We start from the raw sequence: 135460 nt of genomic DNA on the forward strand, positions 1-135460 counted from the left end.
ACGCGATCGCTTTTTTTGCGAGAGCAATTTTTCTAGCTGGCTTTTCGATCCAATGACTATACGCTTTCTTTGGTCCTGTGGCCAACCGCTTTGAAACTTTGTAAACGTGCTCGCTCGTAAAACTGGATATACTTACTCGAATAAAACGCGTTATTTAAACTGATTGCGCTAAAAAGTTAATTTTCAAATAGTGCCCCGTATCGGACGCCGCGAGCAGAATAATTTACGCTTATAACAGCTTTGACCTCTGATCCTAACGCAATTTCACTTCTAATCAGCCGAGTTTCTTAAACTCGAAAACCATTAAATTTTACCAGCAACGCATTATCTGGGCCGTATCAACTCGTATATTTTACACGGGCGAGGCTATAATACCGGTCTCTGACAATTGGAATAAGTAATTAGAGAAAATACTACTCATACATGCTTTCAGTATCTCGTATGAATGTCGCCACGCCACTCGCGCGACTTTCTGTTTCAATCTCTTTAAATCTATTGCCACGATATATTCACTCTTATATACGACCTACTCGAAAATTTCAAGAACCATCAACTGCCTTTGATATGCATAAATCTGTCCAACTTTGATTTTACGATCGAAATAATTACAATGAATCAAGCTTTGAATAAATTTAATTTTGTCGAAATAAGACTGGAATACGGAAGCGTTGTCGACTCTATACGTTGGCTCGGCATTATTGCGCGCTCAAAACAGATTTCTCAGATACCGACATTTTCAAGAAGTCGTACCTTCATTGCCATCTACTGTGGACCTGATCAACTTACGGCAGATTGGGATTTTTAAAATTATGACCATCTTATTTCAAAATTGTCGACACTTGTTTGGTTTCTATATGAAAGTAACAATTTGGACAAGCCTTTTTTTATCATTCTGATTAAAAACTTTACCGATAACAAAGTGTAAAGAAAATTAAATAGAGCATAATAAAAATTTACCTCAGTTTTACTTGCGGCAGTTTTTTGAGAAAAAATGAAGTGAGTACTGAACAATTTGATTTTTGCTCGCAGAATACAAATAGTGTCGTCCAAAGGTTTAACTTTCAGAAATAAAAATAGTTGTACATCGCTCCATTGCATTTTTACTGAAAATAAACTTAGTAAACTTAAGTAAACTTAGAAGGATGTAATAATGCAACCCTTAATCTTGTATTTTTGTAAACAATTACTTACAATACTAATCAATAAAACTTCACGTTAACTGGATTGTTTTGTTTATATGATGTTTTATTGACTGAAATACAAACAATGTCAGTAAGTAAAACTAATAAAAAATAAAAATTTCAACAAGTTTTAAATGAAAATCCATCCTTAAAACAAACCTGCAACGAAATAATATTTTTCATAAGTCCTTTAAAATAAGTGGTAAAAGTGAGATTTTGTTGCTAATTAAAAGCCCTGGTGATAATATTTTTTACAGACAAAAGAAAATATTTCAACCATTAAATAATACCATAATAATTAAATATTCATCAATTCAAATTAGTTCCGATAATTCTTTGAACATTTTCAAATAGAACATAATTAGTCGTGTAAATAGTTTCATAATACGTTCCATTGTTTACATGAATTGGAAAGATGTATCTTCACTGATAAATCAGTCGTACCTGGACTTTGTTTGTTCCTCTAACACTGGCGGATACGCTCATTTTTGTATGTATAGATAATTGGTTTGTTTTTAATTTTTACGAAAGTATTTAATTGATGAGTTATTTTCAATTTACTGTGTGAAATAACATTAAAATCACACTTGCTTGAATTTTAAAAACTCATTGAGTATTTCAACGTATTATAATTACTACTATAGTAATGGAAATCGCATAATATATATTGATCTTAACTCATCAAGCAACATTTCCGCAATTCATAGTGAGTTCAAATTAAAAGTGGGTGCTTTTTCGATCATGGATAAATGCTTAATTACATTGTCATTTATATTTAAAACTGCAAGTTAGGACTCACATCACATACATTGCCGAAACGCGGTACGAAGCTTATAAAATAAAAAGAGCCGGCGAGTGACGATTTATCCCAGAGTGAAGTTTCAAGTCGCAAACAATGGCATATCGCTATAATCTACCTCGAAGGAAACAAGAAATCATCGATTTTTTTATTATAGTATTTGCAACAAAACATGAAAATAATTGACATTTTTCATTTTTATTTCTCATCGCTGGTAACGAACTCCGTTGCCGATTTTTCGTTGCAACGTAAACACAGGTGTACAGGTTATGACCCACGTATACTTAGATGCGCTTTCGGTTGCAGACTCTACAGTATGCAGTCGTCAAACTCTTGCGGTCTGCCAACACCTGATACACCATGACTCGATAAAAATTAAATGAATTTTACTATATAGCTATAGATAGAGGCTACTTTCTGATAAGCCTCATTCTGCACTAATGTTGCAAACCGTGCATATCACATATAATTTCCAGTCGTCATTCTTAACTAGTTACAGCAAGTCATTCAGAATCAATTGTCCAAAATATTATCATCATTGAATAACAACTTTTATCAATTTATTAATTCAGTTTTTTAAATATTTCAAAATGAACGCCCTTATTCAAAGTGTTCTTAGCAACTCAAGTGTAAATCTTTTGACACAATTCAAAAAGATTCTTGCGATGGACTATCACTTTGATGATAATCCACAATTGGAAGAGTTTTTTGATTATGAATCAAGGATTATTGCCAACAAACATCTACCCTTTTCTCAAGAACTAGACAATGTTGCCAGTGACATTTTTGCTAATATCAAAGCTAACATGGGAAGATGTGCATTACTTCAGGATATTTATCCTGGTTGTATTTACTGGTCTCAAGCATTACTAAAGTAATAATCAATTAGTTTTTGATATTTAAGGCAGCATAAAATGTTTTATTAATAAATTACTATTTGTTACAGATATGTGCTACTTTATGGCTATAAATTTGAAAAAATTGACCACATAAATTTGGTAAAATTAACATATGAACTAATGTTGATTCCTGAACTTCAATATTATAATGTTCATAGATTTGGTATGCTATTATATGCTCTTCTCAGGTAAGTCATCAATTTATTATGAAACTTAAGATGATTGATTTTATTTCTAATTATTTTAAATAAATTATAGAAAAAAATCATTTATTTCTCCTGATGAATTAAAATTAGAGTGGAAACCTTTATATAAATTGTATGAATTAATTTATGATCCGGAATTAGAAGAAAAAAGAATGTTTAGAACAGTTCCAGAAGAGCTGAAGCAAGATTTTTCATACTTTGTTAAAGTAGCCAAACGATATTTTCCAGTAAGTACAAATGTTATCAATTTAAAATAATTTATTGATAAAATTCAAAACATATAGTTGACAACTGGAATCAATTTATTTTAGCTAACAGCAACTAAAGAAATATTGAATGAACTGCGACCAAGATTATATTTTTTAAAGTCGGAGACTTTGCAATACGTTATAAAAGCATTTGTAACATTTTTACCTACACAAGTCAGTGTTGAGCATCATTCCATCAGTCATGAATTATGGCTACATGAAGTTATGAAAATATGGAGCGTGTGCCATAGTCTGGATTGTTGTAGTGAATTCTGGCTTTTAATAGGAAATTTAGCATACGATAATATCGGATATATTGATTGGAACCCCTACATACCATTTTTGTTTAACTCTATAATAAAATCAGCTAAATTACCAATTCATTACAAAATTAGTTCTTCACAACCTCATAGTTCAGAAAACCATACTATTGGTGTACAAATTGGCTTTGGTAAATGGATGGCCTCGATTTGGGTATATCATTTTATAATCGTCGAATATATTGTTTTATTATTTTCTATAGAGCTTGTTTAATTTATTATCTATAGGGAAACAACATAGAAGCTCAATTTTATTTTGAAAAGTTTTTAAAATTAACTGAGACTCATTTGCATGCTGCAAATTGTGGACCTGTTACCGATTGGCTAATTCACTTATGTTATGAAATAACAAAATCGTTCGAACATCGAATTTTCAAGTGAGTTATATACATTTATACATTATACTTTTTTGCTACCATTAATTTTTTTTTTTTTTTTAGAGAACGCAGTGATAAAAAAAAAAGTCACCAAAAAGTACCAGACAGCCATAAATTGACCGATGCAAATATTGACTCTTTTGTTACAATTTTTCTATCCTACGTAATGAAATCCAATGATAGTTTAAATATCGCGGTGAATGCAATTTTTACAAAACTTGGAAAGATACGACCTAACTTAGTAATCTCAGCTTTGCTGGAAGAATTTTACCAGAATAATGAATGTCAAATTGAAAAACATCAGATGATGAAAGCTGCACTTCTATTCCATTCAATATCAAAACCAATGCTGCAAGGATCGAGAAATGCAAGTACAGGTGAATATTATTTATAAATGAGGCATTTTAAAAGTTGAAAATTTCTAATATTATTGGTTCATTGATCATTATATCCGTATAATTTAATGCAGAGTATACTTATGCCGAAGGGCCGGAGAAAGTTATACCGCTGATTTATTCTTTCTTGCCTGGACTTATTGGTACTACCGATATTTTTACAACCATAATGACGTCACGATTGTTGACAACATTTTTTGAGTTTATGATCATCGCTGACTGTTCAAAATCAAACGAGATGATTCGAGAAAACGAATGTCAACTACGTCAAGATACATCTCAATTGGAAGATTTAGTTCTCGAAATTTTGGAAAAAATTTTTTCAATAATCGACAAAAGCTCGTTAGAATGGGTTGCCACGGATCAATCGAGAGAGAATGATCTTAATAATTTCGAAGACATTGCAATTGATAAAGTTTTCGAAATGATTTATGCCATGCTGATGAATTGCAGTTCAGCAATATTTAAAAGTGCTTTAAAAAAATTTACTGAATTTGTTTTGAGTAACACGTTTACCTCCAAAGTATCAATACGCTCGTGTTGTGAACTAGCTGATCATTTTGTTAGAGTCAATGCCCATGAAACTCAAAAAGCTCTATTGCCTAGTCTTATGGATGAGATACTGTCCAATGATCATACAGAAGAACAAAATGAATTTCATTCGAGCCCTCGGTTAAATTTCTGTTTATCTTTACTCCAATGTCTGGTTGTAGGAAAAGATCTCACTTCTTACATAGAAACTCTCGATAAGGGGCTGGACCAAGTTATTCACTTTCGCGGAAAAGGGGCTTCTAAATTAGGATGCGAATTATTAACAAACGTATTTGATTCGTTGACGGATGAACTTGATTTAGGAATTGAGAGAAATCTAGATAATCCTAATTATCCTTATTGGCGAGATTGGGGCATCAGCGTCGATCTTGAAAATGTGAAAAAGCTTTGGTCTATACCTGGTGAAGCGGAATTTTCAGTCGTCGAAAAATTATTTTTCAAACATTTCAATCGGGTGATTTCAGTTTTTGAAGAATACATACAAGAAAATGAAACTGTTACTAGGTAATTTTAAAATACGTTTTCCTTGAAAAACATGATTGTATTTTGATTTTTTTTTTACAGAATAAAACTTCAAACGAATTTAAGAATTATTCTAGCAGCGATAGTAGGATGCAAGAACATTCTTCCAATGTGGTCTGAAAAGCCTTTGATTATAGAATCTTACCAATCGTGCTCACCTGTATTTGATTCAACTCAAATTTATCCTTCAAGACAAATTACTATGCCAAATGGTGACAATGTGAGACAAGTTCTAACAAAAATATTAACAAATTTGCAAATGGCTATGATAAAACGTGATGAGAATGATACCGAAAGTTTGATGCTTTTGTGTAATGTAAGTATCGTTATTTTAGTTTTGGTTTACTTTTGGAACTTGTTTTTAATAAAAAAAAATTTAAGCTGTGGTATGAAATCCTGCGCCACGAGAGAAGTGATATTTTTGATATTCGAGAAGAACTGTTAGCAGTTTCATCAGAAAGAAAGAAAAATGAGAATGTTTTAGCTAATGATAAGGGATATTCGTGTGTTCGGTTTATCGAGTTGGTAACGCAACAAAAACTATATCACCGGAGTTGCACTCAATTCTCTCTGACAGAAACTACCAAAACTGTTATGCTCCAAATGTTTGAGCTTTGTGTAAGTCGTTATGAAACAGTTCGTCAATTAGCTCGTGAACATCTTGCAGTCATAATCAATTCTTATCCTGGATCGCATCGCATAATTATTCCTCGTATGTTAGAAATAATTAGCACCATCTCAAAAGATAATTTACACGCCTTTGAGGTAAATAGAAACAATTTTTAATGCAATCATTAAAAATGTAAAGCTCAAAAAAAAACTTTTTACAGGGTATTTTAGACATATTGTCAAATGATGACCATTCTCTGGAGATGTTCTCTATATATGATTGGAAAATTTATACAGATTTGTTTCCAGCTTTAGTTTCCGCTAAAGTAATAGAATATGATTCGATTATCAATAAGAGAAACGAGTTGTCGAATAATTTGTTGACAATAGAGATGTTACGTTTTGATGTACGTACGACTGACAACTGTCGGGATGTTGCTGTATTGATGTGGGAGCATGGATTGCAGCCAAGTTTACCAAAACCGATACACGATGAAATGAGCCAGAGTTTGATTAAATGTAATCAACATGAACAAAATGTTCTAACTGAATTTCGTCGAGTTATAGAAAATCTTGCAATGCCGGCAAGAAATAAACAGCTTCAATGGTCACGTCGGGAATTCGCTCTAAAGTGTTTGCTTGTACTTGGAAATCGTGATGTTATTCCAATGGCGATTGAAATTGAATGCGTATTGGACGTTTTAAAGGACGATTCATTTAATTTAAGACCTCTAGCTGTTATGTGGATGATAGGTGCTCTTTATCGTTTAAGACCGAAACCTTCGAAGGTATTTTAATAACGATATTTTACATTTTTAATTTTTTTGTTTCTAAAATATATTATTTTTAAATTTATAATTATGAATGAAAGGTAACGATTGACATTCCAACGAAAGAAAAAAATTTGATACCTGGACGCAGATCTGACAACGAATGGTTACAATTTAAACCTGAAAATCATCCTATAAATAGTGAACAATGGAATGAACCTCGTTACTCAGACAAAATTTATGTAGGATATTACACGTGGCCGCAACGTCTTGAACTTGAAGTACCATCATTTCAAAAATGTGAAAAGTATAAACTCTCTGACCAAGAGAGGGTAATTCACAATTTTTTCAACGACGAGAATAATATCAACCAACTAATCGAAATTTGGCAGCACGATCTAGATACGCTAAACGAGCATTTATTCGAGATTTCCAATATGTTAAAATACATATTTTCTGTTTGCGGAGATGCTTTTTTAACACAATTTTTATCTCATCTCGAAAAACTGGTCGAAAAAAAGTCTAATGTGCAGTTCACTGCTTCTACAATTTTTAAAGGTATTGTTTTAGGATCAAAATATTGGACGTTTGAGATGTCTCAAAATATGTGGAAACTTTTACTGCCAATATTTAAAAAAGCTGTGAAAAATTTAACTCCGGAAACGTCTCCAGTGTGGGATGAATGCGTAATGAGTATAGCTAATGAAATAGATCCTAATCGATTGCATTGGTTTTTTAATGCCATTTTTGAAGAATTTGATGCTCCGACAGGTAATACTTTTGACGAGTCTGTCAAGCATAATTTAGTACAGGACATAATTCATAAGCAAGCTTGGCGAATGGCAGACAAACTTCATACCTTAATTGAAAAGTTCTTCGATCGCAGTCTCCAGAGTCCTTTCTCAAAGCTAAGCATGTCTCTTTCAGTTGGACTGTTTTGTACTTCAAACATCGGAGTTCGGCTGGATGATCGTGCCTATACCGGTAAGCAAGCAACGAGTTGTTATACTGATTGATTGACCTGTAGTTGAAATTTCATTTTTGTTTTCCAATAGCTTATCCTGAAATAAAGAATTATATAAACCGATTATATCCAAAACTCGAAGTTTTACTGACAGAGACTGACTTCAATAGTCCTCGTTATATCAAGTTAACTCGTGCGTTAAAGGTATTTTGCTCATACATAAGTATGGGTTTACATCCTCGGTTTTATAGTGATGTAGATGCAAGTTGGTACAAGCTTTATCCAATCATGGCTCATATGGAAAATTCTCCTGATCCAAGCGACAGTTTTCAGGACGACTGCGGATCAGCGAACGGAAGACTTGCTGCAGCGATGGTTAAACCTGAAATCATACCCAGGGTTCTCGAGGTCTTCGAACAAGTAAATAAAAGTATCTCTTGGACAACTAGAGTTAAAAATATATTGTTTCTCCAAGTCTTTTTATCAAACAATTTGCCATCATTCTTGAAAAACCCATTGTGGATATCAAACTGTCGAAAAATCGTCATGACTTTAATTCAAGATGATCAGATTCAGGTCAGAGAGCAAGCAGCCAAATTATTAAATGGCATGTTACACTATACTTTATTGACTGATACAAAAGAACTTTTGGTAAGTTCTATATTCTTAACAATATATTAACATTTATAAACATGATACATAATTAAAGTGTACAATATACATACACACATATAATTTTTATTATTCAACTGAACATAAAATATTTGATATGTCTAGGATGAATTTAAAAAATTAGGAGAAACTAAATTACCTAGTAATAAAAGACCTTCAACTGCTGAGAAAACGAAAAATGCAATTAAATTACGGCATGCTGGAATATTGGGCATGTGTGCTTTTATTGACGCGCATCCTTACGATTTACCTGAAGATTTTGAAGTGATTTTCAAAGAACTAAAAGCACACCTTAACGATCCTCATCCAATCTCGGTAAGTTCCAGATACATTTTTATTATCATTTAATCTTGAATGAAAGTCAGTTTTTAATTGATTCATACATTTGTTTACATCAGAAAACAATAAAGAAGACAATGAGTGATTTTAAAAGGACACATTGTGATGGATGGACAGGTTATAAAAAATTATACGCGATGTTAAACGAAGAACAAAAAAAGCTAATTCTTACTGATTTAGCTGCATCACCTTCTTATTTTGCATAGAGAATACATTTAATTAAAAAAAAAAAGTTTAAGGTGCTAGTAATATATAGGTAAATTGTTTATAACTACTATATTAAGATTATGTAGTTTTCAATATTTTAATATGGAATCAATTTTTTCAAAACAAAAATAACTTGGGGTGAGAAACAGTAATTTTTATGTTTTTGATTCATTTGACAATTTTAATAAACATTTTATTTTTATAAAAAACGAATTTTTTATTGCATAGAAAATTAAAAAATGTTGTAATACAATATTCTTCAAGTGTCTAGATATGTATAATTATTTTAATTTTAATGTTACTTTACTAAATATAAAAATATGGCTTGTATTGTTTTACCTTAGATGAACACATGAGCTTATATCACTTTTTATTCTTAAGATTTGGACATAAAGTAGTAAAATGACCCTTCACATAACAATTACTACACTGATTATTATGGGCTGAACAAATTTGGGGATTATTAATGTGATTTTCTCCACAATACATGCAAGGACTGCACATTTCCCAAGGGCATTTCCAAGCAAAATGATGTAGGCCTTTACATTTAGAGCACTCTTGAGCAGTAGCTGGACAATTATTTTGTGCATGATCGCTACCGCAACAGGGACACTGTATGACCTCATATTTTTGGCAAACTTTTGCAAAATGATTACGCTCACCACAATTCCAACAATTTTTACCTATGGCATGGCACTTGAAATTATCATGAAATAATCCGCAGCGATCGCAGCTGTTCTGATGAATATTTTTCTCAACAATCTGGTTTTCTTCGTGGTTTTGTCGATAGGTTTTTTCATATTCTTTCCATAAATGAACAAGCTCATTTAATGCCAAATTTTCATAATTACTTATGTATAGCGTACTTCGCCTATTATTTAAGTCATCAAATATTTTGTGAGTTTTAAAGTCTTGCAATATTTTTTCTTTTATTATATCATTTATTTTCATGCCACTGTGAGTTTCATCACCAGTTTTTTTTGTTGTAGGATCAGACAATTCAGCTTCTTCTGCTAGATGCTGAAACAATTGATTAACAAATAAGAAATTTTAAGTTATTGTATTAATAAAATTATTCAAAGTATAAAAAATATTTCACCTTTAAGATAAGAACATATTCACTGATGCTCTTTTCTGTAGGTTTGGTAATTCCACAGTAAATGAAATAGACATCAAATTTAAATAATAAAGTCCTGAGAGTTGATTCATACATTGAACCATGAAAATATAAACGATTAGCTATTTCTTCTCCAAGAAAGCCAGTGTATTTAAAAAATTTATTGGCTTGTTTATATGGTGGGATATATTTATAGTTCAAAAGTTTGAGAAAACATTTTTTCCACTGGAGCCATTCTTGTCTGGATAGAGAACATAAAAGAGGAGGTGTTTTTGCCTGTTCTTTACTTCCTATGATACCTATTAATAATAATATAATTACTTAAATAAAATTTTTAATCATTATATTTTGTTTTCTGATTCACATAAGTTTATTGTTTGAGAAACTGAAAAGTATTTTGTAAAAATGAATTGCATACAAAAAACTGATTCATTTATAATAATGACTATTTAACTTTTATAATATGAATAGTAACGTATAAGGAATAATGATTCCATAAAAAGAGACAAAAAAACCAATTAAAAATATAATAGAAAGATTAAAATGAGAAAAATCCGAAAAAACTAAAGAATTGAATGTAAACCAAATGGGTTAATGGTAGGGTTGAGAAAGACGCATTACTTACCCATAATAATGCTTGCAATGATGCAGGGTAAACCGTCCAGTAAATGTTAAATAAAGCGCGTCCGTCACACACTCGTAGGTAAATATGTAAACACAGTTATAGACATGTCTGATGAGTAGCGCAGCAGCAATTTTTTTGAAGCGCGTAGCGCACACTGCTCGCGAGCTGCGACTTCGTTAGACTGCTGTAGCCTTGCCGAAGGATCTATCGTCTGTAGAAGTGGAGGCAATACTAAGCTGAGTGGCGCCCTTTGTCTCAGCTTCGTTCCACCGAGAACGAAACGTTACGTCTCTTCCCATCAAGAAGCAAGAGCGAAGCGAGCGAGAATTTTTCAAGTACCTATATAACGTGCACATGTATAACATTGTATGGTTGCGGTCGTTGTTTTTATCTCGAATTACTAAGTGTATAATGAACGCATATACATTCGTATTGTACTTTTTGACTTGTACATAGCCTTGGTGGAGCGTAAAGTTCAAGATAAAAATGCGAAAGAAAGAAAGATAAAAATGAAATTTGAGAGTCGTGCAGGAAATATAGCTGCCTTAAGCACTCTTCTATGAACCAATATTAAATGTCCCGCGAAAGAATTTATCGAGCATAAAGAAACTTTACGCTATACACGCTCATAAGCGATCTTGGATGATGTTTTTTTTCTTCATTTTTTCTACGGGTCGTCAGCTCGCACTCTGTTCCATTCATGTTGTGTTATACACTCCCGCGCGAGCAGCATAAGCCACAATGTCTCGCGTGACATCAGAATGTCAACATGTCTCGTTGACACGATTCCGTCGCTCATAAGTAAGCTGCAACCGGTATTTACTTGCGATTCTAAGATATCGATCTTTGACCAGTTATTACTGATCTACGGGCGAATGTTGAAAAACACGGATTCTTGGTGCAGCTGCACTGCGAGTGCGCTCGCCGCGTGAAATTCTCTCTGATATCCTCGCTGGCTGAGGCACGTCGATTGTCGGCCGCGTTAGCGCGCGCTCCTTTCGTTGGACACTGAGTCACACTGCGAGTTTATGAACTGCACTGCAGAGGCGAGTGCAAGAGATTGCCGAATGTTAGGGCTCTATACGTGTTAAAGGTTGTTATGTTATGGCTATGATACGCATACGCACAGGGGCATTGCCAATGCTCCGAGTTTCTGCTTCACTACGTTATTATGTTTACAAAACTATAAAATTACAGGCTGCTGTATGTCAAGAAAAAATAAACACTCTAAGAAAAAAGTTACGGTTCTCCCCGACCAATGAAGCTAAAGCATTAAAAAAACATAGAAATAAAGAGTTGAAAATGTTCTATTCTAATAAAGAGAAGAATATAGTTAATTAAAACGTGAACAATATTTTAAATATACAAGAAAAAAATTGACTTGCAAGCTTTGTTGTTATTGTTCCCCGTACGTGACTTTTTACCTTTAAAGGTACTTTTGGATATAAATAATTTAATCTTAGGAGTTAGAACTATCTTAGGCTCAAACAAAGCTCTGAAATGGAAAAAAGCCCTTTATAGAAAAACTATGAGTCATCCTAGGCGTTCATATTAAAAAGAAACTCAAAAAATAAAGATCTAAAGCTTCAGAGAAGTCTCGGAATCAACGCAACGCGTATTTTAGAAAACTAAAAAGAGAGTGTCTCTCCCCTCAGGTATATCTTACGGTATCAAATTCACCAGGTGCAGATGAATTAAAATGTACGTACCTTGTTATTGAATTTGCTCCAACTTGAAAACCTTTTGAGTTGCCGCATAATATGAGATTGCCCGGGTATGTGTATGCATACAGAAAATTAAAAACGACTTCTGAAGTTTTATGATTATCTGCATTCAACGTATGTTTTACAACTTGAAAGATTTGAATTACTTGTGTCGATAAAAGAGATCTTTTGGTAACCCATGGACTGGCGATTGCAATATTATGGCGCTTCATGTGTTTAAGACAGCGCCACCACAACTGCGCGAACTCTTTCTAAATGAAATAGGCAATAAGTTTAGTTACGTATGTTAACGTGTGTTGTGTCGTGCGGTGTGCGCTGAGTGCATTACATTCGTATATAGTATACACAGTTTTCGTTTGATACTAACATTTATCAGTAGTGTCCCTTATCGTCATCGAACTATCCGTTTTTGAAGTCTTCGGCTCGAACGACCGAATAACGAATCGGACCCGACGCTTCACCTCGCGGGTGCTGCTTGCTTCACTTTCAGATAGTTCGCGAAGATTTGCTCGACATGTCCTCCTCGCCTTGCAAGAAGGTTAGGAAGCTCGAAGAGTCCAGTGACGGCGATGGAGTTGGCCCAGACAGCCTCGATTATAACATCGAGATTCAGAAAGCCCTCGAGGAAATCGATGGCTGTCAAAATCAGATTGACGGCCTTAACGAGAAAGCCAGTGATGAGATACTCGAAGTGGAAAAAAAATATAACAAGTTGAGAAAGCCATACTTCCAGAAACGAAACGACATCATCAAGAGGATACCCAATTTCTGGGTCACTGCTGTATCCTTTTTTAACAAACATATGCATTGAACTTTGAGTTTACATCATTTTACTTGCTTTCTTCGAAATTCTTGAGCATTTTCTTCTCAATGTGCATAAATTTCTTCGGCTCAATTGCTGTAGACAGTTGTCTCTTTTACAGCCGGTATACAATCGCCCGGCGTTTCACAGCTATGCGCGTCCGGTACCGGTTGTGCGCACACGCACACATACCGTTTGACGCCATTTTTTTATATCCAATAATGCATCTTTCTATAGTTTGTTGAATTAATTTTACATTTAGCCATTAAACAATTTTTTTTACATTCATACTTTTTTGCTTTATTCAGTTGCATATGAGTTGATGATATGTTAGGGATGAAATAATACGTTTTTTCTGTTATAAAGGTACAGAAAGTAAATGCTTAGTAAGGTTCGAGTGATCAAGAAAAATTGCAATAAATTATATGATCGATGAATTGAGTTTTAGATTGTACTTCCTTCAAAACTTATACTTACTACTTATAACTCAATATTTTTATCTCAATTTTTTATTTATATATTTTGTTATTTATTTAATATTATTTAGCTTATTCCGTTATGAAAAACTTCTATCAACTTTGAATTCACTATACAAATTTTATTATTGAAGCAAAAACTAATTTTCCTTAACTAGTTGAAATTTTATTTAGTTTGTCAACAATAAAAAGATTGCTGATATTCTGGAAGAAGATGAAGAAGATGCACTAAGATACTTGAACAAATTGGAAGTAGAAGAGTTTGAAGATATCAAATCTGGTTATCGAATTAATTTTTATTTTGATGCAAACCCATACTTTGAAAACAGTATACTAACAAAGGAGTTTCATCTCGGTTCGTCTGGTGAGCAGACCTCTTTGCCTTGGCTTTAAGCATAGGCTTGAGGTCATAATATGTGAACAATTTTTCTATTTAAACAACTGATTGAATACTTTATTACAGGTGACCCAGCATCGCAAAGCACAGTTATACAGTGGAAAGAAGGAGCAGATTTATCAAAAAGAAGTAAAGCAAAGACAGTAATGAAATCTAGAAAAAGGCCACTTGGCCACAGGTCATTTTTCGACTGGTTTACGGATCATGGAGACCCTAGCTCTGATGAAATAGCAGAGCTGATTAAAGATGATCTCTGGCCAAATCCTTTACAGGTAAGATTATTATTTTCCTTTTTTTTTATAGCAAACTACTGTTTTCATCCACAATACTCAATATCTATTATTTCACTTTTTAGTATTACTTGGCACCTGATATGGAAATCGAAAATGGCATTGATGGCGATGAAGTTGACAGCGAAGAAGATGAAGATGATGAAGATGAAATTGGTGGAGAATGCGATGATAGTGTTGAAATTATGGATGATGACTTAGATGAAGATGAAACTCATGATTTGATGGAGGAGCCTGGTGATGAATGTCAGGAAAATGAAGATGAGAATGATGAAGAAAATGATGAAGATTACGTAGATGAAGAAGTTGAAAGAGAAGAACCTGAAACATTAGGTAAATTTTACTTTTATAAATGGTTCAATAATAACTTTTAATCTGAAATTTCATTAAAACTATTATGTGCAGATGCTGAGGGTCAGGAGCCAGAATAAATGTATGATTCATCTCAATATATTTCCTATTTGCTTGGATCTACAAAAGGACAATCTTAAATTTAATTGAAAATTAATTTATACATGTGTAAAGCTCTTAGCTCAGCTCACAATAAAAATAATTGTTCAGTTTGTATGTATACAAGTTTAAGATAGGTAAAATCGACGATTTCCTACTAATACTGATCACTGAATAACTGAAAAACGAGTTCTATCACTGAGTTGGAAACAGCATCTCTGTGAGATGGCATGTGGATCAGTTTAAAATTTCATGAAATAAAACTAACGATGAATCATAACTTGATTTTAATCTATTGACGTAGATTTAAAAACGCTAAACTTCTAAGAAAAAGTTTTACGTTGTTTTTTGTATTGCTTTATTTGTAAGTTACTATTGTACATAGCCAAGCATAAATTCACGTTTAAACTGAAATTTTTTGTCTTTATTTCTATAATTTCAGATTTCGTGGAAACTTTCAGTAATTTTAAAAGTATATATATTCAGATGTTGAAATTAAAACATAAAATATTCAATTGTAAATTTACTTTAAATATCATAACTGTTGATTGATGCAATCGACACAATCTTAAAACATATATCATATGATGAACTATGAATTGAACCTAGTATAAAAATAATGAGAAATACCTGGTGAATTTTTGTACATTTAACATAAAATTTGAATTCCCAGTAATGATAATTCTCATTGTGATTTTACGAGGGAAATTGTAATTAAGTAACTTCTTTAATAAATTTTTGATGGAAAATATTTAAACAAATTTCATTTTTTTTCCAAGCGACATTTAAAACTTGTCTAAACAATGATAATCAAATGTGCAAACACTGATAACTACCCTGTATCCCGAACTTCAACATCACCAAATGAAACAGTAGTTTTCTATACCATATCAACTAAATTTCTATTAATTTAATTGGGTAATAAATTTCTTTAAAATGCAAATATTCATTGATCAAATGTAACTGTTTATTTAAACATTTTATAATTTAAGTGATACATGATACAATAAGGTGAAAGTGTATGAAATGTTTTAACATCATAATTATTAACATTATTCGAGTGAACCAAAAGTTTTTTTTTGTTTAAAGTTTTCATAGTTTGTGAAACAGAGTTAAAAAGAGTTCAAATGAATAAAAAAAAGACTCAAGATGAATTTAGTTAATGACCATGACTTTACATTGCTATCTTAAAGGCAACTTAAACAAATATTTGTACAAAAAAATATATTAATTACGAAAAAGATGTTTGTGTCAAGGTTTTTATTAAAATAAAGAATTATTTACATGTCGTACAAATTTAAAAGGATAAGGGAAGAAGATTAATTTAACATGGAAATGATTTACACTACTTTGTAAATCACTTTGTACTTCTCAATATTTTCTATCACACACCTTTACATTAATAGTGACTACGATTTTTCCGTTGAATTATCTGAGCTGTTCTTTTTTTTTTGTAACAATATTATAAGATCGATGGCATACAAGTGATCTCTCGATTTTTCAACAGTATTTATATTAGCCTTTAAATGGTCATCTTTGACACAGTTAACTTTTCATCAACTCAAAAGTTTTGAAAGTAACATGAACAATTTTTCCTTTGAAATGACACTATGCATTCGAATCTTTTTTGGTTACTTATAAATCTTATGATTACAATATTATAATATTTTTATGTTATAATATCATAATATTCTAGCATTATAATATTATAAAGTAATATTATAATATAATTATATTAATCACATCAAGTACAAAAAGTTTTTCTGGTCAGTGCTTAACACTTACTAACAAGTATAAAAAATATTTTCTTATTCACCCAAGCAGTACATATTTTATGTAAAGTGAGCTTTTCTACAGTAAATAACATATTCACAAACATTGCTCATAATTATAAAATTTTTAAGAACATTGACCTTACTTTGTTAGGGCTAAATAGACAAAATCAAAGAGATGAATTTTGAACTAAAATCAGGAAGTTAATGAAAAATATTGTATTCATTTCAAAAAGCAAGGTCAATTCTGAAGTGCTTTTATATTTGTTTGGTTAATTAAATTATAAATCACATTGAGCATATTCAGGCAGAACGCTGTAGTATCAAATTTAGTAAAATTATACAGTCTCTTATAGTTCAATATAACTTGAGTGTGCAGCAAAATGAGAAGAATCATGATTTAAAACAAGAGAATGCTCAACTTCCTTTTTATTTGCAGCCAATTCCATTAATGCAAGGGCTCCAAGCCATTTTTGATTGTCTTCTAATACCGGTGGTTGTGGTGTAAGAGTTTCTTCTTGTCGAACTACTATTACCTTTAAATCAGTATTAGTTAGTTCTGGAGTACAAGATTTTGGAGGTTGATTCTTGCCAGCAAGCATCAACACTGTAGGTCTTGTTTCATTATTGTTCATTTGTAATGGCTGGTTTGGAACAAATTTTTCTTCCTTTATAGTAGTTGAAGAAACTTGTACCACTTCAGATACATTGTTAGTAATTTCAGAAGGTGTGGAATCTTCTTCTGGTTTATTAATGGCTTGGTTAAAATTTGGTAGTTTTGATTCAGATAGACACCATTGAACAGATTCACCCAGACTAGGCATAATTCTATTGCAATTATTTATTGGATGATCCCACCTCAGAGGCTTTGCTAATTGTTGTTCTAAACAAGCTTCTCTTAACCAACGTTTTTTAGGTTGCAGACGATCGAGTGGCCTTCTTTGAGGAGTGGCAGGATGTTTATTAATTTCAACATCTTCTTCATCTTCAGAAGTTGGTAGGATACCACAATTTTCTACAGGATCCTCGTCTTGACTTTCATCTTGACTATCTTGACTTTCACTGGAGTAAATGCAGTTGAGATTTTGAATGGGTCGGTCAAGATTCTCTTGTTCAACAACTGTATCCATAATAAGACCTTTTCGAGATTTTCCTCTTTTGTGTTCACTGTTATTTTTCCAGGACTTCATTTTTCTTTCACTTTTTTCAGTGGGTGTTTTATCTTCTCTCTCTCTGTTCAATTTATAACGTTCCAACCATCTTGTGACTTCATGTGGAATTTCTGTATTACCAGATACAGGTTTCAAAACAAAATCATCGGAACGTGTGAGAGTGGCATATGGATGGTCTGGACAATGTCTATTAGCATGAGTAAAACGCATTACACATCCTTCATGAGTACAAACAAATGGTTTTTCACCAGTATGCAGCCTTTGATGTGTTTTCAATTGACCTGATTGCGTAAAAGCTTTTGTACACCCTGGATAATCACAAGTATAAGGACGTTCACCTGAAAAAAATTACATTTATCAATTTTTACTCACACACTTTTCAGAAATTTTGTTTTAACAATTTATGTATGGAAAAAAAACTAATTAATGAGAACACAATTAGGAAAAAATTGGTTTTTCAGTTAAGAAAGCGTTCAATTCTTAGTATTTCCCCTTATTCAATACAAATTTCTCAAAATCTCTATTCATTTTTTCTCATAAAGAAATTCCCGGAAGCTTACAGAAACACAAGATAGTCTATAAAAATTAATATTGAATTATATGTGAATGTTTTCTTTTCCGATCGGAGATAATTAAAAAAGTATTGCTCGTAATAAGATTAATTTCTGATGTAAGTTCAAAATGAAAAATTATACTTATATAATAAATGTGAGAGAGGAAAAGTTTGCAAACGAAATGATGAGTTATAGTAAATAAACAAAATTATTTTCTTCCGACTTTAAAGAGCAGTATCAAAAGCATCGAGTCGTCAGTAGATGGCCAGTGTGAGCAAATTCATCGTATACATTTAACTCACATACATATTCCGGCGCGATTGTATGTATGTATTGCAAGAACGCAACAATGAGCAGGCATTCAACAGATGGTAAGCGCGCCACGGCGCAACAAAGACAGAAATACGGCGGCCGTATGAGAAAACAAGTGATGGGCGAGAGGAAGAAAAGCAGCGAGTGAACGTCGCCGCCGGCTACCTCAACGTAAAATGTTGTAAAACGAATTAAAAGTCGCTGTCGATAACCAAATAATCGTAAGCGAAAAAAAAGTAAGCTTATCGGTGGATGTAAAATAAGTAATAAAAAGTAAGAACATGTGAAACGCTTTATATCCGTTAGGTTTCGGACATTTTGTATTTTAATACGTAGAATCGCGCGCGCGGGAGAAACGCGTCGTCCATGTGGCAAAAGCGTATAACTCGAACGAACTCGGAGCCGGGTAGACCCATCTTTACGGCTTACACGAAAACATTGCCGAATCGATGCCTCAATTCATGGAAAAGAGAAAAGCGATTGATTTTATTCGGAATCGATACTTTAATTCACGCCTTTGAACTGCGTCGTAAATGACGAATAATACACTGTGCAGCACCGTAACACGTATAACCTTGCACATGGTTTGGCAAAATCCTCACGGTGGGTGATGGTTTAAGTCGCGATGCAAATGTAGAGCAAATGATAATTCTTTCATAGAAATCAATAGAAAATCAATATGCAAGAGAACATAAGATATGCATGTAGGTGAACATGTACTGTGCAATACTATGTATACATGTGCACGCGCTGTGACATAATTTGCAAATAGCATGCTTTGATATTCGCGCAGTTAAATCGCTTTTTTGAGGTTATGTCAGAATTTTTTCGCGCGGAATAACTCCTCGCGGGCCAAAGTTGACATAAACAAAGTTCATGTGAGATAGTAATTACCTGTGTGGGTTCTAAGATGAGCTTGAAGACTCTTTTCTCGGGGAAACACGCGATTGCAGTAAGCGCATTTGATGCTCGAGGGCGAGGTACTGCCTTGCATCATGAGGTGAGTCAATGCATCGGCTCTGGGTCGTCCACGCCTGTGAGAGTCGTTTCTACGATGGCGAGAACCAGCATCGCTTGGACTGCTTAGGTCGGCCGAGGTTCCATTACCGTTGCGATTTTCTACCATCATTTCGGGCGAAGAGCACGAACCATTCGGACTTAGATGAACATTTTGTGCTTTTTCGGCCCACGTCCAAGGATGATAGCACTTATCCCCGGCGGCGTGTGGCATCCCGCAATTACTGCAATTTACGGACCCCTCGCTATTTTTGCGCTTTGGCGTCAACATTTCCATCATTACCAGGGTCTTGATTCAACTTTGAACAAGGATTGTGCCGCCGCGAACGAGTTCGTCTTTAGTTGGCCTTTATTTCGTACACACAATACGCGCCAATACCCGCGAAATCGCGGCCCACCTCCGCGCGAAATTGTATTTTATGAATGAAGCTTAGCAACAGAAAACCATAAATTAATCGCTAATTAAGCGTCACATCAGATAAGTCACAAGTCACAGAGTGAAGTTCTTAAAAAACTTGATGTTCAACGGTCGAATTGTTTAATTGTTGTTGATTTTTTTACGCGTACACAAAGCAACACGTGAAACTACTACACACAGCCGCGTGCAACTGCCGAAACCGCCAAAATCTGAGTTGGCGCTCACTACTACGGCTCCGTCGCTCTCTCTCTCTCTTTCTCTCTCTCCAACTTCGTGTTCTTACTCCGCGAACGTCCAATATACCGCGGAATTCATTTTGCAATCTCGTATCACGTATGTGTGCGTACGCGTGAGCAACGTTGAACGCACAAACACACGAACCCGCGCGCTCTAGCTGCGCATGCGCAAACAAACCCTCATATCGACTATTTTTCTCCAAGCAAGCCGAGTCGGGGGCTAAACTTGCAACGCAATAGCAAATGTTCACGTCACAGAATTATAGCGTTGCCCGATTACGATGGCGGGAGGCGTTAGGCGCTCGGCACACGCTGGTATATCCCGAATTATGGGCTTTTGAGAAGGGGCGACGTTGCCCCGATGACCGAAAAAATACAGCTATATACAATTCACATTTTTTTCTAAGAAAATGCTTAAATGTATAATGTGACGCACCGCATGCCGTGATTTGTCTGACATTTAAATATGATGGATCTAATTGAAGAGATCATTCTTTCCAATCATCACTAAGAAAATGACTGAATTATTTTTACGTTCAAAGGACTTAATTATTTGCTTTGACTTGCATGGGCACAGTCTTGACTGTGCTCGGGGTTTTTTTAATTACTTTTATTTACTTTTAATTAAAAATGACACAAATACATCATATAATAAGTGATTTTGATTTGGTTATAAATATCGCTGGAGGACTGATCTGTAAATAAATAAAAGTTTGTAATTAGGGAAATACGTGTTGTCATGCAAATGCATAAAGAACTGATTTTCTTCGCAACTAATCATCACCGGAGTTGCTATGTTTAACTAGTGTTTAACCTCACTCGGCGATGCATATTATCGCGTGTCTCTCGGAGCACGTGTAGCTAGCTGCCTATGTCGTCGAAACACATTTCGCAGCGGCCATATCAGACGAGCGCCTTTTAAATATAAATAGGCGCATGACGATGTTATTGAGGTTTTCAAGTGGCATTACTATCGTGCCACTTACGTTTATTTATTAGACGTATACCATCTTCGGTACACGGCACTTTCTTTGTAAAAGCCAAAAATGAAAGTGTTCAAGTACAGAGTCAATGAGATTTTTCACATTTTCCTTCTTTCGTACTATTATTAGATTTCGATTTAATTTCATTTACGAGAAATTTCGAGTGACGCTCCTTCCGCAAACTCTCGTTTTCATAATCTTAACTTATTAAATACCAAAAGACAAGAAAACCAATGTTAGATGAGCAATAACGAGTCATTAAAATAAATATGACCGGATGCAAATTTAGGCTTGAGTTTTATATTAAATACGATGAATATTAGACTTGAGTATTGAAGTATTATAAAAATTAAAAAAAAAGTCAATTACATGAAATGGCTACATCGATTGCAACCTATATAAAAAATTATTTTTTGATTCAGCAGTAAGGGAGAAACATTTCATCTATGCAGTCTGCACAATTACATTTACATGAACATTTTTTTTTCGATGACCTAAGAGTGGCAATGAGTGCCTACTGTGACAACTGAATAAATTTAAATGCAGAGGAGAGGATCAAACAGCATTTAATAACGAGATGAAATTGGCAAACTGTGATTCTTCTAAAAAATATTGCGAAAACAGATTAATTCATAAAATATTTTTATTTGCATGTTTTAAGTGATCTTCTACTTTTCCACGAAAACTCAAGAACATAGGATTAGACACTCAATCGTCATTAGATTTAGCACGTGCATACCAAGCCCGGCTAAAGAAAATTAAATAGCAACGTTGCCACATTTAATGCAGTGCTCGTGTGTGTCGACAGTCGCTTTACGATGAATTTCTCGTCCGAAATTTAAATTTCTAACAAAAAATTCAACATATTTCAAAAGTTCTCTGCGCTAGTCTCATCGTGAATAAAGTGGAGCTCATGTTTATAAAAACAAAAAATTAAAATTTACCGTTTGAAAAATCTCTTTAAAACTAAATTTATAGGAAAAATAATTATAAAGTGCGATTAATTGCTTCATAATTAATGCTAAAGTTCTCAATACTACTACATGTTAATGTTTCATTAATCCTTGATGTGTTGATTAATTTATTTAAGACTGAAAAATAGTCAGGACTGAAATAGTAATGACTGAAAAACATCGCACAAATAATGATTTTGAAAATATTGACCGTAAAAAGCAAAGAGAAAACTCAAAAGCAAAAATTAATAAAAAAAAGCTGTTTTTACCAATCACTATGAGTTTTAATTTTAAAAAAAATGTCAGTTTCGTTAATCGACCGAACTCTTTAATCGAGAGTTTAGGATAATTCAAATTTGGTGCGACAAGTAGAAACGTAAGCTAGACAGGCACAACGAACCAATCGGCGCTCGCTCGCTCAGCTGGTAGTTGCGCGCGCGCCCGCGCGTCTGCGTTGCGAGTCTGCGACGCGCCGCGAGCGGACAACCATATCCCCATCTCTGTTCCACTTACGCCAACAGCTCTCCTTGTCCATCCCCACCAAGGTTCTTGCGCAGCTCTAGTCGCCAGAGCAGGGTTTAGCTGCACCTCGTGGTGAGTCTCTCAGACCTTCTTTCCTCGGCAGTACTGGGGGAACAACTCCGGCCATATTGAATCTATACAATTGGATGTCTGTGTTACACAAGGGCTCAGGAGTAGCCAAAAATAAAAGTTTTGATCCTCGTGTAAGGGTCAATTGCCGACGTGCGCCACCGCCTAAGCCGCCTTCCTCCGAATAAATATCCGACCACCACCATGGAGAACGCATACAGCATCAGCGTGACCAACAAATTTTCCCTGGCTCTCGATGAAGATGAGGACCCCCTAGAGATCTTGAAGATTCGTGAACAAGAGAGGGAAGCCAAGAAAAAAGAAAAGCTGACGGAAAAAGAACAGCGTGCCAAGCAACAAGAGCACCAGAAGCAAAATCCGTCGTCCGCTCCAGCTAAGCAAAAACCCCGGGCGAACAAGGAGAATCAACATAGTCAGGCCCAGAATCAGCAAGCCCAGACTCAGCAAGTTTCCCGCAACCAGGACGGCAAAAAAGACGGTATGAAAAATTCACGTTTTTTATCGTTGGTTTCTCTTTCGACTTTTCTCTCTCTCTCTCTTTCTAGCTCTTTTTCACTCTCTACTGTCTCTCCGTCTCTCTCGATCTACTGCCAATTTATTTCTCACCCGTACATTGTTCATTCGCATCGATTGCGCGTGCTTTTGCCAAGTGCACTCGTAAAAATTCAATTTTCGTAGTTTTTGGCATCGATTTGCTACCCATGACCATATAAGTACATTATAGAAGAAGCGCGCGAGGATCGACCTTTTTGGCCTCGCTGGCTTGCTAAAGACGGAAAACGTGCGCGCGTTTTCTCGCTCTCTTTCTATCGCTCGGTTGGCCTGCAGGCCGCTTGTTTTTTGCCCGCACGATAGTAAGCCCCCGTTAAAACGCCGGCACTCGTGCGTCGCGGTAAGGTTAGGCTGGGGCCTCGTGGGCCCGTGCGGACAAAGAGACTCTCGCTACTTCTCTCTCTCTTCCTCTCTTTTGTCCCCCCGGTTCTTCTTTTTCAGAACCGCGTGCGTGCATCAAAATGGTGGATATTCCTCGTTCTCTCTGGCTATTGCTTTCGCTCGGGCCACGACCATGTGCTCGACGTACCGCGAGATAGCGCGTCGGCGCATCTACAACATGTCGGCTCTGAATTCATATGCCGACCTCGCGTCGTTGAAATTACGTATTTTACCTTTTTTTTTCTTCGCATTGGCATCCTCGATGAAACTTATTTATAGTTTTTCGAGAATTTATGCTTCTACTACCATGAACGATGCAGCAACCTTTTTTCGATTCACGCAAGATTGAGGTGTATGATTTGTCGATTCCTACACGTGCTCTCTCATACCTTTTTTTTAGCTCTCGACTAAATTGGTAATTTTTTTCAACAGGAGATAGAAAATCTGCTCAGCAGAAAGCAGGCGGAGAACGCAAGTTCGAGGCTCGTGAAGAGCATAACAACAGACGTAATCGAGAGGATGGTGATCGCTTACCTCGCATCCAAAATGATTCTAGACGCGGTCCACCAGGGTAAGATTAATAGTCGATAAGAGCCACTGCAACTTTTTTAGTGAGCTCTTATTTCAAATTAGACAAAATTTAGTCTTCGTGCAACTGGAATCTATAATTCTCATTGTTTTTTTAGCGAGATTCGTGATAACCAAAACCCACGGGAATTCCGCAACTTCGACTCCAACGATCGTCGTGGAGGAGGACGCGGTCGTGGTGGTCCCGGTCGTGGAGGACGAGGCGGCTTCCGCGGTGGACGTGGTGGATTTGATAACCGCGGCAAGCGTGAATTTGATAGGCAGTCTGGTAATGATAAAACGTAAGTATTTTTGATTATTCATTCACTATCAGTTTGAATTTTTTAAATGTAATGAAACTAATAATTTAATACTATTTATGCTTACTAACTTTTTCTTGCTCAAATAAAGGCTACCCAGGTAAGAACCTGTTATTTAGCCTTTTTTTATAAACCTTTTCTTAAAAAGGAACTAATTATTAATAATACCTTCAATTCTTTGAGTTTTAAAGTTGTTTCCACATTTTATTAATTTAGCCTTTTGTTTGTCACTTCATTTGTGTAACTTCATAAGAAGGTGTTTGATATTGTCGCTTATTTGAGTTGAATTGCTATAATTTATTCTCAAAAAGCTGTATTTCATCAATTAATTTAAATAGGAATGGTTACAGTGGCGTAAAATCCATTGACAAGAAAGATGGCGCTGGCAGCCATAACTGGGGAAGTCACACTGAAGAAATAGAGTAAGATGATTTTTTCTTCTTGCATGATTGAATTAAATTTAACTATTTAACATTTGTTGACTAGTAAAATGAGTGAAACTTTACACTAAAAAAAGTGTTATACTTATAATCTTTTGAAATGATTTACATTTTCTAATCAATGATCATAACTTGTTGATTGACAGCAAACTTACAATTAAAAAAAAAAGTATACTGTATATTTGAAATTTTAACACAAAATTTATTAGTTAATCATTCAAGTAATATCTAGAAATAAGAGTTACCTAACTGTAAAACATAATTCCGATTTCTAAACCCCATTTTATCATTTACAGAGACAGTTTCAACCAAACTGAAAACTGGGAATCAGAGAAAGTTGAAACTATGGAGACATCTCCTAAAACCACTGATGGTACTGAAGGTCAATCTGGTGAATCCATTGCTGATGCAACTCCTGTAGAAGAAAAGCCTGTCGAAGAAGAGACTCGTGAATTAACCCTTGATGAGTGGAAGGCCCTTCGTCAGACTCGTGCCAAACCTACTTTCAACTTGCGTAAAGCTGGTGAAGGTGAGGATTTGTCTCGCTGGAAGAAGATGTATGCTCTGGAGAAGAAAAAGGAAGATAATGAAGATGAAGAAGAAGAAGAAGAGTATGATGCCACTGAATACCCTCAACGTGTTGGACGTCAAAAGCATCTTTTGGATATTGATATTCAATTCAGTGACTCAAGACGCAGTGCTGGTGGTAGGGGTGGCCGAGGCGGTCGTGGTAGAGGAGAACGCAGCGGAGGCCGCGGTGGTTTTAATCGTGGACCTGTCCGTCCTGATAATGAATTCCGAGCTGTAAGCAACTCAAAATCTCTGATATGACACGAAATATAACTAAATTGTTCATTTTTATTTATTTATTTATTTGTTTTCTTTCTAGCCGGAACAAAGATCTCCTCGTGAACGTCAAAATGCACCCAAAGTTGATGATGTCAAGGATTTCCCATCCTTAGCTGGAAAAGCTCATTAACTTGCATTATAACCACGCCAGTTCTTAAATTTATTATTCTTCAAATATTGTTTCATTGATGATCAACACAACAATCTTTTTTATCACCTAGCTACAGTTGCTACTATCTCTAATAAAATTCTTCAGCATTAGTTTTATTTGATCTTGCATGATCAATTTATTGTAACACCAAATGAAAACAAGATCTTAAAATTTTGCAGCTGTAAATTTGCAAATAAAAACCTAATGTACTCTCATAAGTATAGGAGAGAAAAAACAAATTGCAAGTGATTTTTTTGACTGCTATTCTCTATTGAACAAATACTACTTTTATTTATAATGGTTGTTTAATGATTAAATATGAATGAAAAATTAATCAAGGTTGATATCACTATTCCTTGATATTATTTTCATGCCAAGTATGCAATTCATATTGATGGCCTAATTAATTGAAAAAGTCATTTATACATCGACAGTTAATCATAACATGGTTATGATATTTCTTTCCGCGAACAATATTTCTACATATTAGATTTGATTTACTTATGGCACACTCTACATTTGTGCAATGTGTGTTAAAAATGAATTACATACTTATAGAATCCACCAGATTTAGTGTATTTTCTGTCGAGGTCAATGTGTCATAAAAGAGTAAAAACTTGTATAATTTAAATCTCGATTAATTTGAATGAAATTGCACTAATGTTCAACTTGACGTAACTTTTGACGGTAATCTTATCGTGTTGACAGTATGTAATTACTATCTGTTTTAGGTGTCATTACTATAATTTAGTAGGGATATTGTCAATTTTGAATTTAAATCTATTTTATGTAGTTAGACTCATTGACACTATCTCTAAATGAAACGATAGTACGTTTACTAACCAGTGAGAATAAATTGCGGTAAAAAACAGTAAAACAAGTGATAAATCTACAAAAACCATAAGTTATATCATTTGATGTTATACTTATTCTTATCAATTGTCATATATATGCTTCGAAATATATTCGAAAGATTTAATATTACTGATTCATTAAATTTGTTACAATTATTATTTTGAAGTAAAAAAAAACGAAATCGTCCGAACTGTTGAGAAACCTATTAATATTAACCCTTCCACCTGATTATTGAACGAAAATTAGTACAAAGACAAAATTATCGTGTGGTCACAACCTTAGGTACGATAACTACAGATAATGTCTTGCAAGTTCTTGTTACATGGGATTTTTTTGTCAGGAAATCATTTTCAATTGCTGTAATTATTATGAAAATCGCGAATTTTTATCTCATTTTTATTACACTTTTTTAAGTGTTGAAAAAAGGGAGAGTATAGTAGTAGCTGTACGTACCTGAATATGTATTGATGATAAAGAAAAACGTGTATAAAGAAACTGAATAAAATTTAGATTATGTTATTTGAGCTTTATAAATATTTAGAGATGAAGAATTATCAGCATTCAGAGATTGATGTTTCGTGAAATATTTATTTACTTGGGCACATGAATCATTTAATTTCATTGGGTTTTTTTTTCAATGTGTTTTTTAAATTTAATGACAGTGATTCATGATAAAACTAGGAAAGAATGATTTCTTTTATTTATCACCAATGAATTCGAAAAATAATACTAAAATTCAAAAAGCAAACTCATCTTGGTAATATTATTTTTAATTATTTAAATAACTTCATTTTTAATTTATTTATGTCGTTCAATTTAAAATTTATCGGATCTTGAATTAATTTCACTTGAGTTTAGGTACATCGATGTAATTTATTCAGCAAATCTTACCTTGACAAGTGAAACTATTGCAATCAAGCGAGTGTGCCTTAAAATTTAAGCTCACCTCAAAAGATGTCTATGCGTCATTTGATAAAACTACTAAGATCAGGAAGTAATGAAAGTCCAAATTATGCAAAGTTCAATGATTGATGCGCACGTTCTTTGGGAAAATTGTTTTCGGTCATATCGGGGCAAAGGATAAAATAAAACTAGATTCGTAAGGTAGCAGTATTGCTTTGCAAGAAAAGTAAGCGTTTGATCAATTTTTCGTCTTAGTAACGCGCGATCTTGACTCCCACATTTAATACTGAAAATGACCAATGTTGATGTTTCTCGCTACATTGTACGAGTGCTCCAAAGAAGTTTTAAAAGATCTTAACCTGTATGAGTGTAGTGCAAAATCGGAAATTAGTAACTGAAATGTTGTTGACACTAAAAAAGACGACTATAAGATCGCGCTCAACGAGGATGTACGAAAGCAGCCTTCACGTATCAAGCTCAACGTTGTAGTCGTGCAAATTTTGGTAATAACACCCAACGATGTCTTAGAAATGTCAGATTAATTGTTCGCTCAGTCGATCTGCTCGGATGGCGCGATGTTTCCAAATCTCTTCAAAAACCCAAGCTGCGCGGAGTTTTACGAGCAGCAGCAGCAGCAGCAACAACAACAACATCAACAACAGAAACCAACGGCCTCGTCGAAAGACGACAAGCCTTTGCAGGAGGCGCAAAAAAAGGGTGAGTTGGTGCGCTTAGGTAAATATACGCGTGCCGCGAGAAGCGACGATCGCATCGAGACGGCCGTCGATTCGGAGTTGACTATGGATTTGTTCTTCCAGAGCTGGACAAGAGCAGCAGCAGCAACAGCAGCGAGTGCAGATCGAGGGACGGCGCGACCGATCTCGCCGTCGAGGGTACGAACTACGCGGAACTGTCGGTCAAGGCCTTTTTCGACTTTATGCGCGTGGCTTACCAAGTGAACGACAACTTCCCGGACATAGCGTCGGCCATATCGGCCAACAGTCAGATCGACTGGAACGCCTTGGCCAGCTTCTCCCTGCACGACTCGAACGAAACGGGCCGTGAGTCGGGGCCATCCGCTGCTCTGGTAAGCAATACACTCATTGATTCTCGAGTCTCCGACAGAAGCGAGTCCCATTCGCATCGACGATAATTGTCACAGGAATCGAACAAGCCCGACGAGACGGCCAGACAAGAGGAGGAGCCGTTGCTCTCGGTCCAGCCGGTCCAAGCCGAGAATGAAGCCGGCAGAGGAAGTAGCGGCAACGGCAGCAGCAGGAGCGAAGCCAGAGCGATCAAGTCCAAGAGCAGCCCTGCCATCGGCTCGCTGCAACTGGCCAAAGGGTCGAGCAGCAGCGGGGCCAAGTCAGGCGAGCACGACGAGCCCATGTTGGCCAAGGTGATGAAGCGGTGCCTCAGCGACGTGCTGCACGAGGGCTTGCTCGACTCGGTGCTGCCCTACATGATTCCCAAGTCGGCCCTGCAGGCCATCGGCAAAAAAGTTACGCCGACGTCGCCGCCTCGAGCCTCGGAGCCCAAGAAGCCGCCCGACGATCGCTTTCCACCGCTCAAGGAGACGTCGAGTTCCAAGGACAAGCTCAACAAGCAGAAAAAGCTGTCGGAGTAAGCACCGATGCTCGAGTCAAAGTCGGTTTAGTCGAGTAAGCTCAAATTACTGTCGCAGGGCCGAAGTCGAGATTCACGTGTGCGACGAGGCGAAAAACATCAAGAAGGACTTTCGGTGCCCGCAGCGCCTGCTCATTCAGAAGATGTGCTACTTCGCCGACGTGACGGCCGGCCAAAAGCTCGAGGAGATGGACATATCGGTGCACTGCGACGTGGCCATCTTCGACTGGCTCATGCGCTGGGTCAAGAAGGACCTGATCAAGAAGTCCGAGTGGCCTCGGCTCGAGGCGGCCAACGTCGTGCCGATCATGGTCTCGGCCTCGTTCCTGCAGATGAGCCCGCTGCTCGAGGACTGTCTGGCCTACTGCCACGCGAATCTGTCGGAAGTGCTGGCCACCTCGGCGGTGCTCAGTTGCCTGAACGACGCGCTGCTGACGCGACTGGCCGAGCGCTTCAGCAACGCCGACCTCGAGGCGGTGCGCGACAAGAAGGACAAGGTGCAGAGCCGACTGTTCTGCAAGCTCATCCTGGCGCTGGGCGAGCCGAAGCCCGAGGCGCGTCGGGGCCACTACGGCTCGCTGGCCACCCTCTTCCGCTGCGCCAGGTGCCGCAAGAACGTCGGCCGGCCCGTCTCGCTGAGGGTGCCCTGCACGCCCGACCGCATGAGCATCGACCCTCGGGGAGACGTTCACAGTAAGCACACTAGGTACCTATACACGACGCCGATTCTCTTTCTCAAAATGATCGCTCCCTCGACACAAATGCGTGTGCATTGTGCGCGCGGACCCGCGGCGCAGTCCCGTTTACCACATATTATCTATTATATACACACGCCGGGTTGCGCGCAGTCGTAAAAGAGCCCGCGGCTGACTTTCGATTTTTCCTTCTACCTCGCGCGCAGGGACACCGGCTGGAGCCTGAACGAGCACGTCCTCAAGCTGCGCTCGGAACTGCGCTCCTGGCGCAAAGTCTACTGGAGGCTCTGGGGCGACTGCCACTTTCTCTTCTGCCGCCAGTGCGCCACCTGCTTTCCCGTCAGTCAGATGGCCTGGTGCGCCTACCACCCGGACAATCCGCAGTTCTTCGTCAACGAGCAGCAGCGGGCCACGCCCTTCCCTCTGGGCCGCTATCCCTGCTGCAGTCAGCGAGCCTACCGATTTCAGGCTCTGGCCAATAGGGACGGTTGCAAATTTCGCGTGAGTCCGTGATTCTACGCTCTGTATACGAACTTGCCGTGTAAAATGATCGACGCCGACAAAATTAGACATCGATACTTACGTTTCGTAGGAACACGTACCGGAAATTCGCTCCGAGAACGACGAGAGAATCGTCGATTTATTCTTAGCTCACAGGGACCACATTGCGATCGAGCCACCCCAGCTGTTCTTCCCGGAAAAAATCACGCGCTTGGTGGCGCGAGATTCCACGTTGCCGGCGGGAAAGCTGGCTTGCAAAGAGACTTTTTGGTGGGAGGGAATCGAGATTCTGCCCCCTCGGCCCAAATTCGGCCTTTTAGGTATTCCTTTTTCACTTTCTGTCTATTTTCAAGTGATTCGCGAAATCGCTCGTTCTTCTCTATGGGCCGTCTTTGCAGCGAGACTTTGGGGCGGTTCGAGTCTTCATAAGCGGCACCTGCAAACGCCTCAGAGAAGTTGGACGGCCAAGGAGGAGCGTCGACGACCGTCTCGGTCGGCTACGGACTTCTCGTCTTCGATCGCTTCCTCGGACACGTGCGACGACGAGGACGAGGTCAGCCCCGAAGACGAGCACAGTAGTGATCCGGATGAATCCCTCGAAAGCGAACAATCGCGAGACATGGAGCTACCTTCTTCGAAGAAGCTGAGAAACCTGTCCAATATTCGTAGAGTGTGAGCTAACGAAATTTTTAATAAATATTGCCAAGCGCAGTTGATGAAATTTCGTGACTCTTCGAGAAATCGGTCATTCTCACTTTGCGACGTTTACCATATAGGTGCGATGGCATGGGCACGTGGAGCGCCAATTTGACCGTCCGATACAATCAAGACAATCAACGAGATTTCGAAGAGAAAGCCGCCGGCCAGATGATAGCCCTGTTGACCAAGAGAACTGTTTTGGAACGCAATCTGCGTCCGAAAAGTCATTCGCCAAATAAACATTTTTCATGGAATACCACTGCGCAGCCAATCGGTAAAAACTATGATTCACCGATTGCACCTTCTCAAAAGTACTTTGGAATCGAAAGAAATTTGTATTTGTTTTTTTGAAGAATGATTATTCTCGTTATCGAATATTTTCTCAGAAATGCTTCTGGAAAAATTAAACTACATTTTTTCGATTTCAAAATAATTTTGAGCTTTGAATTCTATCAAGTATATTTTGTTTCAAATTTTGGACTTTTCTCGCAGGTGGTACATACATCCGTCTAGAGTCTGAATTTTTTGGACAAGTGGCCCAAAATTACAAGTCCAAAACAAATACACAAGCCAAGTGTTCACTTAGAGTTAAATCTTCAAAATAATATAAACACGTTAATATGGAAATGGAGTTATCAACCTGTTATATTTTTAACTATGGAGATTTGATTTAAACATCCTAGTCATTTATCCAAAAAATTTAATATTTAATAAAAAAATTTTAAAACTAAATTCTGCTAAAACTATAATTTTTTTTTTGTGACGTTCACTAATTGATCGCATTATCCATTATTTTATTTACCTATTTTTCACCGATTTTCAACCGATTCACTTGAGTTCTTGAAATAAAAAAAAAGAGAAAAATCTCCCAACTAATAAATCCATGACGTTAAATTCATTTCGCTGATTTTGATATTTTTTGTATGATGATTTCCTACTCCCTGTCCTATAAAAAATTATATAATTTACAAGAAAATTTACTTACAATCGCACATAGGTACTGTAGTTATATAATTATGATTATTTTAAAAAATTTCTTTTAAAAAGTCTCATTTGAGGTACAATTTTTGGCGAAAAATATATATACGATCAAAAGTACTAACTCATAGATGTGCAATTACAATACCTAATTATGCAATTATAATTTATGTGTCCAATCAAAATTTTTTGAAATGTGTAGCTTTTAAGATTATAGGCCGCATTCATACTAATCGGAAAAATTTTTAAATTAATGAAAGAAATCATACCTATGTCTCTGTAACTACGAGTGTGTCATTTCGGTATAAACATAGTCTGCAAATTTCAGTGTATGATGCAGTATTGCACAGTTTAAGTTGCGTTGGCTTAAAAGTAACCACAGTCTCGAATTCAAAAGGTTTTAAAATAAAAACAAGGGTTTTACCAAATTATTTTTCATATTCACCATGAAGGCCTTGAGAAGTCATTCATTATTGAATCAAACAGCGAAATCATGTCTTGGATTTAGGTAAATTTAACTTATAACCTTAAATCTCATGTATCTGAAAAACTGTGGATTATTATATTTCTTTATTAACATTAACATTGTAGATTAAAAATTGTTTAAAATTTATGTTTCAGTCAGAAGTATAGTAATACTGCACTGATGAGGAATCAACATGAAACAAGATCAAATTCAACTGTTGATTTTCAAGATGTTTTAAACCATTCTAAACATAGCGACAACTGGTGGGATCCTAATGGAGAAATGGGAGCTCTTCATAAGATGAATTCTCTGAGAGTTAAATTTGTCAAAGATGGATTGATAAATAACGGGTTCAAAGAAACTAATTTCAGCCACCCTTTGGAAGGCATTAAACTTTTGGATGTTGGTTGTGGTGGTGGTATTCTATCTGAGCCTCTTGCTAGAATTGGTGCTAATGTTACTGGGTTAGATGCTTCAAAAGAATTGATATCCATTGCACAAGAACATGCAAGCTTGGATAAGGATCTATCATCAAATTTGACCTATGTACATTCATCAATTGAAGATTTTTCTGAAGATAAAGAAGAAGTATTTGATGCGATAGTTGCATCAGAAATTCTTGAACACGTAATCGACAAAGATTTATTTTTAAGGGTAAGAAATTGTGCTATAATTATTATCATGTTGGATTGTGCCATTTTTGATATTTTTTTGAATGTTATATTTGATTTATTATTATTTTTGTGTCATGTTTTAGAGTTGTTCAAAAGTATTAAAACCACAAGGCTCTATTTTTATTACAACTTTAAATAAAAATATGATATCTTGGCTTGGAGGAATTGTTGGAGCTGAATACATCTTAAGACTTTTACCTGTAGGAACACATGATTGGAATAAGTTTATTACTCCTGAGGAAACAAAGCAGTTATTAGAAAAAAGTATTATATTAGTATCATTATTTCTTCACAAAATATGTAGCATGTAATAAAAATTAAATTGTTTACAGATCATTGCAAAACAAAATTAGTACATGGAATGCTATATAATCCAGTTACACATGAGTGGTCATGGACATCGTCAACAGCTATAAATTATGCTATTCATGCAGTAAAAGTAGAATCTGTAAAAAAGGAATGATAATTTAAAAAATAATAATTCCGAAGAACTATTTTTAAGGAGATACCAAGGCCAGACCCATATGATTATTTTCAAATTTAGTTTTTGAGATTTTCACTAAATATTTCTTAAAAAGCTATGTGCAGGTCTTAACTTTGTTGTTTTTTTAGACATTTACGTAGGTTTTTACAAAAATATAAAACAAAATCTCGGAAAATACGTTTCAAAATGTTAAAAGTAATTTGGCTTTGGTACCTACCCTTGAAATTTTATCTCAAGTATTTTTTACATTACTTTGTACAGAATTGAATTTAATAATGTTGTGTAAATTTGATATTGCCTGACTGTAGTTTTATTTATCATAGTTTAAATTTACAAGATTAAAAACAATTAATCTTGATTTTTTTGTGATTTTTACCAAATAAAATTAGTGATTATTACACGAACAAATCGAGTTTTAATAATGATTTTCCTTTCATTTTGTAATTAAGTTTATAGAAATGAAAGTTTTTTTTTAATTTATAATTAATCAATTAACTTTTAAAGTTGCGTATTCAATAAAGAGTTTTTATTATTATTTTGTGTGCATTATCAAGTCGTATTTCTATGACAATACGATTTTGAAATTATCTCTGAAAAAATCACCGTATTCAAAAATTTCATTCGAAATTTGGCGGTGCCTTGCAAATCTTTTGGGTAACGTGATCGGGCAGTCAATAAATGTTGGAAAAAAGAAAGAATAAAACGAGATATGCTTGGGAGTGCACGTGCGCTATTTAAAGTGGGTGTAGGTAGTACGATCTACGCACATATACATTTGGTTTACAATGATGGACGTATCGTTTCCTTTTAAGAATGAACTCGGTAATTTTGGAGTAGCGGGGTCAATGCGTTCGCAAGTTCTTGTAGCGTAAAACGGCAATAACTCTGCAGACATAATTAAGATCTAAAGCGGTTTTTATTAATTATTGCCATAACATGTGAATCTTTTTATTAATGATTTACTTAACGTTTTAGTTAAAATAAAACCGCTAGTGTTGTCAAATAAATTTAACCTCAACTGTCTCAAAAGTTCAATTTACATACACCTTAGTTGAGTGTATACATAGTTAATACGAAGTTTATAAATAACTACATTCAAATGAGCATTTTGCTGTACAAATCTGCGTAATGTACTGCAATGTTTGATCGGAATTGTTTATTTGCTCAAAGGACTCTGTAAGTGACTCATGATTTGTCATTACAACCCTTCTACGCAAATTTTGGTCACGGTAGAAGTTTGTTGATGTTATTGATTTCGCGAGATAAGGAAGAAGAGAAATGTCATTACTGCTAAAATGATGCAATGAGCAATTAGTAATGCTTCCATCAACAGGTTATTTTAAAGGCATCAATTGTCCGTTTTATGAAAACGGCTATTGTGAGCGGCCTTACTGTCACTTTAGACATACACGAAAAGGTAAATTGTTTTTCTCGTACATTTTCTCGCAATTATTTTGTTACATACTAGAAATACGAAAAGAAATTGACGTTGAATTTCCGTATATTTTTACGATTTAAATTATTTTTTCGGATATTTAGAAAGAAATTTTGCAAATGAAGTTAACATTGTTTATCATGTTGCATGAAATTATTTTTAAATATATTCTTATTTGATTTTAAAGATGGAGCTACCACATCTACAGCTATTGTTTCTGAATCAATATCAAAAGCTCAACAAGTTGAGAAGAATGAAGCTAGTCCATTGAATTCTGCCAATTCTGAAGTACTTCAGAAAATCAGTGAAGCTGTAAAAAAAGCACTAGCTGATGAAAATCTTACAGATGCTGATAGTATTGCCAATAAAGTTGTAGAGGGTCTTAATAAAAAACTAGTATCAAATGTACTTACAACATCTATAAGTAATAATGATACTTCTTCAATTGTATCCAGCAGTAAACATTCAAAAGTATCTCCTCCACTGCAGTATACTCCAACGCCGATTGCTGAATTAAAAAAGCGACACTTACCCGTCCCAGCTTATGAACTTACTCGTGAAAGCAAAGCTGTTAAAAGAAAGGTTTCTGGTAATGAAAAACCATGGATGGATATAATTCGAAATGTTGGTACAGCAAAAGAATCTGCACCGTCTTATATACCAACAGCAATAAACCCATCTAAGCCAATTAATAAAAATTCAACTCTTGAATATATTCCATCTACAAAATATGATTCCTACTTAGATGCATGTGAAACTACTAGCATTAATGATGATGCATATGTACCAGAAAAAATCAAGAGAAAGGATGACGCATATTATCCTAAACCAAAAAAACGAAGAGAAGAATATGTACCAAGAAAACCAAAAGTACCATTAAACATACATTTTAATGATGAATCTTATGAGGATCTTGAGAAAATTACATACAACCCAGAACTCAATATAAGTTCTGCACAAGATAAATCTGATGATATTATGGAAATCCCACTGACAACAATTGAAAAGCCTTTGGATGAAGAAGTTATTACTGTATCAGATGATGAAGATTGTAATGATCATTCTAATTTAGATCTATTACTCAGTAAAGTTTTTGAAGATGAAGTGGTAGAAAAAACGATTGTTAAAACAGAAAAGGTGGATCACATTGTTGAAAATTTGAATGATAATAATTCAGATGTACTGAGATTTAGAAAAGAATCCATAAAAACTGAAAAAAATGATCCATTGATGGTTTTGGAAGATATTCCAAACGTTGATCCAAAACTTGGTAAGATTATTAATGAATCCATCAAATTGGAAAAAGATGCTCAAAAAACGAAAGAAATTGATATTAGGAATACATTAAACCAAAAAGAAGATATTGAGCATCAAAAAAATAAAGAAGTTGATTCAAGGTATTCAAAAGCTAAAGATAAAGACAAAAATAAGGAAAAAGAAAGAAGAACGGATAAAGAACACGAAGAGAAAAAAAATAAAGAAAAAATTAAAGATAAAGATGATAAAAAAAGTAGGGAAAAAGATAAACACAAACATATTTCTAGAAGTAATGAAAAAGATCGTTCATCATCATCTTCAAGAGACAGAAAAAGAGACAAAGATAGTCGAAGTAAAGAGTCGAGTTCTACGAGTAGTAGAAGAAGGAGCAAATCTGAAAAAGATAAACGTTCAAGTTCAAAAGATTCTAGAGATAAGAGAGAATGTAAGGATAAATCTAATCACAGAACAGAAGAAAAAGATAAAAGTCGAAGCAAATCCAGTTCAACAGAACATAAAAGTAAAAGTAGCTCTCACAGAAGTTCTAGTAACAAAAGTTCTCATAGCCATAAGTCTGACAAAGCAACTGATGATTTAAAAAATATAAGCGCAGAAAAGTCAAGTGATATTAATAAATGTGATAGCCCTGAGTATGAAGAGTTTTCACCTATCAATGATAACTCACTTTTTGATGAATCTGATTCTGAGTATGATGTGGAAGAAGAATGTAGAAAAATATTTCAGGTAAAATAACTTATTCAATTATGTATATGGTATTACAAAAACAAAAATTTAAGTTTCTCTTTCATCAGGAATATGAGGTCATCGAACAACCAAAAGAAGTTAAGACTGAATCTAAACCAAATGTGGAAGAACCAGAAGAAATTGGGAAAAAACGCATTGCTCATGCATCTGCTTCTACAAATATAATAAAATCAGTTGGACCAACTCAAGTTCAAAAACGCCTTCCTAATCCTCAGCAAAAAATGTATGAAAGATGGCGATTATCGAAAGAAATTGCAGCCAAAAAATCTGAAGAAAAAGAAGCCCACACTGATAAAGTTTCCATGAAAATGGCCAATGAAAAAACTTCCAATCCTGGTTCAACTTCTCATAAGGAGTCAACAGTTAATGGAAATAGTAAATAATCACATTTTGTTCATAAAAAATATGTTCTTGAGATTTTTCCATAAAAATTAATCATTTTATTGTATTGTACAGATCGAGTTCGAATAGCTGGGGTTCCTTATGCTATGTTATTGGCTCTGGAAAAGAAAAAAGTCATGCAACAAGTAACTAAAGTGGAAACCAAGACCATTGCACAAACTCAAAAAGGAAAAGGTGCTCGTGTTGCCCATGTGCCTCAAGTGGTAAATTAATCGTTTGATAGATTGAATTTAAACATTTGAATAATTACGTCTTTGATACAAATTACTTTTCTAGGTACCGCAATTAACTCGACCGGAACCTATACAACCATCAGGAACAGCAAAGTTTCCGTTAAACGTGCGTCAGTTTTATGTAAACGCTATGCAAGATATTTGTGTGCAAATTTATGACTGTCATGACGATGCTGCCCAAAGAGCTACTCGCGAAGAATTAACTTGCTACGAAAAGTGCAAAGCACTAAATGTGTATAAAAACTCATGCATGTTGACTGTACATAGACTGCGTAAAGAAGTTGATCAGAAAAGTGCAGAGCCAACAACATCTGCTGGTGCAGGTATGGTTTCACATGAAGCCATCCTGTTGGGAAAAGTTAAGGGTAGTTTTAGTGTTGTTAAACCAAAGAAATTCATTGTAAATTTCAAAGGTGAAACACTATATAATAAGCTTTCAAAGTGGATACTGACTGATCAGCAACTCAAAGACAATGGTTTTCCAAGGCCACATCCTGAAGGACCAAAGGTGAGCTTGGTCGCTCTTATAATTTATTTGAATAATAATTTTAAAAATTTAATTTGAATTATTTAGGGTCGAGCAAAACTATATTCATACAGTACAAGAGGTCAATCAAATCCATCCAAAGTGCCTAACCAGCGATTCTGCTGCCGTTGTAATAAACCATTTATGGTTGATAAGCATGGCATACCCATAAAAAAGGAAAATTGTATATATCATTATGCTAGAAAATTCACATTTAGAGGAGAAAGTAAATACATGTGTTGTAAACAAGATGGTTCATCAGATGGCTGTTGTGATGCTCCAACACATGTTTGGGATTTGCTAGATCTCGAAAATTTAAGGGGTTTTGTAAAAACATTAGATAAAGGTAAAATTCTGGAAACATTTTTGACTCGAGCATGAAAGATATCCTAAAAATTTTTTTATTTTCTAGATGATTCTGCCCCTGAAAAGCAAGGCGTTTACGCTCTTGACTGTGAAATGTGTTACACTACTCAAGGTTTGGAACTTGCACGCGTTACTGTAATTAATGATGATTGCGAAGTCATTTATGAAACTTTAGTAAAGCCAACAAATCCAATTATTGATTATAATACAAGGTTTGTTAAAAAATATGAATTAATAAAAAGATTGTCAGGTATATATTGAAAATGTCTGTATTATACTCAGGTTTTCTGGTATTACCGAGGAACACATGGAAAATGTGACAACTACATTGTTAGATGTTCAAGCAACACTTCTTTCAATGTTTTCATCTAAAACTATACTCGTGGGTCATAGTTTAGAAAGTGATTTTAAAGTGATGAAACTTTTACATGATACAGTTGTCGATACTAGCATTATGTTTCCACATAAAAATGGTCCACCTTTCAAAAGAGCTTTGAAAAATTTATGTTCAGATTATCTCCGAAAAATTATACAAAATGACGGTGAGTATTGACTTAGATGGATGCAATAAATAAGCTGCAAGAAAGAGCGATATTTTATAAATACATTACTTTGAATTCCAGTTGCTGGTCACGATAGTAAGGAAGACGCTGTTGCTTGTATGGAATTAATTGTATGGAAAGTGAAAGAGGAGGCCAAACTGCAGTAAAATATTTTTACTGCGCGAAAAGTCGACTTACTAATTTACTGCCAAATGTTAAATTTACTCTGTATAATAGTGTATTATAAGTACTTCTACATCACTATAGAAGCTAGGTATCATTGAATCGGATTATTTTATTGTGCTCTTCCAAGGTCTTTTTAAACATAGAATTATTCAAGCTCATAATCTATGAGTTAAAATGTACAAGTGCGAGTGATAAGGAAATGACTGATCCTAATTTTTGTTAAATATATTTTTATTTTAATTGAAGAATCTGAAAAAGTGCCCAAGCGTGCCTTTTGAGTTTATCTTAATTTCGCGCATGAATATAAAAAGTGTACCAAGTAGATCATGACATTACAATACTTTGTTATCGGAATAATTCAATTTGAATTATGCACACATTCATTTATTCTTTTGGTAAATCAATCTTCACAATGTGGTAACTTAAATTCTCAATAATACATCGACTAGTTATTTTTTAATTATCGTAAAATATTTAGATTTTTGTACATTCAAGTATTTATACTAAATAAAATTAAAAATATTATTTTTCCAATAATTTAATATTTTTTTACTTGATAAAAACAAAAAAAAATAGCCTACTGATTTTGATAAAAACATGTGGTGGAATGTGTTGATTTATTGTATGGATTTTTTTTTATAAATATCTCAAGAGATTCGACGTCAAGTTTTAAATCTGCTTTTACAAAATAGTCTTGATTTTAGAACTCCATTTAACTATCATAGAAAAATTAATCTCATTCTTTATTGTCCAAGATAATGCGATGCACGCAAGAAAAAAGTGCTCGTAATAAATACGAGCATTATTGGAATGAATACAACATTTTTCTGATCGTTATACATTTATAAATCATTTTGTAAATCGTGCTAACAAAAATTTTGTAACAATATACTTTGACTACTCGTATCTCTACAGAACGTATACGCAATGGTTCATGGCCACAAATATAATACAATTGTGGCTTAGAATAATTACAAAAGTTAATTGGTTTAATCAATTCATCAAAAACTTACTTATAAACATTAACGGAGATCAACAGGTTTTTTTCTACATGAAAAATATATGCCTGTCAATTCATGGATTATAAAATATCATTTACAAAAATAATTGTTTTCATCATTCTAGTTTTATTACTTTACTCATATTTACAGAATCTCGTTAAAACGTGATATTTAACACGCAGAGAAAATAATTTTTTAGGCAATTAGTAACTTTAAGAACGAATTTTTTAGCGCGCATTTGAATAATCTTTTTACGTGAAATAACATTTTTTACAAAGATCGTAGTATTTACTTCCAATTACACTAATGTTAGTTTGTTTTAAATTATTTCGGATGTTTTTTCTCATCCTAGTTTTTCTTATATATAATGATATTTACAACGGACGTTCGTAGCAACACCTTGAAGTTTAATGTTCTACAAGTGGTTTTATCACTCAAACAATTATTCAAAACTTAAGGTTGATTAATTGACGATGAAAGTTTGTGTTTTCGTTGAGGATACTGTTTTAGTCTCAACTGAGTGAACTCTTTGGCACACATTCACGTTTATATTTAAAACTCGATAGTTAAAACTTTTCCCGAACCTTGCAAATGAAAAAATCATATTATGCTCTATTGCAATTATTTGTTGGCACATGAGTGCAACTTCTCAAATTGCATTATTTCGGGTACAATAACATTTTGCACCCAGTGTTAATATAATTTGTAGAATGCTTGAATTTATAATTAGTACGTTAATTCAAGCCAATCATCATAATCAGGAATACAACTTAATATGCACTACTGCTCATACAAGTTTATGAATTTGTCATAAATAAAAAGAACAAAATTTCGAGACTTAAGTAAAAAGTGAAATAACGGCCCGGCTCGATGAAATTTGTACTATATCGCAAAACTTACTTGTCTAACAAGCTATTGCGTGGTTCAAATCATAACTACGTTGCGATACTAGATACGGGAGTTCTAAGGCCACGAATTTACTAGTTTTTTGCACCGACTTGTCGATGAAAGTTCTTCAAAATTCTCAATTTTGCTACACATGGCTCGGTCAGCTTGTGCAAGCTCGACTGCATGGCATTCAGCACTTGCATAATTTTTATTATCGTTAAAATTTTCACAAGGGATGGTAAAGAAAGCATAGCTGCTTCAAATTAAAAATGATGTCACTACCTATCGTTGAGTACAGTGCGAATATTAAAATATAATCACGATTCGAAAGAGAAATCATGAAAGCGGCCACAGGGGGGTGAAAGGCAAGTCTCGTGTACAAAATGCCAACTTAGATCCTCGTTGCGTTAAGTTTTGATTTCGATGAGAAATAAGGTAAATGCGAATCACCACACGGCCAGTACACGTAAACGTAATAAAACATTTTATAAAAAAAATACGTACGAGCTTGGTGTGATATTAGCCAGGAAAAAAGAGCGAACGACGAGGCTGACATCAGCGACTCGAAACGTATTTTACTCACTATACGAACTACAAGTAGAAAAGTACTCGAAGGCTTATTCAACTCTCAAGTGTCAGAGACAACCAAGTCGTCCGCGACTCTAAGCAGGTGCGATCCATTTACCGAGAGACGCGGATCGATCTAGTACCGTTGACAATCGCGAGCGAAAGAAAAGTCAAAGTCAAAGAAATGGGGGAAAAATGTCAATAGTCGCGAAGAAGCACGATGGGGACGATGGGGTGGCTATCGGCGCAGAGTCGATGTGGCTCGGGTGCATCAGCCGCGTAAGTAGGCCAGGGCTCGATCGAGCTGGAAGCCGATTCACGAGCCCGGCACGAGGGAGGCCTGGGCCGGCAGTACCGCCGCCTCGGACTCGGTCTGGTCGCCCACGAGATAGAGAAACTGGAAGGCGATGGCGAGCAGACTGATGCCCAGCAGATCGCCCATGGCCGTGAGGTAGGGTATCGCCGAGTTGTCCGGGTCGATGCGCCGCTTCCACATCCAGTGGATCATGATGTAGGCGATGTAGAGGAGCGCCGCCACTTGCAGGGTCGCCGCGCACAGGTAGACGAACACGAAGAGCATACTCATGGAGACCTCGCCCTCCTTCAGGTACTTGAGCAGGTAGAGGAAGGCTACGTGGCCCGGAATGACCATGGCCATGAGCACGCGGGTCGTTCGCGCGTGCATACCTATATAACGAACAATCAAAGTCAGCTTATACCGTGTTATAAAATTAACTCTCACTCGATCGATCGACTGACCTTTGCCGAAGAAACTGGCGATGGGAGTGATGAAGATAACCGGGTGAGTGTGTCCAGGTGGAATGAGCAGAGTGCCCAGATCAGCCTGCTTGTGCAGCGCCGTCGATATCCGGCTGGCTTGCACGGCCACGAGGTTTCCGCCGACGCCGTTGATTACAGGCTGGAAGGCCGTGATTTTTCCCGAGCGCGACACCATCAGTTCGAGGATCAGTCCGCCAAGACTAGAGCAGCGAGTTCATAATAATTAAGTAACGAAATCTCTTGACAAAGTCGAAGCGAGCCAGAGGTGGCCTAATTACCTGCTGATGAGCATGGCGACGATGACGGGCGTCCAGCCGGAGTAGAGGACGTTGTTGGTGTACTTGTTCTTCTTGGCGATCCAGACCCAGAGCGGCGTGACGAGGACGTAGCAGGCGATTATGAGGGGCGCCAGCCAGTCCTGCTTGTCGATGGCCTCGTAGAGGATGGTCGAGATCCAGGAGAGCAGGGCCAGCGAGGTGATGTCGCCGAGGCTGGCGGCTATGGGGGTCGCCACGTTGTCAGGATTGATGTGGCAGTGGCGCGAGAACACGATGACCCCGGCCGTGATGAGGCCCAGCACGAACGAGGCCAGCGAGGCCGTCACGAGGCTCGAGGCGCACAGCAGATATGCGTGGTCCAGCGAGACCGTGCCGTTACGCAGCGCGCCCATCACCATGGCCACGATCGAGCCCAGGAAGCCCACCACGATCGCCTGACACTGCAATTACGTACGCACATTTCTTGAGCTTTTCTCTATGGATCGTGTGATAAATTTATACGAGCATTTTTTCTTTCGGCGCGGTTCTATTTTTATCCGACAGCGCAAATAAGACTCGTAATTCAAACGAGAGCCAACTTGGCCGTTTAGACCTTTTGGGAGATGAGAACGCGATTCGCGTGCAAATATGCATTGGCTTACTTGCACTGCAAACATCGACTGAGGCTGCGCGATGATTTATGCGAATCGACGGCGCCGTATCGCGATGACTTCCGCGTATCGCACTTTTTGCGGCTCCGTCGATTAGCTACACGAACCGCACGAATCTCATTAAAAGCGAATCGATCTCACCTGAATCAAGACGAGATTGCCGACGATCATGTACCATTGCTGCTTCGGCGTGTCCATGTGACCGAGATTGGCCTGAGTCGAGAGCCTCGACGCCAGCGTCATTTCCAGATTGCCCTTCAAGCCCAGCAGAGCGGGCACCAGTATCATCAGCTCCTTGACTTGTAGAAAAACGTTCCAGTACTGAACGGCGTCGAGAACGAGGCCGGCGCCGACCATACCGAGACCGGCGATGAAGAACGGTATCGAGACCTGCAGCGTGATGGCGAGATAGGACTCGCGGGGCTCCTGGGACTCGTCGTAGATCTTGCTCTCGGCGACGAGGTCCGGCAGCCGAGCGAGTCCGCCCTCCTCGAGGAGGCTGGCCGAGTCCTCGCCCGAGGCCGTGTCGAACTGCAGCTTGCCGAGGTGGTGCAGGGCCGCGGCGCTGCTCGAGCAGCCGGGACAGCCGAGGAGGCCCGAGTTGGCCAGGGCCAGCGAGACGTGCGCGCCGACGTTGGACTCGGAGCAGGTGCGCGACCTGCCGCCGGTCGGTGTCATCCGAGCGATCTGCGGATGCTCCCGCAGGAGGCTCGCCCCGACTCCCGGTGGCGACGACATCTCGCCCGCTGAATCGGTGGTTGTGCTAGGCTCTCCTGCTGCGAGCGGCAGCGACGACGAGGAGCACGACCGACGGGATGTTGCAGCTCCTTTTCTTTCTTCTGTTGTTGTTGACGCTGCTGTTGCTGCTGCTGCTGCTGCTGCTGCCGCCACCAGTAGGGCCTCCTTACATTGCTCACTGCAACAAAATCATTGATTATCCTCGATATTGCATTCTACCCATTCAACGATTTCATTTCACTCGTGTAAGAGGAGTATACCATCGAAGGCTTTCGTTATTGGCATCCTCGTTCCAAGTATATCGTTAAAAAATATATGCTCCTAGGCTATATCAATTTTTTTATGAAAAATTGAGATCTGCTCGATCTTCCGATTACTCGGGTAAAAAAATGAGCTGCCATTTTTATCGCGTCTTCTTACGTTATTAATAACAAACAAAGATTCATCCAAATTAATAAGGCGCACTTCTCTTGAGTTACGAAAATACGAGAGGCAATGCCTGTCTAGAAAACCAGAAACGTTCGATCGATCTATCTTATCTCTTGCCGATCGCTACCTTCAACGAGCGTCACACACGTACGGCTCGAGAGCGCGGATCACCGCACCAGTTTTTTTTTGTTTTGAATCGCTAAAAAGTAAACTCGGTGGGAACCAATCGCGATTCCACGAATGTGCACTTTTGACGTTTGCACGTAAACAAACGCAAACATAACGCGAGACATCGCAAGAATGCCGAGCAGCCGAGGTAGACTCGAATCGGGTGCGCGAATCGCGGGCTTTGGCCTTACAAGTGTCGTGTTATACCTTAGAAGAAAAAACGGTTGCTGCGCGTATTGTAAATTTTGATCGCACTTGTATTTATCGTCATTATCGCGATAAATATACGACGTGGGTATAATGTGTGTATACACTTGTGCGATTCAAAGTCAGACTCGAGCCGCGGGTGTTTTTTGGAGTACGCCAGAGAGCCGCCCAATAAGTTTCTGTGTGTAAACTGCGTGGCTGTTTGAGTAGGCATTGAATATCATCTCCCATTATCAGCAATGTCAGCTAGGCTGAGAAAATGAATTACGAGTCGCAGCTATATTCCGCACCTATATCTATATGTACGTTACACAACTTCACTGGGACACGAGCGTAGGACGCGGGTGTCCACAGGATATGCGCAATCGGCTCCGATCGATCCGCACGTTTTACAGCGATTCGTGCGCGTAAAAGCTCGTTCGGTCATAAGCGTCAGCTGTGCACGTGCTTGATCGAGGAAGTCGGTAGCGGCTTGGCCCAGCCAGATTGTGCTGGACTTTCAAAAAAAAGATGATAATTGCCGCGCGTGCAGCTACAGCAAAAAGCGGCTAATTGCTTTCACAAGCTCGTTTCACGCGCTGCTACGTATCGTCGGTCACTCGAGCTCGGACGGAAATAGACCCGAGTGAGTGCAGGCACGTCGTCTCGTTGCCGACGTCACTCGCGCGCGCGCGCGCGCGGATGTCTACGTACTCGCGCTAAACGCCGACACAACACAAAATTTTAGCGCACGAGGAAAATCAGCTCCCCTACCCTACTACTGGTCGAAAGTTCACGAGAGCGACGCGTTTCGTGATCGTCGATGTTTTCAGTAGCGGCCTTTTTGAAAAAGTTTTTCGAAAAACGAGGAAAAAAAGCTCGATGGATGCTCGGGGAGAGATGTGGGGGGTATCGAAAGAAATTAGCGATGCTTATTGCACACGTACTCGTCTGTCTCATGCTTGCTGTTGTTACTGATTCTGCTGGTGCTGCTGTTGCTGCTATTGTTGCTTCCGGTGGCAAAGTTCTCGAGCTGCTCTTGCGGCCGTACCTGATGCTGCTCCACCTGAACTTGTATCATTTTACGACTGAACTGCGCCGGCACATCAGCCAGCAGGCCGTGTTATCAATTATATTATATCGCGCCTCTCTTTCTCACGGATATGTCAGTCTATATACCTACACGCACACAGGCGTGTGTCGCAAACAAGCACATGTACGCCGCAGACAGAGAGAAAAAGACGGAGAGAAAGAGAAAGAGAGAGAAAGAGAGAAACGAGCCGTGTGCCGTGCTATAGTCATCTGCACTGCCGCCACCACCTCGGTTCTATCGTGTATACTCGATAATTGATAACGGCACCTTAATAAAACTCGCGTATCGTGTATCGATCGTCTTTGCCAATTTTGCCCGCAAACTTGCCTTCTTTTCGGCATCTTGTATACCGTCGCTGGCTACGATTTTTTCCGCGTTTCTCTGCGCCGCTTTTCGTCGTATCCTTTCGAAGGTTCCATTGCGAACTACCCCCCATGTCAATCGACAAAGTTCGAACGTGACTGCACCCGACGAATTCTCCTGCAAAATTTCTCAGCTGCTATCGATCGCGCATCGACTTTTAATTTGGTTATCAATCTAACACGACTTTACACATGTCGCAGCTTTTATCGGCTTCGTTGTGTATACTAATAGGCGCCACTTGTATATATAGGCAGATGTATAAACTCGATAAAAAATTGTGTTTAAACGAACGACGTCGCTCATTGTCAACCCGCTACCGGCGAACCTTTCGAAGCCTCCAATCGACTCCGCTGAAGGTAAATTTTAATTCCATCACAAATTTGCTCGATCGAAGCTTCCTGGACTCGACGTTGATTTAATTATTTTTTGCATGCGCAAGAGACCGCGAAACATTTTCCGCGTCGAGCTTCAACGTTTCACCGACCAATCACTGTACCTGTGCTCAATTCTCCATATAAGTTTGTTCAGTGATTGGATGAACCTTGAAGTCGATTAATCGAAGGTTGCATTGTCAAGATTACTTGGCCCAGTGATTTCGTCACCGAACAACTGAATCGTGAAAATGTTTTGACGCTTGCTGTCTATTGAACTCAATTTTTTCCAAAACTAACAGTGTAAACAAACACGCGATCAGAAACTGTTGTCAAAACATGGCAATCGTTGGCTAAAACATGGAATTTTTCGACGTCTGGAAAAATAGAAGTAGGTGAGCAGGCAGAACATTGAATTTAGTTTGATCGACGTGTTTTTGCGGCGAGATAAAGATCGGTCGCTGCTGCCGCCGCCGACGCCGATGCCGCGCGGCGCTCGCTCGCTCGTGTTTGTTCTGGTATAATTTTTTTTTATAGGCGAAACGCACGCGGCTGCATCATAGATCGATATATAAGCGTACGTAGACTGGAAAGTTCCGCGCGAATCTCCGACGAGCGCCGCGTGCAAGTTCAATACCAAAACGCAGGAGATGAAATCGTACGAGCGCTGAAAATTTTATCGAATTTCAAATTGCGACTCGACAAGACCGATGGGTGAATGTAGCGGTCGCTTAAAAGCAGCAAAATATTGGAAATCGAGCAAGTTATTGCTTGCTATTATTTATTGTTTTCATGAAAATCAAGCGTAAACGCAAAGCTATTGCTATTAGTATCGGCAAATCATGCACCAAGTAATAACTATGACGATTAACATATTGATTTATTTCTGCGGCGACGCAAATGATTGCGCTATCATTATAATTAATTACACGTGTATTGCGTAAGAACGAATTAACGCGTACACGCGATTGGCCAAACGTAACGTTTGCAAACACAAAGTGGAATTGAAGATCGATGAATCAAGCAGGTGAAAAGAAGGGAGGAGACGAGGAGACTCAACAAAGGATTTGCCGATGAAATGACTCAATGGAAAAAGATATAATGAACAAAGCTATAAGGTTCGCTTGTTCAGGGTTGGAAAGCTGCGGCACCCTCGCGAAACAGGGAAAATCGTCGAGTGGACACGCGTCACTACACACGTGTGTCGACATTAACGAGAGTGCAATTCGTCGTAACGCTTATCGTTCTTTGAAAAAATCGTGCGTCAATGACGCTATCGCTCGTTCCGACTCGTTGCCTCGCGGAGGCACTGCAATGGATCGGCGTCGATCGTCGCGAATGTCGAATACGGCCAGTTATACAACGCGTACATCCAGAAGGTGTACATGCTACATATAAAATAACGCGCGGGCTAGCCGGTGCAGTCGTGCGCGAGAAAATTGCCTTTGATAAGGCATTTCCATACTGCTCCGCGGGGGCTATTACGTATACGTATACGAGAACATGAATTACCTGATGGAGCAACGGGGACAGCTGCCATAGTATTTTTCTCTGCCGCCGATGGCCGATGCACGCGGCGGCGGTAGCTCGTCGCCCAGAAGCCTTGACCTCTCGTCGATCGTCGATGATCTGCGATACAGCGGAGCATGTATACATAACGCGTGCGAGGCAGATTCTTTATTTACCTCTTAATAAACGCGGCGCATGCTCGCTATCCTCCTTTAAAAGCTCTCAAGCCACCGCGAGTTCGCGCACCCCCAAGTACGATGCATGCGAGCTGCGACAATCCATCCCCGGAGCGGATCGATTATCTCCGACCCGCTCCCGGGTCTGCTCTCTCTCTCTCTCTTGTATCGATCGAAAGCGCGAATTTACCCGCGCATTCGAGTCGAGACCCGAGCGAGCTTGAATCTTAATGCGCCTCTTGATGAAGTTCATGATTATCGATGATCGCGAGAGCGGATAGCGTCGTAGAGAGTAATGATCGCAGCGAAAAGCGTCGATGAGCTGATCGATTAATTTTAGCCACCTACGTCACTTGTTAATTGTAATTGTTCTCGAAATTAAAATTATCAAAATTTCTTTTTCTTTTCGATCAATTGTTCTTCGATAGGTGGAATGAAATGAAACGATTGACAAAATTTAAATGAGCGCACTACCCTTTTCCAAGCTTTTCTATCACACCGAGCGAAACAAAAATAGAAATTCCTGTATGTTGCGTCTCGAAATAGACGCATTTTTTTCCTGCGCGATTTATCTTTATCTGATTTAGTCTTTTTGTTTGTATTGCATAAACACCTTTAATTTATCAAAAAATCACACAATTTATTTGTTCAACATTTTTTATAAAATGTTCACTCACTACTAACTTTTTTGCGAGAAAAATTCATGGCCAAAAAGTATTATCAGTCACCCAGAGTGAGCACACGATAATTTGTACATTTAAACAAACGTTTACGTCAGGTTACCCACATTTTTCCCCAATGAAAATATTCCTTTTTCTTTGGAATTTTACTCAAAACACGGAAGAAACTTTATGAATTGCTTGACTAACAATATTTGACAAATGAGCAGTGACGTTAATTTCAAAATGAAAAGCGATTCCGATGAAAACAAGACAAATGATATGGCGAGGCCGATTTATGGTGTGTGCGTTTGTCTCGTACAGCGACTGAGATGATGGATTTGATACTTGCGCGCCCATGCTGAGAAAAGTTCACTTTGCGCCGCGGGCAAATACACCAATTGCAAGAAGTATGTAGACTGAATAAACAGTGATGCGTATTGCAATCCAGCTCGAAACAATGATATCGAATTCGTAACAAAAAAAAAGAACAATCGTTCTAGTATGCGATATGAAAGCCTTTATCAGGTAATACACGTGCGTGTCTGTGATATAAACGGTAAAGCCTACTCGATCGATTGAGAATTTTCGCGCGGACTCTTTGAGCACCAGATGGTAAGGGTCATTCTTCGTAAAAAAATTATTAAACTCAGTTACTCAAATTGAATGTTTATTGTATCAAAAAATGTATAAAAAAGCTTTAACAAATCGTAATACTCTCTCATTCGAGTAAATATGTAAAATACATAAATCATTACAGGTGATAATTCAAAATTTATCGCCTGAGTGAAAACTCGCGTGGATACGATATTCACAGTTACAAGTTGAATGAGTTAGAGATTCGAGTTGTGCATTATCGACAACGTCACTTACACTCGCTGCTACCGATGAATTTTATGAATGAATAAATTTTCTAGCGTTTCAGTTGCAAATATGTCCAAGATATCGCAAACGGACGCCGGAGCAGAACTTGAATCAGCGACGGCGCCGTTGTAGTTTCGAATTACGTTATTGAAAGATCGCGGCGAGCCAAACAAGTGATTCGCTAATGACGCGCGATCGAAATAACGAATAAGTATGCATATACGAGCAGACATGCGTCATTACGATCCGAATAGGTGCGCAGAAATACGATACAGTCGCTCGACACGACGCGTAACAAGAGCGCCACGCGCGAGCTTGATTCGAAAAATGCAATGTTTGGAAAAAAAAAGGAACGATATCAAAATCTCGATGCTGATTTGGCACTATCCCACGCGAATTCTCGGCAGAGTCCAGATGACACTTGTGGCATTTAGCAATCGAAGCTCGCGCGTTGCTTCGATGCTTCACTGACGTCGGTTTAGGCTCGCGTTTGTCTCGCGAGTCGACGTTTTGGTGCTTTGCTTTAGCGCTCGGTCGCGTCAAAGAGGCCGGTTAGACGCCTCTAATTAGCAAACCTGCACGCGGTCGGACGAGCGGCGCAGAGCGTCGGTGCGAGCAGCAACGAGCAGCAGCAGCGCGCGGTGAACCGCAAAGACATCGATAGCCGCTGTATAGGTATATATAGCGAGATGCCGAGTAGCAAACGGACAGCTGAGATCGACTCAAGGCTGGCTGCGATACGCGAGAGCTTTCGAAGCAATAGCGCCTTTGCTTTACACATTATACCTTTGTATTTAATTCATACGTAACAACGAGATTATGCTGTTTGCGAAAAACAACAGATATGCTTTTGTATATCGGATTTCCCAAGAGTGTTGGGATGGTCTTATTTGTATTCATCGTTCGCAGCGGCGTGCGAGAAGAAGCTTGCGCGCGCTTACATTGCCTATAATAGAACTTTTGACCTTTTGCTTGGAAAGATGTTTCGAGAAAAATCTTTCTCTCGTTCTCTTATTCAAGAGTAAGATCAATATCAATCGATATTTAAGAAAACTACCTTAGATTATTTTATGTTATACGAGTAGAGTTGTATAGTTTTAAAAATATTTACCATGTTAGCATTTTCATCGACTTCATCGAGTTACAACGATATTAGCGCGCGTAGAGAAAATAAAAATGTAGACGTACAAAGTATATTATGGTGTCGAGGTCATTTACCTGTAACAGCCAGAGTGTCGCCTTTACGCCGCTAGCCTCGAGCTTGGCTCGTCCGATGATGTGCAAAGGCCAAGCTCGCCACCCCTTGATTCAGCGCACGCACCACCGACACGGGTAAGATGATTCATTTAACTCGGATCGGATTATATCGTATAAAGAATGGCACTTTGTACGCGAACTTTGTCTCGAAGGTAGAAATTTTTTTTTATCGCAAGGAAGCTCGAGCACCGCAGAAAAATAAAAGGAGAAAGCGGGCCCGGCTCGAGGAGACGAGGCTCAAAAAGGCACACGTGCAATAGAAATTGATGCAGATCGGAGGAGGCGCGCAAACGTTTTCTATCGTCGCTCCGCAGGCACGGGATGTTTTTTTGCCGTGCGCGTCTTGGCTCCTTTTTTGTTTTTCGGGACGTCGTCGAAAGATCGAACTAACGCGACGGACTCATCGAAACGGCGAAAGTGTCGTGCGCGATCGCTCGTAGCGACAGATGCGAATTACGGAAAACTCTGTGTGCGGACGGGGAGCAGCCGTCTCGCGGCTTATGCGCTTACATGGCGACTGGCGGAGTGCGGACTGATCGCCGGCCCGAGAGCTCGCCGAGTGCAGACTCTCGCAGAGAGCGCGTAAGCTCGCGCGCAGCTGCTGCACATATATATAGTAGTAGCCGAGTAAAGTATTCTATTCCTCTAGCACGAGGCACACGCGTAATGTATAGGCTTCGCTAGGCGGCCGAGCGCGAGCCAGCGCCACGCATTGTGCGGCCAAGCTATACCTATGTGATATACGTAGCCGTTTCCGTATACCTCGTGTCAGCTTGGCTGACGGCGTCGCCCACCGCCACCGCCACCGCCAACAGTTACGCTATCGATCGAAGCACGTGGTGCGCATGGCTCGTGTCGCTTCGCACGCCGCCTAACTCCTCGGGCTGACTCGGCCACTAATTCGCTTTTCGATCGACGCGTCCTGTATGCGACTATGTGTATAAGCAATTGGTCCAGAGCTTTCGATGCTGCTCACGTTCCCGGACCGGGAGACTCCCGTCGTACGAATTAACTTATTCCGTGGCCTCGCTCGGCTCGCCTAGAGAGAAAAGCTCGTCGATCGACTCGCCTGCAGCGACACGTTGGTTGGCCACGTGATGCATCGGACCGACTACTTTTGATCTGCATCCCGAGCTTTTTTGCTCTCTATATATACACTCACTGTTGAGCTTTTATCGATGGCGCAGCTTTCAAACAAATTTATACCTATATCAACGGCGATGCGCTATTCATATTCATGTCGCAACAATTGCACGACAATTTCCGGTTATCTGTAACGCGCGCGTCCGTTCGTCCAACCGAGTCATTGTTGGAAAAGCCAAGATAATTGCTCTCCGTAGCTCGTTAACTCAATGCAGGAAATTGATCGATCGACGGACTCGACAAGCGCCGAAACTTCGAGATATCTCGTGCAAATCGTCTCGTAAGCTTGCTCGGACGCGACAAACAGACAGATGCGTTCGACGCTCCGCGATCATCGTGCCGATCCTGGCAATCGTTCAATTTTCAACTCATAAATACTTTCGTTTCGAGTAGCGATATATAGCGCCAGTGTGTCAACAAAGATCATTTGTCAATTGACAAGATAGTTTGGTCGAGTCGTTTTGCAGTGTCGCCACAGTTGGTTGGCATTTACATATGGCGCAGCTTATAATCGTTGCACTTACAATTGACTGACGTCAGACAGGTGATAAACAAAATTTTATTTTACGACTTGTCCGGAAAATATTTTTCATACGTAGTATAAAAATCAGCAGCTACTCTTATGTTTGACGCAAATTCCCGAAACTCATTTTACTTCGGTCCAGACTTTACACAGATTTTCATGGAATCATGAAACTAGAGCTTTTCCAAAAAGATAACGATGAAAATTTATACTGCGAGTAAATCTTTCTTCAGAGTTTAAATTACATTATAAAATATTACGTAAGCGTACTTCAAGTGACGCAGCTCACTGTTAGGTCGGCCTTAACTCAGCACTTTACATGCAGAAAAGTAAAAGCTTGGACTCTGAATCGTTTTCAAATAGACTCGAGAAAAAACTATTATTTTCAAAAATATAAAAAAAATTTGCAAATATAGAAAAATCAAGGTATCTTTTTATTCTCAGACGATTGTTTACAAAGACACTCACAACGGTCACGGAGCTCATGTTCCAGTTTCGAGTTTCCAAGTCCATACAGGATCATTGTTACCTACACCCATAAAGATGTATGAAATGGAACATAATAATTGAGCTGACGTGACTTTTATTAAACGAGCTTTTTTCGATAATTCATTAATTACTCGGTGCCCGAGAATGCAATAAAGCAATAGCATTATGATGGAACGAGTCAGTAACAATTATAGTTGCATCATGAACTGTGCGCAATTACCGCGCGGAGCTTAGAAGTATAAGTATATTTAGAAGACTTTGCGGTCTGCAAAGTGCAAAGTGGCGAACGTCAAGATATACCTATAGATAGTAAATAGTCGGTAGTGCGCGAGCTTGTGTATATATGTAACAGATAATGTGAGTGCGCATTAGCTGCGGCAGTTGTAGTGGGTATGCGAGCCGTGTACGAGCTAACGTCTTTGGCGGCTCGAGCACTGCTGCCTCTGTCGCGCTGCTGCTCTGTCGGAGTCGGACTCGTGGCTGCCCGCTGATACAATTGACATTGCGCAGCCTCGTTCAGGGACGTACTTCCGAGCACAAGATCGTTGTCCGCGACTTTTCATTTCTCTCTCTCTCTCTCTCTCAGTCACTTTTTACGCGCTCGCTTATTCGTTGCACATACTCGCGTGCCATCGAAAAATATTCCAACTCCAGCGAGCTCTCGTGACGGATTCTCGCAGATAATGTAATTTATGCCATGTTCAACATAAGCTTAATCATCGAAGAACAGTCAGCTTTGTTTACAATTAGCTTCTCGTCTTGCATTCAACGTGTCGTGATAAATAAAAGACCTTGGCATTGATCGTTGCAGTTTGCCCGATATTTTCAAAACTATCGCAAAGTAGATTTTCACGTTCGCAGTTCTCGTCGTTGACCTTCAATTATGCAAGTAAAAATTTCGACAGACGCGCGTCTGCATTTCAATTTGAAACTCGCAAGCACGATAACGATAAAGTAAAGGACAAATTTAAAATAGCACAGGTTAAATGATACACATTGAATTGACGAAGCTCCGAGGCAGGCAGTGCGGCGAGGCATTTTATTATAAAAACCGTATTGAGCTATGTCACGAACACATTTTTCAGCGGCCTTGGCGAGTTCGTTCGGTGCTCTCGCAAGCTCGCGCGCTGCGAGCCGATTCTCGAGCAGCCGATACGAAATTGCCCAAAGTTGCTTCATTTTTGTGTTGCGCCGATGTCCGCGAGACGCAGCCGCGCACTGGCAAACATAAAATACACGTGTCTAATTAAATTTCCTGTATCTCTTATCTCGCAGCCCGTCTCTCGTGGCCGCGCGCGTCTGTCTTTGTCGTGAGTGTGTATGTGCGTGCGTGCGAGATGACATAGCGCAATGCACTTGAAAAAGATTTTACAGCGCCGCCGGCCCGCTGAAAATGCCTTTGTCCTAGTTTCGCGTTAATGTTTCGTTTATGTGGCTGCGACGGAGCGCGCGCGCGTACGCCGAGTGAGAATTCGAAGAGTGGATAATTCGAGTAAGTTTCCTTTCGATCGTCAAAACACGTTGTTCGCGAAGATCCGTGCGCGTCTCTTTGACGCACTATTGCACTCTTGCTGTGTACGCGCTGCGTTTCAACGACTGACCGATATATATCGGTCAGGCGCGACTAATCGCTCGCACCGACGAGCAGTACGTCCGAGCTCGTGTCATTTTTCCGCCTCGACCGATATATCGATGGAATGCCGCGCGCGTCGCTATCCCAGTCGCTTTCTCTGCTTTTCTTTGCGCTGCTTTTGTGCTCTTTGCAAAATCCTTGAAATTTGCGCTGTACTTGCGAGTGATGTCCGCGCATGCCGAGACAATTGTGACGCGCACAAATCCGCGATTGCCTTGGCTTTGAATCTGTGCAGCGCACACAACGCAACATTATCTTGGATCAATTTGTAATATCGTTCGTTTGTTACAGCCGACTAATATCAAAGAGCATAAATTCATTTTTTCTGCCTATTAGCTTGCGTTTCAAGTTTTCTTAATTGACTCATTTTTGTGTCTTAATGATGTAATAGGGTTATTTATCTTAACAATCGATCGGAGTCTCGGTATATGAGCTCAGTTCGTTGAAAAGTTAATTTGAAGTTGAAGCGATGTACAATAATTTATACGCTTATTAATTTTATATTTGTTTTCGAATGAGGTGAACCGATATGAACTTGTAAAAGTATCAGCAACTCAAATATTCCGACTTTCGTAGACATATTCACGCTAACTAAATGCAAAGAACCAAAAAAGGATATGGGTCAATCGTAAAAAGGTCCAAATAGAGTACGGTTGTCCAAGCGCGGCAACTGACACGCAACCACTTGTTGTACTCGTTGAGCTTGCGGCTTTCAATGCGACTTAAAATTGTACCAAGATGCTATGCTACTGTACATATTATAGACTTACGAGAAGATGAAGAAGGCGAAGGCAATGGGTCATCGTAATGCAATAGAGTGCCGGCCGTTGCACCTGCGGCGGTTACCGTAGCTTGCGCCAAGCTCAAATTATCTGCTTCTTCGTATCATCTTAGGCGGCTTTCTTATAATACCATTAAAACTTGTCTAATTAACGAGTCATAGTGTCGTATCTCAAATATGAGGAGATGATCACCGATTCTTTGATTTTTTCCTTGCGTATTCGATCAAGTATATGCTGTCTGTGCTTCGCAATCCGCTTAAAAATTACTGTAGATCGGTAACACAACACTATTCGGTGAAGCGATCACACATTTTTGAATCGAACAGCGCAATCGACGCACAATGGGTCGATTTCTGTATGACGTTTTTTTCAATCACTTTCGTTCGGAGCTTTAACATTTCTGCAGATGCAAAAAAAAAAAAATACAAAAAAAATAAAAAAATTGAATAAAACGAGAGGAAGAAAAAGCCGATGAGAGCCGACGAAATCGGTAAGTCGAGGTCACGTGAGCTTGCAGAGTGGCCACTTTATTTAATACATAAGCTGTGTCTTCGCGAGAGGAGGGTCTAGTTGGCACTGACAGATCTAACTATTTCATAGAATGTATATACGACAGGGCAGCGGTAGCAACAGCAGTAGTGGTAGCTGCAGTAGCTTTAGCAATGGTAATAAAGCTTGCTCTTTCTTGCTCTCTCTCTCTCTCTCTCTCTCTCTCTCTCTCTCCATCTTGCAAATCGTGCGCTATATCGGTGTAATAATTTAAGTGCACGTGTAGGTACACGATACATCTATATAATAGGTGCGTTTCTCTCTGTCTCTCTTTCTATCTCTTTGCAGCTCACAAAGTCTGCACGTAGGTGTTCAAGTGTGTGAGTGCAAGCTCGATATTTACTCAGTCAATGCATAGATGAGAATAAACTAGTCATTTCAACAGGGTGATATATGTTAAAAAACCACAATTAAATTTGATGGTCTAAACTTCAACACTTTTGAGGCTTTTGTAAACTAATACGTGACAGAATTTTTTATACTCTGAATAATTGAGTTGAATATTTCAAGCACTACTCAACTAATGAAATTGCATTTTTAAGCAAAGCTGCTCATTATGAAGATGTGTACAAGAAAAATGCAAGCTCGCGTTTATAAGTACAAGCATTGGATGGAAAATTATTTCTAGGACAATCTAGAAGTGCGGACAGGTCTCAAGGCTATTAACAGCCTGAGAGATGATTTCTCTATTATACAGTTGAACAACTATTGTGCATGATAATGGAGCGCGCCTGGAGATAGACAGTAAAACTGCGATGAAGCCGAATAAGTAATACATCATTGCTCTCTCGCTCGGCGTCATTTATACTGGTCTCTCTCTCGCTCTCGCTATAATGCACCCAGTGCATGTACGTGTTCGTTGCGATTTGCGTGCATTTACATTAGACACTATGTAGTTATATGTATATGCATTGTCGGTGTTACAGCTCTCTGACATTGCTCTTCAGTCGAGAAACGATTCATCTGGCACTAATAACGCGATTTCAAATTTGCGTTAGTCGTTCTATTCATAGTTCTTCACTCGTCCTTATGACTATTTATCGTATTGATTGATCAAAAGTACTCCAGACACAATAGCTTTTTCTGTAACAAATTTTATATTTGAATTATACTATCTCATACATTCTCTCGATTTAAAATCTCCCACTGAACATACATTATACAACTTAACTATTCGTCGTTTCATTTATAACAAATATAAATACTCGAGTTTACAACTTTTATGAAATAAATATCTATTTACAAAACATCACTTTAAATTAATTTTACATTAAAATAATTATTTGATCCTAAAAACGATGTCATCAATTCATAATTAATTTTGATTTTTGTTACAACTCACATCCTAGGTACAACCAATTTTTCATTTTGTTTTGAAATCACGACGTTACACGACGATCTTTATATAAAGTAGATATCCATTAAAAATTATATTCAAATATACAAAGTTGTATTTACATATACATATCTTGCCTTTTTCTTTCAGTCTCCAACATCAGAATCTCCATCTCCAATGGCATTAAGTAAATGAAAGGCAATACCTAACAAAGCTGTTCCAATTAAATCACCTGCAGCAGTTAAATAGGGAATAGCTGTACTATCAGGATCCATGCCTCTATTCCACATCCAAACGACCAATAATCGAGCAATGTATAATAATAATATGACCTGAATGAATTAAAATTAATTTTGTATAACATTTCATGAGAGATTGAAAATCATATCATGTGAATGAATTTTACCTGCAAAAAAGCTGCAGTTAAGTAAAACGCCATAAAAGTAGGCGTAAATGATGTGTGTCCAGCTTTCAAATAACTGATAATGTAACTAAAGCACATGTGACCAGGAATAACCATTGTTAAAAGAAGTCGTGCTGTTTTTGCATGTCCACCTAAATTTTTTTATGAATTCATTGAGTGCCGTTTGTTGAAAATTTTTAACTAAAAATTTACCTTTCGAAAAGAAGACATAGAAAGGATTAATGCACATGACGGTTGTTTCTTCAGAATCTTTATTTTCTTGTTTGTGCATTGAAGTTGATATTCTACTAGCTTGAACAGCAGCAAGGTTTCCACCAACTCCATTAATAACTAGTTGGAAAACTGCAATACCTTCGTAGCTTGAAATTGTATAGTCTAAAATTAAGCCTCCGGCACTGTGTAAATTCAATATAAATTTATTCATTAGCAATTGATAGAAAATTATATAGAAATTTTATTATATATAGAAAATTATAAATGAAAATTAGTGTTTATATTTACCTGCTTATTAACATTGCAAAAATAACTGGAGCCCAGCCATGATTTAAAACTTCCTTGGTGAAAGGATTTTTAGCTGCAATAAAAGCCCAGACAGGAGTGACCAATACATAAAGTCCAATTATAATTGGGGCTATCCAGGGAGCTTCAGCTTTAACAAATATTCAAAACTTAGTTTATTTAAGTAGGTATTCAATTAATTTATCATTTTATAATATAAAATGCTTACCAATAGCATTATATAAAAAAGAAGATATCCAAGCAAGAAGAGCTAATGTTGTTAAATCTCCTAAAGATGCAGCAATGGGTGTTGCAACATTGTCTGGATTAATGTTCATACGCTTTGACAGCAATATTACCATGACCATTACTAAACCAAGTACAAAACTAGCAATACATGCTGTCACTAATGAGCTGGCACACAGAAGTAAACCGTGATGAATATTGAATTCTCCTTTAGGTAACCATCCTAAGGCAACAGCAGCAAGTGATGCTAATAATGCGACAACCATAGCTTGGCATTGGATTAAGGCTAGATTTCCAACAATTAAACTCCATTGCTGTTTTTTTGTATCCATGTGACCTAAATTGGCTTGGGTAGAAAGTCGAGATGCTAAAGTCATTTCTAGATTACCCTTTAAACCTAATAAGGCTGGAACTAGAATATAAACTTCTGAAACTTCTGCAAATACTGGCCAATGCTAAACAAAAATTAGTAAATGTGAACATTAAGCAATAAACATTTTCATTTAAAATTTACCTGAACAACATCAAGGAGTAAACTAGCAGCCACCATTCCAAAACCAGCTAATGCAAAAGGAATCAGTATTTGAAGAAAAGTAGAAACAACATTTTCTTCATCGCTAGCTTCTTCTGAGACTTTTGTAGATTTATCAGGTTTTTTATTTGATAAATCTGAATGGGAAGGTGCTATTAGTTGTTTTGTATCACAGTCATCGCTCAAGTCTTCGTCAGACTCATTCCCCAATAACTCCATCTTAACATCAGCCAAGTCATGATCAAGTAGTTCTTCATTGCCTGAACCCACCATTTTTTTCCGAGACTTGGAGCTCTTTTTGTAAGATTTTCTTTGACGTAGTTCTCTTGTAGTAGTATTTTGTTTTGTTTTAAACTCCGCATTGTGCATTGTACAATATCAAATACTGACTACTACCACTTGCTGTAAAAAAAAAAATGAATTCCATTCAGTGTTACAATAAAATATTATGAAAAATATACATATGACTAGTGTCTGTGGTATTCATTTGTGATGTTAAATTTTAAATGAAATGTAAACAGTAAAATTTGTGAATTTAGAGAGCAATGAAAAGAAAATTTGAACCAAGTCAACCTTGTCATTCTTACTTGGAATCATTTTGTCATTCAAAACCTGTAAAAATTAATGTTCGAATTCCTTGGACAACCGATTTTTATAAAATAGCGGATTGGCGAATTAATAAAAATGATAAGTGAATTCTCTTAATTCTTCACGCACTGCACGATTCGTAGAATATAATAATTTTTCTCTGGTCTACTCTTTCAACAATATTTGTCCTCTAAAAAATATTCAATAGAGAATTAACAATGGCAATGCTGCCATGTGTACAATATAAAAGTGTATTTATAAAAAGCACAATTATTAAGGTTAAGCGAATAAACTAAAAGCAGCGAAATTCGTTTACCAACACATCGATACTGAAGGAAGAGCAAGTATGAAACATACGTTTTGTAACTCTTTAGGAGACAAAAAAGTATAAAGCAAATAAAACTAAAAGCGTGTGAAATTAGAGAAGAATAAAGCAACGCCGAACGCAAACATAAGATTCGAAACGATGCCAAATCTCTTTTCCATTATACGTATGTACATGTAATCGTGCCTTTGTAATTGTCTCACAATCAACACTTGTGAGTTGTGAAGAGGTGAATTGTTCGTTATCGCATTGTTTACAAGATTAGATTAAAGGCGTTGGCATGCAACAGCCTATGAAAATCGAAGGCAACCTCACCTCGACAATACGAAGGCAATGGAATTGGCGGCAATGCGGTTGGCGAGCGGCCTACCCAGACACTCTGCCCTATTAGACGAAAGGATATACAACGAGATGCACATGGTTTAATTTCTGGTCCCGCGGCTTGTGCCTACACTCGAATAAGTACGAATTTGTGCACATGCATAAGTCAGACTGTACAAGCTTACAGCAGCTTCAAGATTGCAGGCCGGAAAAAGTGTCCAGCAGACAGCTGATCTATAAGGGTATATGGGTGATTACAAAGAAAAAGGTTTTCTTGTTCCTAAACTTTTATAGACTGCTCTGAATTAGCATTTACGTTGAATAATCAATCGTTTTATTACGCTGAAACGATTATAATGCTAACAGTACAGTGACTCGCAAACATGAGGTGAATACAAAATTCAAAGAAAAAATTTATATAATATAAAAATACTGATTTCATCATATTTACTCTGAGATGCCAGCGACTGGAGCCGTTCAAATATGATTGATTAAAATTATAATTAGATTGGACTATAAATGGGAAAATTCGTGCACGAAATTTCAAATAATCATAGTTTTCTGTTAATTTTTGCACATGAAACTCAAATTGCTTTCTCATAGAGAAAGCTCAGTGACAGACTCGAAAACGAGCTTTTGACCCAGGAATCGTAGGACAATTTCGTTAAAATTTTATTTTTTAATTTATACGCGATAAAAGATTAATCCATTCTCAATCATTACCTAAGTAAGACCTGAGCTTATAAACTCTCAAAAAATTTGAATTTGATTTGAAACTCTAATTTGGTGAGTAAAAACGAAATAGAGCTTTAACAAATCAACTGACTGTATTAAAATATCGTGCTTAACTGCTCTTCGAATGGTCGGTTAAAAAAACTTGTTTGATTAAATGATACAAAAGCTTTCCGAAAATTTGATTCATATTACGTACGTGCTAAAATACAAGCTCAATTCATAATATCAAGTATAAGTAGGCCTACATCTATTAGTTATTTTAGGTACGAATAAATGTACACAGTATGTAAGTCGAGTATGAAAGTGGATAGCACGTTGCACTTAGTCAATACAGTTCAGTAGGCAGTGCAGACATACACAGATGAGACTGCAGATATCTCGTGCATATTATAATAGTGTTGCACTCACTGGACAGAGTTCACAGACTTGTATAAATTGCAGTGCAGTGGCGACGGCGCGCTAAGTGATTTGTCCAAAGTAGGAACATCAGGCGTGCACATAGGTGTGCACATGCAATATATTCAAGTTTCGCGCCGATGATACAATGATTAAAATTTACAAGCCGAATCTACTTCTAAAATTTCTAAGCTTGATGCGATCGTGTTGGGCTACGAGAGTTCATTTTTTCACTTCACCATTGTGGTTCTTGAACTATTTTTTTTTTTTTTACATTAAGAAGTTATTGACGAAATTGCTTTGTACTAAAATGCACTTCGATATTTATTAGTGGATTAAATTTAAATTCTTGTTTTTTCATGTACTTAACTCTATTGTAGCTGTAAACAATGTTATTAATAATGTTTTCTGATCGATCACTTCATTGGCTCAAAGCCAAAAGATTTCCAATTTGCCTTATCCGCCAAGTCTCAATGAGCGCCCTACAGAGCTTTTACATTATCTACAGCGTAAGAAAGAACCTATTTAAGTTTACGTAGTATAAATTAGTACCTTCAGCTTTTATCTAATTAAATTTACATTTTTTCTTCGTTTTTTTTTCTACAATCTCCAATTTTTCAAATAAAATTATTATCTTGATATGGTGCAAAGATAGTTTGAATGAACAAGTAATGAATTTAATTATGAATCGAAATAAGTGACGGTAGTATCGTTCATGTTATTGTGAGAGTAGATGAGATAATTGACAGCAGCGAGTTTGTTTGAATATTTTTTAAAAAGATGTGCGTACAGTTACCAGGCGGATGGGCCGATCAAAAAGTAGTGCAGCTTTGGCAGTGCTTGCGAGTACAGCGGCCAGTGGTGCGCTCCGTAGCTTTGACTAATGCGTTCTCGTCTTCAAATAAGAGTACGCGTCTGTCGGCGGCGCGTTCCGCTTGCGGACAATGGCATTGTGCCCATATGCGATGCGAAGCCAGCAGCAGCAGCAGAGCTTAGACCGGTGGTGTGCCGCGCCTTCTAATGTCAAAATGCTCCCCGACTTGTACTGCTTTTACAACTTCTGCATGCTGGTCGTGTATAGGAGCGACGAGCTCGCGACGATCAGTAGTATTTCTGCGGGCTCGAGGGCTGCGCGTAAAAAGCTCGAGCTTGGCAAAGCTCTATAAACTGATACCGAAGCTGTTATTCGATCTCTGCGTATCACTGAACACACCGATCGAAATAATTGTGAATTTTGAGGGACAAAACTGTCGCCACTGTCGTCTAAAGACTTCAGTGTCTGCAAATGTTTAATAATATTTTATGTGACCATTTGATTAATTATCCCTGTGAAACAGAGACCTTAAAAACAGTGAGAGGTAGAAAAACAATTTACGTCAGTTCAAACAATTTATATGCATTTACCTATACTTTGCAGGTGGTTGCATAACTCGTGTTTCAAATATAACAATCTCAGTAAAAATTCAAACGCCATTACTTCAAATAGAATGAAGCCATCTTATAGAAACGGCTCCTGCCCAAGTAAATTATTGAAAAATAATTAATACTACTAATAGAACATTTTTTAGTACAGAGATAATCAAAAAGCTTAAGAGTTACAGATAAAAAAATTATATAACTATATTTATTATTAATATACCGTATAAATACACGTAAATTATTAAAATTTTATATTTCTTAAGTAAAAATTATATTATCTACTTAAGAATATGAGTAATAACAGCTTTCAACACCAAAGCCAATATCAGATTTACAGAGCTCTTCGAATTCAACTTTCCGTAAAAATTGAATATTTTGCTATGATTTTAACTTTAAAAACACCGTAATTCATTATGTACTATTTTATAGAATGACACCAAATCAATCTTGTCTATAATTTTTCATGATTACTACAGAATACTTTTTCCATAATTTGTTTTCGTAGATTCATCTCCTACAAATAAAATAAATAAATAAAATTAATTTAGTTTTATGAATATCATATAAGTTAAACTTTTATTCTATACAATTTTGTTCATTTACCTCTAATATTTTTTTTCTGAAATAATTTTCAAACTCTTTCAACTTTTTATTGCCATCATTTTCGGTTGCTTTAATTTTCGATAATTCATGTTCTAAAATTGATTTCTTTCCATTAAACTCCAACTTCACACGCTCTAACATTTCTTTTTGAGAATTGCACTCTCTATATTAAAATAAAGAATTTACCATAATTTATTGGAGTAAATCAGACAAGTAAGAAGAATAATATTATCTTAAGCGTTACCTCTCTTTATCAAGAAGTTGATTATCTAATTCAAATAACAATTGCTTATGACTTTCATAGTCATTGTCTGTTGAATGATCAGTTGAATTTTGTTTTTCAATACTTGACCATCTTTGAATGTCATGGTTTAATGTATTCAATTTTTTCTCCGCTAATTTCAAGTTTTCAGTCGCTTCCCTATAAAAAATGAATGATTCATGAATACACAGTTTATTTAATATTTTTGCCAGAAACAGCAATTTACTTCAGTTGTTTGTAAGTGTCTTTAGAATTAATCTGAAACTTGTCATTGAGATCTTTGACCAACTCCTGAGCACTTTCATTTATTTTTATTTGTAATTTCTTTTTTTGAATGGAGTCATTCAATGCCTGTCGTTCTTCTTTTTTCATTTCTATAACTTTTTTTAGTTCACTTGAGCGGCTAGCATATTCTTCTGGAGATTTTACAATTTTGGATTGTAATTCAACTGTTATTTTATGAAGCTGCCAAATATTAAACATAAGTTTGAATATAATTAATACTCAATTATATATTTAAGAAAATCAATTAAAAATACCTGGACAGCTTTGGCTTTCAAATCGGTAAAATGTTTATGTTTATCTTGATGTCTGGTCATGATTTCTCCCACTTGATTTTCTAACTCTTGTTTTTTTTTATTGTTATTTTCAATATGTTTTTGAAGATTTTCTATTTCTTTTTGCAGCTGAAAACAGTGATTGTTAAGAATCAATCTGAATCGATTTTACTTACAACGATATGATTTGAGAATAAAATTACCATTTGTTTATATTCAATCTTACTCTCTCTTTCATCGATAGTTGCTCCAATTTTAGCAATTGATAAACTTTTATTTTCTATCATATCATCAATTTCTCTTTGACGATTATCCAATTCTCTAAAGCTTGTTTCATGTTCAACCATTTTATTTTTGAAGTAAGCAAAAAAGTTAAAAAGAATCTTAATTTGTCTTCGAGCTCTTTTAGGACCTATGAATTTTATATCCATTATTAGATAAAAGCAAGTAGTTTGAATTATATTAATATAATATTACTTACCTGGACTAATGATATCTGTAAGACAAAGATCAACCAAAAATATTTCATTGCAAAATGATGAAAGAGCAGAAAATAAATTGATTACTTTGATTACCTCCCATGGAGAATCTGGACTTGATAGACACTCAAGTTGCTCCAATGTAGGCTATAAAATTGGATAGTGATTATTTGGTCAATATAAAAAATGATTAAAAATGAAACTTACATTTGCAATTTGATTTACATCCAAATGATATCTACTCAAGTATTCTGTGATTAAATATATCATAAATTCTTCTGTAGGATTTTGTAAATTTTTCATGTCTACTTGAATTCCGGATTCCTCCAAAACACCTTGTAAAACTTCTGGCTCCATTTTGTGGAATTTTTATTATTGACCCTTTCGAAGTAATTAATGATTCGGTATTAGTGTTTATTTATCAAATCTTATTGCAAGATTTTAAGTACATACCAATTTAAAGAAGTTATAATTTTACGTGTGAGCTGAAAGTCAGTTACAGTCAGAATCCAACAGTAGGCGGATCTCAATGTTTTCAAATTCAAACAGCAGCAGACTGCGCACAGATGCCGAGGCCAATCTTTCGATTCATTCCTTTCGAAGATTTCTTCACAACCATCCATACAGTATTCTTTAACTATAATGTTATTTTCTATACCCGATGATATTATATACTATGCTGATTAGATGTGCAAACTTTATTTGTTGATAAACAATAACGTAACAGAAAATTCGCAACTGCATTAGTTCGCACTCTAACCATTGCGCGATTATTACGCGCTCAACAACAAAACAAACCCGCCGTGCGCCAGACGTCAACGCCAAAATCTGAGATATGATACGCCATCTTCCATCTATACAACGAATCAATATTTGAATTAAATTATCGACTAAACTGTAATAGAGGAAACTTGCTAGGTACGCAGTAGTACCTACCGAACCATCCTTTATAATATTCGATCATTTTTTATTCGAGTCCTAGAAGCGTTTAGTTTCACTTTTAAATTATTTTAATACCGTATTGTAGTAATTAATTATAAAATTATTGCATTTATTGTGTCGAAAAAGTTAATATCACTTTACTTTATGCATTTATGCAAGAAAATGTCTAGGTACTTGGTGATGATTTCTTAGGTAGTCAGACACTAGCAGGCATACCCTATGAAACTACAATTGGTATCAATACCACTAATGCCAAGTGGATTGGACTATTATTTTTGTAACAGAACTAAAATTAAAATCAATAAAACATTCATTCAAGCTCACATGATGAAATTGCAGGTAACGATTTGAAAATGGGACGAAAATCAAAGCGGAAGCACATAACTGGACCATCTTTCAAATCGAATAATTCGAAATACAACGCACGCATCAACGATGAAATCTTAATAGAAAAATCATTAGCCACTTATGATAACGGAAAGATTAAACATATCCCCGTATCACGCCGAAGAGGTCGACCACAAAGAATGTGAATTGCAACTGGATTTTCGCCCTCGGCCTTATTTCGCCCCAAGTCTTTGCTACTTTTCATCAAGCCCTGCACCGCTGAAACGAGTGTGCTATATGTGATTCCTGCAATATGGTTGTTTACTGCTCTCTAGAGCATCATCAACAGAACGTGAAATCTCATAAACAATTGTGTACGGTCGTCACCGAAATTTTCTGACGCAATCACGCATTTGACTTGGCCAAAAATTTAAATGCCGACGAATACAGAAGTTTTCGCATCGAAATGTTACACATTGTTCAAACGGCCTTAGGTCGGTGAATGGAACTTTGGGAGCGGGAAATTTTGCTCTATCCAAAACTATGCAGAGCTTGTCACGCGTCCGAGAATTTGGAGCAGTGCGACAAGGGCCTCATGGAATTTTTGAAAATGACAAACCGGATTTAATTTGTTTATTTAACCCTGGACTTTACCGAACATCAGGATTTGCCAATCAAGTTGGTATACTCTGAAATAATTTTCATTTAAACAAATTTCATTTTTAAATCAATACATTTTACTCTTTGCAGAATACTTGGCCTCTAACGATAGAAAAATTGTGTAACTATGGGGTACCTATACTAATTACATCCTATACCGAAGTAGAATCGGCTCGGCTTCGCCTCGCGGCCACTAATTACACGTACTCTGAGTCTTTTCTGTTTTTCGCGGCCTAGGGCAGTAATATACTATTACAGAAGAAAAACAAATTTCAAATTATCTTTCCCAATGATTTTTTTTCATCTCGATACTATACACACATAAAAAATACTGCTTATGATATGACAATCCCGTAAGATAACAATATTTATACTTCAATGACTTTACATAAAATGTTCTAGCAAATAGGACTAAGCTTCCAAACGTTATTTACGAAAGTGCAATTTACTTGTACATTTTATTCTACAAACTTATGAACTACATTTAATCATACTACTCGATGAACATAAAATTGCATGAAAATTGAATCGAAATTGAAATATCTTCAACTATTACATTCGTTTTAATTTTTTGATCAATTATGAGCAGTGAACTCGACGTGCTATGAAAATTATTTTTTCAAGCACCAATCATTTATTATATATAATGCAATCTTTAAGTATCAACTTATAGATATAGAACGCTCAAAAATTGTTCTCTAAAGAATTTTTGTAAGTTATTTACCTTACTTAATGAGTTAAATGAAAAGAAGAGAAAACTCCAGGAGAGGCTCCACTTTCATACACAAATTCGCCGGGATGTGTTATTCACGTTGCAAATCGCAGAATGCAAAGTACAAACTGTTTTCAATTTTCGCTCCTGATCGCAATATAGATGGCAGCGAAAGGCCTGTCAAAATTTGCTCACTATTTCATCCCACTATGTTATCAGTCGTAAATATTGTAATAGTTATTGTTACATCAGGCAGTCTTAAATTTTTTTCTTAAATTTCATCTTAAAATAGTTAACAATTCAGTTTAATAATTAAGAATAAATTTGGTCAATCTTATTTTTTGCAATATTTATGTAAATATACATAATCCCTATTACGATGATATTATCAAATTTCTTAATCTATTTCTAAAATTTTATAAAAGTTATTTGATAAACAATTGAGCATATCGCTTGCCAGCATTCCACGGTGATTCTCTGTAAAAGTAAAAGCATTCGTTTCACGAATAAGTCTTGATGCTGCATAGCAAGCAAGCATATCTGCATTTAATGTTGTCAGACTATTTTCCTCTAAAAACTTTGACAAGGAGGCATTGTTCTGCTGAGCCCACCAAGTTAATACCGATAAAGATCCAGATAGCAAATCACCTTGTCCACCACAACGTCGACCTGACCCTGACACGGAGCAACGAATGCTTACTGCATTTGAAGAGATAATATCAGATTTTCCCTTGAGAAGTACTATAGCATTTGGACCAATTTTATCAGCTACAACAATAATGAATTATGTATTATTACATTCTGTTTACTCATCCTGATAATAGAAACGTACCAAGTTCCTTGACTTGCTCATCTTTAATATCTGCACTTGGATCAATAGTTTTGTTTAAGAATTTTTTAACTAATCTACTGAATTCCATAACATTTGGAGTAAGAAAAACTTTTGAGCAATTTGATAGTAATTCTGGATTTTCACTAACTAAATATAAGCCATCAGCATCTATGATCAAAGGTTTTGAGTTAATTTTACAATAGTTTATTATTGAAGTTACAGGCCCATTTAAAATATGTGAATCTCTGCCTAAACCAGGACCAATCAGAATCACATGCAAGCGATCCAACCATGGTTCAATCAATTCGAAAGCACACTCAAGGTCCAAATAAGGTTGAACAATCAATTCTGGGCTATAAGACTTGATAGCGGTAGCTGCTTCTCTGCAGCAAAATACATATGCCAAATCAGCCCCCGTTCTTAGTGCACTCATTCCTGCATAGAACGGAGCACCAGTATACTCTACAGAACCTCCAATGATTCCAATCCTTCCATTTTGTCCTTTATGCTTATTTACATTCAAACTTGGTACCAAATATTTGGCTGCTTGTAAATAAATATCTTCTGAAGCAGTTGACATATTTGTTTTTGTGCAAAATTTAGTGAACGTCTTAGTCCTACGAAAGGATTTTGATACAAATAGCATTTGAGATAGTTATAATTTTTATTATAATTTATAGAATTTAAGAGATAAAGAGCCTATTTTTACAGACTACGCGATGACAGTACCTTTACCACTCAGCAAAGCAATAATTGTAAAAACGTCTGCTATTGTAGTAAACCGATTATATAGAATTAGGTATGAATGGCAGTAACAGGATATGAATTATTATCAGTTTAATAGTAGGTAGACCACAGGATAACCGCAAACGCTAGCAAGCGATAATGATACAATCATTCACATTATAAGCTTTTTGCAAAGTCACGTTTGAATTTCATTGGTCTTCGTTCAGTGGTCGAAATGAATCACGTTCAATCGCGAATGGCAAACATAATTTTGCACGCCTAAATACCGGTATTTTCAAAAGGTCGTTGCTACTTGTACGAAAACTGGAATTTTATCACATAAATTTATCGTACTTACAACGAACACAGACCTGGACACGTGCAGAACCGTCTTCAAATGTCTATTTCATTGACATTCGATTATCATTGTATAATATAAAGGAGTTTTGACAGCTTCTAAGGCGATGTAAACAAGAGATTTAATTGCAGAACTTGGTAAATAACTAACTGACATCTGTCATTATCGACTCCACCAACCCCCACTGCTGCAATCAACACACGTGTCAGCCGGCGTTTTTAAATTGGTCTCTGACGGTCAGCTATTGTAGACGTGTGATTCTTGATCTTGAAGCTGAAATGAATAGCTTTTTTTACATTTTTAAAAACCGCAAGCGAGGAAGTATTAATGAGTCTTTGATATGATACTGAAAATGGAATTAACGCTTCGCTCGTATAATGAATTTATGAGGTTCAAATGGAGTATTTTAACGTCGTTGGTCTTCCAAATGTTTTAAGTACGTATTGTTAAAAAAACCATTTATTTTTCTTTATTATCTTAAATCATAGTACATTATTCTCTATTTCAAATAGTTTCAATTTTACAATCGTTATTATTGTTACTATAACTATAATTACTATAATCGTGGATACCTACACAATGTAAAGTACTACATACAATTCTTAAAATCTATTTGAATAATTTTTTCTTCTTTACATAAAAATACTGCTCGTGGACAAATATTCGCCATTGAGAGCATTGACATATTATCACCGGCAATGATGCATCCTGTATTATTTTTTTCATCTTATACTTCCAACAACAAAAAATCGTTATAGTTTAACAAGATCGATTTGCCATTCTTTGTAATGATATCAATGCGTTTATAGTAATGTTTTTTTTTACAACTTTAAAATGGCAACGTACTAAGATCAAATATATTGATGTATATAGTAATATTGGTAAAAGAAATTTTTACGCTGCTTTATGAAAGCAACGCACGGATATAGAGTTAATTGTTGTATCTCTCAGGTTTTTGTTCATTCATCCAAATCAGATACTGGAAATACGATCGACGAAATTCCGTACTGATCTCATTATAATTTCAATTTACAGAGATATATATATATAATATTCGCTTCGGTAACGGGAAGATAGTACACTGTAGAACGCCGAAAAATATAGAATATTTGTTCATAGATATCTATAGAGTAACTTTGTGCTTTTATACGTAAAAGTAAACGAGTTAACTATATTTTCTGTATTATATATTTATGTAGAATTGTAAGTAGCACGTGGTGGAGCCTCATTGAAAATGACCAATCGAGGCTCGACCGATTTGAAATACGTTGCTCGAGAAACAGTATACGAGGACCTCGATACAATCCCACATTACTCATAGTTTCTGCATCATTCAACTGCACCTCGTCGAGTCCTAAGAAACGTCATACATACTAAAATACTATAACCAGGTCATTACATTCAAAACCTTAACACAATAATCTTTTGGCGTTTTATAAATATTATAAATTTTTTTCTCTCTCTCTTTTCTCATACTTGGAGTTTGATTAAATTTGCTTTTCGATCGCGCCGAGACCTGCTCGCTAAAAGATATATATAATATACGCTTGTAAAATGAACAAATTGCTTATCAATTGTATTTTTAGCTTAAAATATTCGATTGAAAAGTATACACACACAAGTAAGAACGGTATTGAGAATCGAATTCACTTGATTAAAAATATAATATTCACGCCAGTAATATAATACGTGTCTTTTTCTTTGTTTCGTTTTATCTTTATACATTAAAATATTCCGTTTTATTATATTACAGGCGCGTTTTCGACGTATCGTATAAAAAATTCACGCGTAACACATAAAATACAAACAAACTACTAATAAATGTCAATCGTCGAATCTCAATGTTCGCTCGTCAATTATAACTTACTATTGATCAAGTATTATTATTTTTTTCCTTAATTTAGTGAGTTACGCGACTATCAACGAGTTACATGTTATAAATGTATAATGTGTGAACTTTCGCCTGTAATAGACCGCGACAATCATTCATCCCAACCGAGTAGAAAATTCACACCGTAATAATACAAACTATATTAATTAATACATCACGCGGCAAATGTAACGCACTCGCATCTTTTACATAGCAATCGCACTTGTGGAGTTTTTTGTTAGTTTCTTTCTTTTTTTTCTTTTTTTTTCTTTTTTTTTTTTTAATTATCATTCAAAAATGTGACGATGAAAAAATCTGCTTTTTTGCACGTGTATAGAGGCGTGTGTAGGTGTGTTTTAATGTGAATCGAGTCTAAGTACTACGAGCACGAAGTACTACGAGTAGAAGGTCAGGACCGACGTGTTGTTGCCCCTGATGAGTAGAGTCGGCGGCATGTCGCGCGTCAGGCACTCCAGCCACGCCATGTAGAGCGGCGCCGACACTGCGCCCTTTCTTGGCATCGGTAGCGACCTGTCGACGCGAACATCGAATATCGATTCGGTTGTTAATGTTGGTTCTCGCATTGAATAAAAAAAAATATATCCTTATCAATGGTAATATACTCACATTACGACCAGCGTACTATCGCTTGAGTTTTCTAAAAGTAATTCTCTGAGCCTCAGCTGCCTGAACGTCTTGTCCCTCAGAGTGTTAAGTTCGTTTTCGGTTACTATACAGTCTGAAAAAAACATCAGATATATTGTTCACGTAATAATTATTTAACATTATTATTTTTTGAAATGATTAAAACTCACCTTCGTTATTACTATCGTCGTTGTTGCGGAAATCTGCTATTAATTTGTCGAAGAAATTTTGCGTCTCCACCTTCGGCATGACGCTTATGTCATCGACCATCTTTAAGCTCGTGTACTTTATTCGGAATTTCAACATTATCTCCGCCATTCTGAAAAACGATAATGATTAATGCTCGGTATTAGCGCGAATGATTCAACGGAAAATACGTATTATATAGCAAGTCAGAAAAGAAACCTACTCTTTTTCCTGCGCCGTGATGTCGAGTTTTTGACTTCCCAAAGCGAAGATTCTCATTTGGCAATTTTCCCACTGCGATCTATTGTTAATTATGTACGGCAATAGGACGGTCAAACCTGCACGATTGATCGAATTGTAGAAATAAAAACAAAAACAAAATTGTAAATGACAAAGAGAAAAGTCATCGTTAATTATAGAAATTAAAACTGATTCGCGTACCTCCATCGTCGTACAACCACCAAACGTCGATAACGCCAGTTTTGTGCTTCCTCTGGAAAATTGACGTGTCTTCCGGTACGGCGGGTAGAGCTCCGTTAGGCTTGTGATTCCTGCGCAAATCGATTCCGTTCCCAAGCAAGAAGTACACATTCAATCAATGTCATTTAAAGGCACTCAAAAGAGCGAGAGAGAGAGAGAGAGAGAAAACGAAAAAAAAATCTACTTACAATAAGAGTCTCTCGGCGATGTGTCTTCGTTTGTGCTTTATCTGCTCCTTATTGTTCGTCGTCGTCGTCGTAGTCGTCGTGGTTTTGCCGTTGATCGGCGAATCCTTGACCGACACCGCCTGATTGTTGGCTTCGGGTGCTATGTAATGCGTGCCTAAAATATGAAGAAAAAAAGGAGTCGTCACAGTCACGGACGTTTACGAAAACGAAAACAAACTCGCGGACATTACTTTTAGCGAGCGGCGAGAGATGTTTGTGAAAAAAATTGCCATTCGCACTGATAAAATCGTGTCTGTGCGCAAGTTTGTGTGTGTGTGTATGTGTGTGTGTGTGTGTGTGTGTGTGTGTGTGTGTGTCATTGGCGGTCGTCGCGCAAGAGGAAAAAAAAATTAGCATACCGCGTATGCATTTTTTTCATAATATAATAATAAAAAAGATCGTACGATCGTGAGTGTCCACGCCGACCGTTCTATCTCGACCGAAGTCGCTCGCTACGAGTAATATCCAGTTTTCGCCAATCAATAAGTTTGTTATTATTGCAATTGACTATATAGATACGTATATTTTTTGATAGATCGATGAAAGAAAAATAGCTTTGTCTCTTACGTGCTCCGAGAAGAAAAATTCGTTTTATGAACTGTTTAGCACCTGAATGAACAATTTATGTTTTCTGAGTTTCTTTGGTTTTTTTTTTAAATTTATTTTTAATCATTTCAAATCACTCTACTGGGAACACAGCCAAAAAAAACCAAAAAATTCGAATGAAAAATAATATAAAAAATTACAAGCTCGCAATAATATAAGCAAAAATCCACTGAATAAACAATTCCGCGCTTTAATAATAATAATACAGTAATAAAAACTGCATCGTAAAAGAAGCTTTTTTTCCAACATCTACATCACACACATCATTTCATCTCTGCATCGATATACTTGTATAGAAAAGCGATGTGATATACTGACCTATGGTCGGGACGCTCTGGACGCGGGCGATGCCGCGGCCGTTCATGGACAGGTCGCTGTCGGCGTGCATCAGCTGATTGCCCGCCAGGTCGTAGCTGCTCTGGACGAGATTGTTGCCGGCGCAGGCCTGCTGCTGCTCGGCCGCGGCGTCCTCGGCACTGCCCTGGCTGCCCGTGCTCGAGCAGTCGAGGCCCTCGGCGACGCGCAATATCGCCACGGCCAGCTTGTGATCCAACGCTTTGCTACAATGATAATGATGAATAATATCAAAGAAGATATGAGGATGACGAAAAATTGAGAGATTTAGCGGCGGCTGACTTTACGCTGATGTGTATCACTTGGAGAGGCCGCGTGATTACGTGTCCACTCTGGAGCGAGCGAGCGTATAGTGTGTAATACTTCGCGTGGCCTCGAAATTTGGAAAATCAATTCAAACGTGCAAATATGCGGACGTGCGAGCCGAGGACACGTATCGTCTCAACCAAGAAGGGAATTCCATTAAGAAAAACATTGGATGTATCATCTGTGTGTCTCGGCGTGCGATACTGCGGCACGATATCGATATATATAGATACCTCCGCGGCAATGAATTATTTGCCACGCGCGTGAAAATTAATATCGCGTAGATGTGTCCGTGTGTTTAACGAAGAAGAAAAGGAAAAGGAAGAAGAAGTCGATGAAAACGAAGAAGAAGTGAAAATGATAAAAGTCATGGACTCGTTTCGTTTATCCGCGAGAGTAAACCTAATACGCCAAGGCAAATAACGCGCAAAAACAAGTCAACCGTACGGCCGCTTAAATATAGGTATACAGGATATATCGATGTAGTCGCACGCATCTCACGCTTATACGGTACGTATACGCACACGCGTGTATATAGTCGACATCCCTCGAACCTCCCCCCGCGCCCGTATCCTTTCACTCTCTATATCTCTCTTTCAAGCGGATATCTCCATGGCAACATCTTATGACTTCATATCGACACGGCTGTGTATACCCGCACCGCCACTGAACTGTTAAAGCTCGGGCAACAGAAGCAGCAACAGCAGCGGCGGCACTATAAGCACTGGCAGCAGATGCGAGTTACATAAAAATGCCTCCTATACTCCTTCCCTCTTTTTTAATGCGCCCACAATACACCTTTTCGACCGTATACCCCAGCGTATAATGGATTTATTATTGTACTCACTGCAAGACGTTGAAATACTCGGAGAGCTCGCTGTAGCTGCAGCTGCTCCAGTGGGTCTTGTAGCCCATGAGGAGGACGTTGGGCGCCAGCTTGCCGACGCCGCAGGTCTGCATCATGGCCGAGGCGCCCTTCTCGAACGACAGCTCCTCGACCACGTGATAGAACGACTTGAGCTGGTTGTCGTCGAACCAGTTGTAGCCGTTGGTCAGGTGGCTCTGTCTGGCTTTGTACGACATGCGGGTCTGTGGTGTGGTGTCAGGGGGGCGAAAAAATGACGTCAATGATCGCGTGATGATATAATCACGCCGTGCTGACGCGGCGTAATTTTAATGCAAATATAAATGTATAAAAATCTTACCGGGTAGATCTCGCCGCAAATGAGTAGCGATTTGTTGCGCGTTATCAGGCTGGCCAAGTGCACGAGAGCCGGCCTCGACTTGGGCGCGCCAGTGAGCGCGAGTATCTGCGGACGATAATTCTTCACGTGATCGTCGATGGAGTTTAGCCTGCGGAAAAGTCACACACGTTTAGCGAGAGGAAAATAAGTTGATCGTCACACTTGCGCGGCTTAATTACGATGCGATCTTACTTGAGCGCGATGGACAGGGCAGTCTTGTAGGTCTGCGCCTGAGTACTGCTGCCCCAGTTGACGTCGGGCTTGCGATAAACGACGATCAGATAGAGGGCGAATATGATGACGAAGGTAACGAGGGACGTGGCCCAGTCGATGAGGAACATGATGGCGACGCAGGCGAAGAAGCCGACCAGCGAGACCCAAGTGTTGTAGTACTGCAATTGTCATCGTTCAACGTAACGGAAGATCGAAATATTTTTCATTTTTTTCTAATCGAAGAAGCTAAAAGGAGACATACCCTGAAGGTCGGACGCCAGCCGAGCGGCTTGATGAGCGACGCGTGGAACGTGCAGAAATTGATGAGGGCGTAGGAAGCCAGGTAGAAGTTCGATATCAGCGGTGCCACTGCGTTCAGATCGGCTGCGTTGCAACAAAAATAAAATAATCGAGCATGAGAATCCGATTAAAAATAAGAACGATTATGACGATAGAAATGATAATTACCGATGAGCAGAAAGAGGCCGGCGACGATGAAGGTGAGGACGTAGCCGCGATAGGGCTCGCCGTGCTTGCCGTAGCCCTTGGCGAAGAAGCTGAAGCCCGGATAGATGCAGTCCTGGCCCATGGCCTGTATGAGGCGCGGCACCGACAGCAGATTCGTCAGGGCGGTCGACAGGGTGGCGGCGAAGCAGCCCGCGTAGATGAAGGGACCCCAGACCGACATGACCTGCATCATCGAGTAGCTGTTGTGCAGGCCGTAGGGGCAGTCCTGGGCGGCGAGGCACTCGGCCAGGGTGCGATTGGCGGCGCCGGCCGTGGCCCAGCCGGGCGCGTCGCGCGCCGCTGCACCGCCCGCGAAGAACACGAAGGTCACGTAGCTGACCATGGATATGAGCAGCGCGAGGAGCGTGCCCGAGGGTATGCTGCTCGCCGGGTCCTTGAGATCGCCCGAGATGTTGGCGCCGGCCTGGATGCCCGTGACCGACGGGAAGAAGATGGCGAAGACCGAGAAGAAGGTCTGGTTCTTGCCCTCGTTGAAGCGATAGTCCGGCATCCAGTTGTCCATCATCACCTGGCCGGAGAAGCCGGTGAAGCCCTTGGCGCGCTGCTCGGCCTCGTAGGCGCCATTCGGACCGATGCACGTGCCGATGATGAAGTCGAAGATCGCCCCAACGATGATCGCCACGAGGAAGTTCTGGGCCTTGGACTCCCACTCCATGCCGACGGCGCAGATGAGAATCATCACGATGATGGCGACGATGCCGATGATCCGGACGTCGTTCACGCCGTTGTCGATGATCTTGAGGCCGTGCTCCTTCAGCAGCTCGTTCAGCGAGTCCACGAAGCCGATCGTGTTCATGGAGGCCGCGACGGCGTTGGCGAAGGCGAACACGATGCCCACCGAGGCGCCGAATTCGGGCCCGAGCGAGCGCGAGATTATGAAGTAGATGCCCCCTGCGAGCGACCGATGCACAATTATTATTATAATTATCATGTGTGTGTGTGTGCGTCGTATTATACGGTATAGCCTAGACTGCTTCCTCCATTCCACTCTTTCTTTCTGTATTTTTTTTTCTTTCAATTAAAAAAGTACGTCGCGCTTGCACACGCGATCAGGTACATATCCTATACTCCCATCGATACACAGAAGAACAGAGGAACTCTCTCTACCCTGTAACCTGTGTGTATATATATAAAGCTTTTAATTAATTCCTCTGCTGCTTTTGCGGGGTGTGGCGATCGATGTAAGAGCCGAGCTATATAGAGAGCGCGTGCGGACGTGATGTATCGATTTTTCAAAAAACGGACAGAGCAACGTCGACGACGCGATGCGTTTACTTTTGCAAAATTTCGAATTATTATTATTGTTGTTATTGTTGATGAACGATGTGTGGCGCATGCGAAAAAACGATTATTATTCAGGCACACGCGTCGATTTTAATCCTTTGAGTTTAACTTATAACTCTTATAAATAGGTATCGGTGAGAACCGAATAGCCAATTGCGCAACACACAAAAATCAAACAGAAAGATATACTTTTCAAAACTTTTCAAAACTGTATTTATATAGAATCATTGTCACTTTGATACTTGTAGATTAACAAATAAAGATACTCGCCATCTAGTGGTGAAAGCCGACATTAATTATATTTGAACCTGAGTTACTTTTGACTCGAGTCGAAATGATATAAAGTGACATAGCAACTTTTTTCAAGCACGACTGCAAAATTGACGCGTGCGTAGAGCGTCTGAAATTTAATAGTTTTCATAAATTTTCTGAGTAATGGCAAAAACAAAATCAATATTAAAACATTTTGGAGAAAAATTGAATACGAAAGTACTTTAAATAAAACTCAGTATCGTTAGCGTTGATTTTTAAGTTTTTTTAACAGTGTACGTAGTAATAGATATTTATGTTCAACGCGTGCGTTACATTACATCGCATGAATCGAAGTCATGCATGGGGATGACGTACGTGTATAAATCATCGTATTACATGTGCACCCATTGCGTTGCACCGCAGTCGAGGCAATTTTTTTTTACTTTTACAAACATCCTCTGGAGACACTCCTTCTCGCATAGTTGCATACGTACGCGCACGTATTTATCTAAACGAGACGGGCATGGGGGACAGTTGGATCGTCTTATAATATACCCTCGCGTCTTCTGCGGAGAAAAGTTTTTTTTTTTCTCTCCCATCTTCCTCCCTTGCCGCAAACGCACGTATACGGTATTTATACGAGCGAGAGAGCTAATTTTTTGTCGATATAGCTACTTTTAGCCAATAAATGTGTAGCGGCAAGAAGAGAGAGAAAAAAGTCTCTCTTTCACTGATCTTTCGTTATTATAGGCCTGTTATATACGCTGTGGCAGCTCGGCGCACGTGTACGCGCGTAAACATTCGACGTTTGCTTCCACCCTCTATATATGTAGTACCTGACTCGTGAGGCGCGACGCATAAGAAAATAATAATAAACGGCAACGATAATAATAATAATAATACCAACGATATAATGCTAAAGAAGAAGATATCGCAGGCGCACGCACACGTACCACACCCTGCGGCGATAGTGCGCTCGATAAATAATAAAATATAACATTCATATTGTATATATCTGCTGCGAAGTCGGATTATGGACTATGCATTTGGCAACTCGTATATGAACTCACCTCCTTTGACTTCGCCGTTGGTGCTGATGGCGCTCAGGCTGAGCGTCGTGATGACGCAGACGGCCGCCGATATGCCGATGATGATGCAGCTGTGCATGATGCCGGCCTGGGCCACGACCCACGACAGCCGCAGAAACAGCATGACGCCCCAGATGTTGAGCAGGCATGGTATGAGCACGCCCTGGATCCAGCCGAGCTTGATGCCCACGTGGCTGGGCTGGCCGTTGGCCGACTGCTGGCCCGAGTCGCTCACCGATCGGCCGCCGTAGCCGCTGCCGCTCAGCTGGTCCGCGGCGAAGCCCGACTCGACGTTCGCGATGTTCAAGTCCTGCGGGCCGAAAAAGAGGCAAAAAAAAGTAATGCACGAGAATTAGCGAGTCAAATTTATACGAATTCATGTAGAGAAGATGAAATAAAATACATGTACGATGCAGCAGTCAGGAGAGACAATTACACGCGTGGGCGTGTGCATATACTTGTGTGTGTGTGTGTGTGGAGAGAATCGATAAATCATAGACGCGAGGTAGCAGCGGCATTATTATACTCGAGTCGCACGAGTTAACTCGCGCGCTAAGTTCACGAGTCAAGTGTATATGAACCTCGAATGTGCCCGTTATATATAGGTACACGTATACATATAATATACCGGAGATCCGCAGAGGCGTTTTATAAGGGCACAGCCGAGTCGAAAGCTCGAGACACAGCAGCAGTTAAAGCACTCGACGTTGTTGTTCGGCATATAAGAGGGAGAAAGAGAGGATGATCACGTGCCGACACTCTCGCTTTCGCTATAGGCTATATATATACAGCTGAGCTTTGCTGCTGCTGCTGCTGCTCCATCGCAGCTGAAGAGAACAACTCTCGAGAGTCAGGGTCGAGAGACGCGCGACTTTCCGCCTTTTTTTCTTTCCCTTCCGACTATTTTTTATTCGCCTGTACGCGATACTTGCGCGCCTATGTACAATATATGCTTCGATGACTTTACGAATGAATGCGTACAACACCTTTCCAATGATTTCGGAAAAAAAATTGACCTTAGTTTCATTTTAAGTTACGTTTCCCTCTAGCTCTAATAGAAACCAATATGTAATATACTACCAAATGCGTTAAAACTTGCATATTTGTAAATATGTGAAACTTTTGAGAAATTATTATACTACCGAAATGTGTTTACCATTTGCGAGTTTTCAATACGCCATCTAGTGATAAAATCAGAAAACTCACAATCAAATATAATACATATTATTGAAATTTTTTGTTACAATACACAATGAATACCGGAATAATATCCCTTACATTTTCCAAAAAAAATATAGCTCATGAAAAAAAAAATTATTCATAGTTACGTTTAAGAACAACATAATAAAAAATTATCACTGTGCGCTTAAGACTCTCACTAAAAAGTTTTCATTCCTATGATTACCGCCTTTTTTACGGATTATTTCCCTATTTCAAACGTCCAATAAGAATAATTTCACATTAAATTCAAAAGCTAAATTGTTTTGCTCGAATGATATTCAACATTCAGTCAAGCTTTCCGGTGCTCTCTTCGATGCGAGTGCGTTCGAGCTCGCAAAAAAGAAGGTAAATATAAAGTAAATAAGTAAACCGCGAGATTGCCGCAGAGCAATAGCATCCGCTTTGACGCGGCCGCAAGTGAGCGAAATGAGAAAATTAGTTTGATTGCGTGCGGCGTAGATGCGATAAATATTTTTCAAATCTAAAAGAGGAAAAAACGAAGGTGCAACTGATTCACTTATGGGCATCTGCGTGTGTAAGTATGACGCTCGAGCTTTTATTTCATCTCACGACGCGATCAAGCTCGAATGTAAGTACTACGCACCCACACATGAACGCACCATGGAGTCCAACAGCCTCTTCTCTACATTTTCCAGAGCTCCTTGCTCTTTCTCCCTCTCTCTTTGCTTTGTTTCTCGAGCTTTCCTATTCCTTTCTTTTTGGTTCAACCCTCCGAGAGGGGAATGCGCCTATATAATAATCCGTTGAACCACGCGCTACGATGGCATATTTTACTCCAACTGTCGAGCTTTGCTGCCGCTGCCGCTGGCCACGTGGGAGACAGTCGGTCTAGACGCGCATAGCATAGCAAACACACACACACACACACACACACACACACACACACACACACGTGTGCAGAACGAAGAAAAAAAAGGAAAAAAGGAAAAGGAGGCTTGTGTATACGTATGCGCGTATATGAAGCGGCGCGGACGCGAACAATTTCATTTCGACGACGAGATATCGTATCTGCGCTTGTTTCTTTATTAAATTATTTCGTATATATACACCGCTGCGTGTATATGATACGCGTATATACCTACGCATCTACCATGTGTGTGTGTGTGTGTGTGTGCGTGCAAGCGAGGGTGTATCGACCGACTCCGCGAGAGCACATCGTGACTGCGAGGCCAGCATAGTGCTTTTCAAAAGTAAATAATGCACCGCGAAAATTGCGTTGCCGAGTTGTTGCTTTATTTTTATACTCTTTGCAAAAACGAAAATTGCATCGAGTAAAGCTCTATAGTACCTCTAACTATAACTGATAATTGATCGTTTAGCGAAGAAGAAAAAAGAGCCCAATCGTCCGTTACTTTGTATACAATATCGTCGCGCGCGTCGTGGCCAAAACCTTGAAAATAAAGCAAAAAACGCGAAATAAAGAAAAAAAAAACAGTCGCTCAAAGTCGTGGATAAATACTCGATCAACACGACTGCTGCTGTCTCGTTCACGTATTTTTTTTGTGCTCGAGACTCAAACTTGAAAAAATCAAACGAGCTGATTGTCCGCGGCTCGGAAAGTATAATTGTCACGAGGAAGAGAACTTCTAAGCGTAATATAATGTATGCCGTTCTAATCTAATTTCGCGTGGATCTCACAGTACCCAAGGATTTTTCAATCGCTCGTGATGCTGCGCACTATACTTGAAAACGAGCCCGTACAACGGCACGCGTTGCAACGGCAAAATGCAAAAACAGCCGAAGACGATGAACAAGAAGAAGAACAAATACCGCACGAGTCGCGTACGCCGCTGAAATCCAATATTCGAGCCCAGAAGTTTTTAATTAAAATAAACAGAAAACGGAAAACGTCTCCTCGTATCGATTATTTTCCTTCGCGTTCTCCTTTTCTTTCTCTCTCTATCACTAGATCCTCTCTTTTTTTTTGCATTCAGCTCCCAGAATGACAACATACCTATAGCATCAACAACGAGTCAAGTAAGAGAGAGAGAAAGGTCGAATAGATTGATTGATTGATAGAGAAAAAGAGATCTACACACGTAAGTTGTGCGCTCGAGTAATGGTACCGACGTACATATACTGTGTCCAGCTCCACGCACACACAAACACATGTATAAGACAGAGTAGAGTAGAAAAAAAGCGTCATACAGAATTGACTTTTCGTCTATATATATTGTGGACGACTACACGTAAAAGTGCCTATAGGCTATGCTACTTACCCGAGAGAGATTACCCTCGTGCAATTCCGCCAATGATGGACGCTTCGCTCGTCTGCTTAGCCTGGAGAAATGAAAAAATAAAAATAAATAAATAACAATAAAGTATGTAACATCGATTTTGACGTGTACTATTATGGTTTCATTCATGCCCCGGCTATTGCTGAATTTTATTTTTATCGGCCTACGACTATATTTGTACAACACCACCACCTCCACGACGTCCTTTTGTGCGCGCTTGTAATACATAAATACCGAGATCCAATTGCCGAGTGTAGGGTCGCCGGGGATCTATTATTTTTTGATTATTAACCCGATCCTTGTCGCACACGAGAAAGGGAGAGGGAAATCAAACCGAGATATCGTATATCTAAGAAAAAGATTTACATTGAAAAATTTTACGACTCGAGATGCAGAGAGAAAGTTCTTCTTTTTGTCAGGGAGATTTTTTACTTCGCAGCGGCGGGTCTTAAATGAATTGTTTGTCACGCCGAAGAATAGAAAAAGAAACTTTGCGGACGATGAAAAATAAAAAAAAAAGGAAAGGAACTGCACCCAAGATGGAGTTGTCACACGCGCTCAACTACACCAGTCGCGCGCGCGCGGGTAATGCGATTTAAGAGAAGTATAAAGTAAAGGGGGTGTAAAAAAAAGTACGAGGTAAAAACAAACTTACAAAAACTCGATTTTGATCTTTGAAAGTAGGTTATATGGGATGCCTTCTTTTTTAGCCTCTTATTCAAAAGCCTTAAGTTTAGTTAAGATACTTTGCGAAGGGTAAAGGCGCGCGCGGATCAAGGTTGTCTCCCCCGTTCGACGCGTACACGCACATGTACAATACTGCACAAACACAAACGCACACACGTGTACATGTACGAGCTTACAAGGGGGAGAGAAACTTTCTCTCTCTTTTTTCCTCTTTACAGATGCTTGGACAATGACCAAGTTATGAATTATTTACGGACGAGAAAAAGAAAACAAAAGGAAAACATCGCTTTGCCGCGCGCGCGGCGCAATACAGAGAGAGATTATATCGGGATAAAACGTTATGCAGTCACAAATTGGAATTTACCGCGCGATAGATACGCATTGGCAGTTTTCGATTTTTTTTATTCTTTTTTTTTTTTGTACGAAAGATTTATCGCTCTTGGGGAAAGTTTCGTTTTTTTTTCTTCCTGCTGCGTTTCAGCCGCTTAGCTCGAACGTCGCGTAAAGCGAGTTTGGGATTTTTCCTATCTCTAAGGCACTCTCTTTTCTTTTTGTCTCGGTCGCTTATGCCAGTAAGATTAAAAAATTCATCGGTTTAAATTACCCGATAAAGATCGCGTTTGTGGTGGTGGTGAACGAATTATCGGTAGTCGAGAAACACAAAAGGATATATAATAACTCACCTGTAATGATCAAGGCGGGGATAGACGTCCCATGCGTTGACGTTCAGCGATATCGCCGGCCTCTTGTTCATGGTTATTTGGTCGTTCCCTTCGACGACATTGGCCTGGAATCGTCCCTCCATACCGAGTCTGTAACCATAAATCAGAAAGAAAAGGCCTAGCGTTAGTTTAGTGTGTACATAGCAGCGGCAAATTGTATACATAGAGATGTCGAGTCTCCGTTTTTCCGCGCGGGTAATTTTCGCGCGCACGTTCAGTTAAACGTAAGCAATTTTGCGACGTCGTCGTCGTAGAGCTGCGAAGTTATTTATTTATTTTTGTCGTTTGCTGCAGCAACTTTTGAAGTGCAAATTCGTCGTGTATTTGCATTTAAATTTGCACCTTTTTTTTTTAAAGCATCGGAATTGCAATCAAGGATGTGCAACTTTTACTCTCTAAAAATCTGTATGAAAACAGGAGCAAGAAAAATTCAGCGATCACTCCTTTTCCGTACAGTTATAAATGGAAATAGGAATTGCGGTTCTCGAGATATAAAGACATCCTCGTTCCGAAGCCATCGATATCATCGTATTATTCGTATATAGTTTCTCGATCTATCTCTCAGCTGCGAGTTTCGCATGGATAATAATGCACCTCTAGTGCAGCAGCGGGTCCCGCGTGTCACGTATATCATGTGTGACGAGATTATATTATATTAAAACATAGAGCTGCCGATATGAACAATTATATAATTGAAAAAGTTTTTCCTTCCAATTCGTGCATAGTTTACAGACGAGTTCATGTGTAATGCTGAATATCTTATCGCGATTTCACACAAAACTCAAAAGTTAGTATGAATCAAAAAAATCGATGCATCTGTACGTATCAATATTTTTATCCACGAGACGATTCACGGTCGCTCATGGCTTTTGCGCTAGCCGTCTACTTTGTCTGCTACAGATTATTATCGCCTCGAGCGCGTATAAGTACGATATAATACGCGGGAGCTTGATATCGAATTTAATCGGAAGCCTATATGGTATATAGCCTCTCGCTCGGTGTACACGATTTTTTCGAGAGGGGGCAGATATGTGCTGTATAGTACGCTAAGATGGGTCGAACTCTCTTGCGGTTTTACGACACGGCCACGAGAGTTCATATCCGTCGCGCACGTGCCGCTCGCTTGTCTCCTACTTATATATTGTTTACTGTCTTTGATTCCTCCGGAGCCCGCGTGTGCTTTATACTATAGCGCACATATAAATACATCGCAATACAAGATGTATAGATATAGAAGCATCATAAAAAAGAAAGAAGAAGCTTCATTCACTTAATACGTCTTAAAACGTTTCGCTCGAGTAAATCATTATGTACATACGGTGTTTATATATTATATACGATATACGTATACCTATACGGCACGCAAAGCCTTGTCGGAGCTTTTTTGCGGCCAGCTTTATGCATATATAGCGCATGGAATTTTGTGGAAGCTTTAATGTCGTTACATAAATTGTCCTTTATGTATGTCACGCGGGCATCATCGACGAATATATAATAATAACAATAAATGGAAAATTGTAAAATCATCGTGGAGAAGTTGTCGGGGTGATACAGTTTTATCGATACACGAAACGTAAACATTCGTATAGGAACTACGGCGTCTACTCTTGATTGCGTTATGAACGTAATGAAAAAAAATGACCGCGGCAGAGCTTCTTAGAATTTCGCGCGAGTTTTTGTATGAGTAGAGTGTCAGTGTGTATGTGTGTGCATATAACAGTGTGCGCGTGACGCAATTATCGTTATCAAAAGCGACGCATCATCGTTTATATGACGCGGTATAGCATGAGCGGCGGCGTGCTCAATTTCATCGCTATACGATAATAAGGACTTTTTTCTTCCTTTTCGGCGACTCCGGTGTATAAATAAAAGCAGCATTAATAACAATACTGAGCAGATAATTTGGGTATTGCGACGATCGGATGGTACTTTAACACCAATATAAAATAAAACTTTTTTTTGCTAACACAAAAAGTTAAAAAAAACGTAAAATCAAAGGACTTTGCTATGAGCTCAGTATAATATAACTCGAAAGATTGGAAAAATGCCGATGATAAAATTGTTATTATTCTGGTCGATGGTTCTTCGATCATTGCGTGCAAGATCTGTGCTCAGCACGCACATATAACATATTATACACACACACACACACATGCACGCGATTTGGCGACGGAAAAGTTAGAAAACAAAAATCATTGTCGAAGCGTCTAAAAAATCGGCAGTCGACGTCGATCCACAAGCGGCACTTACCTACCCAGCGTACTCTCGTTAATGAAAAATATTTTTTTTATTTCAGCTCGAATCCAAAATAAACGCGCTTGTAAAAGTATAAAAAAACTGTGGCGATCGCGAGCTTTTCTTCTCCGCGCGTATAGACAGGACAGTTTCAACGTCGAAATTCTCGCTCGCGCGCACTATAACCCTGTATACAGAGAGCGAGCGTATAGTAGCGATGAAACGACGCTCGCATGCGATCTCCCGTTTATACGCATATATAATACAAGTTCGTGTGTGCGTACGTTTATCGAGAAGAGCTTGCGCGCGTACTGCAAGATATATGGACGCGTTCGAGCTTCAATGGTATACATATATGTGTATGGTTACTTTGACCCTCGTATAAAAAGGATACGTTCTCTTTCTCTCTCGGGAAATTGGGTCAAAGATCTCCAAATTGACGACCTACATATAACATTAAGCACGTATATACGTACAGTAAAACGCTGCTGCCGCGCGAGGTACCGTATATCGAAACCTCGAAGGGATGCTTATACACCGCACGCCATACATGTATGGGATATCTTTTAGCGTTATTAAAGCCAATGAAAACTATATGTATTACACATAGAGAGACGTGTCGGCGGTGTACCAACATGTTGTATATTGGATACGGTGGCTGCCATACACACACGAGCATAAACACTCCGCGTGTGCGGTTGAATCAGTTTTTCCCCTGCTTAAAACGTGTTCGCACATCTATACACGTATAGCAATAACTGTTTAGATTACATCTCCATCTATCTCTCTCTTTTTGCAATCGCACGTGTAGTGCTGTGTATAGACGACGTGCCACCTTGAGCTTATTACTCTCGAAGAAGAAGCGAGAGATTGCGCGGCAACGGGCAAATATACATCGGCGTATATCGTACACACATTTTATCTTTACAGATTTTTTGCCACGGAATTCCCGCGAGTGCCAATGCGAGAGCGACTCTTTGAGGAACATACAATCAATCATCCATACCGAAAAACAAAAAACAAAAAATAGAAACACACTAACTCACATACGAGAATATAAGTAAGTAAGGCGCGAACGGAAGAAAAAATGGCTCACTAAATCATCGCGCGCGCGCGCTCGCGTCTGTTTTGAAGAAATCGCTGTCAAGGTCGCGAGCGCAAAACGGTTCAGCAGCTGCCCATTTAACGGCGCGCGCGAGCTTGCGGCCGATCGGCGAGAGATCGGCTCGCGACTTCCTCTCTCTCTCTCTCTCTCTCCCCGTAGCGCATTCCACCGCAGCCGCCGCGATGATCGAGTGTGGCACGCGAGCTACTTCTTCGTCTTCGCCGTGCCGCGATGATGATTATTTATAGGCCTCGAGATCGTGCGAGTGGTATGTATGTATGTGGAAAAAGCTCGAAGCGAGCTTAACCGAAATTTTTGGGAGCTTCCGTTCGGTGCGTGCGCACTCGCACAAACACGCAGCGGCAGCAGCATTAAACATACGACTGTGTGTGTATGCGTGTAATGGATCGCAGCTGATTCAATACACTGTGTGCAAGTTTATACGCATACATCATCACATAGCTATATAGCTTTCAGCCTAAACTTATAGTTAGCAGTTAGAGCGCTTGGAACAAACAGCGACGCGTGCCACTGCACGTGTTATAAGTTAGTTAATATATATATAATGCACTACTCTCGCTGTTGCTGCGGTTTTGTATATGTGTGCGTCGTGCGTGCGACAGGTGGGAATTTCCGGTCGTTAAGTAGATACGAGAATTCCGCGCGAGCGCAAGATCTATATGCCTTCATCAGCTTTGTCATTTCATGCACCGACCGACTTTTCGTCGTTCGTTTGTTCTTTCTTGATACTTTGCCAATTATTTTGCGTGCATCGGCCCGCGTTATATTGTAAAGCTCGATTTGCCGCGCGAGATGATTTGCTACGTTAATTGCAAGCCCTTGGAGCTGCGTGCCCCGAGCTTTTTTTTAATTATTATTATTATAAAAATCATCTCGATGTGCGCGCCTTGATTCAAGGTTTGAAAGCACAGATATATACATCACGAAGAAAGAGAGAGTGAGAGTGAGAGTGAGATCGAGGTCGTGATTTATTTATCTTTCTTTTTTTTTCTCTCTTTCTTTTCTCGTAACGGAGCTCTCTTGCGCATAAGCAGCAGCAGCAGCAACAGCTTATAATTGTGTGCACATAAGCAAAAGAAGATGATAAGTGATGGATGATCGCGTTTATTTGATGATGTATTACGCGGACGGCGATTATTCACGTCACGCAATTATATTATTGCGCGTTCGCGCGCAGGCTTGCGCGGGTCTCCCTCTCGCCGTCATCCTGAATGTGCACGCGCGCGCCCTATACCCACCTAACTAACCAGCTAACGGCTTTTCGCAATGCAGAGTGCCTGTGTTATACTTATTTATTACGTTATTTATAGGGTGAAAATAGAATAATCTTATTATGACGTTATAACGTGAGTGTATATATATATCGAGGCTTGTTACAAGAATGGAACCTCTCTCTCTCTCTCTCGACTTTTAGAGCCCAGCCAGCCAGCGAGCGAGCTTGCGAGTTATAATTGAAAATTAATTGGGAATCCTCGAAGCTTCGAGGATGTACGGATACGTAACAGCCTGTATATAAATTTATATATTATATTATACGTACGTTACACGTCGAGTATGTATACATTATTAATGGCGATACATTTATTTATGCGCGTGTGTATGTGTGTGACGAAGCGCACTATTAGAATGCCAGGTCTCGCGTGTGTGCAAGTTACGTGCCGCGCATTTATTACAAGCCGCGAGCTTCGATTTGTAGCCGAGCGCGTTAAAACACTGTATGTACACATGTTATACGCGCTACATAACATACGCAACAACGTCTAAAAGCGCGGATGGATGACAGCAGCTTGTAATGATATAAAAGCTCGATCGCGAAACGATCGTGCGCAGCCCGGCAGCTCAGCAGCTTTGACAATCTGCCAAACTTTACGCGTGCGAGATTATTCTCTCCGCTGAGCGTGACTTTATGTGTTATTGTTGTTGTTTTTTGCTGCCGATGTTGTTATTGTATATAAAAGCGAGTGCATTAGCCCCGTGAATTTGTTCGTTTGTATATTATTTACCCAACTACGTTCGAGGATTACACGGTATTATATTCTCGCGTTGGATACGCGTGACTCGAGTCGACGCGGCCTGGATCAAATGCGAGGGAGAAAAAAAACGAGAACAGTATCGTAAATACGCTCGGCATTTACACTGTATAATATAAACTGGGTGCGTGAGGCTGCATAGGTAATGATCATTATATAAAAAAGACGAATATAATTGGTAGCATCGATGTGCGCGAGAAAACCCAATGATGTATAGCGCGATAAAAACACACATGCGTGTTGTCATATAAAAACGCGATGACGACGACGACGACGATAACGAAGAAGAAGAAGGTGGAAAAAGAAAAAGAAGAGGCTTTTATATTACGGGCGTGCACCGTAGCGCTCGGTTGTATCCGGTAAAAGCTAGAATATCTGCGCGACAAATTAATTGTTATTATCGCTATTCTTTTCTCCTTGTCTCTCTCCTCTTCTTTTTTTTTTTATTAATCCCCCACTACCTGCGGTATATACATGATACGCACCTATATAGCTATGAGCTGACTATATAGCCCCGAGAGCTGCCTCTTATCGTTTTAACTGATCGCATTTTCCCGGAGCGCGCGATGACGATATCGTCATTAAATTCGCGCGCCTCGATAATAATGCAATGTGTATAATAATAATATATATGAGCGATACAGTCGTCATCGCGTCTCGCGTATATATAATACACCTACACGAATCTGGAGAATTTTTTTTACGGGCTACCGAGGAGCTTTTCATACCTATGTATGTATATACCTGGAAAACGCTCGATGACGCGTCGGGCGCGTATATAAAACTGCACGGTACCGCGCGAAAAGCTCGACGTAAAAACGTCACGTTGCGTAGGCACGCGCGCGTATATACCTGCTGAATTTTAACACGCGTTTCCGTATAGCTCGTTTATGGCTCGTTTATCATAGCGTTGTTTGTTTGATGTATCGTGAACGCGAAAAAGCTCGTCCCGAGAAAACTCCCCGGCCAACGCCAGCCCAAATGATCATTTTTCTCCAATTGATTCGATAATAAAAAGGATGGAATTTACTAACGTTGCGATGATCGGCGATTCGTAATCGCTCCGCCACAATCAAGCGATATTATTATATAGTATACCCGTGCGCACGTGTGTGTGTGTGCTTGTACGCCACTCGAAATTTCGAGTGCTCGCGCGGTTGTAACCGATGAGGAATGATACGCTTTTATTGATATTGATATTCGCGCAATAGCTTATCGCGCTCGCCGCGCGCGAATATATTTAATGTACTCATTAAAAAGTGTATTCGTGTTTGTATTATTTACATGCCGACTCTATCGTACCTATTCGGGATTTAACCGGATTCGCATCGAACGGGTACTCGGAAACGCGACGCGATCGATACCTCAATGCTTAGCTGCGCGCGCGTGCGATATAATAATAATGAAGTAATTGTTATTGTGCGTCTGGAATAAAAAAAATTGAAAGGAAGAAAAAACTCGATTCGCGATAAGTCCGATGGATGGATGTAACGAAAAAAAGTTCGAGATTAAGCCGTGCGTTAAGATAGGCGGACGCGTATATAGGTAAAACAAGACGTTACATGTAGGCACCGAGCTATTGACTTTGCTCTTCCGGGCCGCGTCCGAGATGCGTACACATACGTAGTAGTACAAATAAATCTTGCTCGCGAGCTTGCAGCGCGGCGCGCACGTACGTATACGTATATATGTAGTGCAGCTTTTCTCTGCCGCGCAGCAGCCGAGAGCGTCTGCGTGCGTGTGTATTATTAATAATAAATCGGTAAAATCTGCGTGACTTTCGGGCACTCGAGATCGATTTCGAGAGCGCAAGGAAAGGTAGAGGATTTCATATACAGTTTTGCGACAGAGAGAGAGAGAGAGAGAGAGAGATTCCATTAAAATTTCTCGGAAGGATGGAAACGCGTGTAAATACGAGCGAGAAAGGGAAAACTGATCTTCCACCCTGAGTGCAAAGGAAGTGAGAGAAGGACAGAGATAGAGAGACTTTCGGAAAAAGGATATAGTATTTCTCGAGATTGATAATGAAATAACGAAGGAGAGTGAGAGAGAGAAATCGATGCATTAGCTCGTCTCGAGAGACAAACGAAGAAGAAGAAAACAATTTTCCTAAAGTTTCGCGTTCGTGCGGCGCTTCACTCCGATGTTATTAGCTATATATACGTTAGTAGAGTAGAGCCCGGAGGCTATACGCGCGACTCGATATAAAAAAAAAATCGTATATCAGGCTGATCAGCTCTTTTCCTCGCGATCAAGCTCGACGTAAAAGTGGACGAGCTTTAATTCAAAATTTCTATAATGCTTTTCAAAAAAAAGCTGTGCTCGTGCGAGACGCGTATCGCAATGTTTACCTTTTATAATGTAGAGAGATCGATAAAAAAAAACAACACAAAATTAATTTTTCATACGAATCGCGTTACGTCTCGCGAGTGTATGTAGGCGCGATCCGCCGTGGCACACGTGGTGCACGTGTATCGCGACGCAAGTGCGTATCATGTACATGTTTACATACAGGGCGTTCGTATAAAGCGACGCATAATATTGTATATACACGGGCGCGACGCGCGTATAAACGTCGATAATAATCGGACACTTTTACGGTTTTTAAAGACCCGTCAGTTTTTTATTTCATTGATCTCTCGAGGCGAATTCGATCGGAACGCGTGTAAAAGAGAGAGATACGATCGAATTCCATGAAAATAAAAGATCTAACTGCTTTATAGACCAACAATTATAAAATAATAAATAACGTAATAAATAATGTAATAAATAACAAACGAAAAAGTTGAAGCGTAGATTCGTATCGATGTTTTTGTTTGTTAAACTGAAAAGGCTATATTAAATCGAAGCGAAACTTGTCGTCGTACATCTATTGAATTTTATTTATCCTCGAATCCGCGCGCTAATCAATCTATAACGCGCGATTAAAGCGTCGCGAGCAAGTGAGAAAGGAAGAAAGAGAGGAAGAGAAAGAAAGAGCGAGTAAGAGAGCGAGAGCTGTTTACCGCGCGCGCGTCGATCGAAATCCCAAAAGAGCCACCGAGACCTTGAATTTTCACCGCTCATTGAGAGAGAGGCTGAACTGAGCGCCCGAAGTAAATACATGTTATACGTAATCGAATGGTTTTAATAAAAGGAAAAAAAGAAGAAGAAGTTAACATCGGGTCGTGCGAAATATCCAATGTAAACAAACGCTCACTTACATGTATACACAGGTCAAGGGGGAGAGAGAGACAGAAAACTGGTCATATCATTAGCCATAAATCTATCGCGACCCACCCCGTTGCGACTCACACACATGCACGCACACATTTATATACACGTGCAAACACATTTACAAACTTACACACGCACACACACACACATACGTACTAGCGATATGAAAATTACGTAATAAGTCCTGGGTGGAAGCAGGACTGCGTATATATACCGTGTGTCTCGTTATATTATTATGCATTAGGTATATCAGAAACACGAAATGATGTACACACGCGCGCAATGTCGCGCACATATAGACGAAGCGAGAGAGAAAAAGGAGAAGAAACGAATCGGTGGATATATAATAGTGTCGCGAGAGCTTACGACTATATAATAACGAGAAATCAAAGCTCCGGAATAATAACTCATTATTAATTATGTTAAAGTGCGTACGATGTTTTTGTCGCAATAATAAAATATCAAACGATTATATGACTCGATATCGCTTATTCCGTTATGCAATGCAACTCTTCGGGCTCTCTCTCGATTCTATGTGCTGCACTCAGCTTTTCTGCTGCTGCTTCACGCGTGTTTATATGCGTTCATTATATATGTATGCTCTATAATACGTGAAAAAAAAAGTTGGCGAATTTCTTCTTTTGCTCTCTCTCTCTCTCTCTCTTTAGCTGTCTGCAAATTGCACACACCTGCACCTGCCGAGTGTATACAGTTGCATAAATAAATACAGGCATGGACGAAGGGGGAGCAGTAGCGAGAGAGAGAGAAACTACGCGATCTCGCGCGCGTGGCACAGGGAAAAGAAGTTTTTACTTTTTTTTTTCTTAAATTTTCTTCTCGACTGCTTGTGTATATATTCACGCTATATATGTGACGTATATACATCAGGAGACTTGCATAACGTATGGAAACGACCAAATGTGCTTTTACGCGCACGTCTGTGTGTGTGTGTGTGTGCATCGAGTGAGTGTATGTGTGTGTGTGTGCTTTTACTTAGTTGCTCTATGGAAAAATCTGTGTGTGATGCCACTGCCACGCGCAATGCTTTTGCTGCTGCTGCTTATTTGCCACTGAAAATACACTTTTAACGATCTTGAATCGACGAATTATCGGTCTTTATAAAAGCTGCGCCGCGTGAGCGAGCTTCCATGTGTGTACGTGCCCGTGTGTACGCGCACTTGCTCGAAATAGAATTTTCAAATGGAATATATCGAACGCGAATAAAAGAGAGAGAGAGAGAGATTCATCGATCTGAATTTAGATGCTTATTTAGTCGAATTATCATTTACCGAGCTCGATCTTTTCTGCCGCTATACGCCGTGATGACGGTGGTTTGTGATTCCAGCTTTTGTCGTTTTTTAATTTTCGCTCTGCTCCTCTCTCAGCGTCTCTCGGTGGATTATTACTTCGACGTCGAGCTCGAGTGAAAAGATCACCGGGCTTCGGTGACTCTGGTGGTTGACCACATGCGTCGAGTACTTGGTTTATAACACCACTTCGTAATATATACAACGCGCGTCGAGCTTGCGATACTACTTTTTTTCTCTTACGTTAACACAGAACTTTTTCTTCCGTTCATACACTACAAACTAATGTCGATACTTTCTCCGGCAACCAAAAAAAGTTCAAAATAAAAAATTCAAACCAAAAGGAAAAACAAGAAAAAAAAACAGAAAAAAAGTAAAGAAAATCGGCGAGTGTAAATTATGTATATATCACAGTTGTTGCTGTTGCCGTTGTCGCAGTTGTTTTTGTTAACGATCACGAGCGTAGCACACGAATCGAGCAACGATCGAGGTACTTCTGTGCCGCTACTACAACTACTACTACTACTGATGGTGCAGACAGCCGCTTGGAGGATCGAGGAGCGCTGGAGCAGCAACTGGCGGTGGCAGCGACGAAGAGCATGTCTTTGAGCTTGTACGGAGACTGGCCATGCTTTTACGAAGCTTTCTATGATACAACTAGCGAGGCTGGCTGGCTTCGCTCTGCTCTCGCCTGCCGCTATACTGCTACGCTCTCTCCTGCTCTATTACTTTTGACGCGCGGCTCGGTAGCGACTATATATCTCTTCCTCTCTCTGCTCTGGGAGTGTGCGTGTGCACGGTGTTGCTTTGTCGTACGCGGGGGTTTATTAGGCGCGCCGACGCCGAGAGCCACACACACACACACACACACACACACGCCGATACACCAACACCCACCAGCAGGCGTATTTATATGTATACAGCAGAGGCTCGATAGATCCAATACTCATGCGCGCCGCTGCCTCCGTTCGCCGAGCCGAGCGTCGACGACGACGACTACGACGCGAGAGCTTTTATCCCCCCGCGCGAGCAGGAGCTTTTTTCCTCTCTTCTCGCTCTCTTCTCTTTTGAGCGGTGCAAGCTGACCTCGAGGCGATGGGCGTGTATGTGTGTGTGTGTGCTTTTCGATGCGAATATAATATGAATTATTGTCGAACGCCGATTTCCTCGATTTTGTATATCTCGAAGCACGGTTCGCAAAATGTTTTTCTTTTTCGAGTGTTGAACAGAGTATATTTCGTCGCGCATGAATGCCCCCCTTCGAGTACACGTGCTTGAGAGTTAAGAAAGCGAGCGAGAGATGTCTTTGATAACTCTTTTGTCTGGAGTGGCGCGGTTGCTCATGTTGAGGCACGTCGAAATTCCTCTGTATAGATACACGATCGCATCGATGATCACGACGATGATTAGACATTACAATCGCGCAATGGCGATGAATTCTATACTAATTATCGTCGTCGTATCGTCGTATTATCCATTATTTATTTTGTTTTTCAACTCGTTTCAAAATATACATACACGGTGGCGTCTATATTATACAGTTTACGCTTCATTAGCTCGATAGATTTTGCAGCGTACTCGAAAATATGCGTCTCGCTTTATTGCACATTACATCCAATTTAATTAGTCTCGCGCATGCATAGAAACATAATTTGATACCGCGACATAATTTGATGCGTGCTGCAGCATAAACGCGTAAAATGATTGAACGAAATTCGCTAGCGCGAATCGATTCCACGGGATATAATAATATGAATTGCACGAATTTTACAAGAGGGCTCCCGATCGGTATCGATCGTTATTAAAGCACCGCGCCTTATCGTCGAAAAAGCATCCGACAGCAGCATCAGTAGCAGCAGTGGCAAAGTTTAATTTACATAATCTTGAAAAATCGACCGGCACACACGTAGGTAATAGATATATGTAACGCGCCGCTCCGCGTGCGGGTAATAGAAAACACATCACGCGTTATATATCGTGCGTGTGTGTGTGTGTGTGCATACGTATACCGATAGCTAAACAACCCCCTCGTGCTATTATATAGCATCACCAGCAGTAGGCTTGGTATGCACACCTATATAGAGTGCCAGCTTTTTTTTATTATTGCGCAACGTAATGCTGACCATGACTGCTGCTGCTGCTGCTGCTGTATAGGTGTATTTAATTCATGTATGTGCGAGTAAAAGTTCACGTCCTGATCACGCACCGTCAGTCGACACTCTTCACACACAGACACACGTACACACTTTCGCGTATTATATACCACATTGACACGCACACCCCCTTAATATACATGCTGACGTAACGCACCTATATATATGTACGTACGACGTGCGCGACAAGGTCGAAAGCGACTTCCTCTGCGCGCGACACCACCGTATATATAATCAACGTCTAGGATTTTTTTGCATTTTACACTCCCACTTTACTTTTTTCTTTTCTTTCATCTCCATTGATGTCCGAGCGAGCCCATAGGCCGTTCAACTTTCGCGAACTGTATACTGTACAAGTTTCTCCTTCCTGCCTATACGACGTATACGTAAGTTTTGCAATTCAGAAAATTACGGAAGCATTTTCTCGACTCCGCACGGATTGTATACATTGTATGAGATGCCTCTAAATCACGTCTCGCGTGGACCACCGTGACGCGAACTCGTTGTTATATGAGCTCGTTCGCGCCTCGACGGACTTTATCGGCTATTAAAAAAAAAAAAGAAGAAAAAAATGTTAGTGAGGCGGTAAATCGCCTCGACGCAATTCAGTTCATGCATCGGGCTCGTTTGAGGTGACGATTTATAATGCAACAACGAAAAGCAGCAGCAACGAAAAAAAAAGAATGAAAAAGAAGACGACGAAGAAGTGTCGTGACACGCAATGCACATGTGCTCTCGCGCGGCTAAGGCTGCTAACTGCAGCCACTGCAATTAAATGAGCATTATGAGACAGGCGTGTAATATGTAACAAATCTAATATATGAATTTTTTTAGCTCTGCCTTCGGAAGCGTTATGTATTGTATATATGTTATAATACGATAATTAGACTAACTTACATATATACGTCGCTGCACGTGTGACTGTGTGTGTGTGTGTATAATTATCCGGACTATAATATTCTATAATATTACATACACGTGAACCCGTCGCATGTATACTACAGAATGTATCGCGTCGAGCGTTACAGTATTAGAGAGACCCCATTGTAAACACCGAAAATATACAATATGAATTGTTTTATATACACCTTAAGCGATTTATTGCAGTGTGTATACGAGATCGCATTTTTATGATCCCGGGCGGTCCCGCCGCGAGCCGGTATATACCGGATGCTTTTCGGATATTTAACGATACACACATTGCTAATTATCATAAGAAGCACATTAATGAATTGACGCGCGGGCTGCAGCTCCAATCGATTAATGATACCGAGAGAGAGAGAGAGAGAGAGACAAGCGACAGATTATTGTTGTGATCGCCGTGTACCGGCATTTTCCATTTTCGACTGTGTTTATCTTTTAACTTTCGATTAGTCGCACTCATGGTGTTGTTTGGTTTGATCCGGAAAAAATGATAAACGAAAAAAAATATAATAATAATCCAAGCACTTTTTAATTTGTTTCGCGCACATCGAGCTCGATTATAATTTTTACTTTAGCAAGCGATGAACGATTATAAGTATCCATGAGCAACAATTTTGTGATCCAAATTCAGTTAACTTATTGATAATTTTTAATTCATGTTTACTCACCGAAACAAAGAAGAGAGTTTTCGCTTCATCTTGGAGCAAACTTCGCAAGATGACTTATAAATCTGTCTTGTACCTTCGGCTTACGTTAAAAATTTCTTCTTTTCTTTTTTCTTTTCCGTCTTAGAAGACTAACTGATCACGATTTTTAGGAACCTCATTACGCGTCGATAATCGAAACAATGTGCATGTATATAAATGTAATCGTACTTTATTTCAGTGACAAAAGATGCAACGAACGACACGCGGTCACCGACGACGCTGCACACGCGCGAGAGGGACGCCTTATCTTTTTTTTCCTCACTGTGTGTTGTGTAGCAATAATGTAGTCTGCTCAGTCGGTCGCGCGCGCACACACTCGGTATATAACAATAAACAAAAGAGTCTGAAACACACACACACGCGCGCGCGAGGGGATCTCAACGTTTAAACAATATAATCAGAAACAACAATAATAATATAAGTTAAGAGAATACGATATACTATACACGCGATCGCCGCGTATATTCACACGTGTGATATGTGCTTCTCGTCGAGATCGGCAAACGCGACTATCGGCTCAAAGCTCGCGTACTCTCGGTTTATAATATACTCGCTCGCGCGCCTCTTCTCTCGATCGCGTCCGAGTGTGTGTATGTGTGAGTGCGCGAGAGCGTAGGTAAGACGGACGCACGAGGTTTAATACCAGCGGCTTAATAAGGGGGCCATACACGTCCGTGTGCATGTGTGTGTGTGTGTGTGTGTGTGTGTATGTAAATACGCACACACCGATAGAGATTTGTAGTGTACCTGTATATTAGTCAGGTGTAAAGAGATGTACATATTTGCCATACGCGCAGAATTATTATTACAGGTATATATGTGGTGTACATACATACATCGAAGACGTGTGTGATAACGACTATGCCAAATAATATAATTCCCCGCGGCACATGTATGTAATCGGCGCACGAGACCCGTGCCCCGCGCGGGTGGGAGGCAAAGGAGGAGATTATCGCTAGGTATTGTGTCTATTACCTAGGTGACACGAATTAATGCGCTCGATTGTGTGCTCGGCTTTGCAATTCTTTTCTTCTATTTTTTTTGGGCTGCGAATATAACGATGAATGATACACACGTTTTATCGGAATTCCGTTAATTGGTACACGATGTATAATCGTGCAAGGACGTCGATCAGTGGGAGAGAGAACGGCTTTTCTTCTTTCCTTTTTTTTGTGCAGTCTATTGTTGCGCATTATGTTCGAGACTTTTACCGTACAAATATATACACTCTACATCCGCGTTATAACAGTGCCGCGCGATTGTTAAATTTGACAAGTCGTCCGTAGGAAAAATAATGAAGCGGTTGTATAAATATATTTTATAATTTTTCATTGTGAACGCGAATTCCTCCTCCTTTATGTTAATTTGAGCACGCGGAAAGCGTATGCATGCTGCGGCGGCGGCGGCAATGACAAGGTGAAAATAATTATCATCAATGAACGAGGAAAGCTCCCGCGCGCGCAAGTTTCGGATCGTAAACGGAAGTGTAATCGCGATGTGGCTCGAGTGAGCGATTGCAATTGTTTACATCGAAGTTTATATAATATATATATAGGTGAGCGTGGGTTTTATTTTTAATGAAAAATTTTTTGAAACAAGTGTATCGGAAATTTAAACGAATCTCGCACAAGCCAGTAAACGGGGTAATCGAATTTCAAGATTGGTAAGAAAAAGCTTTAGGTAAAAAGCTCTACGAACGTAAAATACATGATTTGATCATTTATGATGCACACGTAATAAAGTAACCGCGTAATACCATCTTTCAAAGAGATAATTTTGATATTTTTGTTAAACGCATGATGCGAAAAAATGTATATTCCTACTTATTTGCGATGCACGCATAATAACCTAACAACTTTATATCTACTTTCAAAGTGACGGGCATGATATTTTTGTAAAAACGCATGACGCGAATGAAAATTTATTCCTGCGAGCAAAGATCGATCGGGCATGTAATCGATTACACTCGTTTTTAAATTTCATTTCTCTTTGATTGAATCAACGTTCGCTTTTCTGGAAAAAGCTCCTGATGAATTCTCAATCCTACGCGTTTACGTAAAAGAGAGAAAATTGCGTCGATCTCCGGAGCGAAGAAATATTTTTGAGTCGAGGATCGATGGAAAAGTTTCTATATGCGATGTATATAAAATATGATTACGCTGTCGATGGCTATTTTTTCCGCCTCTTCTTCTTTTAATTTATTGTTAAATGTTAAAAATGAGTTCAACAACTTCCTCGTATGCGCGACACTCATAGATAATTAATAGCCTCGATCACTCACCTCAGTTTATGATGAACAGTACAGTACAGTGCGGTAGTGTTCAAGTTCCGGGCGCTCGGCGCACTTGGTGTGCGGTTGCAGCAGCACCACGCAGCCACCTGTTGAGCCTCTACCGCACGATCGCTGCTGCCGCTGATCTTTTCCGCTCCAGAAGGCGCGCAAAATTATTCACTGTCAAACTGTCGATTCGTTATTGCGAGCCAACGTGCCATGAATTATTCAATTGTTATCGTTCCGAAGAATGAAAAAAATATAAAAAATTGTTTCCAAATCGAATGAAATTGAAAACGAATTGAAAACAAAATCACACAGCACAATATAGCGAATGGAAAAAACAGAGGGTTAATAACTGAGAGAGTCTAGCGATTTACGGTATACGCTACGAGATCGAGAGAGCGATGATCCTGCACGATGGCAGCCAAATCGGTAAATAATCTTCCTCGACCCGATCGCGAGATATTTATAAGTTTATAAGGCCTGCCAATGAGTCAGTGCTCGGGGCGAACTCGCGGCTCCGCGACTTTTTACGATCCTCTACATACAGCGTACGTACGTATATATACCCACTTCTTTCGCGCGCGCGCACACACACACTTACGCACGCACTAAGTTAAAGTACGAATGTGTAAGTGCACACGTACGTATACTTGAGCGTGAATAAATCGAGTTAATTAACCCCGCGACGGGCAGCTTTTCCACCACTTTTGAGCGAGGCGTACACATGGATAACGCTCGACGATCCCCACTCGCGCGACACGTCCCCGTTCGAGAAAAAGCTCGCGTTTCTATATAGGCGCTACATTTAGCAATTTATCTGTACACAAGGCACAATTCGTATTATTACGATAAATATACATGCGCCGATGTACTGTATATTGTACATACACACGATATACATTAAAAGATTTTTTTTATGTTTTTTTATCGCCGCGTGCAGAGAGTAGAGAGAATTAAGCAAGGAGAGTCCCAACAATGAGTCGGAATATACGCGGGTGAGTTTGAACTGGATAATAATCGTCAATAAATATATTTTCTCATCAATGATACGGAGCCTCTAGCGCGGCCTCGAATTACTAACAGCTTCGTCTTACAACATCCAAATTTTACCAGTTACAAATCAAACGTCCGGAAAGTTATTGAAAAAAATTATGATGAAGAAGAAAGAAGAAACGAATATCAGAGTAATAATATAGTAATTATTTTTTTATGACTTGTGTGTACTCGCGAGCCAAGAGGAATTTCGCACTCGCTGATTAGTCACTTTATTTATCAACAAAACAGCGCGCGCAGAAGCGACTCATCCCGTGCAAATATCCTCTAATATAGGTAAACCGCATTCGCGGAATAACTCCGAACATTTCTTGGCACGCGCCTCGCAAGCGCCACTAGATATCATGCGTGTGTGTGCTTGCTCGCGTGCACCCCCGTAAAAGGTAAAAGATGACAAACGCGCGAGAAGAAGAAGCCCCTCGCATACCTTATTGGACGATATCTATCGAGCGTTTTCTTGGCCGCGGAAAGTCGAGTTATATAACCCGTGGCAATGGCATCTCGTATTTCCCCTTCGCGCGGGGGGTCGAACCGAGCGAGAGATGATTTTTGGCAAAGCTCACCGATCATATACATTTTCCGCACGTGCGACGCTTGCAGCGAATCTGACGTTTGCTCGCGTGCAGCCCGCGAGATATCGCGTTTTTGCATCTTGGCCGATTCTCATCGTTATGAACATATAACGTAATAATATTATTAACGCGTGCATTTGTTGATGCAATAAGCGTGCCGTGCTTGCGCGCGAGCGAACGAGTTCAATGGCAGTTTGAGAGATTTATTAGGATCAACATTAATTATTGTTGTGCGCGAGCATAGAGCTGAGAACTTTTTCTCTTTTTATCTATTTTTGATCTCGTGATGCTCTTTTTCTTTTTAAATTTATCAATGACGCACGATTATCATCGCGTCATTAAGAGGCTTAGTAGCATAAAAAATTGTTCGCATATAAATTCGTCGTCGATGATTGCGCGTGCCACTGATAAACTAGGTATAACCAATTATTTCGAGCCGCTGGATGTAATAGTTCATTAACTTCTCGTGTAAAATAGCAATTTCGCGAATATAATCATGTACACTATATAGCGTGCATATGGCCGATTCTCTGTGAAATTGAAAATCCAAAACATTAATTTTCTTATAACATGAAAAACGAGACGTTTTTAACACATGTATCTTTAAATTTTTAATAAAATTTTAAAACCATTCATCTTTTTGGAAAGGTCCAATTATTTTTTTGAAACTCTTAGTTATTGCTAATACTAAAAAAATGTTGCTTAGTGTCGAGTGGCTTGAGGGATAAAGTGCTGCAGAGCTTTTTTTATTGGATATTGTCCAAGAGTATTTAATCTTTTATAAGCTTTCTCATATACAAAGAAACATAAGGTTCATTTCAGACTTGCATCGCCAAAAATTCACAGAATTTTTTCGATGCAAACTTTTACCTACCTATTGAATTATTCTCATAAATAAACTTTTGATTCTAATAAACTCGAATAGATGTTGAATACATGTTAGTCTTTGTAGCTCAGCAAGCTCCAAAATTTCTTAGCATTTTAGCAGATTTTTTCTAAAGCCACCCATGACTGATCCAGTAATTTTCAGATTTGGGGTCACGCATCACAACTAAACCACAAGTTTTTCATATCATAGGAAAAAAACTGTTGACCATTTCACGAAGAATCGGCCATATACATAGAGCGATAGCAGCAGCTGCTGCGCTCGTTTCGAAGCTCTACGTATATTATATACGTATGTATACGTTGTAGTGCGAAAAACGGAATGCGATATTTTACGCACGAGCTCGTCACATTGTATGTACAAGTTTTTGCATTACGCTGCTGCCGCTGCCGCACACGTTATTATTACGCAGAGTCGCAACTTGACAGATCCACGAGCGGGACTCGGCTGTATTATAGGATGAGATTTGCGTTTCATATCCGCGTTGGTTTATTCAGATTTTGCGGTGCGTGTTATACGTATATATTAGTACGACGAAATAGGAATTTCGGAAGACTATATAGACGATACAAGTACGTCACCGGAAACGCATATACGGACGCAGTGCCGCGGCGCGACGAAAGCAGCGGCAGGCAGCAGCCTAGCACCCCTTTTCGTCCTTGATGAGTGTGGGATGCCCCCCTATCGTGCACGTAATACTATAATGTAATATGCCGCCGCCGCCTGACGCGTCTATATAAACGATTTTTGCGTCACGGCCGTGTGGCTGTAGATCGGATTTTGATTTTAGGTAATATAATACGTTGTATCGTGTGGATGATGTGTGTTACTGAGAAATATGCTGGTGTTGTGTGTATTTTTTTTCTTGCTCTCCGTATCGGCGTCAACAATCAATTTTCTATTTTTATTTGGGCGATCATGAGACAGCCCATTTTCCTATATAATATTACATCGCCGGGTAAACAAAAGAGTTGTAATACAGATAAATGACTCGTATTAGTCGCCGATATCTTCGATTTTCCAAGCCGACTTAATGAAATCAGCCATGATCGGAGAGACTCTATACGTGTGTTTGCACATGTATACTCGAGTTACATCAAATAACTCAGCCGCGACTATTTCTAATATTGATTTGCACCATTATACACGAATTATAAGCGCGAAATCGCGCGACGATGATAAACTTTCAAAAAACATAATCAAAAAGCCGTACAATAAAATTGCTCGACACTCGATACGTGTTATAATAATATTATTATGATATAATCGATGCGTGATTTGGATCTCGAGATGAGACAGTATCCGTATATGAGAAGTTCTGTATGTATCATCGGCCAATTCCGCGACTATAATCGCGATTGAAATTTTGGCCATTGAACGCGACGGTAACGAATGTTGACAAATTGTTCTTAAGTGGATTTTTTTTGAGCGTTTAATGTCTTTAAGTCAAAAAGATAGACGAGAAAAGCTTCGATGTTTTCGGCAGCATCAATCATGGAATGAGTCGTTATTTTTACGAGGAAACATACATTTTCATGTTCAGGAACACCTGTAGTAAAAAGACCAATAGAAATTTCCTTCATTCATCATTTTTCCTATGTTTCTGGAAAACCAATAAAAAATTACAAGTATCCATATCAAACGTAGATTCAATCTCGATTTGAGCTTTGAATTTTGCCAATGATTTGTAGAATCGCTCATATACACCCGCAAAAAATCAAGGTGTTCACGCGTGTGGAAATTCAGCACGTGCCGAGGGGTTGATGATCTCGATAAAAAAAATTTACAATTGTAACACAATATAAATAATAATCGTTATTTCATATCGGTGCGACGTCGCGCGCACTAATACATCGTCTAATTTGCCGACAGCTCCTTTTACACATGTTACGCGATTTCAAGCCCGATTAATCGCCCGCGGACAGAAAGAAACACAATAACAGAGTACTTAAGCGCCGATCGTCGCCGCCACCGCCGCCTCGCAGCGGTATATGCAACACTATTGTTACGCGATCCGATCCGTTTGCACAGTGCATTCAACTTAATGTCGCGATCATCGTCGCGTACTCGTAAGTACATGTATATATAGATGTATGTATAGACGACGAGCGCCAAGAAATGCCAATTACCGCTTATTTCCGGATTGTTCGCGAAGATGTGATCCGACACGAGTTGCAGCCGCAACAGCAACAGCAACACAGTGTCAATTTTCGAGTGTAAAAGACGCGGCGCGGCGCGCGTCCGACCTAAATTTGTTTTTTCAGTTACACGAGTTGTTTCTCCTCGTTTATTAATGCTGTTTGAAGAAGTCCAAGGCGCTACACTCGTTGATTAACCGAAGAAGAAGACGACGAAAAAAAAAACTGATTATAAGTAGTTACGGTGGGTTTTCTGCAAAGTACTCGAGTAATTGCATTATAATAGGCCTTTTAATGTAAATTTATCAAGAGCCGGCGTAATCTCTCGCGCTTGTATAATATAGTTTCGGCTTACGAGTTTGAAATATTTGCAAAGATAAAAAAAGGCCTGTAATTGCCAATTTCAAAGATTAGAGCCGAAAGACGACGACGATTTCGAAAGAGTTGGCGAAACATTGTACAATCGCGCTAGCGAATATAGAACTACTATACACATTGCAGAGTAAAAGTGAGTCACTTTCGTAGAATCCGTGCACCGCTGCGCTCGATATGTAAGCAAGCATAGGTACGTCGAAAAATATGCTGTTAATTTATTAGTGTCAGGGAGCATATAGGTATGAGCTCGATCGTACGCTGCGAGGTAAAAAAAAACCTATATATTCTGGCTTACGCGCCATTTAATTATCATAATTTAGCGCGACCACTGCCAAGTGAGAGATACTTCGAATATTTCGGCAAATTCGCGCGCACGTACATAGATGCGCGCCAGTAACGATTTTCCACGAAATTGAACTTATGAAGATGTGTTCTATCGCGTACACACAAACACCTGTCAAGCGAGCTTCTTTGAATCCGATAAACATCCGCGCTCTAAAGTCGGTTCTCGCTTAACCCTCGAGTTGGGTTTTTGCCTCTTAATTAACACGTCGATGCGCGTCAAGTAACGCAACGCGCTTATGACATTTGTATACATTTTTTCCTGTCGGCTCGACTAATCACTAAACAATACGAAAATATGCACGGCATCGTCACCTTTAACGACGTTCTCGTTGTTTCATTTCCTTTTTTTATGTATTTACGCAGTGCGAGTTTGAAATTCTTATCGCGACAATTGAAATATCAACACTTTGTGATCCTCGTGAGGAAGTACGTATTAATACGCGCTTCGTGATTCCACAAATCAGCCGGGGGTATAGAGAAAATTAATCGGATCGTCGGAGCCGATTTAGTCGAAAACGTCGACGAACGCCCAGTTATACACGGCGTATATAATACGAAAGTGAGTGAGAGAGAGAGTCGATAAATGGCATATTTAACTGCAAATCCAAGCGTGTGAAATTTACGGACACAAGTTTCACGAGTGCGCGCGGGTACGAGGGTTTAATGCGCCGCGCGCGCACAGCTGCCTCCGAGCAATAGGTCAATTGTGATTTCGCCTTTCCACGTGCATACGTATACACAGAGATCCGTCGACGAACCGATTGAATTTTAATTGTCCCGTCGATATATAATCGAATGGAAATGATCGATTTGCGACGCGGGGGTGAACTCGCTGTCTCCTGCACCGATGCTATACATATATAACACACCACTCCGAAGATCGACTGGTAGTTTATACCAGAATACCCCCATACCCGTGCATTGCAGGCATGTTTTCGTCTATCTCGCGACGTCGCTTCGTTTTTCTATTTCTCGTCTCTCTGCCTCCAGATGGAGGAAAATTTCGAATCAATGAATCAAACGCCCGATGCGAATAGTTCGTTCGTCTCTATATAAGCGGAGTGCGGATTAAGTTTGAGGCATATTTGTCGCTTATATTAGTTCCTCGAAGCTGGCGCTGACTCGTCTCTCTCTCGTGATATACTTGACAATGACACACTTTTTCATCGCGCGCGTATTATATACATGTGTGTCCGCTATGTGTGAGTAAGAAATATATATCTCGCGCGCGCCGCGCAAAAGGCTCGCAACCAAGATCCCAATCTATAATTGCTCTGCACTTGAAATGCTCTGCTTAATATTATTATGTTCTTTTTTTCCTCTATGCGGGCCCGTGAAGCCAAATGAAGTTTCGATGATTTCGCATTTGAGCAATCGCGAACGGGGGAGAAAAGAAAATAACACATAAATATTGCGCCCCCCCTGACCGAGTTCATCGGCCGGTTGTGCGTTGTTTTTTTGGCCTCGAGAAATAAGGAAAAAAATCGGGAAAAATCCCGTTCCAAAACCATCGACTTCGAAAAATGTTAATACTTGTTGACGCGCTGTTTGCGTTTTTGTTCTATTATAAAAGTAAAAACCGAAGCGAACAAAAAAAAAATCAAAACTTTATGACTCTCTACGCGAAAAGAGTTATAATATTTTTTTTATGGAGAAACGCACGGAAATTCGTTTTATAGCGCAGTAAAAAGAAGCGTACTAATATTCGCGAGGCTGCAGGCTTCCTCCGGGTGCGCGCGAAGGATATTTTCTTGCATATTTCATATATATTTTCTCAAGGTACCGACTGTACGTACTACATGACGCTCTTATAAATCCAGCGCATTTTCGTGAATCGAGTCGTTGATTGGCCGGCAATTGACTTTGAAATGTTTGCGTTGAGTATATGGATACGCGAAAAAGAAGCAAAACGAAAATAGAAAATATTGGGGATTACGCGTTTTCCTGCAGGCAGGTTTATCATTATTGTCGTCGGGTTTTCTAGAGTACGCGCGATTATTCCGCGAATGCACGTAATTGACTCTAATACAAAAGAAGAAGAAGGAGAAGAAGAGGAGGATGACTGCTGACGACAAAAAAGCGATAAGACGACGAATGGCAATTCACCTTCTGTCGTTATTATCTGTATACACACATGCACGACGACGTTTTAAATGCCGCGGCGAACGCGGCAAAAGTTTAATGCGGACGCGACTCCTCCTACGCAGACACGAGCGTGTAGTATACGTACGTACGAACGAACGAAGCTCTTTAGCCGAGGCACGAATTGGAGAGGAGATATGCTCGTTGACCCTGACGTGGTACGAGAGATTCAGGTGCTAATCCAAACTGCAATCAGTAGCCTATTCAAACTATGATATTACGCGCGTCGGTATGTACGCTATGTATAATAATTACACGAGTATTCGAAAGATTTTCGGACTCGCTGGGTACGTACTACTTGGAATGTAAAAATATTCGCGCGCGGCTTCAAAGGATTATTTCTCCGCGCGCGCGTAAATATTGATTTTGAACAATTTTTTTTTCTCTTCCCGAAGATTGGATTCGCCCTCGCGCAAGATTCCCACGCGTGAAAGTCGTGGCGCGGATGGTAATTTTTTTCATATTTTCATTTTCTTTTTTCTTCATTTTAATCGCAGAATTTATCGGCAGTTTCGTATAAAAAATCATCGTCGATTTTCGAGAGAGCGAAGGCTTATTCATTTTTTTTCTTCTTTCCATGCATTAACATAACATTGTTAAAGACGCGCACGAGACGCAGACGTACATCGCAACGTATTATATTATATATATTATATATACACATATTCGCACGCGCGCGCATACAGACACGCGTTGAATGCGACAAAGGAAAAAGAAAAAAAAAATTGAGACTTCCAGTTCGAGCGGTCACTGTTGATGTAAATCCAGTTCGATCCGGTGCTATCTGCCGGTGCCGCGAGTCGTGCGCGCGAAAATGAACGTCGTCGCCGCGATGTCATTTGGTTCTTTTTTTTTTTTATTATTCTTTTTCTTCTTTTTTTTTTATAATAGCGAGCGGATTGAAAGAATTTATACAGCTCGCGGGGATATATAATATCGGGCTTTTGGGAGCGGAAAAAAAAGTTGAGCGAAATAAAACAGCGAAAAAAAAGGTCGCGTCAAATGCGCGCGTGTGTAAGTTTACGCAACGATTTTTTTTTTGGGCTAAAAATATGATTTTTTTTTTTTTAAATTAGAGCAATTGTCAAATGTGTTTGACTTCATGATTGAACTAATAATAATCCGCACTTATTGCGTTCCGAAGAAATGAGAGAAAATAAAATTTTAGATTAATGATAAATTTTTCCTGAAATATTCAAGTATTTTTAAAGGAAGGTTGATTGATTCGCTTCTTGTATGATTCATAGAACATCACATATCAATGAAAGTATTAAAAATTTCTTTATTTTAATCTTTGTCGACGCCACTTTTTTTTCGATGGTAATTTTTCCTAAAAAAAAACTCGTGATAATACTGAATGGCCAATTTTTTTATCATTAAATACAAGTAAAATTTGGTATCAAATATGACTTAGATAAAGTAGACTTGAGAATAATAATTTTTTTTTTTGTTGAAAATTATCATTCGTCGCGAATAAAATATTCTTCAATTGTACTAATATACGATCGATTGCGTACACCTAACACTAAAATTTGCACACTGACTATTTCATTGCGTCAATAATCGATATGATTGAGTACTGACGAATGCGAAGAAGAAAAAAAATCTCAATATTAATCATTAAAATAATTTTTACAATTTGCACAGCACACGTAAAACACACAAATGAATCGCAGTAAATATATGTAATATTAACATTACGACACAAAAGTAATATTTATAAGACTCGACGCAATAGACAGTCCGCCTTATTTTAATAGATTTTTCACGTATCGTCCTTTGCACTTTCAGCTCGCAGCTGCTCCACGTCGTCGTCGTCGACGTCGTCTACCTGGCAAAAGTCCTCTCCGCACACCTTCGAGCGAGGGGAATTTTTGTTCAAGCTCAGAGTGGACACGTGCTCGATGCTCTGCCTGGTGACTTTAGCGATTCCTCGCCTGATGTATTCGTTGAGAAGCGACTCCTCCTCCACGGTCAAGTCGGACTCCTCGTCGAACAAATCTAGCGAGTTTATGCACTGACAAGCACTTTGACAATCGTCGATCTTACAAGTACACGCGATACGATCGTCGCACGCCTCGTCCCCCTCGTAATTGCTGGGCGTCGAGACGCAGCTCACGTTAGTCTTTGTAACTTTGGCAATTCCTTTACGAATATATTCGTCTAAAATTTTCTCCTCGTCCGCATAAAAATATGTTGCTTTGTCACTCTTACCTTCTAATAAATCTTCATTACCCTCCTGTATCCTGGTTATTGTATCATCTTTTTCGCTTAATTTTGCACTTTTAATTACACTTATTTTATTTTTTCTTTCTCCGCTTTCATCTCCCTCCTCGTCGTCGTCGATCGTTAAAGAACTTAAACTACTAGCTGCCACTGACTGAAGTTTTATTGGAGTTGACTCTTCTTTAAATACTGCTACATCATCTTCAAAAATACTATGTTTTGATATTTCTTGTTGAGAGGAACATGGTTCATTGGTTTGCATTTTTGGTAAGGACTGTTGGGTCCTTTTTTTATTGGGTTTCTTAAGTTTCTGTTGTCCAGGTGTTAATTGAGCTGGAGAATCTGGAAGATTACTGGGAGATACAGCTTCGCTAGTTCTAAAGCTGAAATCACTTACGATAGAACTGTGATCATCACAAATAGATTGTTGTTCAAAACCGCTGAGAGATCCTAAAGAACTGCTTCTTGAAAACATTAAAGGAGTCTGCTCAGTAAAATGATCTGAATCTCCAAAATTAACCATTTTATCATCTCTATCTTTATCGTCAATTGGCGACTGTGATGGAGTTACATTAATGATACTTTCTATCCTTTCATCATCACATTTTTCATCATCTGAGTCATCTGGTAAATATATACATCTATTAGAGTTTTCACACTCTTTATCCTTATTTTCTAGTTCCATGTAGCTTTTTAATTGACTAAAGTCCTTTGGTATTTCTAGCTGTTTTTTAGAAGCTCCATTAATCTTATTATAATTTTCTGATTTTTCAATAATTGTATCTTCAATTTTAATATCATCAAGTCTCAGTAAATCTGATGTTGATGTAGAAGTAGAAAAAAACAAAGGTGTTTCAAATGGAGTTTCTTCTGTGATATATGTAGTAACTGTATTTTCTCGTTCATTGCTCTTTGAAATATGTTCAAAATAACTAATTTCATCTACAACTGAGTTTTCCTCTGTATAACGCAAACTATAATTCGTTGTTTGATCAAACTCAATCAATGTCAAATTATTACAAGAATGATACAATCTAGAGCAAAAATTATCCAGCGTTGTATTTTTAGAATCATGTCTTACTATTTGTGCCGTCATCAGCTTTTACTTTACTTATTTTTATCATTCTTTAATAAATTTTGCAGGTAACTGAAATACATAATTCATAAATTAGTTTCCCATTAATCATAATGAAATAATCATTTAAAAATTACATTACCATTTCAACACAATGAAAGTTTGATGAAATTTGCAGCTTATGTATAATTGTGACTTCTTTTACAATAAAATTTTTTCTTTGGTTGTATATTACTTTAAAATATCAATGCCCATAGCTCTTTCCAATAAGAATACTTTTTGTATATTTACAATTTTCAATAGATCTATGTTTTTTTTTCACAGCTTTTTTACCCTGTAGTTTGATTCATTTCCGCACCACTGATGCGACGTAGTTACTTGAGAGTTCTATAACACAAACAAACAATCTGAATGTATGAAAATTTTACTTATTGACATTTTTAAACGTATTGAAATGAAATTTCGAATGAAGTACAAAACTACAAAAACGTGCATTTGACAAAAAAAGCCATAAAAAAAAATACGGCGTCGCATCGCAAGTAGCTTATTGTGCATCGAAACGAGCTTGCAGCTATAGTCAAGGGGTTATAGCCATGGCATCGAGCAATTGCACTCCGCTGCAGTTTTGCATGCTAATAGACGGCAACAAAAATGTCCTTACTGTTTTTGTATACTTGGTTCTTAAGTTCCATGTCCGCAAGCTTCACGTCCACGAGCTCGAGATCCACGGCCAATTATGAACCAGCATCGTGCGTGCGAAGCTTTTTCCTCGATGTTAAAAAAACATCGTGTGCACTTAGCAGAAAAATAAAATTTTTATGCAAACATCCCCCCCGCGCGCTGTATGGAGTGCGACGGACGACGACGATGCCGAGGCAGGCGGACGCGCGACCTGCATAATGACGATGCGCCGGGGGTTTTTCGCCGGGAGCATCCGATAGATGGCCGACCGATGCAGCGAGACGTGCGAGCGGCGCGAGGTCACGTGATCACAACAATTCACTGCGACTGTTTGTTGTGTATGTGTGTGTATACATGCTCATGCCATGCGCCGGTGAATCTCGCGTAGAAGTTTTTGAATGTTTCGCAAGGTTTTAACGGTTTTCGCGTGGAATTATCTAAGTTGAATTCCTTAAAAAGTGCGGGTTTGGTGAAAGTGATCGGATCGGATCAATGATTTTTTGGAATAATGAAGTGAACGTCCTTGAGCGAGACTTTTCATCGCCAAGCTCGCCGGTGTTTTCATGACATTTAAAAAGGCGCAAGTTTGAACAAGTCTGACACAATTATCGAGGCGCCGCTGCTCTGCAGCAGTGGTTTTCTGCCGGTGAGTTACAATTGGAATTGATGCATTTTCTACTCATTCATGAATGAAAAGTTTGACCCAGTGAACGGTAATTGCTATGTTATTGATACGAGAATTCGAATGCAATCGTTCGCTGCGAGTCCGTGCGATAATATACTTCAATTTTCGGAGTTATTTAGTAACCTAAAACGTAAACATCGATTTGTTTACATTGTTTGTAATCGTTTTATTATTATTTTAGCAAAATGACGGCATTTTACGAGGAATGTAAAAAATGGATCTCCATGGCTCAATCGATGGAGTTGGATAATTTAGAAAAATGTTTAAAGGTATTTTCATTTATCATTTAACTTTTAATACAGTATACCTTGTCAATGTACTACAGTTAATTTATGCACATTTTCAGTCTCTGAACAAATCAAAAGGCTCTGATCAGAATAAAAATCTGTTTAAACTTCTCTTGCACATGTCTCATTGTGCAGATCGCTGTCGCAAAGAAAAATTATCAAATCAAGTGCAGTTATATAAAATTACTAAAACCATCTGTGATAGTCTGACAGAAGTTCCAGACAAAAATAAATTATTTAGTGCAGTATTCTACATTGTGATCTATCTACTGGAAAAAGAGTGCTATAAAGAAGCCCAGGTCATTACAAATTATGTTTTACCTGGAAATTTATTGAAAGACAATGATTTATTGGATGGCTCAAAATATCAACAACTATCTGTTTTGTGGTTGAATTCACTGGGAAAAAAATTTGAAAATAAATGGAAAGAAATCAAAACTAAAGAAGAGGTATTAGTAGACACAAATCTATGTGAATTGATTCAATTTCATTTGTCTACTCTAGATTATTGCGATGATAAGGATGGATTCTTTCTAAAGACATTGGATGCTTATTTTAAAAAATTTTCTGACGTACCACTAAAAGAAAGTTTTCCTTATGTGTTTATAGTTATTCAAAAGGCAGCACATTTAATCACTAATTTAAAAGAATATGCACCAGCAGATGCTTATAGCATGTTCATTCCATTAATTGGTTCATATTTTTTCAAAAAAAGTGAAAATTTAAATTCTGTTCTTGATTATTACAGAAAATGTGATATTTACTTTGTTGATTGCTTAAAAAAATCTGCTCCAGCATATAATTGTTACAAATTTTTCAGAGAGTATACAATCAACTTGTTTGAGACTAATTTCATGTCTGTAGAAATCGGAGCTAGATTTGATAAAGCCTGTAACACATTAGATATTATTACAGAAAAGTATGGTTCTAATAATCATTGTCTCATAGAAACTATGGCTGCAATATCTAGTAGTTTTGATACTATCTTTAATAAATGGGAAAACGTTGTAATGAAAAAGTTTGTTAACACTAAACTAACAAATGAAAATATTGTTACAATGGGAAAATTTGTGAAAAAATTTGTTGCTATTTATAAAAATCGACGATTTAACAAAAACTATATTTGCAAAAAATGCCCAAATAATACAAAGTGTCATATCGAAACAGAAATATTTAATGCTGCTTCTTTTGCTTCATCATATGTTAAAGTTCTCACAAAATATACATTAGAAAACATGAATGATGAAATATTTTCTTGCTGCTCAAGTATTTTAGAAGAATTATTAGCAATTTTCAATAAACTAGATGAATCCAATTGTCGTTATGTTAGTCCAATGTGGGCCATATGTGGTAGAACTATTTTTAATTTTGGATTAATAAGCGAGGGCAAATACTCAGCTCAATTAATACATTTATATGAACTATTATGCAAAGAAGTTATCAAGAGAGATGGTCTAAACAGTCAAGTCAGTAGTTTTGGACTAGAAAATCCAGTTGCAACTGCTTTGCATCGCCTGTGTAATGCAAACTTTAATCAAGGTAAATTTTTTTTATTGTTGAGAATTTACAAAATTTTAATTTTGATTTTTAATTTCAGAAAAATTCGAAAATGCTCTAGTTTATACAGCTTATAATGCACTTTTGAGTATAAATGAAACAAGAAAAAGAAAAGCCTGTGATATGTGGGCCTCTCTTAAACTCAAACTCATTGAAAATGAAAAGATTCAAAAACTCACTTTATTAGAATGTTTGAGGAAAGACACTGAAGTTGCAACTAAATTGGGAATCAAGTTAGATTTATCAACATATGATCTAAAAGACTTATGTTTGCGAGAACTCAAGTCTTTACTAACTTTAAAAAGCAATGTAACAGTTGCTATGAAAGAGACTATAGCTGAACTAGGTAAAAAAAAATTATTTACATTATCATTTACACTCTATTTTATGAAATTGAATTTTCAGAAATTATAAATCATCCTATTGGCTATGCACAAGGTGTATTATTGCTATGCTTTCATTCAATGCAACTGATTAGCAGAGATTATATTTTAGATTACATTAACAAAGCCTTAGAAAAATTGAAAAAGTTAAAAACTCCTGTGGCTCAGTGCATGGTAGCAAATTTGAAATTCTTTGTTATTATAGAAGAATTTAAAGCCAGGACAAAAGCTATATGTGAACAAATGGATGACGCAAGTTTCACGGTCAAATCATTCAAGATTATTCAAGGTATAAAAAATGATGATTTGGAAAAACAAGAAGAAATTGTACCTACTTATGGTGGAATCACTATAGAAGAAGATAACAAATATTCTCAAAGAATGCGTAATTGTCTAGATTTATGGGAAATGTGCATACAAAAGCATTCAGTATGTAAATTTTTACTCAGTCTGTCCATGAAAAAAAAAATATATGTGTATGAAAATTGTTATCTTTTTAGGCTACTATCATAGAAGACTGGGAACCTAAATTTACTCTTGAAACAATTCTAATTTGTGGAGAATATTGTAGATTATATAAATTTAGTATTGTTGAAGCTAGTGTTTGGAGAATCGCTCATAAATTAGCAACAGATCTTAATGATTCTGTTGCTTGTATATATGGTATAAGCTTTTTTAATACTTCATATACATGCAATCGTGTATTATACTTACTTGTAAATTAAAATTATTTTACAGTTACAAGCAGAAGTGTATCCATTAGATCAATTAATGAGAACTGGATTAAGGATGCTGAAAACCGTGTCGAAACTATAAAAAATTCCTCAAAAGCAATTGAGACAGATGCAGTCATTTTATTTTTGTTGAGCTTGGCAGACTTTTACTTTGATTGCAACATGGTAATTTCTTCATAATTTTGAAGTTTTTATATTTTACTAATACAATTTTGATCAATTTCATAGATCGAAAAAGGAAAAGAATTATTAGACCGCGCAGAAAAAATGAACTTTTACGACATGCTTGCTAACGCTAAATTGTTCATTTACGCGACAGAAATAAAATTTCGAAATTATTATCTAATAAATACAGATCCTAGTCAAGAAGATTACTGCAAATTTTTGGTTGAAATTCATTATTCTATGATCAATCTTCACGATATTCTGCAAGGTACGATGTAAATACTTTACTCAAAATTAGGACAATTTTTAAATGAACCCAATTTCAGAACCCTGTCGATTTTGGAATATCAAATACTTCCTTATGGGTATGGACCAGTTACTAGAAACGATGTGCACCATTGTCATTCCAATGAATAGTCTTCTTTCGTTCCGAGAAATAATCGCTCATCTCACTTATGGTCTGGCATTCGCTCAAAAGCACGGCATCACGCTCAGGATTGCTCAACTTCTCAAGTATCATATCAACATCGATTTGTTACGTCTTCAAATTGAACAGTGCGAAACGAGACTTCAAGATCTTGAACACATTTTGTGCTTGGAAAATTTTCAAAAATCGATGAAGACACGATTACCCGATGAAATAAGTTCAGAGGTAAAGGTAAAATTTATAATAATTACAAAATACTTTAAAGAACTTTTATGATTAACAATATTTGTTTGGGCTGCAGAATTTTCATCCAGGTGTGCGTGATGCTGGAATCACAATGTCCCGAAACAATGCCTCGCCTGAACTGAAGAAAAAGCTATTTGATCTGCCGAGTTTTATCGATCATTCCTCGCGGTGCGAATGTGCGGAATGCACTAATTTATTGTACCAATATTTGGTATTCACTTGTGCACATCAACGCGCTCAGCTCTACAGTATCATGAATTATCCTCGGGAAGCTGAGCAACATTTTCATTCGGCTTCCGTCATCAAAGCTCACTTGGATGATCGTGATACCGACAAAGTAAGGCAGCACAAAATGTTCAAATGGAAGCGAAAGCAAGAATTCGTCATCGACCGAATGTTATGCATGCTCGATTTGAGTATGTTTATCATTGACTTTAAAAGCGATCGGAAGGATGATGCATTGATGCTGATCGAAGAAGTCTTGGAAATTGCGAAAGAGAGCGACCTAACAAAACATTGCGTTACCGTTTATGCGATGGAGTTATATTTCCAACACCATGTGTACGAGCTTTTCGAAGACAAAACGAGTAAGCTAAAATTAAATTTGTGGATTTTTTTTTCATTGATAGAAGGATGAAAATAATTAAAAATTGTTTTAGGTATATCCGTTCCCCATGACATACCGATCACCATTACGAATAAACCAACTGATGGTTGTACTACTCCAAAACAAGCTGAAAAGCCTGTAAGCAGAAATCGTCGCGGTAAACCGAAGTCACCGACGCCTGTGCCCGTGCCAGTGATTATCATTCAAGATGACTCGCCAGTAGACAATAAAACTAAGGATAAAACAACAAAAACTGAGAACGCCGAAGCGGAAAAGAAATCTGCTGTTCCGCGAGTTAATGCTCGTAAGGTCCGTCGTAAGATATTGGTTGACGAGGTGGATGAAACGACGAGTTCGGACGAGCAAACGATAACGGTCAGAAGAAGCGGTCGGCTAATGAAAAAGAGTTTGGATGGCCCCCAAAAGGCAAGTCAATGAGAGTAACTTGAGTGTAATAGATATCGTCGAGATAAGAATGACGATGAAATTCGTTAAGACTTACGTCTTAGAAATTAATTTCTTTCCGATATCTTTGCTGAGTAACAGCGAACTCATGCTTCCCATCAATTTCAGTCTTATTACTATCATTTAAGAGAAAAAACGAAAGTTTTAAAAATTGTTATTGTTATTGTTTTAATATGTCGATAATGAACTTGAGCTAATTTTAATCTTAGAACCAAATATTTATTTTCTTAGCTGCTCTTTATCTATTAGATCAAATTCAACTAAGATTATCTATATTATTTTTATAAGATGCCTTTAAATATTAAATTGCATCTAATTGTAAATAAATCGTAGTTTATATATTTTATTACAGTCTCGAAATGGGAGATAATAATTTTTTACGAATCGGTAATTACCATGACGAATAGTCTCAATTGAATCATGAAAATAAAATAACGAAGGATGTTTCTATTGAGAAAAAAATAAATATATATATTGAATCTATTTTCCTATGAAATTTTTTTATTAATTACAAAATTAATAGTATCTTAATGAGTATATTTACATTATTTGATGAATGATAAATAACCATGCCTCCCGCAGATCTGGCAATAGGAATATAAACTTATTTCCTCAATTTTCAACGGATATCAACGCTTGCAGCTAAGTAAAAAAAAAGAATAACAATAACAACAAGCCATATGTACAAGCTTCTCTTACACGTGCAAAATATTGCCTCCTCCTCCTCTTCTTCGATTAGCTCAATTGCTGCGCCAGTTCTATCAAAGCCAGTGCCGCTATCCATCGCTTTTTATCCTCCTGCACTGCGGGCCTCGCGACTTTGGCATTATTACTTTTATTAGCGCTGAATCTCGACAGTCTGCGATTTCCACGATACTGCTTTACCACGCCCTATAATTCGTTAATGTGCACGATACGATGCGTTATATATAAAAAAAGGGATGGTGGAGGTAGGGAGGCAATTAAAGAAAAAGTGTCGTCTCAAACTTACGCTCGACCGAGTGAAATAAAACGAGAGGTTTTCCTTATCGGCCTGGCCATCCTTGATATTGTTGTTTTGCCGACGTCGGCGTCTCCCGCGGCTCCTTCGAATCGCCGGCTCATAATCCAGGCAAAAGTTCTTCAACCACAAGCCGTCGCTGCTGCTCTTCTTCTCCTTCTCCTCGTACGTCTCGACGTCGACGATCTCGTTCTCGATCGACACCACGTCGATTTGGTCGTTTTCCTCGTCGTTCTCTTCCTCGTCGTTGATTTTTCCAGTCAAGGTCAAATTGGACTCGATATCGTCGGCTTGGTGGCGAGCTTTGGAGCGATGATTGCCGAGAGCAGCCGCATAAGTGTGATCCAGTCGGTGTTGATTGGCCAACTGCAGGCTCGGACGATATTTGGAGGATTTGAAACGCATCGTCCCGCTGTTGGATCGGCAGCGCCCATCCTCCGCTGCTGGCATCGGGGGAGGAAACGCACAAAAAAAACTCGTTTACGATGATAATAAAATACGATCCTTTCGAATGAGTACAATGACCATTTAAATCTCGCGCAAGTATGTGGCACATTTTTGCTTCATGCTGATATTCGTATTTATCACGAGGTTATAAACGAGTCAATCGATAAGAGAGAAAATATAAACAATAAACACGAACCATCGATCGTATTGGACACGATGCTCCGCTGCTGCTGCTGCGTGCATTGCCGTTGAGCTTCTCGCGAGTCGTCGTCGACACCCATAATCGCTGCCTCGAGGTGCATTATCGCAATCACGTCGACGTTTAAAAAATAAAAGGCCGCAGGACGGATGTTTATTTACGTTAATATTATAAATTTCGATGAAAGATGCGATCGATGCGCGGACTGTATATTATGTAGCGCGATTGTGATTGAAGATCCGCGTGGTCATATACACGTTCACCACCGTCGACGCACACTTTACATGTACATACACAACGCAGTATCATAATAACGAGTTGTGTGCCTCGGCCAGATAGCTGTATATAATGTGGATTTAAACTGCGTATGTGTGTATAGAAGACGCGCATCGGGCCGATAATGATTTAATCGAGAGAAAGAGAGAGAGAGAAAGAGATGACGAGACGCGAATTCGATCGATTGACTCGAAAAAATCGATCAACGTATAAGTTTTGCACTCGGAAGCTCGAGCGGGCCGAGCGTTGCCGACGGCGTTTTGGGGAGCAACGATCGAAAATATAAAATTGACTTTAAAAAACATCGATAAAGATTTTTTAATACTTAATCGCACTCAAAAATTAAAAATTGTTCGGTCGATTTTCTAACGTGACATGCTGGTATCTCATTAGCGCATTATCTTTACATTCCGATCTTCATTATAAATGTCTTGAAAAATCCAGAATGTAAACCCATTTTCATGCGGATTAAAATTAGAGAAATCAAATTATATGTGTGTAAATGAACTCAAGAATTTTCCATTTCGGAGGTACGAACTGAATTTCCAAGATATGAACTATAGTTATCTTTCAAGTTTTTTTCAGGTCAGCTTAATGTTCCAACTGTAAGAACTGCAGGTATTTGAAAAATTTCGAGATATACTTTTTCTACAGAAAATTCATCCGCGATGTTTAATATTTGACCGAACTAATTTATCGAATACTTGAAGGTCATTGACCTAGCGCCAAATGGTGTATCCCGGAGGGTGTAAACAAGGTGTGTCTCTTGTAAGCTCAGAAACTGCAAATCGCGTTTTTGAAATCCAAAAGCCATCGAAAAAGATAATTTAATTTTTTGAAACAACTATTTATCAAATCCCTTTTTTCGTTTTAATTAAAGAAGAAAAAATAATAATAAATTCACTTCAAAATTTGAGAAAGATAAATGGAAGAGGCGCGTATTTGATAGTGCATCTACAATTTGTCGTTCACAATTCTATGATTTCCCATTTTTTCTTATTTTTTACCATTTAAGCCTTTCTACTTTATACTCCTGATACCGAAGTTATCTCCGTGGCGGCAATAAAAATAAAGGAACAAAGAAAAACGAGTCATGCAGTCAAAAAGTGTCGCGAAAAAGTAAACAGCCTCCTTCCCCTTCCTGCCCGCAGCATCATATGTTGTTTTGCAGAACTTGCTTGCGGCTCTCACGCACTTTTTATATACGAGTCTTTTACGCTAGTGGCCTATATACGTTTTACTCGTGTGTGCAGAACTCACGAGAGCATGTGCGAATTTGTGGATGAAAATCAATAGTCCGAGTTGCGTGTCGCTGTCGATGATGTTTTGGCTTGAAGAGGCATGTTTTGTTATTGTATTCGAGATATGTCGTTAACGGTGCCGCAGGCTCTGCTGCAGTAACGATCAGCAGCTATCCTTGTTTTGGTAAGTATACTTCGCTTTCCAACAAAAAAAAAGACCTCAAGAATCATGCCAGTGCAGAAACTCCCATTGTTGAGGACTAGTTTTTCAGGCGTGCGTCTACGTCAGTTGCCACGACAATTACGTAGCCCGCAACTCCCTGAAAATACAATGGAGGAGTATACGAAGGCGACGATTCAAAAGAAGGAGACCAACTGCATCATCTTCAATATCGAGTACTCGACGATCAAGGAGAGTACGTGCATGGAGTATCGCTCACCCTCCTTCGAGTTCAAAGAGCATCCCAAAGAAGAATGTTATATAAGTTTTGTGTCTGTGTTCTCAAAGGACAAAGGTCCTTCCTCGCAAAAAGTGGCTGGCATGACATTACATTTCTCAGACAAAAGATTGAACGAAGAAGTTTGCACTTACCAAGTGGTTGCCAGTGTACTAAATAGGCCAGAGTTTGGCATACATGCATTTCAAAGTCATAAATATGGCATCAACGAGTTGAGGCATTGGAAATTTTTCAGTACCAACGAACTGTTGAAAGTGGTCAACAAGAGTGGAATTGTGCAAATTTGTTTTGACGTAACACGCTTTTGTAGTGGAGAATTGGTGACTATTGAGTCAACGTTTGTTCCTCAAAATGATGAAAATATGATGAAGTTGTACTCTTTTGCAAAGAATGGGGAGTACACTGATATTGTGCTAAAAGTAGGTGATCAAGAAATCAAAGCTCATAAAAATATATTGGCTGCTCGTAGTAAGGTATTTGATGCTATGTTTAAAAGTAATATGCAAGAGGAACAGACTGGTGTGATAAATGTTGTAGAGTTTGAAGCTCCTGTGATTAAAGAAATGTTGTACTTTATGTATACAAACCATGTTGAAGATTTATCACAAATGGTGCTAAAACTGTATGAAGCTGCTAATTTTTATAATTTAATAGATTTAGAAACATTGTGCAAGCATTATATGATATCCAATATTACTGTTGAAAATGTTACTGCAATATCGGAATTGGCGGATAAATATAATTTAAAAAATGTACAAGGAACTGTTAATAGATTTATCAAGAGTAACGAAGCTCAAGTTCTCAAAAATCAAGAGTATCTTACTTATTTGGTCAGTAATATAAGTATCAAAAACATTGCAAAATATTTAACTTTAGCAGAAAAATACAAATTAAAAGAGTTTAAAAAAACTCTTAAAGAATTTGTGAGAGATAATATTAAAGATGTGATCAAAGATTCTAAATACAGATATCTGTATACTACAAATATGAATTTAATTCTAGAAATTGACGAATACATTGCAGACCACTATGAAAATAACAAATAAACTAATCCATAATTTACATCATAAAATATTCCTTTTGAAATGATGGATCTGTGTTTGAATTTACTTTCAAAAGATATAATATATATTATAATCTATTATGTAAAACATATAAATATGATATATACATTTTAAATAAATTTTGTTTGGTGTTTCTTTTTTTTTGTATTTGTAATAAAAAATGTATATATTTTTTAGCTTAGTTACAAACATTCTAAAAACATTTAATTTTTTTAAAACTGAAATACAAGTATAGAAAACAATTACAAGTTTTGTGTCATTATTTCAAAACAATTAAAAATTGACATTTCTCTACTTAAAAAATACACTTATATCCCATGTCCCCTGTTACAAATTGCCTCACAACATTTTGTATAGCATCTAAAAGAGCTCTGTTACTTTGAATTGTAGCAGCTAATTGGACTAAAGTAAATATATTTTCTTTTGTCAACAATTGCTTAAGAGCTTCAGCTAATTTTTCTTTTTGAGCAGGAGTGGCTTCTGTAGCTAAAATTTCTGGCACTGACTTGAATTTTCCATTAGCATGGTAACTTGACATAAAAGTTCCTAGTAATCCACCTAAAATTTTTCAAATTTATGCACATCTATGTATCATTCTCATTTATTCAACTAATATTATTAACGCCATCAATTGTTATTACCTGCAGCAATACCTGTTGGTCCACCTAATAAACCACCCAAAAATGTTGTAGCTCCAACTATAAAACCACATTGAGTTGAAACATTCAAAGCAACTTTCATTTCTCTGATAGTTGTTAAATCTGATATTGCTTCTAGCAAATCTTGTGTTGCCATCGCCATTGTTGTTGTTTTTCAACACTTGTTGACTGTCAACTGAAAATACGTAAAAATCGATGAATGGTTGTCAGTGCTTGGAAGATACTGAAGAGTAAAGGGTTTTTCGCCAATAAAATTTGCGCGTTACCTCTTAATCATGAAGTTTTGTTGATGAAGACGATAATTATGACTTATAGTATCAAAGTAGACAGTTTCTTAACCTATTATTTATTGTTTCATCCTCATTCTCATATTCGTGCAAGAAGACAACTGGGGATGTTTATCACAATTCTCAGTATACAAGTGTTCAACTGCCGAACGTAGATTTTGGGAATCCTACGCGCGCGTCAATACATCAGGTCGCTTTCATTGCAAACTTTTACGGAAACTTACTTGTATTGTATTGTGTAAATGTGACGTATCACGTATGTACGTGACGCGCACAGCATACATACACTGAGTCACGCCAATGCTTAGATATAGATATACCCATATTGTGCGCCGACAGCGTAATGTTAGAGAATCTGCATTCAACCTACAATGATAATGAAAGTAAAAATGCACATCGATAATGTCTTTTCAAGATGAATTCTCCATTAATTAACTAATGTAATTGTTAATATCTCATTCTCCTCATTTTTAAGGCTTGTAATCGGGTAACTGATGAAATAGAAAAGCAAATTGAATAATTACCATGAAGAAAAGAGTTCCTTACAATACATAATTAGTTTTTATGAATATTTTGGGTAATTGGATGTATAAAAATAATACAGAAAGTTACGAATAAAAAGATTTATTTTATTTTAAGTCTATTCGGTTTTTTTTGCAGCCTTCATTTTCTTGGCTGGCAAAGGCTTCTGGGAGCGCAATACAGCGCTGGCTCTGCGAAGGGCAACCTGCAAATAAATTCATCAAGTTTAGTTTGTTTTCAATAGTGATTAACTTAAAATGTTCATTTTAAACTGAGCAAGTAGAGTTTATGAATGTAGTTATAAAAAAGTGACAAAAGGATGTCAAAAACATTATAAAAATAACGTTTTCCTGTGGAATATTATTCCACAGAAACAAAAAGATATTTAGTTCATTTTCAGATATTCACGAGAAACTTTTGGAATATTTTCAGAAATTTAAACATAATTAAAAATGAGCAATCCTGCTATAATTGTAACATTCTTATGAACGAAATTTACCTTGGTCAAATCACGACGGTACTTGTTCTTCTGGAGCAGATTCTTTAATTTGTAAAGGGATCTGCGGGGACCGGCCTTCATGGTCCTCTTGACTGTGGACTTGGCTGGCTTGTTGACATTCTTTGCCTTTTTGTAGACAACGGTGAATCCCTTTTTGTCTGGGGTATCAACAATACCAACGCTCTTCTTGTGGATCAAACCAGAGTAACGGTAGCTGCTCAAGTTGGTCAGGTTATTGGCTTCCTGCAATATACAAATACATTAGAAAATTCGTTATCACATCAAGTTTTTAGTTGAATGAAAATAGTTAATTTACCGTTGAGAAAGGCTTGTTGATGTTGCGCTTCTTCAAAAGGAAGGCATTGTTGTTGCGGATGATCATCCAGTTCAAGTGAGCCGACATGGTGACGTCTGTAATAATGTTGAAAATGAAACATTAATATTTTATGCTGTAGGAGTTAACTTATGAGCAACCCATAGAAATAATAACTGCATTTCAACAATATCCGAAATAATATACGTTCTCATTAGCACAAAAGCTGTTTTAATAAAAGTTTTCAATGTCCCGTAACCTAAACATCGGCAAAGCACGTGTCAGGGTTTTTACAACAACAATACTGTTAACTTCATACATTTTCAAGTTAAAACTGCACTCGAATGTTGTTTGTACTTATGATTAAGTGAAATGGACTTTTGATTATTTATAAACTACGTTTTAAACATTAATTTCATCGATATAATACCTGTTTTGCTGGTAACACGCAAAGGTTGCAGCGGAAAAGAAGAGACTTTGGGAAAAAAGTCCACTGTGTGCGCGCGCCCCTCTCGGTTCAAATCTTCATTCACTACGATGCGTCCAAATGGCGAGTGGCGACTCCAGCGCTTGTGCGCAAAATTTCAAATTCACCTCAAATCTACATGAGGAAAATTATAAATCAATTAATAATTGTAATTGAAAATGAATTTTCAGAAAGTTGTATAAGCTCATTTTTACTCGATGGCATGAATGATTATTTTATACTTTGCAATACAATGTTGGAAAATGAAAGAAAATAAAAAACTTGTACGAAAATGAATGGCGATGTAATCTTGGGAAGAAAGAAAAATACTTCATCTTTTTGAAAACAAATCACAATGCCGAAATGAAATAAGATGTCATTATATCTTATCAAGATCATTACGTTCCTGAAAATTTCATCTCCGTCCAACTTAGATTCTAACCGAAAAAAACATTGACACGTAAATTTAAAATAAGATGTAAGTTTTAAATAATAATCAATAAGTTAAATAATATCAATAAGTTATTTTAAATAATAATCAATAAGTTAAATCTTTTTGAACTTCAAGTTGTAAACATTAAACTATAGTTAATTGTGTCAGAAGAAGGACATGCATTTTTCTTCCAATTCTGTTTTAATTACAACCAGCTGCAATCTTTGAATAAAATATGGATTTGCTAAAATTGTTCAATTTTATAATAAAGTTTACTACGATACCGTAAAGTTTATTACATTATTTTACTTAAAAAAAATAGAGACGAATGACATTTTTGTGTGTAAACTTGTATATAAATAAAATAAGTTATTAAGTTACTAATCTTTTTATTTCTCTTAAGTAAAATACTTAAATTTAAATTTATATAAACTTTATAATTACAAAATTACAAAATTACTGCATACATTGAAAGTTATTGTTTGAACTAGCTTTATTTCGTACAATATATCCATAAATACTGCAATACTTTTTAACAAGATAGCATAACACGATACAACAAATTTATAGAGATCATGGGTTCACATTTGTTTAAAAACTAAGTTTTGTCCTTAAAATAAAAAATAAAGAGAACTTTTTTAATTTTTATAGCTAATGACTACCATTAACGTTGAATTTACAACGTTTTGAACCATATATTTATACATTTGTTTTCTTGAGCGTCAAGAGGCAACTGTTCACGAAAACTCCAAGTCTGTATCGGGCAGATTTATTTCTAATGGATCGAATTTCGATTCTGGCATTACAATTTCATGTTGACCTTCCATATTATTAGGTAGCAGTGCATCCACACAGTTTTGAAGATGATCGATTCGTGCATTAAATTCTCGCCTCGTTTCCGCGATGAGCCCTTTCATTTCGTCCATTGCTTTGGTGAACCAAGACGGTGGATCACTGCCATAAGACTTTTTTGAAGTCTCCTGAACTTTATTGGAAGCGCCGTGTGTATTTGTAGTAGAAGACTTTTGAAGTCGTGGAATTTTATTGGCCAATAGCGTCGCCGGCGACGGAAAGGTTCTCATTCGCTTCAAATTCTGCTGGTCCAGGCGCGAAATCGTCTCCTGGTTCAGATGTTTCGAATTCTTGCCGGAGGCGGATCCCTGCTTATCGGGCTCCGCTCTTTGCAGCAGGTACTCCAAACGAGGACTGAAACAACCGAACCTGCTGAGCTCGCGCGTCGTGATGCCGGTTCCGGCATCGTTAAGCAGTACGGCCGAAGTGCGTCGGAAAGCGTGGCCCGTGTAGAGCTCGGGGTTCGGCAGGCACAGAAATTTGGCGATCTCCTTTGGCATCGAGCCGAATTTGTTGATGCCGATCGGCTGCCTCGTGCAGGCGCCGTTGTGATAGTTCAGGAAAAATCTGGTGGTGCAGGGATTTTCCGGCCTCAGTTTCATGTACTTCTTGCACATGAGGTAGAACTCGGAAGTTATCGTGAAGGTACGCTGTATCTGTGAGTTCGTTTTTTCGATCTTGATGAACAGCATCGTGTCGTGGTCTTCGACGTCGTTGATAGTGAGATTCGTCAGCTCCTCGCGTCGGCAGGCACCGATTATTCCGATCACGAGTGCTACCTGTGAACAAGTAAAAATTCAAATGGGTGACGTTAATTTTAACATTAAAATAATATTTTCTTGCTGAAAATTATTTCGTTTAATTTAAAAATTATTAATTTTTTCGAATAAAAAAAATTTAACATAAATTACATTTCTTATTTTAAATATTAATTTTCTTCTACAATTCATTTATTCTTCAGTTTTTTCAATAAACAGCTGCGCACTGCGCAGATCTGTTTCCTTGCATTAGGATATAGACCGCGTTTATAGACGTAATACGACGACTTCGTGCTCAAGTACGGACCAAAACCAACATTTTTTCATATAAAATGTACCGAATTTTTAAAAATTTTCCTCGTTTACATCGATTTTGATTGTATGTATATTGTGTAGTTTGTATTGTGTAGATTGTATGTACGTATATGATTGTTTGAACTATATATAAACATAGGCCTAACGATTGGCAATGCTCTGCACAACAGTCTGCTTTCGGCCGCCGTTATTCGAGGGTTATACCAGCTTGCTTAAAAATGAGTGATAGCGATTGTGAGATAATTGATGAAACAGAAGATATAATTGAAATTTCACAGTTGACTAAAGATGACACCACACAAGAATTAAACTCAAGTAATTCGTCGCTCGATCGATATCGCCAGGAATTTGGCATTTTTCAGATATGGTTGAAAAGTCAAGAAGCCAACACGGTGGACGAGGAGCTACTGTTGGCGTATTTTAAGGAAATTTCATCGGAGTACAATCCTTTAACGTTAAAGTCGAAGTACTCAATGTTGAAAAATATGATTAAATCGAGTTACGATATTGACATCGGTGAATACGAACAATTAAAGACTTACTTAAACGACATTGCTGCTGGCTGTAAAGTGGTGAAAACAAAAGTTTTCACAAGTGAACAGATACAACGATTTTTGGATGAAGCGCCAAATGAACAATTTTTACTTGCAAAAGTGAGTACGACTTCAGAATATTATTATAAATAATGAGAAATTGTATGACAGTCAATAAATGTAAGTATAATTTGTAGATTGCATTGATTCTTGGATCACAGGGTGCATGTGACAGTCGAGAGCTTCGCGAATTAACAATGAACGATGTCGAACTCAACAAAACATTTGTCGTCATTAAAATCCAGGATTCAACAAGTGATTTTCCAAAGGTCGTCACACTCGTTGGCAAAAATTTCGAACTTGTCAAATCTTATTTGCAGTTAAGGCCTGAAGGTATTCTTCCATTTTTTGTGGACTATCGCAATGGAAATTGTTACAACCAAGTGTATGGTAGAAAGATCAGTACTGTGCCAAAAGTTATTGCAAATTGGTTGAAATTAGAAGAGCCTGAGCTATACAACTCCAGGAGTTATAGTTCATTTTATATAAAAAAAAAGAAAAAATCAGATAGAAATCTCAGTAGACCAGAAAAAAAGTTAAAAACTACACATGCACAATAAAAACACTGAGTGTCTTTTAAAATAAACCTGTACATAAGTAATTTATGATTTTGTATTAAAAAAATTAATGACTGACTTTACTTTGAAGTACTTAAACAATAAGTCATAAAATTGGACTTTGATAATTTTGTAAAAATAAAATGTAAGTTTATCAAAGTTTTCTTGAGGAATTTCTTATAATTATATTCAACTGATAAAAAGTAATACTGTTACTAATTTAGTAAAAAAAATCTGATTTTACTAGAAAAATTGAAAATATAGAGCAATAATGAAATTATGAATAAGTTACCTTAACAACCAAATATTTATCATCTGGAGCATCAGTTAAAAATCTTCTAATGTGTTCTGGTTCAAGAATCTCTGCTTTCTTAGGAACGTAGCCCTTAGAGTTAGTCTTTAAAAATTCTAACAATGGTGAAAAGTCATGTATATTCACATTGTGTTTGGTCAGTATCACACTTCTTAGCATTGAATAAGTTGCCCATAAACTAGTCGCTTTAAATTTTTCTGACATTTCTTTAAAGTATGTGAGAAGCACATGCGATGTAAAGTCGGTGTAACCCTTTTGTACTTTCCACTCCATGAATTTCTTGTATGTTGCCTCATACTTTTGCTTTGATTTAGCAGGTAAGTCATGAAATCCTTTTTCATTTGTATCTTTAGGATCATCATCTTGTGCAACTACCTCATCATCGTCTTCACTTGAAGAAGTAGTACTTTCCAACTTGATGGTTGATTCTTCAAAGTATATTTCAGCCACTGGAATAACAACACAACATACATTTTTTAGGTTAACTGTATACAAATTATAGCTGTCAGATGAAAGTTGAAATTAATGTAAGAGATATACTAACTGATTATCAGCTGATAAAAACTTGGTTTAACACTAATCTTTACTTTTTCTGAATTCTTCTTTGTTTTCACACTACATACTTGGTTATCAAACTTTTAATACGATTAAAACAAAATCGTTACGAAGCGTGCGTTATGTACCCATAACGCACGAGAGTCGTCTCACAAAACTCGACCGAAAAAAGACGATGCGGTTCAATAAAATGAATGAAAAAAACTGCAGATAAAGTTTAGTAACTTGATGCTTTTCGATGGTACATTGAACATCCACGATGGTTAACTCAACAACAAGGGTCAACGGCCACAGACAGACGCCGTGTTCTATGCGGGCATGCGTTATTAAAAATAACACACTTGGCCTACAATTGGCTATTTTGCGTATCGTAAAATCCCCTCCACTGCGCAATATCATCAAAGCGCACTACAAGACGTAATGTCGGATATGTATACTGATTTAATTCAATGGTAATTGATTAATTATTACGTAAATATAATTATTAATTAAATAATAGTTAATTTTTTTCATAAGAAATTACAATAAATAAATTTTACATTAAAAACTCAAAATTTATTTTTCATTTAAAAAAGTTACATTAGTTATTTTTGAAAATAACTTTTTTGATAAAAAATAAAAAAATTGAATTATTTAATTTTTACTTGAATTAAGTAAATTTTTAATTTACAAATAAGGCCTTCAGATTTTTAATTTCTACATAATAAATGAAGAGTAAAATATATAATTTAATATTATGCTTTTTAATTATAATAATGATTTTATTGTAAATACAGTAAACTTTTCATTGTATAAATTGTAGGATAAATTTAAACATCTAAAGCATAAATTTGATTCAAAACACTGAATTCAAAAAATGCATTTTATTAACGAGGCTTCAGTGCATGATTTATTATATCAGTTAAACATTAAGAACTTTTAAAGTGATATCTCAATGTAAATATTTTCTCACTTCCTCTTACAAAATTCATTGAACAACATTTAGTAAATAAATGCGCACACTTTAGTTGCCACAAAAAAAAAAGTAATTATTGTGAATAACAGTTCATGATCTTTATGTGGTATAATACAAAATTTCGATTCCTTCTTATCATTGAAAAATTCATTTTAAAAAAATATATTTTTAAAAAATAGCACCCAGTTTACCAATTTTATATAATTTTCTGGTCAAGTATCAATAAATACAGATGAATTTCCAAAGTTATAAGCTAAATTAATGCATAATCAAAATATGCATATCATAAACTATGCTTACATTATAACATCTAATAAATAAATCATTCATGTATAATTTTGTAAATTTTTGTATAACATTTTTTTTAGAGTAAAATCACCCTAATAGTTAATATAATACTCTATATAGTTCATTTGTTTTAGAAAAAATACTTTTAGAAGTGTACTTTTTCTAAATTCTCTTTAGATTTTTTTCCTTGTATAATAAATAGTTTTAATATACTTTCAAATAGTATGCAATCACTGGAAAAAGTATTATACAATACATAGTTACAAATATCCTTTCTTGACTGTGAAAACACGAAGTTTTGAAAGATCTGTTAGTATTTTATTTTTAAGTAAATATACTGTGCAAAAGACTTGAAGCAATATATCTTATATCTTACATGTATAAATATATCATTATTCATAATATGAGTATCGAAAAATATTGAATACAAAATTACTTGTACTTTTACTGAAGCAAAGTAACTGTCAAAAAGTGTGAGAATCAAAAATATCATTTCAAGTACATTTCGTAATCATTACGAAAAGTCGATGCACTTTCTGCACTTTTCTAAACTACAAAAGTTTTCTTAAACAAATTATAATAATAGTTGTGCATGTTCGTCGCGGAATCTAACTCGATTCAATTTTTTTTCAATCCTAATTCATATATTTAACGCTCTAACTTATAATCATGGAAGTGACACATTTTTTTATGAATGATGGTGTAATATTTTTCTAAATGAAAATTGTTCAAACTACATATGGCTGTTAGTTGATTGTTATCTGAGTATAGAAAATATTTTTTCATCACTCATAATTTTCAAAGTGAATATTTAATTTAAAAAAATTCCTTACGAGAGCTTTGAAAATGACTTTTTAAGCGCGATTCATTGGTGCGAGTTCGTGAGATTGTTGACCGTTGGTTGGGTGATCAGAAGCGAGCTGGGCCAACCCGGAACTTCGCCACTTTCCGTTGTCGCCATTCAAGTTCTTGTCCTCGCAAACGCATAAAAAAAGCGTGTCGATAATCGTCTGAAATTTGATAAATAATTCATTTTTAAGATTGCAACAATTAATTTATCAACTTTTAAATTACACAACACCAGTAAATTATATCTTACCTCATACAGTGATATGATACAATGAGCGATGAAGAAAGAAAATGCGCAAGTTACAAATATTGGAACAGCATAGAAATGTAATTGAGCATCATGTTTCATATACAGAAGTGCAATGGAGCCAGTCGCAGCTGTTACAAAGCATTTTCCCATGAATAGAACGAAATCACCAATACCGTTTATAACTGCTACTTGAACCGCATTACTTAAGATTGTATTAAATGCCTGTTAAATAGATAATGAAATAAAATAAATAAAATTTCCTTGTACATCAAAATGCAGAGTATAATAATTAAAGATAATAAACCTACAATTCTGGCTGCATTGCAAAAGTGTGTTCCTTCAATTGCTACCACTGTGTAAGCATTTTGATTCATAAAGCGAATAAACCTTTCTAAGCAGTAGAAACAACAAATGCAACATTTAAGACCACACTGTGAACAAGGAGAAGTTTCTCTAGTCTTATCAAACCTAAAAAAATAATTTATATTGAGTCAAATTCTTATTTTCTACAACTTTAAATCAGCTAACATTAAAATCAATTTACTTTGCATGTAACCAAGTTAATATTAAACGAGGAATTTTAAATATAGTAATTAAAAATGATCCACAAGCTACTGATCCAAGATGGTATGTGATGAGTGTACCCATGGAAGAACATACTGGTGATATACTGGCATTTTTACCCCTAAGATTTAGATAAGAAAAGATTAAAAAATTAAAAGCAAAATAAATAAAACAAAATTATTTAAAATTTGTTTAATTTTACCTGAAATACCAATGAGCTACAGCCCCTGATATGACCATTGTTTGACAAGCAATAATAAATTCACTTATCCACACGAAGCCAATGACATAAACCCACCACATGTATTTTACCCAAGTAGCATCAGTGAATTCCAAAAGAGTGAATCCTGAAGAGAAAATATATGTAAGGAAGTCTTATTAAATAGTGCATTACCTGTTTTATTAGTGATATTAAAATTATCAATTAAAATTTAAAATAAGCTATGCTTACTTTTAAAATTTGTCAGTGATATATTGTCCAAAGGTTCTGTGTTCACAGTTGTCGGTTTACTAGTCACAGTTGAAGTGAAATTTAAGGTATCATCAAGATTCAATGACTTTGTACCAGGATAATCTAAAAATAAATGATTAATAATTTATTAAAAAATAAATTAATAATGAAGGTTCCAGTATGTAATTATTGAATTTTGTATATCATACTCACTTGCAGTAGCAAGGCATAACATGACCATCAACCAAAAAGCAAAAAATACTGATAAAGCTAAAAATGTGAGAAGGGGTTGGAAAAATAAGCCTGGAAGCTCAGCTAAGCACTTTGCACTTTCTTTAAATAAAACTGCCATAAAGCTAATTCGTTTTCTTATAAAACAAATGAGGAAGATCAAAATCACCTGTAATATATAGATTATTAAATTATTTTTGTATTCATAACAAATTAATATTTATATTAATATTCACATAAAACTTTTTGATAAAAATTAACTTACAGTAATTGTAGTTGCAACAATTGCTAGAGCTAAGAAAGTTTTTTCATTTTGTATAGATTCAGTTAACAATTCATTTTCATCGGTTCTGTCTAATTTACGTTTAATGTCTATGTAAGTCCACCATAATAAACCGCATCCACCTAAAAAAAAGTTATTCAGATTGTGTGAATGTCACAATTGAGTAAAGAATTCTCTTAAAGTTAACTAATTAAACTTACCAATACTTGCAATTGTTACTCCTGTCATGACAATCCAAGTCACAAAACTTGCAAGCCAATGGAAAATAGCAATCATTAATAAGGATAAAACTGAAACGTAGAAATTTAGATTCAAGTATGTTTTTTTTTAACAAAAAAAAAGGAAACAATATAGTATAAACTTTTAAGTACCAAAAGATAAACTGGATAAAGATAGGATTTGACGCCATGTCTTATACAGATCTGCCAAAACTTTTTCCACAAAATCCCAAGAATTCAGAATTGCAAAAAGATTGGAAGCAATGGACTTGGTAATTTCACTGACTGCTTTTGGTATGCATCTGTTAAGAATTGGTTTGCTTTCATATACAGGATAGGCAGGACAAGAGCCTAATTGGTTTCTTTCATCGTATGGGTTTTTGCAGGCACTAAAACCACTTCCTGGTTTATCCTGGCACAACTGAGAATCAGTCCTTCGATAAAAGTCACACACATCAGCTAAATTATTCATTTGTTTGTCTGGGCATTGCTTGACGCATATCTTCAAGGACTTCCGAACGTTTTTTACATCCAAGAAAAATAAATACCTGAAACGATACAGTATTACATTTTATCAGAATTGTAAATGACATGTGAAAATTCTCTCTAAGTTCTCGAAAATTTGACACACCTTTATCTAATTTAAATATTCAAAATATGAGAAAAATTATTTTTAAAAAATTACGAACGAATTTTCGGTCTAATAAAATCGTAATATACTTACGGTTTATCAAGAGTATTCTGTCCAGATAGCTCCATGTCACCAAATTTAGGATTATCTTTAACTCCACAGGTGTTTCCAAAACTGTCATACCCATTTATAAGCCTAATTGGACTTCCATAAACAAATGCAAAAGCAGCAATCAATATCTGAAAAAAAAACATTAATTTTTGTTTAATTATTCTCAAAAAATAATTCATGATGCATAACAAGGTATTTAAATTATTCAAAGCAAGTATGATGAAAAATTTAAGATCACAACTAATAAATGAATATGAAGCAAAAGAGAATGTAAATAAAATATATCCTTGTCCACAGAGGTGTTAATAATTCATCAAGCATACTTAGATACTTTATATGCTGCCATATACTGACATGTATGCATGACAAAGAAATTATTACTGTAGAGCATGAGCAAATACCATTATTAAGTAAACATAGTGTGAAATGTATGTAGAGTAAAAAGTTCAATATTATTGATGTTTATCTTTCAGACTTTCTATTGATTTTTAAAGAAGTTTTAAAATCCAATGTCATATAATTTGTGCATTTTCCATTTACATTGTAGTAGGCAGTAATAGTCGCGTAAAGCGATACACGCAGGTATACGCTTATGTAACACGAAATAAAAAACAATAAAAACATGAATGAAAGTCGCTTCGTTGAAACGTGATCGAATGAATTTTGGGTAAAACAAATTTTTCGTCGTTCGCTCCGCAGACAAAGAACTGGAAAAAAAATGAATCATACGAGAGAAGATAAAATCGAACATCTTCGTAATTACATTGTACGATGTATGTAGTGCAACAAAAGGCGAAACTAAAAATATCGGCGGATGTGAATCAGAAAAAGGAACGCCGCGAAGTATATAGAGTCAAGAACACATAAGTGCATTTAAGTGACAGCTAACTCGCTCGTCTCGCTTCTCCGAGCTCATTATCGCGCGTATCGCATCAATAACAGTCGTTATATAGAGGCACCGCACTTGAACTTGGGCCAGTACGTATGCAACGCGACGAAATCTCATTAGGTTCGATCGGGCGTTTGTGCACGCGCGAGATAAGTCAAGGCTCCGCTCGAGGTTTTATTTTTTATTGTACTTCATTGAGAGAAAAACTCACCATTAGGAACCAGAAGACGATAAACAAAACCAGCCAAAATATATCGGTGCATCCTCGTACGCGAGGTGCATCCGATTGCGGCGGTGGCCTCTGCTCCTCCTCATCGTCGGAACCGCAGCAGCAGGACATGTTTCGGTCTTTGAGATTTCTTTCTTCTTATAATATATTTTCTCAAATGCGTCGCGAGAAAATCCTCACACTCTTCGACGAGCTCTCATGAAGCCGAGTCGCAAGTATAGTGGCTTAAATACGAAGGAGACGCACACAGTCGTAGGAGCAGACAAAAAAAGAAAAGAAAAACACGCCGTAGCGGCCGCGATGCGTTCGTG

General features: G+C 38.0%; 22 protein-coding genes across 41 annotated transcripts in view; 9 read left to right on the plus strand and 13 right to left on the minus strand.

The window, feature by feature from the left end:
* The first annotated feature begins 1597 nt into the window (after positions 1 to 1597).
* On the plus strand, positions 1598 to 9203 carry LOC106649896 (proteasome activator complex subunit 4-like). Of its 3 annotated transcripts, none has more exons than XM_014367626.2 (15): positions 1598 to 1671; positions 2591 to 2854; positions 2927 to 3067; positions 3138 to 3312; positions 3397 to 3807; positions 3882 to 4030; positions 4094 to 4407; positions 4500 to 5481; positions 5542 to 5815; positions 5881 to 6264; positions 6330 to 6896; positions 6980 to 7862; positions 7934 to 8493; positions 8620 to 8829; positions 8913 to 9203. In XM_014367626.2, the coding sequence occupies exons 2-15, from the start codon at positions 2646 to 2648 to the stop codon at positions 9057 to 9059; spliced, it is 5406 nt and encodes a 1801-aa protein (XP_014223112.1). In that variant the 5' UTR covers positions 1598 to 1671; positions 2591 to 2645; the 3' UTR covers positions 9060 to 9203. The 3 variants fall into 3 exon arrangements, with proteins under 3 accessions (XP_014223112.1, XP_014223111.1, XP_023315096.1); XM_014367625.2 differs by lacking the exon at positions 1598 to 1671 and adding an exon at positions 1709 to 1904 and having other exon boundaries at positions 1974 to 2854; XM_023459328.1 differs by lacking the exon at positions 1598 to 1671 and adding an exon at positions 1709 to 1887 and having other exon boundaries at positions 1970 to 2854.
* Positions 9204 to 9374: 171 nt separating this feature from the next.
* LOC106649820 lies at positions 9375 to 11709 on the minus strand. Its single transcript, XM_014367456.2, has 3 exons — positions 10803 to 11709; positions 10160 to 10476; positions 9375 to 10080 (listed from the first exon to the last, which is right to left on the minus strand). The coding sequence occupies exons 1-3, from the start codon at positions 10804 to 10806 to the stop codon at positions 9424 to 9426; spliced, it is 978 nt and encodes a 325-aa protein (XP_014222942.1). The 5' UTR covers positions 10807 to 11709; the 3' UTR covers positions 9375 to 9423.
* A 1082-nt stretch (positions 11710 to 12791) lies between these two features.
* Positions 12792 to 15698, plus strand: LOC106649777 (protein SET). Of its 2 annotated transcripts, none has more exons than XM_014367385.2 (5): positions 12792 to 13307; positions 13979 to 14159; positions 14268 to 14473; positions 14557 to 14824; positions 14897 to 15698. In XM_014367385.2, exons 1-5 carry the CDS (start codon positions 13041 to 13043, stop codon positions 14920 to 14922), a joined length of 948 nt encoding a protein of 315 aa, XP_014222871.1. In that variant the 5' UTR covers positions 12792 to 13040; the 3' UTR covers positions 14923 to 15698. The 2 variants fall into 2 exon arrangements, with proteins under 2 accessions (XP_014222871.1, XP_014222870.1); XM_014367384.2 differs by having other exon boundaries at positions 12800 to 13307; positions 13979 to 14168.
* A 488-nt stretch (positions 15699 to 16186) lies between these two features.
* On the minus strand, positions 16187 to 20395 carry LOC106649787 (zinc finger protein 148-like). The gene is made up of 2 exons (XM_014367403.2): positions 19646 to 20395; positions 16187 to 18223 (listed from the first exon to the last, which is right to left on the minus strand). The coding sequence occupies exons 1-2, from the start codon at positions 20046 to 20048 to the stop codon at positions 17064 to 17066; spliced, it is 1563 nt and encodes a 520-aa protein (XP_014222889.1). The 5' UTR covers positions 20049 to 20395; the 3' UTR covers positions 16187 to 17063.
* A 2534-nt stretch (positions 20396 to 22929) lies between these two features.
* On the plus strand, positions 22930 to 27271 carry LOC106649758 (plasminogen activator inhibitor 1 RNA-binding protein-like). 3 transcript variants are annotated; one of them, XM_014367352.2, is made up of 7 exons: positions 22930 to 23448; positions 24336 to 24474; positions 24590 to 24772; positions 24882 to 24890; positions 25129 to 25212; positions 25527 to 26034; positions 26120 to 27271. In XM_014367352.2, the coding sequence occupies exons 1-7, from the start codon at positions 23154 to 23156 to the stop codon at positions 26207 to 26209; spliced, it is 1308 nt and encodes a 435-aa protein (XP_014222838.1). In that variant the 5' UTR covers positions 22930 to 23153; the 3' UTR covers positions 26210 to 27271. The 3 variants fall into 3 exon arrangements, with proteins under 3 accessions (XP_014222838.1, XP_014222839.1, XP_014222840.1); XM_014367353.2 differs by lacking the exon at positions 24882 to 24890; XM_014367354.2 differs by lacking the exon at positions 24882 to 24890 and having other exon boundaries at positions 22931 to 23448; positions 25141 to 25212.
* Positions 27272 to 27891: 620 nt separating this feature from the next.
* LOC106649741 (uncharacterized protein KIAA1841) lies at positions 27892 to 32659 on the plus strand. The gene is made up of 9 exons (XM_014367330.2): positions 27892 to 28705; positions 28807 to 29075; positions 29151 to 29611; positions 29673 to 30320; positions 30516 to 30810; positions 30902 to 31130; positions 31209 to 31482; positions 31587 to 31783; positions 32002 to 32659. Exons 1-9 carry the CDS (start codon positions 28564 to 28566, stop codon positions 32112 to 32114), a joined length of 2628 nt encoding a protein of 875 aa, XP_014222816.1. The 5' UTR covers positions 27892 to 28563; the 3' UTR covers positions 32115 to 32659.
* Positions 32660 to 32789: 130 nt separating this feature from the next.
* On the plus strand, positions 32790 to 34515 carry LOC106649810 (ubiquinone biosynthesis O-methyltransferase). Its single transcript, XM_014367440.1, has 4 exons — positions 32790 to 32995; positions 33109 to 33607; positions 33711 to 33891; positions 33960 to 34515. The coding sequence occupies exons 1-4, from the start codon at positions 32934 to 32936 to the stop codon at positions 34088 to 34090; spliced, it is 873 nt and encodes a 290-aa protein (XP_014222926.1). The 5' UTR covers positions 32790 to 32933; the 3' UTR covers positions 34091 to 34515.
* Positions 34516 to 35428: 913 nt separating this feature from the next.
* LOC106649845 (RNA exonuclease 1 homolog) lies at positions 35429 to 40345 on the plus strand. Its single transcript, XM_014367504.2, has 9 exons — positions 35429 to 35528; positions 35734 to 37547; positions 37616 to 37943; positions 38025 to 38173; positions 38247 to 38711; positions 38778 to 39075; positions 39142 to 39307; positions 39378 to 39637; positions 39719 to 40345. The coding sequence occupies exons 1-9, from the start codon at positions 35429 to 35431 to the stop codon at positions 39802 to 39804; spliced, it is 3666 nt and encodes a 1221-aa protein (XP_014222990.1). The 3' UTR covers positions 39805 to 40345.
* An 8-nt stretch (positions 40346 to 40353) lies between these two features.
* On the minus strand, positions 40354 to 46751 carry LOC106649846 (solute carrier family 41 member 1-like). The gene is made up of 5 exons (XM_014367505.2): positions 46456 to 46751; positions 44129 to 44903; positions 43338 to 43777; positions 43039 to 43259; positions 40354 to 42966 (listed from the first exon to the last, which is right to left on the minus strand). The coding sequence occupies exons 1-5, from the start codon at positions 46587 to 46589 to the stop codon at positions 42596 to 42598; spliced, it is 1941 nt and encodes a 646-aa protein (XP_014222991.1). The 5' UTR covers positions 46590 to 46751; the 3' UTR covers positions 40354 to 42595.
* An 11427-nt stretch (positions 46752 to 58178) lies between these two features.
* LOC106649847 (solute carrier family 41 member 1-like) lies at positions 58179 to 63210 on the minus strand. Of its 7 annotated transcripts, none has more exons than XM_014367510.1 (8): positions 60864 to 61037; positions 60543 to 60733; positions 59938 to 60357; positions 59407 to 59878; positions 59181 to 59328; positions 58872 to 59074; positions 58662 to 58810; positions 58179 to 58587 (listed from the first exon to the last, which is right to left on the minus strand). In XM_014367510.1, exons 3-8 carry the CDS (start codon positions 60322 to 60324, stop codon positions 58402 to 58404), a joined length of 1545 nt encoding a protein of 514 aa, XP_014222996.1. In that variant the 5' UTR covers positions 60325 to 60357; positions 60543 to 60733; positions 60864 to 61037; the 3' UTR covers positions 58179 to 58401. The 7 variants fall into 7 exon arrangements, with proteins under 7 accessions (XP_014222996.1, XP_023315114.1, XP_023315115.1 ...); XM_023459346.1 differs by having other exon boundaries at positions 60860 to 61037; XM_023459347.1 differs by lacking the exons at positions 60543 to 60733; positions 60864 to 61037 and adding an exon at positions 63111 to 63210.
* Positions 63211 to 64105: 895 nt separating this feature from the next.
* LOC106649870 (kinetochore protein Nuf2-B) lies at positions 64106 to 66413 on the minus strand. The gene is made up of 9 exons (XM_014367564.2): positions 66094 to 66413; positions 65848 to 66021; positions 65643 to 65787; positions 65365 to 65573; positions 65144 to 65290; positions 64831 to 65069; positions 64587 to 64763; positions 64343 to 64505; positions 64106 to 64253 (listed from the first exon to the last, which is right to left on the minus strand). Exons 2-9 carry the CDS (start codon positions 65995 to 65997, stop codon positions 64191 to 64193), a joined length of 1293 nt encoding a protein of 430 aa, XP_014223050.2. The 5' UTR covers positions 65998 to 66021; positions 66094 to 66413; the 3' UTR covers positions 64106 to 64190.
* Positions 66414 to 68677: 2264 nt separating this feature from the next.
* LOC106652155 (ATP-dependent (S)-NAD(P)H-hydrate dehydratase-like) lies at positions 68678 to 70317 on the minus strand. 2 transcript variants are annotated; one of them, XM_014370954.2, is made up of 3 exons: positions 70198 to 70317; positions 69114 to 69730; positions 68678 to 69049 (listed from the first exon to the last, which is right to left on the minus strand). In XM_014370954.2, exons 2-3 carry the CDS (start codon positions 69691 to 69693, stop codon positions 68679 to 68681), a joined length of 951 nt encoding a protein of 316 aa, XP_014226440.2. In that variant the 5' UTR covers positions 69694 to 69730; positions 70198 to 70317; the 3' UTR covers position 68678. The 2 variants fall into 2 exon arrangements, with proteins under 2 accessions (XP_014226440.2, XP_023315067.1); XM_023459299.1 differs by lacking the exon at positions 70198 to 70317 and adding an exon at positions 69843 to 69954.
* A 321-nt stretch (positions 70318 to 70638) lies between these two features.
* On the minus strand, positions 70639 to 100751 carry LOC106652605 (bumetanide-sensitive sodium-(potassium)-chloride cotransporter). Of its 3 annotated transcripts, none has more exons than XM_023459298.1 (16): positions 100348 to 100751; positions 84330 to 84458; positions 82942 to 83002; positions 79463 to 79790; positions 76797 to 77747; positions 76591 to 76712; positions 76308 to 76507; positions 76077 to 76224; positions 75719 to 75960; positions 74530 to 74771; positions 73567 to 73720; positions 73340 to 73449; positions 73122 to 73236; positions 72883 to 73031; positions 72695 to 72806; positions 70639 to 72598 (listed from the first exon to the last, which is right to left on the minus strand). In XM_023459298.1, the coding sequence occupies exons 2-16, from the start codon at positions 84449 to 84451 to the stop codon at positions 72463 to 72465; spliced, it is 3192 nt and encodes a 1063-aa protein (XP_023315066.1). In that variant the 5' UTR covers positions 84452 to 84458; positions 100348 to 100751; the 3' UTR covers positions 70639 to 72462. The 3 variants fall into 3 exon arrangements, with proteins under 3 accessions (XP_023315066.1, XP_014227154.2, XP_014227162.2); XM_014371668.2 differs by lacking the exon at positions 100348 to 100751 and adding an exon at positions 98028 to 98583; XM_014371676.2 differs by lacking the exon at positions 100348 to 100751 and adding an exon at positions 94265 to 94973.
* Positions 100752 to 108947: 8196 nt separating this feature from the next.
* On the minus strand, positions 108948 to 112033 carry LOC106652144 (adenomatous polyposis coli protein-like). The gene is made up of 3 exons (XM_014370943.2): positions 111818 to 112033; positions 111299 to 111543; positions 108948 to 111228 (listed from the first exon to the last, which is right to left on the minus strand). The coding sequence occupies exon 3, from the start codon at positions 111175 to 111177 to the stop codon at positions 109621 to 109623; it is 1557 nt and encodes a 518-aa protein (XP_014226429.1). The 5' UTR covers positions 111178 to 111228; positions 111299 to 111543; positions 111818 to 112033; the 3' UTR covers positions 108948 to 109620.
* A 169-nt stretch (positions 112034 to 112202) lies between these two features.
* On the plus strand, positions 112203 to 117876 carry LOC106652711. Its single transcript, XM_014371825.2, has 11 exons — positions 112203 to 112483; positions 112704 to 112791; positions 112869 to 114348; positions 114407 to 114712; positions 114772 to 115178; positions 115250 to 115412; positions 115488 to 115648; positions 115712 to 115916; positions 115975 to 116300; positions 116377 to 116908; positions 116981 to 117876. Exons 2-11 carry the CDS (start codon positions 112708 to 112710, stop codon positions 117364 to 117366), a joined length of 4050 nt encoding a protein of 1349 aa, XP_014227311.1. The 5' UTR covers positions 112203 to 112483; positions 112704 to 112707; the 3' UTR covers positions 117367 to 117876.
* A 19-nt stretch (positions 117877 to 117895) lies between these two features.
* LOC106652698 lies at positions 117896 to 119389 on the minus strand. Of its 2 annotated transcripts, none has more exons than XM_014371805.2 (3): positions 119037 to 119389; positions 118385 to 118836; positions 117896 to 118284 (listed from the first exon to the last, which is right to left on the minus strand). In XM_014371805.2, exons 1-3 carry the CDS (start codon positions 119140 to 119142, stop codon positions 118129 to 118131), a joined length of 714 nt encoding a protein of 237 aa, XP_014227291.1. In that variant the 5' UTR covers positions 119143 to 119389; the 3' UTR covers positions 117896 to 118128. The 2 variants fall into 2 exon arrangements, with proteins under 2 accessions (XP_014227291.1, XP_023315088.1); XM_023459320.1 differs by having other exon boundaries at positions 117897 to 118284; positions 118385 to 118833; positions 119037 to 119388.
* A 1131-nt stretch (positions 119390 to 120520) lies between these two features.
* Positions 120521 to 122133, plus strand: LOC106652347 (TD and POZ domain-containing protein 5-like). 2 transcript variants are annotated; one of them, XM_014371280.2, is made up of 2 exons: positions 120521 to 120740; positions 120829 to 122133. In XM_014371280.2, exon 2 carries the CDS (start codon positions 120888 to 120890, stop codon positions 122058 to 122060), a length of 1173 nt encoding a protein of 390 aa, XP_014226766.1. In that variant the 5' UTR covers positions 120521 to 120740; positions 120829 to 120887; the 3' UTR covers positions 122061 to 122133. The 2 variants fall into 2 exon arrangements, with proteins under 2 accessions (XP_014226766.1, XP_014226757.1); XM_014371271.2 differs by having other exon boundaries at positions 120522 to 120740; positions 120821 to 122133.
* Positions 122134 to 122245: 112 nt separating this feature from the next.
* On the minus strand, positions 122246 to 123264 carry LOC106652399 (protein C19orf12 homolog). The gene is made up of 3 exons (XM_014371329.2): positions 123004 to 123264; positions 122720 to 122912; positions 122246 to 122636 (listed from the first exon to the last, which is right to left on the minus strand). Exons 2-3 carry the CDS (start codon positions 122877 to 122879, stop codon positions 122374 to 122376), a joined length of 423 nt encoding a protein of 140 aa, XP_014226815.1. The 5' UTR covers positions 122880 to 122912; positions 123004 to 123264; the 3' UTR covers positions 122246 to 122373.
* A 368-nt stretch (positions 123265 to 123632) lies between these two features.
* On the minus strand, positions 123633 to 124885 carry LOC106652519 (60S ribosomal protein L28). Its single transcript, XM_014371522.2, has 4 exons — positions 124789 to 124885; positions 124362 to 124456; positions 124046 to 124288; positions 123633 to 123751 (listed from the first exon to the last, which is right to left on the minus strand). Exons 2-4 carry the CDS (start codon positions 124446 to 124448, stop codon positions 123665 to 123667), a joined length of 417 nt encoding a protein of 138 aa, XP_014227008.1. The 5' UTR covers positions 124449 to 124456; positions 124789 to 124885; the 3' UTR covers positions 123633 to 123664.
* Positions 124880 to 135460, minus strand: part of LOC106652483 (CTL-like protein 1) — a 10879-nt gene continuing 298 nt past the window's right edge. The window contains exons 1-13 of one of the 3 annotated variants that reach the window (XM_014371468.2): positions 135132 to 135260; positions 134014 to 134159; positions 133443 to 133837; positions 133272 to 133361; positions 133054 to 133193; positions 132771 to 132957; positions 132558 to 132680; positions 132309 to 132480; positions 132087 to 132227; positions 131851 to 132010; positions 131543 to 131764; positions 131277 to 131453; positions 124880 to 124959 (exon numbers count right to left, since the gene is read on the minus strand). In XM_014371468.2, the coding sequence (XP_014226954.1) occupies positions 131298 to 131453; positions 131543 to 131764; positions 131851 to 132010; positions 132087 to 132227; positions 132309 to 132480; positions 132558 to 132680; positions 132771 to 132957; positions 133054 to 133193; positions 133272 to 133361; positions 133443 to 133837; positions 134014 to 134159; positions 135132 to 135260 (2061 nt within the window). In that variant the 3' untranslated portion in view covers positions 124880 to 124959; positions 131277 to 131297. Of the gene's footprint in view, positions 124960 to 129940; positions 131454 to 131542; positions 131765 to 131850; positions 132011 to 132086; positions 132228 to 132308; positions 132481 to 132557; positions 132681 to 132770; positions 132958 to 133053; positions 133194 to 133271; positions 133362 to 133442; positions 133838 to 134013; positions 134160 to 135131 lie in introns of those variants that run through there. The other 2 variants (XM_014371477.2, XM_014371486.2) reach the window with 2 other exon arrangements.
* LOC106652500 lies at positions 125675 to 129566 on the minus strand. Its single transcript, XM_014371499.2, has 3 exons — positions 129190 to 129566; positions 128625 to 129094; positions 125675 to 126888 (listed from the first exon to the last, which is right to left on the minus strand). Coding segments are annotated over exons 1-3 (1365 nt in total). The 5' UTR covers positions 129191 to 129566; the 3' UTR covers positions 125675 to 125994.
* LOC106652510 lies at positions 127111 to 128491 on the plus strand. 2 transcript variants are annotated; one of them, XM_014371510.2, is made up of 3 exons: positions 127111 to 127246; positions 127322 to 127835; positions 127913 to 128491. In XM_014371510.2, the coding sequence occupies exons 2-3, from the start codon at positions 127401 to 127403 to the stop codon at positions 128333 to 128335; spliced, it is 858 nt and encodes a 285-aa protein (XP_014226996.1). In that variant the 5' UTR covers positions 127111 to 127246; positions 127322 to 127400; the 3' UTR covers positions 128336 to 128491. The 2 variants fall into 2 exon arrangements, with proteins under 2 accessions (XP_014226996.1, XP_023315084.1); XM_023459316.1 differs by having other exon boundaries at positions 127111 to 127835.

The sequence above is a fragment of the Trichogramma pretiosum genome, unplaced genomic scaffold (assembly GCF_000599845.2).
Source record: "Trichogramma pretiosum strain Unisexual culture from Peru unplaced genomic scaffold, Tpre_2.0 scaffold44, whole genome shotgun sequence".
Taxonomy (NCBI): domain Eukaryota; kingdom Metazoa; phylum Arthropoda; class Insecta; order Hymenoptera; family Trichogrammatidae; genus Trichogramma; species Trichogramma pretiosum.

Excerpts from the sequence above, each read along its gene's own strand:
- LOC106649777 (XM_014367384.2), top strand. The coding sequence starts at position 13,041 with ATGTCCTCCTCGCCTTGCAAGAAGGTTAGGAAGCTCGAAGAGTCCAGT. Across the intron at positions 14,169-14,267 it reads GTTTCATCTCGGTTCGTCTG|GTGACCCAGCATCGCAAAGC; the intron begins GTGAGCAGACCT and ends ACTTTATTACAG. Across the intron at positions 14,825-14,896 it reads AGAAGAACCTGAAACATTAG|ATGCTGAGGGTCAGGAGCCA; the intron begins GTAAATTTTACT and ends TATTATGTGCAG.
- LOC106652347 (XM_014371280.2), top strand. The coding sequence starts at position 120,888 with ATGGAGGAGTATACGAAGGCGACGATTCAAAAGAAGGAGACCAACTGC.
- LOC106652519 (XM_014371522.2), bottom strand. The coding sequence starts at position 124,448 with ATGTCGGCTCACTTGAACTGGATGATCATCCGCAACAACAATGCCTTC. Across the intron at positions 124,289-124,361 it reads TCAACAAGCCTTTCTCAACG|GAAGCCAATAACCTGACCAA; the intron begins GTAAATTAACTA and ends TGTATATTGCAG. Across the intron at positions 123,752-124,045 it reads ACCGTCGTGATTTGACCAAG|GTTGCCCTTCGCAGAGCCAG; the intron begins GTAAATTTCGTT and ends ATTTATTTGCAG.
- LOC106649846 (XM_014367505.2), bottom strand. The coding sequence starts at position 46,589 with ATGATACAAGTTCAGGTGGAGCAGCATCAGGTACGGCCGCAAGAGCAG. Across the intron at positions 44,904-46,455 it reads AGCAAGCATGAGACAGACGA|TGAGCAATGTAAGGAGGCCC; the intron begins GTACGTGTGCAA and ends ATTTTGTTGCAG. Across the intron at positions 42,967-43,038 it reads CGCCAGTTTCTTCGGCAAAG|GTATGCACGCGCGAACGACC; the intron begins GTCAGTCGATCG and ends TTCGTTATATAG.
- LOC106652605 (XM_014371668.2), bottom strand. The coding sequence starts at position 98,056 with ATGAAGCGAAAACTCTCTTCTTTGTTTCG. Across the intron at positions 73,237-73,339 it reads GTGGTTGTACGACGATGGAG|GTTTGACCGTCCTATTGCCG; the intron begins GTACGCGAATCA and ends TCAATCGTGCAG. Across the intron at positions 72,807-72,882 it reads CGACGATAGTAATAACGAAG|ACTGTATAGTAACCGAAAAC; the intron begins GTGAGTTTTAAT and ends TGTTTTTTTCAG.
- LOC106652399 (XM_014371329.2), bottom strand. The coding sequence starts at position 122,879 with ATGGCGATGGCAACACAAGATTTGCTAGAAGCAATATCAGATTTAACA. Across the intron at positions 122,637-122,719 it reads ACCAACAGGTATTGCTGCAG|GTGGATTACTAGGAACTTTT; the intron begins GTAATAACAATT and ends GAAAAATTTTAG.
- LOC106649787 (XM_014367403.2), bottom strand. The coding sequence starts at position 20,048 with ATGATGGAAATGTTGACGCCAAAGCGCAAAAATAGCGAGGGGTCCGTA. Across the intron at positions 18,224-19,645 it reads TCATCTTAGAACCCACACAG|GTGAACGTCCTTATACTTGT; the intron begins GTAATTACTATC and ends AATTTTTTTCAG.
- LOC106649896 (XM_014367625.2), top strand. The coding sequence starts at position 2,571 with ATGAACGCCCTTATTCAAAGTGTTCTTAGCAACTCAAGTGTAAATCTT. Across the intron at positions 4,408-4,499 it reads ATCGAGAAATGCAAGTACAG|AGTATACTTATGCCGAAGGG; the intron begins GTGAATATTATT and ends AATTTAATGCAG. Across the intron at positions 5,816-5,880 it reads GTTTGATGCTTTTGTGTAAT|CTGTGGTATGAAATCCTGCG; the intron begins GTAAGTATCGTT and ends AAAAAATTTAAG.
- LOC106652698 (XM_014371805.2), bottom strand. The coding sequence starts at position 119,142 with ATGCACCTCGAGGCAGCGATTATGGGTGTCGACGACGACTCGCGAGAA. Across the intron at positions 118,837-119,036 it reads CGTGTCCAATACGATCGATG|CAGCGGAGGATGGGCGCTGC; the intron begins GTTCGTGTTTAT and ends CCCCGATGCCAG. Across the intron at positions 118,285-118,384 it reads TTTATTTCACTCGGTCGAGC|GGCGTGGTAAAGCAGTATCG; the intron begins GTAAGTTTGAGA and ends AACGAATTATAG.
- LOC106652144 (XM_014370943.2), bottom strand. The coding sequence starts at position 111,177 with ATGACGGCACAAATAGTAAGACATGATTCTAAAAATACAACGCTGGAT.
- LOC106652510 (XM_023459316.1), top strand. The coding sequence starts at position 127,401 with ATGAGTGATAGCGATTGTGAGATAATTGATGAAACAGAAGATATAATT. Across the intron at positions 127,836-127,912 it reads AACAATTTTTACTTGCAAAA|ATTGCATTGATTCTTGGATC; the intron begins GTGAGTACGACT and ends TATAATTTGTAG.
- LOC106649870 (XM_014367564.2), bottom strand. The coding sequence starts at position 65,997 with ATGGAGCCAGAAGTTTTACAAGGTGTTTTGGAGGAATCCGGAATTCAA. Across the intron at positions 65,574-65,642 it reads TACAGATATCATTAGTCCAG|GTCCTAAAAGAGCTCGAAGA; the intron begins GTAAGTAATATT and ends TAAAATTCATAG. Across the intron at positions 64,506-64,586 it reads CAACTTCTTGATAAAGAGAG|AGAGTGCAATTCTCAAAAAG; the intron begins GTAACGCTTAAG and ends ATTTTAATATAG.
- LOC106649810 (XM_014367440.1), top strand. The coding sequence starts at position 32,934 with ATGAAGGCCTTGAGAAGTCATTCATTATTGAATCAAACAGCGAAATCA. Across the intron at positions 32,996-33,108 it reads AAATCATGTCTTGGATTTAG|TCAGAAGTATAGTAATACTG; the intron begins GTAAATTTAACT and ends TTTATGTTTCAG. Across the intron at positions 33,892-33,959 it reads AAAGCAGTTATTAGAAAAAA|ATCATTGCAAAACAAAATTA; the intron begins GTATTATATTAG and ends AATTGTTTACAG.
- LOC106652500 (XM_014371499.2), bottom strand. Across the intron at positions 126,889-128,624 it reads ATAAATATTTGGTTGTTAAG|GTAGCACTCGTGATCGGAAT; the intron begins GTAACTTATTCA and ends ACTTGTTCACAG.
- LOC106649847 (XM_023459347.1), bottom strand. The coding sequence starts at position 60,324 with ATGCACAATGCGGAGTTTAAAACAAAACAAAATACTACTACAAGAGAA. Across the intron at positions 59,075-59,180 it reads TTTGCAATGTTAATAAGCAG|TGCCGGAGGCTTAATTTTAG; the intron begins GTAAATATAAAC and ends GAATTTACACAG. Across the intron at positions 58,588-58,661 it reads TAACTGCAGCTTTTTTGCAG|GTCATATTATTATTATACAT; the intron begins GTAAAATTCATT and ends TAATTCATTCAG.
- LOC106649845 (XM_014367504.2), top strand. The coding sequence starts at position 35,429 with ATGCTTCCATCAACAGGTTATTTTAAAGGCATCAATTGTCCGTTTTAT. Across the intron at positions 38,174-38,246 it reads TTGCCCATGTGCCTCAAGTG|GTACCGCAATTAACTCGACC; the intron begins GTAAATTAATCG and ends TTACTTTTCTAG. Across the intron at positions 39,308-39,377 it reads ATTATTGATTATAATACAAG|GTTTTCTGGTATTACCGAGG; the intron begins GTTTGTTAAAAA and ends TATTATACTCAG.
- LOC106652155 (XM_014370954.2), bottom strand. The coding sequence starts at position 69,693 with ATGTCAACTGCTTCAGAAGATATTTATTTACAAGCAGCCAAATATTTG. Across the intron at positions 69,050-69,113 it reads TGAGCAAGTCAAGGAACTTG|CTGATAAAATTGGTCCAAAT; the intron begins GTACGTTTCTAT and ends TTATTGTTGTAG.
- LOC106649741 (XM_014367330.2), top strand. The coding sequence starts at position 28,564 with ATGTTTCCAAATCTCTTCAAAAACCCAAGCTGCGCGGAGTTTTACGAG. Across the intron at positions 29,612-29,672 it reads AAGCAGAAAAAGCTGTCGGA|GGCCGAAGTCGAGATTCACG; the intron begins GTAAGCACCGAT and ends TTACTGTCGCAG. Across the intron at positions 31,483-31,586 it reads CTGTCCAATATTCGTAGAGT|GTGCGATGGCATGGGCACGT; the intron begins GTGAGCTAACGA and ends TTTACCATATAG.
- LOC106652711 (XM_014371825.2), top strand. The coding sequence starts at position 112,708 with ATGACGGCATTTTACGAGGAATGTAAAAAATGGATCTCCATGGCTCAA. Across the intron at positions 115,179-115,249 it reads TGTGCATACAAAAGCATTCA|GCTACTATCATAGAAGACTG; the intron begins GTATGTAAATTT and ends TTATCTTTTTAG. Across the intron at positions 116,301-116,376 it reads CCGATGAAATAAGTTCAGAG|AATTTTCATCCAGGTGTGCG; the intron begins GTAAAGGTAAAA and ends TTTGGGCTGCAG.
- LOC106649758 (XM_014367352.2), top strand. The coding sequence starts at position 23,154 with ATGGAGAACGCATACAGCATCAGCGTGACCAACAAATTTTCCCTGGCT. Across the intron at positions 24,475-24,589 it reads TCTAGACGCGGTCCACCAGG|CGAGATTCGTGATAACCAAA; the intron begins GTAAGATTAATA and ends TTGTTTTTTTAG. Across the intron at positions 26,035-26,119 it reads CTGATAATGAATTCCGAGCT|CCGGAACAAAGATCTCCTCG; the intron begins GTAAGCAACTCA and ends TTTTCTTTCTAG.
- LOC106649820 (XM_014367456.2), bottom strand. Across the intron at positions 10,081-10,159 it reads AATATGTTCTTATCTTAAAG|CATCTAGCAGAAGAAGCTGA; the intron begins GTGAAATATTTT and ends CAATTGTTTCAG.